The sequence below is a fragment of the Pollicipes pollicipes genome, unplaced genomic scaffold, assembly GCF_011947565.3.
Source record: "Pollicipes pollicipes isolate AB1234 unplaced genomic scaffold, Ppol_2.1 Scaffold_6686;HRSCAF=7923_pilon_pilon_pilon, whole genome shotgun sequence".
Lineage (NCBI taxonomy): Eukaryota > Metazoa > Arthropoda > Thecostraca > Pollicipedomorpha > Pollicipedidae > Pollicipes > Pollicipes pollicipes.
The window spans coordinates 4,352,845-4,486,121 of NW_023596921.1; the positions used below are offsets into that span (position 1 = coordinate 4,352,845).

The window sequence follows — 133,277 nt, forward strand, 5'->3', positions numbered from 1 at the left end:
CAACAACGTAGTATGACGCGCCCTCTCTACAAGCGATGCTCATCAGTCGCGATACGGTACGCGGGGGAGTCCGTGGCCGGGTGTTATTGACGTGTTTTGACCCCCCCCCCCCCCCCTCCCCGTGCTGAGCCCAGCAACAGCGTCAGTGTAGCGCGCCGCCGCGGGCCGGCGGTCGGTCCCGGGCTGGGTCAGACCGGGGTCAGCGTTCTCGGTCATCTCGCGGGAGATTTTAGTCTGGTGGAGACGCACCACGGGATCCCCAAGCAGTCAATGCCGGCGGAAGTGATCGGCAGTGGGGCATTACACCCCGACGAAGTCAACGAAAGCTCTTCGATCCCGTACTCGTGAGGATACACAGACGTACGAACACGCCTCCGTTGTAAGAGGGTGGCAAATTTGTCAGCGAACTTTAAATTCGCATGCATGTTTTTCTTAGCTGGGCTGAGAAGATTTATCACCGTTTCTTGAAGGCAAACAATTGTCAGCACTCAGCCCTCCCATTCGCGCAAAGAAACATCAAATATCTTGACACTAAGAACCTCTAACGCCCCGTTCGATTACAAACATGTAATGCTGTGTGTGTGGCCACACGGCAGGTAGAGTGCCACGACACGCAGCACTCTACAACAACAACAGTTGTTGATCTCTACAACAATTGCCACATGAGAAATACAAATTCGCAGTGTGGCGCAATAGATTCTTGCGGCGTTCGTTGGCGGAGGCATCTGACGAATCAATTTATATACGTAAACGATGTAACGCCGACTCATTAGAATAGCCTCGCAATACACATGTTACCTGTGCGATTGCAAAAGTCGTCCTGTTAGTTCCTTCGGCTGGCAAGCATCGCTTGCTCGGCTACTGGTGTTTCAGGGAGCGCCAACAGGTGGCCATTTCGCGCCCGTTCTCAAAACTGATGTCCAGACAAAAACTTCAGTATTTGCCTTGACTCCCATGTTCAGCCACTGTGATCATTTCAAGTTCAGTTTCAAGCTATAGCTTGTCGATAGGTGCAGCAACCGATACACGATGTACGATCTCAATAAAGTTCTGGGACGGGCATATTCGATACGAGAAAGGGCGGACCCGGCCGTTACACTCGAATGTTCTCTGTGGAACCAAATTCAAGAGGTAATTTCAGCCGAGCCAAGGCTATAAAAGCATTCTTTTGAATGCATATGCCACGTTTGTTCGCATTTAGCAGTATTCGTTAAAGGAAGTGTTCTACATTTGACGTTGTTGAGGCAAACGTGACATGTCAATAAGCTCACTTTTGATCACTGGTATGGTTTTAAGTGTAAAAACTGCTCAAGACAACATAATTTTACTATTTAGTAAACATGCTTATCGACATGTCATTGTTTGACTACATCATGGAACGTTTGCATGGCGTCAGGAGTAGCTGCGAAAGTAGCTGTGTGAAATTGCCGTGGTAGCGGCCGGGCTGACTAACTTGTGGTACTTTACCTTGTCGAGAGGTGCTATGCTAATCGTTGCGTTGATTGCACACAAGAAATGTCGCTATGTGCGCGTGTTTTGGCTCTTTCTCGTGGTGTGTCAGACCCTCCCGTCACATGATGGCTCCAGGTGCCGAGGTCAGCGATGAGGGGCTAGGCTGGTTGGCGAGTTTGGTCAAGCGGCTCCTGGCGTGTGGTTGGGATCGCTCGCGGATGGCCGCGACAAGGTGATCTTGCATATTTACCCGTGATTTCATATTGTTTGCTTGCATTCGCGTACTCACTTATGCCGCTATGCTTGTGTTATTCGATTTCCAGTTCTACTTCTGCCATAACTAGTGTTATTACTGAAGTTCCTGTATTACATAGCACTAAACATGATTCGTGTTTGAAACTTGCATGAAACGGATCACCCTGGTCCAGGATTAAACTCCGGTGACGCCCGAAATCGTGCTGACGTACGCTGGACTTGAAAAGTCCGATGATCATATTTTGCGTGGCCTTGAACGCTTAACGGACAGTAAGGTCAGTATTCGTGTGATGCTTTTACGCCGTCATGAATGTCTGGGTGACTATAAAATAGTCTGCACGAAAAAGCCTGCAAAAGTTCACGGTGGGTCGGTGGGTCAAAGTCTCAGGAACCAAACGGAGGCTGTTTAACATGCATATGCTTATCTCACGCCAAGCATGCTTGTAAGCGTTATCGATGCATCGTGATTACGTGGAGATTTTAATCAGGCATATATGGTGCCTGTTGACATTTGAAGTCGATTCGTTCCACACACACATGCTTTTTGGGTTCATTTTAAAGTATAGAACAAACTGGGTTTATCACTTTTCAATAAACCAAAAATTTCATACGTGACCATGATATTTGTTTGCGCATTGCCAACGTGTTTGGTCGCATTTTTCGACCTCACTTTATTTCATACATGCGTCCTCTTTACAACCCACGTGACTTAAATCCTGAACTTCCTATTTTCTCAGGGAGGAGAGACGGATGGGAATGATTCGGTATCCAGACAACGGAACCAGGCATTACTTTACAGGACGGGCAATGTCAACGACTTCAAGATGCCTGATCGCTTGATGCACAGAAACAACATTGAATGTCAAGCCGCAGTCAAAAACACGTGGCATAAACCACTAACTACACGTATATTATTGGAAACCGGTGCAAGCCTTCACAAATGCTTGTCATCAGCCGTATGTTGAGAAGAGCAAAAATGCGCACAGAGAGCGAAAATGTACGCACTTCCGAATCGTCGAAATAATTTGAAGAACGCCTAATGGGCCTTGGATGGATTAAGATCTAAGATCTATCACATCTAAGCAGTCATCCACCCTACACGATACACTCATGGCTGCATTGTGCCCGAAGTTCACCCCACGCGCTCAACATTCTATACCCTGGGGTGCCAAGCATGCTGATGCGAGACGCGCGGGCTGGCCGCGAGCCCTCGAGCGAGGTCCACGACACCCCCGCCGCTGGCGCCGGCATCCTCCCCTCATCCCGATGTCAGAGGCGGGGTGTCGTTACCATCCACGGTGCAACACTTCCGTTCCACGTCACGTCAACGTCACGTCACGTCAACGAGCAGCCTCAGAGCGCTCGCCCCCCACACTGGAACAGCCACCCGTGTTACGCACGCGCCTGTTTTGATCCACTGCGCTCGCGGCTCGCCTCACGCCACTCCAGTGCGACTATGATAGGATATCAGAGCCATGCCTGGCTCGCAGACACGCGGAGAGTCCACATTAAACATGAAGAATCGTGGCTCCACCGCGTCTCTGAAGCGCGCTGCTTCACGCCTTAGGTGTGCGTGGGAGCAGCGACCGAATCCTCCCCAGTTCAGGCATCGGTGGCCGACGTCATCCTTCGCCCTGTCGCTGGATTGACGAGCAGTTCCATGCCAGTTTTCTCCCTGGTTGTTGACCTGGGTCCCCTCGTTGAGGAGTATACCGGGGTCATCAATATCCACTGTCTGAGACGTAGTCCTGCCACACTGCCGCGGGGATATTTCCACGTAATGCAGGGACGCGGGATCCACATCCCACTTCCTCCATCGCATGTCCCAGCCAGAGTGGAGACACACGGCCCGCTTAATGGTGTCTCTTTGTAAACAAAGCACAGCATCTTACTCCGTCCCCATACGCCTGCTCTGGGCCCGAGTCGACTCCGCGCCCTCGACCGCGTGTGACCCGGCCGCGCGGCACTTCGACCGCGCCGCTCCCGCGTCTCCGCTGTCCGGCGCACGGGCTCACACCCTCGTCTCGGACGTGTCGCCGTTGGCACGCGGCGCCGCCGTGCCCAGCAGCGGGTGCAGGCGGCCGTTGGTCGCCGGGCCGTCGGCGCTCTTCGCCAGCAGCGGCGTGCCGATCGGCGACCTGTTCGGCTCGCGCCGCGCAGAGCCCGTGGTGCCCGTGGTGCCCGTGGTGTCCTTGGTGGACGAGTTCAGTTGGTGCTGCACGCACGGGTGGTGCAGCGTGTGGTTCACGCTGTAGCGGGACGCAGGTCGACGCTTCCCGCAAAGGGTTTCCTGGAACAAAGAACGGGCCGGCGTGGTCACTTGCCGCACCCGACCAGTGCTGGAGGCCCTTCTTCTCACCCGTTCCCCCAAGAGAAGGAATCAGCACCGCACCCGACAACCCGTCGACCCGACGTGGTACTATCCGGAGCGTGCAGTGTGGTAACCGTTGTCCAATGCTCATTTCTTCATAAAACACTACGTCTCTCTCTCTCCCTCCGTTCGCTCTCTCTTCTCGTCTCGTCTCTCTTTCGTCTATATCTTCTCTGTACTCCATCTCTTTGTCTCTTTCTTTATTCTCTGTCTCTCTCTCTACTCTCGCTCTCTCTATCTCTATCCTCTCGCTCTCTCTCTCTCTCTCTCTCTCTCTCTCTCTCTCTCTCCCTCAGAATGTGTTTTTCCGGGTGACTATGAGCTCTCGAACGAAACGGGGCACTCGGCGATACGACCGGCGCATCAGATGTTTCTTACGTGCGGCCCGGAACTGCTAAATTCCCGGCACGACGCTCGCGCCCAGAAACAGCCTCATAGATCGTTGTCTTTATAAACGGCGCTCGTCGCGTAAACACCATCATAAATGTAGTGGACAGAGGACTTTGTCTCGCGTTCGACGGTGGGAGCCGCGCTGCTTCGGACCGAGGCGGCTGGGCGGCGACGGGTGCGGCGCGGGCTGTGGGCGGCGGCGGGTACGGCGCGGACTGTATGCGGCGGCGGGTACGGCGCGGACTGCGGGCGGCGGCGGGTACGGCGCGGACTGTGGGCGGCGGCGGGTACGGCGCGGACTGTGGGCGGCGGCGGGTACGGCGCAGACTGTGGGCGACGGCGGGTACGGCGCGGACTGTGGGCGGCGGCGGGTACGGCGCGGACTGTGGGCGGCGGCGGGTACGGCGCGGACTGTGGGCGACGGCGGGTACGGCGCGGACTGCGGGCGGCGGCGGGTACGGCGCGGACTGTGGGCGGCGGCGGGTACGGCGCGGACTATATGCGGCGGCGGGTACGGCGCGGACTGTGGGCGGCGGCGGGTACGGCGCGGACTGTAGGGTGTGGCGATTTCCCCACGAGTTTTGCCTCTCGTGCAATGGCTTTATGGAATTGCCCCCGCCTTAGGCATGCACGGTGTTTCGCACGGTGCTTTATACAAGTGGGATTTCAATCGTTATCAGATGCCAAACGGATTACCCGTTGAAACCATCGACCTATGGCAATGATCTATGCACGGCGTTTTAGACGGTGCATTAGTTGATTGGGATTTCAACAGTTATCAGCTGACAAATGGATTACTTGTCAAGACCATTAACCTACGGTAATGATCCATGCACAGTGCTTTACACAACGCACTAGACGAGTGGGATTTCAACTGTCATCAGCTGCCAAATGCACCCGTTAGATCATCATTCGATAGTCTACGGCACCGGTAACCGCCGCTGACGCATTAAACGACACGTGCAGCCAGGAACACTGACCTTGAACGCCTGCCGGTACTTGGCCGACATGACGTTGTACAGAATCGGGTTGATAGTTGCGGAGAAGTAGTAGAAGCAGCCGGTGATGTAGTACATGTACTCGTTGATCTCGCGGTAGTTGGGAAGATCTTTGCCGTAAATGTAGAGCAGCCGCTGGGCATGGTGCGGGGCGAAGCACACGAAGAAGCCGATCACAACTGCCACTGTAACGACCATCGGCTTATATCAGTTAACCTGTGTTAAAAACCGACATAAAATATCCAATTGCATTTCGCTGACCTAAACTAAGCTTAGGTCACTCGCATCGTTATAAGCACGTGCAACGCCAGCGCGTTGCTAAATCGGTCGAGAGTATCTGAAAGCTCAGCAGAGTTTTCAATGTTCGAATGGACAGCCTGAGCACGAGCTCTTTGACAGCATTGAATACCTTTTGGAGCGCAGGAAATGTTTTCAGGGTCCGTGAAAGCTCTGCGCAGTAAAGAAGTGGTTCCATTTATGAAACTGGCATATTATGCATTGTCCTATTACTACGAAATGACATCGCGGTCTCCGTGTTGCCTGGGATACACTTCTGCGCATCTACAGTCTTGTCTTTCACGAACTTTCTGGGGAATGTCTTACGGATCAAGGTGAAAATCACCAAGATCCGTCCAGCTGGTGGATACTCTGAACCAAATGAAGATGATGACGCAAAACAATCCGACAAGTCTCTTGACGCCCGGTACGGCATTCATACCCTCAGGTTATTCCGACCTGGGATATCCAATTGTCATAGCTGCCGCTAACTCACGGTTCGAAAGAACCACAGACGGCTGTTGGCGGCCGGCAGCCTATTCCAAGAAGCTGCAGCACGATACGAAAATTATGCTGCGCGTCTGAGATAGGGCACCCCTCAAGTTCCACTTCTTCAGCAGCGATCACCCTAGCTTTTTCCTACACTTGCGAGCGTCCTACAAAGGAAGCTTGACGGGAGCTGAGCAGTCATGTCCAGTGATAGCTCTTTGAACTTCCAGGCGGTTACACGGTGCACCATTTCATCTGGCCTACATCACCCAAGCAAAACAATGGCTGGTGTGATGTGTTTACTTCCCCTCCCCTCCCCCCACTCCTGTCGGGATCGATATATATATATATATATATATATATATATATATATATCGATGTCGATATTCGATAATCGGGCGGCGAAATTCATGCGCCTCAGTATCCGAGACAGCCGACAAAGGGCGCTCGTTCCCAGACCGACACAAAGGAGATGAGATGGAGAAGGCCGTGGGCCTGGACGGAAAGCTAACGATACTGGGGTGGGGTGGTGACGGCATCCGCAGAGAGATAAAAGGATAGGTTTACTTTTACGAACCACGACTACACCCAGAACTTTCGCGGAAGAACGGAGTGAGCCGTGTGGGCCTGACTAAGCGGAGTGCGAACCGAATGCCTTCCTGCGAGTAATTTGGAGCTTGTGACGCTAAAGCCAGCTCTAACTGAATGCATTTTAGCGCTGCTCGTGTCCAAATTTGCAGTGACGAATGCACTCCTCGGCAAGGGGATTCAGGTAGCAAACGGATATACGTGTTATCGGCATAACAAAGGAGTCGCATATGGAAGAAGGGGGAGGACAGGCCGTTTATGAAAAGCTGGAAGATGATTGGTTCGACAATGTGCACCACCAAACGTTTATTTACAGTGGCATTTAGTTTTGCAACCCGTGAGACAGCATTCGAGATTCTGGTGGTGGGCACTATATTCCGTCACATCTCTTGTTACATGCCTGCATGATCACCGAAGCAACTCGATCCATTTCGAAGCAATACTCGGACAATGTCACAAAAGTGTGCAAAACCCAAGGCTCTATTGCTCTGTTAATCACGTGATAAAAACACTGAGTCTACGAATTCATATCGACGAGGTATCTGCGCCTCCAAACACCATCTTTGTAGCCAAACATATTCAGCAAAAAGTTTAACGATAGCACAGAGTGGCATTATCACCATAATCTTCGCTGACTTCTTTCACATGATTTCTCCGACTTTCTGACTTTTTTTGTGACCAGCTCTTTCTGAAGGTCGCGCCGATGTGCGCCCGGGTCTGCACGTGGGTCTGACGTCACGTCCCGCTCCCGGACGGCGGCCATTTCCTCCGTGTCCCCGAGCTCGTCAGCGGGGAACGCCGGCTGGCTGGCCGGGTCTGGACACTTCTGAGGCGGTCCCGGCTGCGGAGCGCCGCCAGATAGCGGCGCCGGCAGGGCCTTAGCGTGCCGATGGTCGTGCGTGATGCATGCGATAGCCACCCGGCACGCAATCACGAGCGCAATCTCGCTGGCGCGCGCGCCGCTCGGCTGACGAGGAGACGGAGACGGCGAGAGAGGCGCGGCGCCAGGCCGAGAGCGGCGCCGGACGGCCTCCTCACAGTGTGGAGCATGTGAGCATCCCCGCCCTCGCCCTCTGGGTAACTACCGCCGGCATATTCTCTCGCTCCTCTTCTCCCTCTTCACACTTCTCTCTCCGCACCACTCTCATTGCCTGTATTACTCTCCACCCGTCCCTATGTCCACCTTTCTCTCGTGGCCTCCATCTCTTCACCAACTTCCTTCTCAGAGCTGCTTCTGGAGTAGTGTTTTGGCCATTACTTTGTTAGTTGATCTCTTTGGATAGTTTGAAGGGGGACAATTTAGAGCTGCTACATTCGTATTCATATATATTGCATAAGAAAACACTTTTTGGAAGCAGTGCGGTACATTTACGATGCCTGTTGTAATACAAACAAAGCCCCAGGTCTAATTACAGGAAATCGATAACGAGCTAGACCCGGAACTACTCTACAGGTCGACCTGATCACGCACGTCAACGTGACGTGCCAGTAACACTGGAATCCAATTATGGCCTGTTATCAAGCGATGCCGTTGAAAAGATCGTGCCTGGGCAATAGATATTTCCGTGAAGAAGTATCCATAGACAAATGTCATGAACATTCCTGCTTCGTGCCGACAGATACTGCCCTATAGCTCACGGTTGTACGTGACCGGAAAACATTCCATGTTTAACAAATAGGAAAGCATGAACTGGATAGAACGGTACAATGTCTTGATATAACGAATTATTTTGGGTGCAGCCTCGCTACGTAATGTCCTACCGTTGTTAACCAAATTATGTGCCACGAGTTGGGCAGAAAACAGAACTAATGCCGGAACGTGTGAAATTAATGACCGTGAGTCGAATGCCGTTTTTGTGAGCATGGTTAGGATTTTGGTCACCTAAATCAATAGTCCAAGGTAAAATAAGGCCAAAATACTAGCCGCATGGCACCATGCGCAACAATGGGCAAAAGCTACCTCATTTATTTACAGCTGCGTATATGAAACCCGATAATGCTTGATGATGCGGAGTAACCTCGTGATTCAAAATTTCCCAATAAATAGTAGAGTTGTATTAGTACAGCTGTTTCTTACTTTATGCAAGCAAACTCGATGTCAAAACTTAGAAACTTACTTCCCACGTCGAAATTGTATGTCTATTTCCTTTATTGAAACTGGTTTCTGGTAAATCTCGACCAAGGCAGCGTTTTAGTCCTTAGTCTTACGGCGTAACAGAACGCAAAAAAGTGATAACATATCCTCGGTCGTCATTTGCTGGGTTCAGAAAGATACTTTTGACTCAGAATATTCTGCTCGTTCAAGACATTGACCCGTCTGAAAAAATTGTTCAGAGGGGTCAATGAGTGGTAATCATACGCATTGCAGCAGCCCAAAATCACTCTGCACAGATTGCGCGCTCTTGGCGCACAATGGAGATGATAATACGCCGTCTCGCTTGAAATCACCTGTGCCTGGATGCAAGCTAGTCACACCGCACCGCTGCACCCTTCCACAAAGGGTAGGGCACCCCTGGCGGACGGGAAGCTAAAGGTGACCACCCGGCGGGTTTTGCATGTCAGGGTATTCACGCTGGTGGGCTGAGGGGTGGGCGGAAAGAGACCGCTAAACTCGGCCGCAATGACTACGACGGTCACGTGAGCAGGCGGGCCAATCACCGCTGGGCTCGTCCGGGTACCGCCCAGCGACACCGGCTGGCCGGACCTGTCCGCCGCAGCTGCGCGGCGTGTCTTCACGGCTGGAGTACACCGCGGTCGCGAAGGACAGCAGTGCATGGATGGTGTCCGAGGGTAGGATGCAGAGCTAGCTGCTGTCTGAGAAAAGAAAGCTGGACTACGGACGGCTCTTTGACCTGGCGCGGGTCGGGTACGGGCCGGGCCGCGGCCACCGACTGCGCGACGCAGGTGTGTTCAACCTCGCTGGCCCGCGGCAGGAGGCCTACGTTCCAGACACGGCTGGGCCGCGCACGTAGTTACAGGAGACAGTGCTTAACGCCAGGCCGGGCAGCTGATACGGACCACATGCGTGTGACTGGCCGGCTTCGAGCGATTGGGAGATTGGGATTGGGAGCGATTGGGAGAGTCCCCATGGGCCCGGGCCTCTGTCGTCGAGCGGAGTCAATCCACCTGACCGCACTCCAGCCGGCCGCCCCGCCCGCGGCAACAGCGGCCAGATCGCGGTACATTGGTGCGGCCCGATGCCGCCAAGCATCAATAGGCCCTCCCGGCTGTAACGATACGCTGCTGAGTCTGACCATGTCGAAAATATAGGGTTGCATGTATTGACAGGATCATGACGATGAATTAGATCTGCTAGTGGAGATTACTATCACTGCAAAATGCAAAAAACGACCAGTTTGCTTTTCCAATAGGAAATAGCATGCCATCGTAACCTCAACAACAGTTGGCATCATGAGCGTGGCGGCATTCTCCGCAGCTTGCTTTTTCATCCTTTCACCCCAGCCACTTGCACGTTTTCTTTGGTTGCTTGGCAGCAGACAACAGTTCAAGTCCCTGCATCACAATAAATCATTGCAGTCACATTGCAATAGTGCAAGTCATCAGATTATGAAAAATTGCACGATATGACGCCGATAAAGGTAAAAATGGGTACCCCTTGCAAGGGTGTGAACTCAAGATTTATAGCCGCCTGTGCAAAGTCTGCCTGCCACAAAAGACGCCACAAATCACGACTCTTGTGATTGTAGCGGTTACAAGAGCCATACACATGAAATGACGCAACTCACTTTGATAAGGGACACATACACTCTGTCCGATGCACTGCGGCAAACCGCTATGCCACTTGTGTCTACGTCTGGTGCAGTGCGACACGAAGCCCACTACTACGTAAAGTTCAGGCTTTAATCGCGCGCATGGATTTTGCGCATGGTTTAAAAAGTTCACGGTCAGGTTGATGAAGGTAAGAAGGAGCTCGTCGGTTGCCGCTTGTTTCGCCCATTGTCATCTAAATTGTCTTTTGTCACGTTGTCTGATTTAGAAGCTGTCTTAAGTTGATCTCCAATTTTCTGATTCAGTTCAGTAAGTCTCGTAGACGTCCGCTTAAAATACCGCGGGCTCAAACGAAAACGAATTTAAAATTTATCGTCAAATAAATTGTAAATGACTCACTCGCTTGCCACAGACACGACCGGAATATTTTGTCGGGAACGTGGTGCCGGCTCTGCTTTGATAACGATCCAGAACGATAAAAGGCATCGACACAAACCAGACCGGTGAGGAGGACTGCCACCGTGTCATGATGCTGAGGGAGATGGTCGACAAGGCGTCAGTGAGTCCCGGCGCAGCAGCGCAAGTGGCTCGGCCGAGCCACCGTGGCCCTGCCATGCGAGCCATGTGGTTCGATGAGCCACCGTCCGCCACCCACCCACCAGCCGGCGCCACACAGCCGTCCGCCGCCAGCCACGCACCAGCCGGCGCCACACAGCCTGTCCGCCGCCAGCCACCCACCAGCCGGCGCCGCACAGCCGTCCGCTGCCAGCCACGCACCAGCCGGCGCCACACAGCCGTCCGCCGCCAGCCACCAAACCAGCCGGCGTCACACAGCCGTCCGCCGCAGCCGCCCACCAGCTGGCGCCACACAGCCGTCCGCCGCCAGCCGCCCACCAGCCGGCGCCATACAGCCGTCCGCCGCCAGCCGCCCACCAGCCGGCGCCACACAGCCGTCCACCGCCAGCCGCCCACCAGCCGGCGCCACACAGCCGTCCGCCGCCAGCCGCCCACCAGCCGGCGCCACGCAGCCGTCCGCCGCCAGCCACCCACCAGCCGGCCCCACGTAGCCGTCCGCGGCTCAATCTGAGCCGCCGCCGAGGACATGCTCGGGTCAGACACGGAGATCGCCCCAGGCAGTATTCGCCGGGAGAGACCCTCGGAACAATAGCGGGCCACGCACGGCCGGCGACGGAGGAGACGGGCTGGGCGGGGCGCCCCCCCCCCCCCCCTACCCCCCGGCGGCTCCGGCTCCCACAGCTCGGTTCCTGCGCCTGGCGCGCGGCTCGCCGTCGGAGGGGTGACGACCCGCCCGGCTGACGGGTCGTGGGGGGGCCGTAATCCATGCCCAACGCTGCGCGCCACGCCAGGAGCGGCGACCGCGGAGCGAATCGAGCCGGCTGCAGCAGCCGCGCGTCGGCGTGCGGCGGCAACGCGGCCGTATCTAAATGGAACAGCCGGTGGCGACTGCCACCGAGCCTGCGGCTGACATGCTGGGACACAGAGCTCCAGTGTCGCACGGAAGAGACGACGACTGCCACCGAGCCTGCGGCTGACATGCCGGGACACAGAGCACCAGTGTCCCACGGAAGAGACGACGACTGCCACCGAGCCTGCGGCTGACATGCCGGGACACAGAGCACCAGTGTCCCACGGAAGAGACGGCGACTGCCACCGAGCCTGCGGCCGACATGCCGGGACACAGAGCACCAGTGTCGCACGGAAGAGACGGCGACTGCCACCGAGCCTGCGGCTGACATGCCGGGACACAGAGCACCAGTGTCCCACGGAAGAGACGACGACTGCCACCGAGCCTGCGGCTGACATGCTGGGACACAGAGCACCAGTGTCGCACGGAAGAGACGACGACTGCCACCGAGCCTGCGGCTGACATGCTGGGACACAGAGCTCCAGTGTCGCACGGAAGAGACGGCGGCTGCCACCGAGCCTGCGGCCGACATGCCGGGACAGAGAGCACCAGTGTCCCACGGAAGAGACGGCGACTGCCACCGAGCCTGCGGCTGACATGCTGGGACACAGAGCACCAGTGTCCCACGGAAGAGACGGCGACTGCCACCGAGCCTGCGGCCGACATGCCGGGACAGAGAGCACCAGTGTCCCACGGAAGAGACGGCGACTGCCACCGAGCCTGCGGCTGACATGCTGGGACACAGAGCACCAGTGTCCCACGGAAGAGACGGCGACTGCCACCGAGCCTGCGGCCGACATGCCGGGACAGAGAGCACCAGTGTCCCACGGAAGAGACGGCGACTGCCACCGAGCCTGCGGCTGACATGCTGGGACACAGAGCACCAGTGTCCCACGGAAGAGACGGCGACTGCCACCGAGCCTGCGGCCGACATGCCGGGACAGAGAGCACCAGTGTCCCACGGAGGAGACGGCGACTGCCACCGAGCCTGCGGCTGACATGCTGGGACACAGAGCACCAGTGTCCCACGGAAGAGATGGCGACTGCCACCGAGCCTGCGGCCGACATGCCGGGACAGAGAGCACCAGTGTCCCACGGAAGAGACGACGACTGCCACCGAGCCTGCGGCCGACATGCCGGGACACAGAGCTCCAGTGTCGCACGGAAGAGACGGCGACTGCCACCGAGCCTGCGGCCGACATGCCGGGACACAGAGCTCCAGTGTCGCACGGAAGAGACGGCGACTGCCACCGAGCCTGCGGCCGACATGCCGGGACACAGAGCTCCAGTGTCGCACGGAAGAGACGGCGACTGCCACCGAGCCTGCGGCCGACATGCCGGGACAGAGAGCACCAGTGTCGCACGGAAGAGACGGCGACTGCCACCGAGCCTGCGGCCGACATGCCGGGACACAGAGCTCCAGTGTCGCACGGAAGAGACGGCGACTGCCACCGAGCCTGCGGCCGACATGCTGGGACACAGAGCACCAGTGTCCCACGGAAGAGACGGCGACTGCCACCGAGCCTGCGGCCGACATGCTGGGACACAGAGCACCAGTGTCCCACGGAAGAGACGTCGACATCTCTCCGACAATGCAGTAACTGAAGGCTGTGAATACCGCTGTAAACATTCGCCTCAATACCGCTCAAATAATTCTGGAAGCGAAGACATCGCCTTACTGCTCATGGCACATGCTCCCACTTTGTGCTTCCTCAGTTCAGTACGCTACATGCACGAGTGTATAGCTCCACGAAATCTGTTAGGAGCAAAGTGGAGAAAATAACCAAACCCGCCCCGAAAATGCGCCCACAAGCAGGTTTCTCTGCGTATCTGTCCCACTCTTTTCTCAAAGATGCGGGGGATGGGCTGGAGCCCAAGTCGGGGGGGGGGGGGGGGGGGGGGGCTGCTCATCTGAATCGGACAATGCACCCCTGGCTAGGTGCGATTTTTAGAGCAGAACCATACATTGATGGCGATCTTAAGTTGCACCGATTGTCCCGGGGTCGTCCTTGACCCAGGCACTTCCCTCACGTGCAAAATTATCACTCTTGACTCGATACTGTGGCTGTGACGACATGCAACGCACCATCCGTACCCCAGCCATAACGTGGCAGCCTTGAAACAGTCTCAGTGAACAAAACGCTTGTGATATTTAAACCGAGCATTTAACAGGTTACGGACATAGCGCTGACGCCTGACACCAATAGTCTGACCCGCATGGGCATGTGAAAGCTGTGGCGCAACGCCCTGGAGTGAGTAGCTTATTTCGGATGTGATCAGCATGAGCTAGCCTGCTATTGGATAGAATGCACTATATCAGCCAGTGAAGCGAAATACTGCGCGGATACATCAAGCGCCTAAACTTTTAGCTTTAACGACAGAAGCATATGTCTTAGGATGCTTTTTTTTATTCATCCGGCCCACAAGCTTTCCAGGTCGGTGGACATTTATTTTGTTCGGCCATGCAGTGAGCAGCCCCACTTGGGCTGGTCGACGTTTCTCCACACGTGTTGGCTGGCCAAGGGCGAAGTCAGGAGCTCATCCTTGGGCAAAGCCACGCTCAAACAGTGCTAACTTTCAGAACATCAAGCCTCACGACGGAGCACGTCCACTTGCTACCCTCTTGAAGGCGTGCCCACCCATCTGCGTCGGCTCCCTCGGATCTGGCCTTGCGAGGGATCACTCCTCTTGCCCCTAACAGGGGACAGGGCCTTCCGAACGCCGGTCAGCCAGCTGCCATGCACTTGGGTTTGTCCGTGCCGTATAAGCCATGCACATCGCGTACACGTGAGCCATAAACGGTTTTCTTCTTCTTGTTCCCTTTTTCAACTGTCCCTATTTAGGCAGAAATGCGTCGCATTTTTTGCCACACAAAGGTGTAGCCGGGAATAGGTGCTAAATGCATCCCAAAATGAGTTAACACTCATACGCATAGCGCATCTGATGATAACTTTGTCTGCTTGGCTTGCTTGCGGCAGAAGACGCCAACTTAGCGTTCTACAAATTCGAAATTAGCCACTAATGTTGTTTTGGCGTTCAAAAATAATCCACCGTTTCCGTTAAATTGTTGAATAGTCGTTTGCCATCAGTGTCACACTAATTGTACAGGTATGTAGCTGCCATGTGGCCACAAACCTCTTTCCTAAACTTGCTTCGCTTTTTTAACAACGCACAGGGTTCATTTGCGCCACGCTCTTGCTTCTTCGCGACGTTTAGACGACAAGCACAGCACTGATATGTAGCCTATCAGCGCGAACTGCAACTCTTTTAGGTTTGGATAAACTGCTTTGGTTCAAAAAAGCATAAATCAGGTCATTGCGAGACCTGTCACAATATTATAGATAAAACCAGAATAAAACGACGTAAGTCGGCGTATGATATTGGAAGTAGAAGTATGTATGCGTCAGGGGTGTGCGTCAATCCAGAACTATCCATTTGAGTATGCATAATTAGGTGCACGACTAAAACCGGGAACTGATTTTAGAACCAGATGGATGCTGTGAATGGTATTTCAAAAAATATGTGAACTTAAATGTGTTTTATGGCATTTTTGGAATTTGGTTTTGGTCCGACTGAAGTGTGAAAGTGCGTTAATTCAAATAATGTTGAGAAAATATATGTCTCGACGGATAAGATAGGACTGTATTCAAAGATTTTCGAACAAGCTAACCGCGGAAAAATTACACCCTGGACTTGGCGAACCGGATGGGACCGGTTGCAGAACAATCAGTATGCAAAATCTGTCCATGCCACATTGCCTGTTAGACGTGAAAGCATGTTCCAGAGTAACAACCAGTTCTGAATACGTCTAATTCATTTTTGAATTGGCATGGACTTAAAGTTGCAAAGTTGCAGTTAAAGTTGTTGCGGAGTGGAGAGCCACTGAACAATGAGACCATCGTGCTTGTTTTTTGTTTCTGTTTTGCTAATCGCGTAACTAGTTAGATGCTAACTGTTTATTTGGCAACATTTGGCGGTTTCCGTTGACATTGGCGCTTACATAAAAGTCGCTATCCTCGCCAGGGAGCGCTTCTCACCATCACTCGCGAGGCCGCACGCAACGCTATCCCCCAGTCACAACAAAAAACTTGATAATGTTTGATAATGAAGCTGGACCCGGACCGCCAGCTGCTCCTGCCCTCCTTCCACCGGCCCCTGCGCCCCGCTAAGACGACGTCGACGGCGGACTGATCGAGAAGCTCGAGCCACAGCTGCGGTGGGCGCTCGTCTGCTGTCAGCAAGCCTCGTACCGTGCGGAGGCCTCAAGTGTGACCTGTTCAAAAATCATGCAGGCCCTGGTCGTCCTTGAGTCCAGTAGCTTTTACGTAATTTGTCTCTGTTGTTGACGGTGATAAGTTCAGCTAACTAAGACCATCAACCACGTTTACTTTTGTCCCTGTTCGCTGCGAGACCTCCGTACTGTTCAAAGCCACAAAGCCGCCTGTGATGCAGGGTCGTCGCCAACTATCCCGTACTGAAGACTGTCACCGTAAATGAGAGCCGCCGTTCTTCAAAAATTCAATCCAAAGAGAGGGAGTATGTACAAATGCATAACTTACTGCACTATCCTTTACAAAATATAAATGAAACACAGGGCACGGTCATTGCTTTTCCATCGCCGCCCACCAACCAAAAAGCCCCGATGATGCCTCGCGAGGATACAAGCACCAACGCCGTGCACCTCTTGCTTGGGGCTTCTGCTTTACTGCGTGGTCATTAGGTGGCTTCTGCTCCATCGCTAGCCGTTTTGTCTGTCGCGTCGCCGAGACACAAATGAGCCTCGTCTGAGAGCCAGGAGTCGCTGATTCACTCGCTGTTCGGGTCAACTTTGTTGCTCAATGCAGTGACACATTTGTAACCCCACCACCCTGTCATCCTCCCATAGAGGTTTTCTGAACACGTTGTTTGAATGCGTGAAGGTTTACGCCTTCCTTCCCAACGCGGCGCACTATATCGTTTTAGACATTCTGAGCCTGTGAGCACATAGACAGGAGTCTTTGGGATGAACTCCACGGATACGTTCACCACATTGGTGTTGTCCCTTTACCGAGGGAATGGTCTGTCGCCTCTAGGAAGAGCGCCGATCGGTGTTTCTGATGCTTGAGCACCAAACCCAGAATACATTTCCTAGTCGGTGCGTTTTTTCTCGATTAAACTCTCCGCGAGGGAGGCGTTCAGGGAGGCTAGTTGTTGAGCCTTGTTTGAATGCACTGCTACTTTCAGATGCTGTGAGGCACACCATGGCGGGATAAATGACTACACCAATAAACAGAAAATAGTTACATACAATTAAGTTTTCACTACTGGTAGAAATAACGGGTGTTTATATATATATATATATATATATATATATATATATATATATATAGGCAGAGCATCTTTCAGCATTTTACAAAGACCTTAGGCTTGATTGTTCATGCTGAGTGCGTATTTTCACGCGCGATAAAGTTTAGGGTGCATGGTTGGTTGTCATTCCCTAAAATTATGTTTGACTACCATTCATCGCACTATATTCACAATATGTTCGAATTAAAAGAGACGTTGGCGACATTATGAGTAACTCACGTGAATTGTGGCCCCACCTGTGCGATGGCTTCTTTGCGCGCAGGAAAGCTACCTTTCCCGAACACGGATATACTCTGCCGAGAGTTTATGCTAAAAAGGCGCATATCCGCTTGCCAACGTAAAAAGATGTTGCCATCCGGCAGGCTTTCAGCTGCAGTGGACTGACGCACTGCCGCCTAATGAACAACGACGTCTGTGTGTGACTTTGTTACCTGGCCCGCCGTCGTTTCAGTGGCTCATTGGTGCACCACTTTCAGCTGAACGATCGGGTCCATCCTCATCGCACTCACCCCGAGGGTGGAGAGGTCATCGGAGCCCTCAACTGCGCGCGGACCTACCGCCCGGCTGGCCCTCTGCTGTGGGTACCTACCACCCGACTGGCCCTCTGCTGTGGGTACCTACCGCCAGGCTGGGTCTCTGCTGTGCGTACCTACTATCCGGCTGGCCCTCTGCTGTGCGTACCTACCACCCGACCGGCCCTCTGCTGTGGGTACCTACCTCCCGGCTGGCCCTCTGCTGTGGGTACCTACCACTCGGCTGGCCCTCTGCTGTGCGTACCTACCACCCGGCTGGCCCTCTGCTGTGCGTACCTACCACCCGACCGGCCCTCTGCTGTGCATACCTACCGCCCGGCTGGCCCTCTGCTGTGCGTACGTTCCGCCCGGCTGGCCCTCTACTGTGCGTACCTACCTCCCGGCTGGCCCTCTACTGTGCGTACCTACCTCCCGACTGGCCCTCTGCTGTGCGTACCTACCTCCCGGCTGGCCCTCTGCTGTGCATACCTACCGCCCGGCTGGCCCTCTGCTGTGCGTACGTTCCGCCAGGCTGGCCCTCTACGGTGCGTACCTACCTTCCGGGTGGCCCTCTGCTGTGCGTGCCTACCGCCCGGCTGGCCCTCTGCCCTTCGTACTTACCTCCCGACTGGCTCTTCGCCACCGGGTGTGCCCGCGCTTCTTCGAGGCTGAAGGACTGAAACGGCGAGGCCGGGAGACGCGACATTCGCTACCGAGATGAACCCTGACAAGGATCAGAGTATGACAGACTATGCTGTATTTTGCTGGAAGATCTCAACTTATGCCGATGTGGTAATATAATAATATAAATAAAATAATGCATAAAAAGCCAGCTCGTAATAAACAACAACTTATTCAAGTCTGTACCATCGCCGGATATGACAGCACGGCGAAGACCACGTGCTATGGCCCCATGACTCATTGGAACAAGCTGCTATCACCTCCCGTCCTCTGCTGGGGCACGCCGCTGCTCTACTTCAGCTTCGACGAAGTCATGACTTAGCAACTGCAGGAGGAACCGGTCGTGAACTTCGAAGCGGCAGGCGGCAATATTGCCACAGCGGTATTGGATCTGGGCACAGCATACTTCGGAAATCAAGCGGGCAATTCCAGCACTGAGCTCCGACAATCAGATCGCTACACCCACTGGTGCGCACCGGAGCTAATTCCCAAAACACGTGAACCGTGTGCTGGTGAAGACATGAGAATTGAATTCAGCTTGGTTCCAGTGGCACGCTGTTCATATCGCGCATTCACTGTGACCGGCGCTCGCCCGAAAAATCGGCGTTCTGCTTTGACGACGCCTCTGGCGGGCCACACGCGTCAGCGTCCGTTCTCTGATTCATGGCATCCTGAAAGACGCCCTGGCTCGGGCACCACTGTGATGGGCCTGCGCCACGTCTGGCGTAGCGTCTTCCGCAGCCACGTGCCCGACGACCCGGTGGCGCTGCCCAAGGGCGGAAACGTGACCAAGCGGCATCCCCCCGAAGTCCTGGTGACTGACGCCAGACTCGAAATCAACGTACTGTCCAAACTGAGCATCGAGACCCGTCTCGTGAGCTGAATCGCAACGTTTTTCGGTGCCGTCGAAGGACGAGCATCTCTTATTTTGTCTGTTTTCCCAGTATTTGAGCATGTGGACTCAATGTATATTAAAGAACTGCATGCGTCGCATATATTATGCGAATGTATATATTAATTTCACAGGGCCATCCACAATGGAACGTGACTATGACATCACCGGCTCAAAAGGACATATGGACCTGCGGGCACAAAACACAGGACACACAGTCAGACACTTGTTTACCGGTTACCAACGGTACCCAGCGCAAAACAGGTTAGCTCTTGCCGCGCCTGCGAAACGCTGCCGTGTCAATTGTGAACCGTCCATTGGCAGCGCATTATGCAATGCTTGGCGACCGCAACGTCTCCTACTTGTTTTCATTAATTATTTTTGTCACACTTATCATCAGGAATGTAACTCATTACGCCCGATTTGAGCTTTTTAAGTGCGGTTTGAAAGGACACTGGTCTGAATTGCTTCGGACAGTTCGTTTTCGCTAACACGCCTTCGCTGACCTGCAGTGACCCCATTCTTCATTATTAAGCCCCGATCCTCAAATCCACTTCTGTATGAGTGACACTGAGTTCAGAGCATTTGCTGAGCTGAACCTGGTACGTGTGCTGTGCCGTACAGCGCTACGGCACGGCGGCGCTTGGGCCTGGTACGTGTGCCGTGCCGTACAGTGCAACGGCACGGCGGCGCTGGGGCCCGGTACGTGTGCCGTGCCGCACAGCGCTACGGCACGGCGGAGCTGCGCCACACTGCTGCTCTTGGTCAGTTGTCAGCTGACCTTTCCATGTTAGTGGCGCCAAGCAATCCCAGCGGTGCCCTCTGCGGCTCATGCCAGTGCCACGGGATAACGAGTCCAGGGTTTTGCCCCTAAATCATGGGGGTCGGGACATAGTCTTGCTTCATTACAACCAAGTTTAGATATCGATCCGCGATGGGTTTTTTTAAATGGCGAAACAGACCGGTCAAAATAGGGGGACGAGTGTCCACACCACTTCACGTTTCCCAGATGCATCAAATCTCATGGTAGGCACGCCACTAAAAATTAATCGAATTAGCAATCGGTATTCGACTTTCTTCTAAGCACCCGCTCCAAGCATCTATCTCGGACGTGTTTCTCCTTCATAGCACGACATAATACATGAGTTGAGCAAGATTTGTATCGCGCTCCAATGATTTTTATTTACCCTGCAAAAACCTCATGCTTCTCTGCCCTTTTTCTCCGCGAGGATGTCTACGCGCAGCATGGCATAGTTAAACATTTAATCGACGCCTGCTTATACTTTAAAGTCACGGGACACGCATGCCATAAAGTTCGGTCATTAGCGCAAATGCTCAGCGAATCCACTGCCATCGCCGTAACAAAGTTCACACCGGAGCGGAGGGAGGAAATTATGTTCATCCGCGCGCATCCACATGACAGCTTCGCCGCTCTCAATGGACAAGTTTCCAGGAGCAAGAGGCCGCTCTGGCGCGCGCTTGGCAGCCGAAGCCAACGGCAATTCGCAGTCTTCTCAAACTTCGAGGCAGCAATCTCTCACTCAGGGGTCGGATATCGCACAGCCGGCTTCCCCCCCCCCCCCCCAAACACGCCCCAAATGCCCATCAAGTCGATGAGGAGCATGAGCTTGCAGCCGACATACTTTGGCGCCCAGGCACCAATATGCACATGTGTTTGACATGTCGACACACACCAAATTTGATGTCGCTTAGTGTGTGAAGTGAATCTCGGCTGAATATATTCGAATAGTACTGGTCACATTGAGCACTGGAAAACCACAACACCACCACTGATCTGTGACGTCAGCACCGATAAGGTATAATTTGTAGTATATTCTTGTCACATGCTAAAAACTACCCTGCTTAAAGCTATCACGTTTGGTAGCATCTTATGACGCACCTTGCTTTTACTGCGAAACGCCAACGTTTCAACAGGTGCTCGACAAAAGGTCACGTTGCAAGCGTTAGCTACTACAGATAAATACTAAGCTTTGAAGTTAGTCTAGCTGGGATGATCTGCTGTAATATGGTCTGCATGTATCGCAATTTTGACACCAATTGGCCCGCAAGAGTGTTCGTCTTTGTCACCGAACATATTGGGTAAATCGGGCGTTTTTGTTCGCTCCCGCGCTTTGCCCGCGGGCCTTCATCCGCCCCAGCTGTCTGAATCAGCTCGGCGTCATGAAGCCACGAATGTGAGAAACATACAAGACAAGACAGTTCGCCAACTGAAGACGTCGCCATCGCAAGCCTGCATGTGACTTCCACCCGAGACCCGTCCCACGCTGGCGCCGAGCTCGTGCCGCTGACGGCACTGGTCGCGGTCCCCATGTGGACGCCGCTCCGCTGTCGGAACAGGCTGGACTGGGTGCCGCGCGCCGACCGACCCTGGAGGGGAGACGTGCTGACCTGGGCGTGGGTTCTGCGTGCCTGTCGGCAGTGGAGTGAACGCCGCGTGTCTGCCGGCCATGACGTGGGCACTCTCCGGTCAGTGCTGGCGTGGTCACTCTCCGGTCAGGCCTGGCGTGAACACTCCCCGGTCAGTCCTGGCGTGGTCACTCTCCGGTCAATCCTGGCGTTGACACTCTCCGGTCAGTCCTGGCGTGGTCACTCTCCGGTCAGTCCTGGCGTGGACACTCTCCGGTCAGTCCTGGCGTGGACATTCTCCGGTCAGTCCTGGCGTGGTCACTCTCCGGTCAGTCCTGGCGTGGACATTCTCCGGTCAGTCCTGGCGTGGTCACTCTCCGGTCAGTCCTGGCGTGGACACTCCCCGGTCAGTCCTGGCTTGGACACTCCCCGGTCAGTCCTGGCGTGGACACTCCCCGGTCAGTCCTGGCGTGGACATTCTCTGGTCAGTCCTGGCGTGGTCACTCTCCGGTCAGTCCTGGCGTGGACACTCTCCGGTCAGTCCTGGCGTGGACACTCTCCGGTCAGTCCTGGCGTGGACATCCTCCGGTCAGTCCTGGCGTGGACACTCTCCGGTCAGTCCTGGCGTGGTCACTCTCCGGTCAGTCCTAGCGTGGTCACTCTCCGGCCAGTCCTGGCGTGGTCACTCTCCGGTCAGTCCTAGCGTGGTCACTCTCCGGCCAGTCCTGGCATGGACATTCTTCGGTCAGTCCTGGCGTGGACATTCCCCGGTCAGTCCTGGCGTAGTCACCTTCCGTCAGTCCTGGCGTGGACATTCTCCGGTCGGTCCTGGCGTGGACATTCCCCGGTCAGTCCTGGCGTAGTCACCTTCCGTCAGTCCTGGCGTGGACATTCTCCGGTCAGTACTGGCGTGGACACTGTGCCGCCTTGCCATTACGATTCTATCGGCTACTCCTCCAAAATGTAAGCGACCTGCAAGCTGCATCGTCTTTTTCTTTGTTTTTGGTACTAAATTTACTTGTGTTTGTGTGCTCCAGTGAGGAATGCGATGTTGACCGCCTTTCCGACGGTCTACCACTGTTCTCAATGTTTGGAGCTCCACATTTCCTGGGGCGCAAGATGGCCCCGATGCCGACGTGCCCTAAAACACCAAATCATCGCATCCACATCTCCTGAGGAAAAGGCACGAGCCCGCTCACGGGCCACACTTTTTATGCATCTGTGTCGTTGCATCTGCTTGGTGACCCCACTTGGTGCGTCTGCTTCGGATTCTGTCGTTTTGTCACGGTATTCGCTTGCAAAGAAACTGTATAACATCAGCGCAGTGATCTGCATAAAGGTTTTTAAAAATGGGAACCTGTCACCGACGAAGTCAGTGGCGCGTGAGTATCGGCCTGGTACCAGCCAAGCTTGGCTGGTACCAGATCTGGCCATGCACAGCATTGTACAACGTATTCAACATTGTCCATCATTTTTTGGCGCCATCAAAGTCACGCATTGGCAACCAAAGCACCGTTAGAGCATTTTAAGTACCACTTTACGACCAGCTGTTGGTGCCGAAATGAGCATCTCTGTTGGACATAGTTCAAAAGAGATACTTGGAATCACAATACGTGGGGAACGATGCTTATCTCGAAAAACAGTTTTCATTGGGTTTCACGCGTCATCTTTTAAATATTTTATTCATTTAAGTGTGCACATACGATGGGTGGAATAACCGGATTCAGGAAATGCAATACTTGGGGCATCATGTTTTTGAAGGCCGATGGAAACGGCCGATTCCGCATCGCATTTGACAGCGCCGAAAGTTTCGCGATATTCTGGGACGTAAATACCGGGAAACAGATGTTTGTCGAACCAGCTGTAATTCGAGTGAATCCCTTGATAAGAATTTCATTATTGACTATGACGTTATTATTTGATTATTGACCGCGAGCTTAATCAAAGATCCGCGAATTCTAAGGCGTTTTCAAATGGTTGAATGTCATAAGACAGTCGGCTATCAAATAACTGGCGTATGACAGTCGGCAGTTCTGACGAATATGACCACCAAGTGCTTCGCTTCTACGAGTTGGTCCATTGAGTACAGGTTTATGGCGTAGTGTACATGCGTACGGTATGGGACAGCCGTCGTAGGTTCAATTTCCACCACCGCTCGTTTTGTTTTTGGCAGTGCTTATCCGTTTTTTGTTGACTGGTGAGGCTCAAGGTCAGACGAGTGACATTTGAAGTATGAGCAGATAGCCACTATGAGGGTCCGGCTTGTTCTGTCGCCGAGTCCGACCGTCACGATCTCCGGCTTGGTTCGGTCACCGTGTTCGACCGTCACGATCTCCGGCTTGGTTCGGTCGCCGTGTCCGCCTGTCACAATCTCCGGCTTGGTTCGGTCGCCGTGGCCGACCGTCACGATCTCTAAAAGGTCATAGGCGTGAAGCCAGTGATCGCAGTTGCATGCAGTTTTGGCAAGAATAACCGTCATTCTTTGAAAAATGCCGCTTACCGCAAATACTGCGGACGATCTTCAGCCAACCTCGTTGGTCATTCGCACACGACCCAGCATCACGGCGACATGAGACGAACACATTTTGACGGAGGAGAGTACGGACAGTCGTACGCGAAGAGGAATGCGTTGATGCGTCTGGCCAGTCACGCACGCTGGGGTGAAAACCACGGCCAGTCACCCACTCTGAGGCGCAAACTACGGCCGGTCACCCACTCTGAGGCGCAAACCAAGGCCGGTCTCGCACTCTGAGGCGCAAACCACGGATCCGACCCTTTCGAGACGTCTTCAAGGAATGATGACAAGTCTCAGCAGAGTGCAGATTAAAGTCCCGTGCCAGTTGTACAGCGCGGACAGATGCACCGACCGTCGTTCAGAGCGGTCGCTGCGCTGTTCCACCCACAGGGCCTGGAATCGATCGGGAAACGGCCGTCTTCCTCCTTTCCGAAGCCGGTCAGAACGTTGCGATCTAGCACTGATAGAGATCATCCATGTAAATACGTAAGACAGGCGTGTGGGCCAATTCACTGTGGCCAACCTGCATACGGAGCGTTTTCAAGTTTTACGTTGCGGTATTCTGATTTTGTTTTTGGTGCAACACTTAGTCTCAGCCACCAAAGTCATAAATCATCCCAAATTTATCGTTTCGTCCACTGAAATTGACGCACCCCACCAGATCTGTACGCCAAAAATTGCGAAACGACATCAGTTCATGAAAAAGACCCGTAGCTTTGTAGTAAATGCAGCCGAGCAATATATCGTCAAGACATAAATTTGTTGTCATTCTGTAACTGTCCTCCTAACCATTTTGTACGGGACTCATACAACCTTTGCGAGATCAAGCGTGTCACGCCCTTGACAATACAATTTTTGGCGCACTTGCAGCAATGATGCACTCGCGAGGTAGGACTGTTATCATTTTGTTAACATCATCGGTGACGAATGCGGTACATCTGGCGCGGCTCTGGGCAGATGGGTTTTCACTTAAATTAGCTCAGTCGTTCGGCTAAAAATGTATTTGAATTTTCCAGACAAACCACTAGCCACCAAGAGATAAAGACGCGCTCACTGGCGAAGACGCCTACTATTGAAATCAAATAAGGGGAGTCTGGGAGAAGGCTGCATTTCGCATCACCTTGCATTTCATGTTGGCCATGAAAATTCAGGTGAAGAAATGTTAACTTCGAAGTGTTGTGTGCGACATACTCAACCCTTCTGGGATAAGGCGGCAGCCATTATACGATCGCCCAGCTCATTTTGTCACATTGTTTCACCCGTAATGCTATGCAAACCAAACCATTTTGAAATGACTAGTTTGAGGAGTTCCGCGCAATCTGCATTGCAATAAACAACGCCTAAACAGAGACATTGCGACCGTTTAGCATACAGAAACAGCGTGGCAGAAATTACACAGCCAGAACAGCCATGTGACAACTAAATGTAGCAACGAAGTTAACAGTAATGCGGTAGTGTGTTGATAAAGCTTAGACTCGATGCAGATTGCTTGGTTAGAATTTTATTCAATTTTGGTGATGTATCTGAGCAAGGCAGAATTTTCTATCTAATTATGACATATTTTGTGTTAAGGTTAACATCATTAGCGCTATCTAGCATATTGTTTTGTTACTCTAGTTATGGGCGCAAAATAACCCCCGACGTCGGCGGCCCCAAACGTCCAAACATCACCATCGAGTTTAAATTTCTGCCAAAAATGGGCACTTGCGATCGCAGTCAAGCTTAAGTCAAGCTGATCACAGCGTGCAGTTGCAGCAAAATACTAGTAAGCCTTGAAAGCCTTTTTCTTTTACCAGCACAAACTACCTTCATAGTTACTTGATATTTGGTCTCGATGTCCTCAGGACTGGCGGGCAATTGGATGTTTGACGACAATGGAGTTTCGAGCCATGTGTGCATCAGCACGCTGCTCTGTTTCGTAGTGTTCCGGACGCTCTGACACATGAAAGCCACATCAAATAGTCTCGGCCTACCATGCTCCCATCAAAGGCGGACCATCCAACGCATTGGCCAGACCGCTGGTGTGGGTTTCCAATGGGCCTGGCTCCATTAGCTGATATGCTGGTATCCCCTACGAGATGACAATTGAGAACGTCTACCTATGTTATTACCTTGTTTGTCCCACCCACAAGGTCTCTCACTGGTGGTAAATACGTCCTGGATACTATCTGACCCAGATTCATCTCTCAACGCCTGCACCATACCTCCTCAAGGCACGGCAGATAATGGCAATGCCACTTAAACCACGATTCGTGGATAATGCAACAATCCCACGCACATTCTCTTTCTTCTCCTTTTGGATAACTGTGTAAACATGAATAACGATGTTGCGTTACCAAACGTGGAGCATGTCGAGCCGGCCGTCATGGTTGAATCATTCATTCATTCATTCATGCTGTCGCGTCGTCCCCGCATCTCGTTAACTACGACTCCCCTGACGTGACCTGTGCCAGCCGTCCACGTCCACAGCGACGCCATTCATTAGCAGAGACAACCTGGCCTGTCCGCTTCCGCGGGGTCCGCAATTAACGGGGCCTGTCCGCGCGCTACAGGTCTGCCGTGTCCGGCAGCCGGGCCGGCCGTATCCGGCCGCTGATGGCCGGCATGTCCGGCCGTCGATCGCCGCCGTGTCCGGCGCTGCTTCTCGCCAGCATGGCTTCCCACGCGGTGAGCTCTCAATTATTTATCAATCAGTCCCGGTCATCCCGGGGGATCGGCGCGGTGCCCTCAACCCAGACCAGCGGCGACGCGACCGCGCGGCGGGCGGTCAGCATCTCTCACAGCTCGACAGACGAGAGAGGGGAGAGAGAGGGAGAGAGAGAGGAAGAGAGGGAGGGGCGCGAGGGAGTGAGATGCGAGGAAAGAGGGGAGATAGGGATGAGAGAGAGAGAGAAAGAATAAAAGAAAGAGAGAGAGAGAGAGAGGAGAGACAGAGGAGAGGAGAAGAGAGAGAGATTGATGAGGAGAGAGGACGGATGAGTGAGAGGAGAGGAGGTGAGAGAGAGAGAGGAGAAGAGAGAGAGAGGGAGAGAGAGAGAGAGAGAGAGAGGAGAGAGAGAGAGAGAGGAGAGGAGATGACGGAGGAGAGAGAGAGTGACGAGGATGAGAGAGAGAGAGGAGTAGAGTGAGAGAGACTGAGCCCAGAGAAGAGAGAGAGAGAGAGAGAGAGAGAGACCTGCCACTCATCTCCATGATATCCGACACTCAGCTCGGCACAATTTCATAATGCGTGCGACCACAACACAACAGCCAACTGGGATCCGCGGACTCGCTCGCAAATCGTCTCCATCCATTGCTGGGCCATAAGGACCACCGGTCAGCTCAGCTTGGCCGTAGGGGCGTCTCCATCGGACAACGGCGTGCCAGCGCTGCCAAGTAATCTGATCCTAAGCCGCCACTGTAGCGGGATCAATGCCCAGTGAGCCGCCATACCCCAGGGAAACAGACACGTCGTCTCGGACCTGCCTGCCCGCCCTCGCAGCCATTGGCATGGTGGCAGCTCTCAGTGAAGCCCTCTCCCGTCCGGCCGGCCGAGTTCGGAGCAGCACTGCTGATTCACTCAGCACAGAGATGCAGTCATCACGGTCGGAGCAACACTGCTTATTCACCCAGCACAGAGATGTAGCCATCACGGTCGCCTCATTTGTGTGGATAGCTTTCGAGAAACGAAGTTTTTTGGTGGTGGGAAGGTTTTGATGTCCGGACTAAATACTCCGGATCGTGATATTTCTAGTCTCGTACATAAAAGGTGACCATGATCAAACGCCCCATGATATAGACTCCGACGGCCAATAGGGTTTCTAAAATAGCTTGAACTTGTAAAAGCATGACGCCGGACGTCGAGAAGCAGCCTGCGAGATTCTTACTCATGCTCATGATTTCTGAGAACTCAACTGTAAACAGCCTTTTGAAATATCACCCATAGTCAAAATACGATAAGCGGGCAAAATGGTGTATAATGAGGATCGTTTGAGGTGCGACGCCTTTCATAGGTCGACTAACGACTGATTCGTCAGGGGCATGACTACCGTTCCAGACAGCTGATAAATGTTATGTCACAGACGAAGCACGAAGCGCTGTCATGTGCAGATGCGCTTTATCTTAGCATAGACAAGGTGATGATATTTTAGGAAACGCAATTAGCTCATGTCACTTATTGTCTAGATATCGATCAAATTTTTGAAACATGTGTTTTCCGGGAATAAAATTCGACTTCTACGACTGCTTGACAACTGAGGTCAGGGTAACAGGCAACTGATGCAGCTTGGTCAGCGTTATCTTGCATCGCTTATGCTGTTGTGCATATAAAGCTTAGTCCTAAAGAATAGTCCTTAGGACAACGTACTTCGGGTCATCACACACTAACCCCGGACTTTATCACCTGCTGAGGCCATGAATCTCGTCAATTGATGGCTCATTTCTGCTCTATCACGGTGCAGCTGACCGAGGCCGTACAATAACGCTTTCTACACAGTGCTAACGCCTGTAGTTGTCAACACCGAGGGAAGGATCGTCCGCTATAAGATCGTATGACATCACATCGTAAGTAAAACATCAACTTTCAAATTATCACACATGATACAGATGGCATGGGATAGGATCATACGTGATCAATATTGCAATGACAAAATATCACGCCGGATGTAGATCCTGAGCAAATGCATGCGTTCGTACATAGTGGTGCATACACACACACACACACACACACACACACACACACACACACACATATATATATATATATATATATATATATATATATATATATATATATATATATACAGCAAAATATCTTAGGTATGAAATCACACGGGCTTAAGGTGGTAATAGATTAGTCCACACGGAAGGAAGATGGCAAGAAGCAAAGGTTCTTCGCCAGAGGATCGCGCAGGACAAGGGAGGTATGGGATAAAGGTCGTAACGGCACAAGTTCGTCCGTGAATGTGCGGGATAATGCCATATGACCAACTTCGTTAATAACCAGACCGACAGAATGGAACGGGCGTCCGGCCCGAGGTCGGTACTGGAGAGGAACACAGATGGGGCTAGGCATTGGTTTTTTTAGCTTGACGCCTCCGCTCTGGCGATGTCCGCCCAGCGACGAACCCTGACAGAAAATCCGGTGATGCGCGCAGGTTTCGAAGCCCAGTGTTCTCGAGACAATACTAGGTGCCGGATAGCCGACTTGTAATTATGCAGCCGGATTCCGTATTTGCCGGATTATGCTGACACATCCGTTCCGGTGGCGACTCATAACCCGAGATCCATGACATACTTGGAGCAGTTTCACAAAGTCAGTGCTGAAGAAGACCATCGGATTTCCATGACATACTCGGGACAGTTTTACAAAATTAGTGCTGACGAAGCCGATCAGATTTCCATGACATACTTGGAGCAGTTTCACAAAGTCAGTGCTGAAGCCGATCAGATTTACATGACATACTTGGAACAGCTTCACAAAGTCGGCGCTGAAGCCGATCAGATTTCCATGACGTACTTGGAGCAGTTTTACAAAATCAGTGCTGAAAAAGCCAACCGAATTTCCGCCACTGCGAGCAAAGTGGAATGAAAAGGGTCAGAGATCTATAACTCAACAGAATATGCAGCACCACCTAATGTTTTTGCTGCCTCTTCTGATGACTTGTAGTCACCTTGGTTGGGCCTGGCGCATCTGGGGGTACATACCCAACCTCTGTCCTTTGAATCCCTTATCGTATGTTGTGGCACCTCATTTCGCCGTAGAGTTGGTAGATCTATCGCTGACAATCGCTACCCAAACCGGTCTTGAGCCTACAGTTTTCGACGTCTTGCCTACCACCATTGTAGTGCAATCTACAGGTCATTTCTGTCACGTCTTCGGTAACTTTGCCGCTTGAATAGGTTGCGAAATTTGAATGGATGGCACCCAACCCAAGGAATTTTTTGGATCATCAGAAAAATTTGTTTTCCGTGAGGTTCATGTCGGGTTTTGTTCAACATTTGACATCGACTCCCTTTCAAAACGATACACTTTGTTACTTCACACATAAAAATGACGTGAGCTTTTTGTTCTTTGCTTTGCGGTACTTATTTTTGTAATTTTTCAGGAACAATATTGCACGCAAACCAACCGCGGGAACCCATTAAACAGCGAGGACCCAGTCAACAGCGAGTGGTTCTGGATCTTCACAAAGTAATGCAAATCATTGTCCCTGGAAATCAAATACAAACACAGACGCAGATCGGAGCTCCCTTCTTAAACTATGCTGCCCATTTCAGATCCTATCGCCACAACCTTTTATCCCTTCATATTGAAATTATCGGGATACACCTAATGGGAAACCAATGCTTTCTTTTTTGTACTTCTTTCACCGGACTGCAAACCGGACTCTTTGGGATTTTCCAAGCGTCTTTTCGGACGCAGCTTCACATCCTGACCAAATCTGCACATGGTGCTTTTCCTGCGATCTTCTTCACGTATTTAATCCGAAGGCAAAGTGCCATTGCCGTGTTAAGTACCAATAGGACTTAGGCAAACAATGCAGGAGCAAGACAAGTTCGATTACCAACGTGCAATATTTGAAACGAGCATTACAAACGCACAAGCAGGTCGCTCTCGGACACTGTACGCCATAAATTTTAATATATTTCCTACTCGGAAAGGATAAATGCAGCTCTCTTGCAGCTGGGATGGTCTCCACCAGCCTTGAACCCATGACCCTCAGAACGCCATTTATCTAAGCTGAGTACTATTATGATGCTCGTAATCTTAATTACTGTCAGTATTAAACACCGGGCGGCCGATAAAATATGCCACACTCCAGCACCACAATTTCCAGTCGATCACGGTTCTCTGCTCGGCTCCCCACGTGATCTTCCGCGACGCGATTACAGATCTGCCATGCTCGTAAGAGCGCGCTGAGACTATCTCCAGCGGGCTTTCCGGCGGGCGGCGCCTAGCAGCGCCGGGGGGCGCGCGGCTGCCGCGTCTTCCGTGCCGGCACGACTTCCGTCAGACTCGGAACCGAACGGCGCCAGGCTGGTCTCACTCCCCGCACTTATGTTCGCCATGGCCCTTCGCCATGGCCAATATTGTTGCTCTTTCCGCCACCCATGCGCGGCCGTCGGATCATCTTCGCCGGACTACGGTACATGGCAGAATATATAAATATATTACTAGCTTTATCAAAATCGCACTTCAAGCGCTGAGCTCTAATGCAATGACATCACGACAAGCCGCTCATTACAACAGGCACACGTGCTGCACAAGTGTTCACCGTTAACACTGAGTGCGGGTCACTGTTAACATCAAAAGATGCAGGACATATGGAATATGCCGTCATGAATGAAGCGATAGGGCACATTTGTTGTCGTCCGGATCGCTGTGAATACACCCCAAGCCTTTGACGCTCTTCAGAATCTGTGTAAATGGTGCCATCAATGAGTTGAAACGTTCACCCTTTGTGAGAATTTTGCAGAGATTTCCTAATGCAGCGCCCGCGTCCTTGTTAAAAATCGCATTGCTTGTAAACTGTTTGGTTGTGAACTCGCTCAGGCCTGGACGGTTAAGTGACCAAAATCACCACCGTGGGAGTGGTATAGTTTTCGGTGATTGTGACCAACGCACTTTGCAAAGCGCAACTATTTTGCATGGAGATTGGCCATAATGATTCAAGGTCCACGCCCATGTAGTTTTAACGAACAAACAGTTGTGCAGTTAAGCACAAAAAATCATACTATTAAATAAACTAGAAAGCAAACTAAACCCCAACTATTCCAAAAAGGCGACACTATCCGCCCTCTGGTCGAATGCTAGCGGCGCTATCAGTCAGACGCGCTGAACTTGCTGAATTTTTTTGGAGACGGTGCATTTTTTCCGATCCCTCCTCCCCTTCCCCAACGTCTCAGGGGAACGGGCGGCTGTCTAGTGTGACCGCCATTCTCACCCCATCCCTTTCCCGGGGCGTGTGCGGGAACGGGGCGGAGAGGGAGTGTGCGGTGTGACCACCATTCTCGGCCCCTCCCTTTTCCGGGGCGTGTCCGGGAGTGGGGCGGAGAGGGAGTGTGCGGTGTGACCACCATTCTCGACCCCTCCCTTTCCCGGGGCGTGTCCGGGAGCGGCGCGGAGAGGGAGCGTGCGGTGTGACCGCCACTCTCGGCTCTGTCACCCTGGTCTCATTCATCTGGCAGCGATCGATCAGCGGCTGGCCTAGATTGTCGCGCCCTCCCCAGCTGCCAGCCGCCTCAGTGCGGCCTCAGTGCCGCCTGAACGCTGCCGTCCGCGCGGCCATTCTCATGGACCGCGCGTCGTTATCGCCCCTCTGCCCGGTGTCCATCCGCGCCAGCCCGCGCCGGCCCGCGCATCGAGCCAGGAACAGTGGCTCGCACCAGCGGGAGCTGAAGAGGACGGATACGCTATGTCGGCGGGGATACTCCCGTGTATCCAGCGCAGTGCGTGGATCGGGATAGGCATATCCGGGACTTCGGGACAAGGCCAGCTCCGATTCCCACGGCCGCACATTCTCCGATCCCGGATACCGATGTCGGAAAACCGTACTTTCCCCGGGGGCTCCCCTTAAAAGAGGCCTCTGTTACAACTTATTTTCGAACAACTCTTTAAGTGTAATTACCATTGCTTAGTGATTATCAACAGCGGGCAGCTTGCAATTATTTGCCAACTGCAAGAACGGAGCTGGAGACGAGCCTGCTTTATTGCAGCTCCAGCTCGAGCGCATGCCACCGCTTTACCGTCTCTCACCCCTATGACTGTGACCAACGCACTGCACAAAGCTAGGCGTCATGGGTTCATTTGGCAGTTCATTCAATAATCCAAACCGGCTGACGAAGATATTGGGGAGGAGCTTGATCGCGTAACTATAACACGCAGATAATTTAACGATCAAATGTTACGCATAGATAGACCAGACCATCACCACACATTTAGACAGGAGTGACACCACCGAGAAGACGGGGACGAGTCTCCCTGTATCGTTGGATAGAAGGGAACGGATTCTGATCCTGACTGACAGCCGGCAGTGGGCGGCCAGAATGACAGGAACCAGCTTTAAAATATTGTCTCTGAGTGACTGGGTCTATGCTTTCTTCACTTTTGCCTACAAACACATTGGTAACGCGCTTTATATCTTTTGATTCCCAAAACGTCTTTAAAAACATTAGGTAGCTTACTGAAATAAGTTAGATAACATATGAGTAAAATGAATAAAAGTGATGAGCAATTGGTTCCTTAAGTTATACCCCGTGATCTCCGCTGTGCCAATGACCTAACCTGTAACAAGATATTCAAGAAAGTTCTGGGACATGAACGAGGATAGAACCGAGAAGAGCACGTCCCCGAGCGAAAGGCTTACACTAGGCACTGGTCCCTTCCAGGTATTTGGGCCAAATTTGCAAGATTTCAGAGAGGAAATTTGCCATCTGGGCCCAGGCGGAAAGGTTTGGAGACGTGTCAGAAGATATGGTTATGAAATTTCGCGGTTTACGGTGCAGCGGTAGGGGATCTTTAAGGGTGTCACAAATGTCACGAACGTCAACATTTTGTTTTTAGGAACATACTGCCTAGCGTAATCTTTGTCGCTTATTCAAATGCAAATGTCAAGGCGGTCTTGTATGATTTTGGTCACCATAACCTTTGAAAGGTCTAACAAGGTCACTGACCTGAAATGGGCATGTGATCTTTGCCTAGTGCAGGTACATGGGTTCTGGGGGCACTTTGGAGACCAACCCGGAGATTGACATTTTTCAACCTTATTTGACACGAAGATCATAACCTAAGACCCTCAAACTTTGACATAAGTGAGTTTAGGTGCAGTCCAATACGCTCTGTGAATTTGGTGTTTCTAGCTCCCTTCGCTCTTAAGATCTCAGCGAGGTCAAAATGATCCCCACCCGAGGAAAGGGTATCCAACCACCCATCCGGGCGCATGTTAAGGGAGGTTGGGATGCAATACCAAGCTAACCAATAGGGTGCCAATGCATGCAATTACAATAGCTTCAGAGGTCCCGCTTGGGCCTGCCAGTCAGTCTTTTGGACCGGCCAGTCACGCTTTTGACCGGCTTATGTTTTTGTAGCCACTGATCGGAACACCGTAAACTTTTCAGCAACAGAAACCACAACTTTTGAAAAGCTATGATATAATAGTGTCAATGCATTAAGGTCCAGTGTGTTTAATAAGGCGGCGTGTTTGTGGATCGTTCCAACATCACCAATACTTCACCATATAATTTGATTAATATGGGCAACGTGAAACTTCCGAGTCCAAAAAAAGTCGAAAGGAGCATATCGCAGTCCAGATCTCGGTGACCAGACGCCACAGAAACATCCAACTAAAAGGTCAAACAAAAAACGATCAATTGTACGGTCAAAGGTACCGGTCAACGTGCGCGGCACAGTCGCGCCCTCTCACCAAACCGCCTCCTCTCAGTCGTGGCGTTCTCCGTCCCGAGCAGAAACGATGCTGAGACGCATGAATCACATTCTTTACGTCCCGATCAGAGCAAAAATCCTGCATGAATAGAAGAGGCGACTCGGAGGCACGCATAGAAGTGCTGAAGCTCCCAAGAAAACCCGAAGTCCTTAGAAGACTAGGTAGACAGTTGTGGTGACTGCCGTGACCTGGACGCCCCCCCCCCCCCTCCCATCCGGTACCGGTTTTTGTTAGGTGTCGAGCCATGGGTGTAAACATGTCTCTTGGATTGGGAGCAGGTCAGATTTGTGGCGGTTAAGCAGGATTCTGGAGGGAACAGCCTGGCCACAAAATGACTGGAAAACGTAAATGCATGACGTACGTAAATGTAAAACGTATTTGACTGGGAAAACGTAAAACACATGTTTTCCATGGAGACAAAACTGAAGGGGACAAAATCACAGTTTCTGAAATTAGAGGGAGAAATTGCAGAAGTTGTCCCCTCCCCCTAAGACCTCAGTGGCTACCCTCATTTAACTGCCCTAGTGGATATCTGGCCTGGTTTCCCCCTGCCATTGTGGCTGAAGACGTCTCTGCTAACGACCGTCGATGCTTCGTCCCCCGAGTGTGGGCAGCGGTAAGCGAGTCCCGCCCTGACCCGTCCTGCGACGTGCAGCAGCTCTCCTCGCATGTCAAGCGTGAACACCACACCCATGCTGCAAGTAATTCCCGTCTTGTCCGAATAGGGGGGCGCCCTTCCAAGCTGTTTCAGCTCTCTGTTGTTGTCGGACGTGGTCAGCAGCCGCGTGTCGTCCCGGCTAAGGTTCGGACGTTTCCGTGGCGGAAATGCTGCAGTGATTTCTCCCGCTCAGTTTTGTTGCCAAGATGACAACGCGGCGTGGCCATATTACCTGCATTGAGTGTTGTTATTTTTGTACTGGTTTTATAAGCGTTCTGTGCTTGTTAAGCAGACACTCAATGCTTCGCATATGGGTGAGCATGTGTTTTGTGTATCATGTTTGCTCAGTATGCGGCATTACTTCCGGTTGAGCTTATTTTGCTAACGGTGCGGTTGACACATTCGCTAAGCGTCATAACCTAACTGATCCGAATTATTTATGCATCGCATGATCATACTGGCTCGGAGGCGCCACACACGGCTGACGATTGGTTGGGGGTATGGTTTTAACATAATTTTTATCGCGTATGGACGCGGGCAAAGATGCCTATTGCCTACCATATGCTTTATGCCTGCGCATTACCTGTTACATGGTCAGCCCATTGCCCATTACAGGTCAAGATCGAAGCCTTGTGAGGCGCCCCACCGTGGGGAAAAACGTGTTCCTACCTCATCGTATGGCAATCCGTTAATTCTCCGACTGGAAATAAAACCTCACAATGTTGTTCATTAGATGACTGGGCACAGCATATTACACCGTATAGATAGCATCATTCTGTTTTGACCCTGCAGTGCTCCACGGGTCCCCGGATGGCGTTGTTACGATCCTGGGATCCCAACATGAAGAACTAGTGCAGGAGCACTGCCAGTCGTGCGTTGGCGGTAGATTGTCCGTTATTGTCTACTAACTTGAACTAAATCAATATCTTGCATCGATTCTGAAGCCTATAACAGAGGCCCATGCCCTGTACAGCCAGAGATGCACATGACTGATATTCATTCAGTCTGAAATCCCATACACTTCATCCATTCCTAGTTTTGTTTCCTGCTCAGTATTCCGCAGTAACGTCTCTAATAATATTCCAGTGTTCAATATCGTCTCGATAAAATATTCCATTAACTCTTGACACCGATAAAAAAATGTCGGCTTCCGGTATTGCCAATAACCAGCTGGTCGCTATGGAAAGCTTTGAACCCGCAGCGAACCCCGCGCGCGCCTGCGCGCCTGGCTGGAGCTGTCCTGGTGTTCAGCTGACGCCGACAGCCGGGCTCGCACCTGGCCGTTAGCAGGACTCACGTGGCCTCGAGCCGCAGCACAGGCCAGCGGGAGCCACGCCACACGGCATAGCCCCAGGCGGCCGTGTCAAGACGCTGCTCGGTGGAGTGATATTCCACGGTACCCACGGGCGAGGAGAATCACTCGATAACTGGAAACACTTGAGAGGCGGGGACGAAACCAACGCGCCCATCTATTTGATCGAGCGTTACTCCAGTCAAAAATTCATGAGGTCAGAACAATAAAACGCGATGAGCAGCGTGACGCATGCGCCGACTCTATCCTCAGCTGACGTGACCTTGCCGGCGACGCCGGGTACGAGCATGACATACCGAGCATGCGCAGAATGGCCTTGCGGTTGCCTCGCTGCCTGGCCTCGCCGCCCGACACGCTGCCCTCCAGGTTACCGCCGATCGTGGCTGCCCGCCGGATCTGGAACAGGCCGGCGCGCCGTTGGCGTGTTGCATGAGGGCCACGTCAGGCGGACAGTCGACGTCATTACAGTAGACACAGAGCCCAGAACGGTGCTTTGCCCCCATTGATGGCGTTTCAGGGGAGTGTGAAGTAGACATGCATTCACATAGCACAGCTGCGGTAACAACATTCCGGATGTCCTGGTTGGTGGTGTTTCGCTGCTCCACGTGGCCCCCACATGAAGCCGCGAGTGGTTGATGACCGCTCCAGTCGCGAGGCAGACAGGCCCCGTCGCCGCGCTGCATGATCGGATGACGCAGCGGTGAAGGCCCATTCATTACGCCATCTCTGGTGGGCGGCTCCTCCGCTGACCGCACTCGTGAGTGGTGTTAAGGTGTGTGCTTGTCTGCTGACGATATTGTCGCAGGACTCAGCGTGTCTGTAATCTGCTGGCGGTCGTGTGGTGCGGTATGGCGCTTGCGGTATGGTGATGCGGTGTCGGCGTGTCGGCTGTCTGCTGGCTGTATTGCGGCGTGGTGTCGGTGTGTCGGCTGCCTGCTGGCTGTATTGCGGCGTGGTGTTCGGCGTGTCGGCTGTCTGCTGCTGTTCGGCGTGTGCTTGCTGGCTGTATTGCGGCGTGGTGTCGGTGTGTCGGCTGTCTGCTGGCTGTATTGCGGCGTGGTGTCGGCGTGTCGGCTATCTGCTGGCTGTATTGCGGCGTGGTGTCGGTGTGTCGGCTGTCTGCTGGCTGTATTGCGGTGTGGTGTCGGTGTGTCGGCTGCCTGCTGGCTGTATTGCTGTGTGGTGTCGGTGTGTCGGCTGTCTGCTGGCTGTATTGCGGTATGGTGTCGGCGTGTCGGCTATCTGCTGGCTGTACTGCGGCGTGGTGTCGGTGTGTCGGCTGTCTGCTGGCGGTATTGCTGTGTGGTGTCGGTGTGTCGGCTATCTGCTGGCTGTATTGCGGTATGGTGTAGGCGTGTCGGCTGTCTGCTGGCTGTATTGCGGTATGGTGTCGGTGTGTCGGCTGTCTGCTGGCGGTATTGCGGCGTGGTTTCGGTGTGTCGGCTGTCTGCTGGCGGTATTGCTGTGTGGTGTCGGTGTGTCGGCTGTCTGCTGGCTGTATTGCGGTGTGGCGTCGGTGTGTCGGCTGTCTGCCGGCGGTATGGTGGTGTGGCGGGGGTTGGGATAGGGGTAGCGACGGCGAAGTGAAGAACGCGTCTGTGTCCTCGCCCAGTGCTGCACCGGAGCCGTTGGTACTGGCTGTAGCCGGATTGGATGAAGCCTTCTCAAGGTATATGTGGATCGGCGATTTGCTCACTGCATCGGCGAACAATTTAAAACGGAGCCTTGATCCAGCTGCCGCTGCTCTGAGCGAATCTGTCGCGGCGGACGGGCAGCCTCATCCGATCTCATTTCATCGGTTTGAGAAAAGTGTTACGATTGGCACATTGAGCCAGCCTGGAACCGGCCTGCAGATCCATAGGAAATCCCGAACATACGAGTGAACAAAGCGACGTCTGAGCTCTGAGCTGACTTCATGCAGAACTCCGTGCAAACTTTTCCCCATCAGTCTGGCAGCGCAGTGCTTTTGCCGCACGTTCCCCGTGGCCGCCTGACCCTCGGTTCAGTAGGACCGGCGCGGCCTAGCCCATTGCCGTGACCTCAGGGTCAGCGGGGCCGCGGCGGGCACTCCACTGAACCCCTCCACCCTGTGGCCATTGCAGCAACGCACCCTCCAATCCTTCCGTTCCAATATTGGCCGACGGCTTTATGTTTTGTTTTCCTACAGCTGTCGCCAACCGGAATAAATAACATTCAGCACCAATAAGCCACACCATGCTGGGCCGTAAACCTGAGCGGGGTCGCCAGCGGGCGCCAGATCCTTTGGCCCCGTCCGCAAGGTACGCGGCTCAGCGGATGCAGCCCCTCCCCCCCCCCCCCCCTCCAGCAGCCTCTCAGTCAAAAGAGTGCGGGTCGTTCGTGCCCAGGGACCTGGGTCGTAAAATTTTTACTCCTAATTGGACGCTTAAGTTGCGTTTTAGGGCGAACAATCCTGTTTTACACCGCTACGATCGTGTAGCCCACCCGTCCAGCCTGCCGCGCCGCCCTGGGCCGTGGACGCTCGGCCGACCGTGAGGAGGCCGGCCGCCGGACCGACTCTGAGTCGTTATTGCCGGCGGGGCGAGGCGCCCGGCCGCGCCACAATAGCGCCGTCTGCGCCGAGGCTCGCCGCGCGGCCGAGTCAACATGCCCTGGTGGCGCGATTACTCAATTATCGGGCAGGGGTGGGGCGAGTGGTCAGTGTCGTCAATGTGGGTCACGGGGACCGAACCGGGGCTGTCGGCAGTCGATCGACGAGCCGGCCGTCAACCGAGGCGCTGAGTCCAGATGTCACGCGACTCTGCCGTCACTGAAGGCGGGGAGGATAGAAGGAGAGGTAGAGAAGAGAGAGAGGGACAGAGAGAAAGAGAGACAGAGAGAGAGAGAGAGAGAAGGTGTGTGAAAGAGAGAGAAGGAGAAGGAGAAGGAGCGAGGGAGAGGGAGAGGAAGAGAGAGTTAGAGAGAGAGAGAGAGGGAGAGAGAGAAAGAGAGACAGAGAGAGAGGTGTGAGAGAGAGCGAGAGAGAGAGTGAGAGAAAGGGAAGCAGAAGGAGCGAGGGAGAGGGAGAGGGAGAGAGAGTTAGAGAGGGAGAGAGAGGGAGAGAGAGCTAGAGAGCGAGAGAGAGAGAGAAAGAGAAAGGAGGGAGAGAGAAAGAGAGACAGGAAGAGAGAGAGAACGTGAGAGAGAGGGAGAGAAAGAGGAGGAGAAAGAGCGAGGGAGAGGGAAAGAAAGAGAGAGAGTTAGAGAGCGAGAGAGAGGGAGAGAGGGAGAGAGACAGAGGGGAAAGGGGGACGGGGGTGTGTTCCTAATTTTAAGAGAAAGGTGTCAATGAGTTCGTAGGATTCAAGTTCCGAATTTCATTGTTCAATTGGGCATGCATAAGGTTCACCGTCAAGATTGAATTGAAGCCATCGGCGGTATTACATATTGAGCTATTAAAGCTACATTATACAAACATTCTATCTAAACGGGGGATGCACTTCACTCTACTGACCGCCATCGAATATCCAGGCATCATAATGCTCTCCAACGCACAAACCAGCTGGGAGTTGAGATTGTCAGATGGACAGGTAGGCAGAAAACCACTGCTCGCAGGGATGTGACGGTCCTTTCACGCCGCGTGCGACCCCTCCCCCGACGCTTCACTACATCCCAATTAAGAAAGCACCGCATGCCATTTTTTTCAGCTATATCTGAAACTCTACCCTGCCTTGTTTTATCAGTACCCCGCGCATCAGTGATATACAACTCTATAAGGGCGCTGGCTGCGTGACTAGCGTTTCTAGCTTACATTACACACAAAAAGTGCAGAATCTCACCGCACCCTGAAGAGCGATTTCATCCAACTTTTCCCAATTTCCCCGCGCCATTCATACTTTCTAACTGACATTGTTGCTGTTTTGATCCGTGGTAGTGAAGATGCCAGGTCCGCCTCTTTCGCTTAACCCCTTTAAAGCGTAAAGTACGTTGGCCATCCTGCGGAACTAGCGTCAACAGCAAGCAATTTCCTCTGGAACTTGAGAACGGTCACGTTTTTGTTGTGCTGGTCTGGTGTCCCGCCACATCTGGGCGGCTGGCACCGAAAGGCAGGCCATCGGACGCGTCCGGTACGAGCCTCACATGGAGAATACACAAATGAACGCGTCCGTCGCCAGATCTCACACGGAGAACACAACTGGACGCGTCCGTCGCTAGGTCCCACATGGAGAATACACAACTAAACGCGTCCGTCGCCAAGTTCCACATGGAGAACACACAGGAAGACGAATTCAGCCCAGGGCCTTACCCAGAACGCACGCTCGCACGCGTCTGACCCTGAGTCTTACACGTAGAGTAGCACACGAAGACTGGACGTATTTGGGCCGAGGTGTCGCACGGAGAACATGCGCCTGTCGAACAAACGCCGGGCGCCTGTTCCCAACGGCGTCAATCTCGTTGCGTGTGCGATGCCGTGGGGCTTGATCGTCGAGCGCTGTTTCTGACAGCCGATCATTATGTTGACATCGCAGGCAGCAAAATTGGCGGAAAAGGCGAAATCTTGACTCCGATTTCGTGCGACGACATTGACACCTGCGCAGGATGAGCGCTGGTACGTGACGCTGTCTCAGGAGGCGGAGACAGGGAGATGTTTGCAGGCAGGCTGGCGCACCTCTAGGCACGTGACTTAGACGCCCCGGGTCCGCCTCAGAAGCCACGCACGCCTCCGTCGGGCCGCCGGGGAGAATAGATGAGACAGCCTGGGAGAACTGAACACCACGCGGGGAGATTGCTTTACTTCGTTCATGGTGATAGCGTGGTGATTCAGAGCTTGGTGTGGGTTGCGATTTTGCTATCACAAACCATGCGTTTTGTTCCCACAGAAGCACTTGGTCCTGAAGGGAGCTAATGATTTACGGACACCAGAGGTTTCTGATTCACATTGTTGGCACCGAAAGACTGACGTACTCGTACCACCTCTTACATAAAAGTACTCCGTCCTTTCAATTTGACCTTGTTAAAACTGCCGGTTGTTAAGTTAACAGTGGAGCTATTTTCACAACGTTCCTTCAGAAAGACCGGGCTGTGATAAGTTCCTTCATCAATGCTGTCACAAAGCCTCGCGGCTGTGGTCGTGCCCGGCCGACTGTGGTGTCGCGGTGCCCGCCGACTGTGGAGTCACGATGCCCGCGGCCTCGGCCGACTGTGGTGTCTGGGTGCCCGCGGCCCGCCCGACTGCGATGCCACGGTGCCCGCGGCCTCGGCCGACTGTAGTGTTACGGTGCCCGCCGACTGTGGTGTCCGGGTGTCCGCGGCCCGTCCGGCCGCGGTGTCACGGTGCCCGCGGCCACGGCTCAGCCCCCTGGCTCGCCCGCTTACCGGCCCGTTTTACCTTGAGTGATTCAGCTGCACTTACTCCCGACTCAGGATGAACCGAGAAGTGTGTTAAAGGCGTCTTGGAAATGTTGACTGGGTTTTTGGTACGTTTTTCGAATAAATGATGTCCATGTTCAGCCTGCACCCAAATAAAAAGCTGTTATTCGACTTGGAACACAAATTAGTACTGCGGGTAATGGGGCAGGATAAGATCGAAAATTGCGAGTTGTTAGGGGAATTCGCTGCATCAACAGGAACAGCAATTACGTTATCGCGTAATGGTCACGCATTTGAGGGCACAAACGAGACACATAACGAAACACGTCGAGGTAAATGCGCACACCTAATAGCAGATGTAGTTTGGACAACATGAGTTTTTCAGGTCACCGTATTTATTGGTAGAAATATGAGCGTTCTATAATTGTCTGCAATGTTTGCTGTCCCCGTGGATTACGGCTACTCGACATGGTTTCCAACGCCGTGGGTGCGTTTCCCGCAGATAATGACAGCCGCGCGGTAATCCCTGTGAGTCGTCATTCGGACCTCCGAAGTGGCTTCTTGTCCGATGTGCGTACCCTAGCCTCTATACAGGCCATAAGCATTTGTTCATAATATAATTTGAAGTATTTCAGCGGGATGCATTTTAAAAATGCTGACCATTCAAGAGATAACCTTTTGATCGTGGTACTCAGTCCCACTCGGCATTAGCAAGGTTTTTGCCTGTGTCAAACAGCAAGCTCTTCTCCACAATCCTTCATCCAGGTGTTCAGAGAGCGCGGTTTATTCAACACCAATAGCTTAAAGCTTTATACGCTTAGAAAGTCCGTATTTGCTTAGCCGCAAACAGCGACACTAAGGCCAATGTCGCGCAATGACAACATTTCCAGTCCGATCTCTAGCAGGGGCACACAGGAGCGTGCTGTGGCGCACATCAAAATAAGCGTGCGGTGCAGCGCAGCGCGCTCGTTTCTCAGATGGAGCACAACGAAATGCTTCGACGGTCGCGGCCTTCAAACGAGGTATGAGATCGGCTTGAGCCACCTTCCGCATGGTATTGGGTCAAATTACCGACACTATGCACAATATCGAAATGAGGTTGAGTAACTTCACAATTTTTTCGCTTCGAAATGTCCACAAACATCACGATGTCCTGTAGGGAGAACGGAGCATTCAGTAGGGACACTTGCACTTTAGAGAACACGACGATGGCAGTCTGGCACATACTCTTGAACATCCAGTTAGTGCCGACACACGGAGGGATGCCGACGCTACCCGTCTTTCAAATGCTTTCCAAACGCATCTCTGGTGATGATAATCGCAATGTTGCGACGTCAAGTGAGATTGTGCGAAACATCATGACACATCTCCGCGTTGTAAGTGCGGAGATGCGTTTCCCTTCTTTCTCACTTATGCCTTTCGCATATATATCTGACAATGATTCATGCAAAGCAATACGTTATAACAAGGCGAAAATCTAAAGCCATATGGTGAAAGGAGCTTGGTGAATTGTATATTTTAAAGGAACATGCCAACAAGGCATGTAAGACGAAATTAAAGGAGAACAGGGGATATATGTGATATTAACGGTAAAATATACCGTATGCTGTACCAATTTTGGTCAGCAGATGCTTGAGGTCATTCAAACGCTTTCAATGTGTACATGTGACCAGCAGACGACCGCAGAATTGTAAAATAAAGATCGTTATGATGATTAGATGTCCGAGTCCGTCCAGAAGCTAGAACAGTTCTCCGAAACCAGATTGCTCAGCGAGCAAACCTTTAAAGCTCACGATGTATGCCATCTTTCACATATAAGCAAAAGTGGTTGCCCGGGACTGCAGTGTTTCCATTGTTTTTAAGCCCGACCAGGAAGATAACAAAAACCACGTGGATGCAGTTCAAAAGCCCGAAGCCAAACTAAGTATGGCATCTTCTTTGCAATACAAGGTGCGCAAAAAAGGTCCGGAAGAGACCTTTACAAACACTACCGAAAGCTAGTTTGAAAATGAAAGCGGAAAAACACTGATCGGGCATTACCTGCCTGAAAATACCACAAGCAACTAGGTGAGGGTGACTGGTGAGGCTCGCAGCATCCGCATCCAATGTCCAGCGATTGTGGCCATCATGACATCGTTCCAGGTAAGATTCGTCCTGATAGGCCGCGCCCACTGATAGTGGCCCTGCGACGCGAGTGCAAAACCGGTCCTCCTCCGCCCCGCATCTCACCTCAGGAGCGGCCGTGAATGCAACACTATTCACCTCAGTCCTGACCACAATCCGGAGAACGACAATAGGAGCAGAAACTGAGACAGGAGCCTCGCAGCAGAGGAGAGACCGGTCGAACTCAGAGAGGGAGAGCTAGGATTGTGACGTGGGCTTCTGTAAGCTCCAAGGTACCAGGTGATCGAACAAAAGCAGCGGACCGGGGCCAGCGCCGGTGCGGGACGGTTGGCTTTGCAACAGAATATACAGGAACGCAAGGGATTACGGCCTGGAATATGTAGCACGAACTCAGGAACAAGCGCACGCACAAGAAAATTGCATGCTCTTATTCATGCCATTGATTATGAGTGGTAAATATGTCAAGATACATTGGTTAAAATGCAGCTTCATATGCTAATACTGATCCAATCCCAAGAAACTGAATGCAGTTTTGCTTCGCGAAGAGCATGAGCAAAGCGGCTTTACTGTATACGTATACAGATGCATATCCATTTCCAAACGAATAACGACGTCGCTTGCATGTTTTTCAGTGATTATTTACTCTCCATACATGAATTTGGATCCCGAGCAGGCTTACTTGGGAACTCAGGAGAAGGAGAGTTGTAAAACCGGTTTAGAATGAACTCGACCGGGCTGAAGTTTTTTACACCACCACACTTCATAAAGCAGCGAGGGTAAGGAACCACCTATGAAGCCGGGATCAGCTGGTTCTAGAGGTGGTGATGTATAAAAGCCCAAATACGGGTGGCGCCAATTAACTGACGCCTCGTGCACGATGCTGAAGACTGTGGGTTCAAGCAAACCATCTCAACTTGCTATCATAGGCGGCCGTACCTACAAGAAAATATACAGGGGTATGAATCTGTCGAGGGCACCAGAGGGTCATCACACATACAACTTTTTCTTGCCATCCATAGCTCTTTCTTAATGCAACATATTTCGGTACCTACACAAGCCATGCCTAACAAAACGCATGGCACTCTGGACTTAGTGTTATGTCATAAGAGGGCATGGTCGCTGGTATGAGGCACAATGCACCATATTAGGAAATGACTCATTGGTGGAAAAAATGGTCACCATGATTCCCCTAGCTTTAAGGTAAGATGTTATATGCCTCGTGACTAGATGAAAAACTGCACAAGGGACAGCAGACAGAGGAAGGTTTGCATTTATGGCCAATGCGAAGGAAGTTTCAGATGAAGTGAAAAACGTCCATGATGAAAATGTGCCTTTTAGAGCATGCTAGACGGCGTGCTCAGAAAAGTGGAACAATACCATTTTTCTCTGAGATCTGCAAGAAAATAAAACTAGCATGCATACGTCAAGGCAAGTTCAATACGACTAAAACGTAAACAGAACTAGTTGCATGTCTGCTGTGGTAAATCCACACACGATCTCGAAAAGTCGAAATTCAAGAGAGCAAAAATAAGCCAAAAAGCACTCCAGGACGCGGAATCTAAATTATCGACGCGAATTAACTCAACAAGCCGAGGCTTGTTCTTCAGTATTCTGACAGTATGTGGGCTTTAGGCTAAGACCTGAGTGGGGACCGAAGAGTTGAATAGAGCGGACACTACCAGTGAATTTTCGGCCGGGGAGAAAGCTGAGCTCTTGAATGTCTTGAAAGTTTTTCAGTTAACATTTTACCAAAGAAAACATCAGCAATACTGCGAATCACGAAAGGGAGTTCGCCGGTGGCAATCTCTCCAACATGGAACTAAATATAGAAACAACATGAAAGAACGTCTGAACACGTCAGCGTCAGCAAACTGCACGGGCCAGATACGTTGCGCATCACGGTCCTGAGGAAGTCCCACTTGGTTGGTGTTTTTGGGTAAAACGCACCCGAAATAACTAGAATATAGATCACTGTCATTGAACTGGAGAAAAGGTGAAGTGACACCAATCTACAGAAAGCGAAAATGAGCAGCCCCGGAACCCACCGTCTAGTCAGTTTAATGAATGTCAGCCGCAAAGTTTGCCATCTTTTGTTCGAGACGCATAACTGAAACATGGCCAACAAGAGCTAGCCCACCGATAACACAGGTAAATTGCTGCACAGTTATGACATAATTCTGCAATTCCACATTAACGAGACCAAATTTATCCACAGCCAATAGCGTGAAATATCACCTAACCTGGGCACATTATTGCGCAGATTTTCGAAACAGCGTTAAGTTTTCGATCTGTGCGGACATTGAACTTGAAAAGTAGATAAAACCATGTTTTGGTCCCGTTTCGCTTAGAGCCCTTTCGGCCAGTAATGACCATATAATGACATGGGACGGAGTGTGGGGAGACCACGGGTGCCTGGGAGTCCTCCGCCAAGGCCTGGCTCACACAGGGATACGCTACACGGGGTGCGTGCTCAGCGCTCGGCCGAGGTACCTGACAGGTCACTTAGGCGCGGTCATGACTGGCGCCCATAGTTGGCCCCGGATAAGCGGGGTGTCACGAGGACTCACTCGTCCCGCAGGATGGAGCGAGAAGGAGAGCAGGGCAGAAGAAAATGTGATCAAGCTGCAGCCTTCAAGTTTTCCGTACAATGGAAAAGGCGAAGAAAGCAGAGCTTGAGATGATTTGATGACAGTACTTATGAAATTAAGCTTTTTTGTGGCCAGGGAAGACCAGCATGACCTTGCATATAGACCCAGGTCTTGCTGGGTCAATATGCAGGACCATGCTGCAGGCCACCCGGAACAAACTGGTTAACTTCTACGAACGTCACGGGTCGTCACGCTGATGTCAGGCACGCTGTTGATTTGGGCATCACGGTGCTTAGACCCTATGCAACTGATCGGTCTATTGCCGGCCGTCGTCTGACGGATCGAATGATATGTGGACAAAATAACAAGGGCAGAAATATGCGGACTTTGTATCACCAGACGTTCACGAGGGAGGGGGGTGGGGGGGGGGGGGGGGGTATTCAGTACAAATTCTCACACACACTGTTGGATCCCGACTGGCACTTTTGAAATGCACGCCGGTGTACCACCAGTAGATACCTCGACTAGTCGACGGCACGTTGATAAACGATCGGGCGATGGAGGAGCTGAAGGCCGAGCTTCACATAGTAGCACCGACTACAGAAGACGACTCTCCATTCTTACTTACTCTTTCGCCTATCTCGCTGGACCGGACTGCCTGATTTTCCGAAACGATGGCCCGAGCATTTTTGATGCGGACAAGGAGAAGGTAAAGTTGTTTTACGAGACAGAGCAGGTCAGTCAGATGTGTCCGGATAAGGACGACTGTGCCACCGTCTGACAGCTCGGTTGAATCCAGAGTCGAGTCCAAAAAAGACTTGTCTTGGGAACTTGTGTGAAGTGCATGAAGTTTACCAGCGGGACTAAAGACACCCTTCCATCAGTTTCTCGACATTTGCTGCACTTTGTCCGAAGCACTGCGTCTTGGCAAGCAGCAGTATTACACATTTGGTATGCGTGTGCACATACCATCAAAGCCCATGGCTGCTCATATCCGCTCTCGGCTCTCCTGATCTGAAATACTGTGACCTCCTTTAGCACGCTGCACGTGATACAGAAAACTGTGACTGCATGATGAGGGATTGTGAAGACTGCCATGGTGAGGACGGGATGGTGGACTCCTTGTGGCATGTGCTTTCGGACAAGTAAGAGCATAGCGACGGGGGTGGTACAACCCTTGGTGATGATATAGATCGTGGGATTCGGTATAAACATTGGGTGAACACGGATCGCTGTGTGCTGGTGAAAATTATGGGAACAGAGGAGGACAACATGAGATCTCTTCGCCAGTAAATCGAGAAATTGACCAGAGACCACTTTGTAGCCGATAGACAGGGTCGGTACATTGCCCACCCAAAGGCTACTGGCAGCGAGAGCGAAGTAGTTGTCCAGAGTGACTTCCCTGAAAATTATTCATTCGTAGCGCAAATGCGGCCGAAGGCCTTCGCTGGGACTCCTCTCAGTGTACTGTGCACCCGTTCGAAGCATACTGGCGGGAGAAAGGTGAGTTGTGCCACCAGAACCACTGTTCTATTTCTAATGGTTCAAGAATGTCACTGTCATGGTTCATGCGTTTTTGCAACGGCTTGTCCCAGACCTTCGTGCCAAGGTGCCCAATCTCAGTCGCCTTTTGTTTTGCAGACGGCAGCGCCGATCAGTACAAGAGTAAGTTCAACTCCACCAGTGTGTGCCACCACGAGGCTGATTTCGGGTTGTCCTGCGAGTGGCCTTTGTTGCCACGTCACATGGTAAGGGCCTGTGATGGCATCGGGAACACGACTTAACGTGTCACAGCACAGGAGAGCTTGAGGCTAACTCAGGATGGGCAAATACTGACGGCGGGGGACGTGTTCAAATTTCCATTCGAGAAACCGGTCAGCAAAACCATGCTCATCTATGTCTCCGGACTTGAGGTGGAAAGCTTCGCGAACCACCCCACCGAGCGCGTTTCGGAAGTCATCACGGCGAGGGACATTCAGGGCTTTCATAAGTTCCTACCAGTGATACCGACGACTCCGAGGGCTCACCATCTGTCCACGGACGCGGGACGTGTGGTAACAGTACGACGGTTATATTGGCTGTGAGCGTGCCGACGCCAAATTTATGGTCGAAAGAGCAAGCATGTCATATGAGTTGGCTTACAGATTAAGCAAGCCAACTTGCTTGCTCATGCTGCCACACACACACAAAAAGATCGTATCACCGCTGCTGTAAGTCGTTGTATTGTATGATGCCTTCAAGTCAGCTCATTATGCTACGCTACTGCAAACGGCTCATGGTGGTGATTCGCTGCATAAGCAGCTTACGCGCCAATTTATGCGGCCATGTATGTCGAGTGACGAATATGAATATGGAAATTCCTTTTTGAGTGGAAGCCACTTCATACTGTTCTCCCCACAACACTTCCAGGCCGTTCTTAAGCCGTAAGCTATTCAGAATTTTACACGCACGTGCACAAGGAAACACACACACACCACACACAACACACACACACACACCACACACACACACACAAACACACACACACACACACACACACACACACACACACAGCACACACACACACACACACACACACACACAACACACACACACACACAACACACACACACACACACGCGCACAGCGCACACACACACACACACACACACACACAACACACACACACACACGCGCACAGCACACACACACACCACACACCACACACACACACACACACACACCACACACACCACACACACACACACACACACACACACGACGCACACACACACACACACACACTACACCACACACACACACACACACACCACACAACACACACACCCGCACCTGCACCCACACCCACACCCACACCCACACCTACACACACACACGCACACATGCATATATATATATATGGTTGCACGCCAAAGCAAATTAGGCGTGTTTGACCTTCTTCGGCATTTTTCAAGCTTTTGTATAATGCGTTGGTCGTTTTCGGTGGGTTGATACAAAATGTTTGTTTGGTTAGTGCCATGATCATTTTCAAGATGAATAAAACACGTTAAACACGCAGTGACAAGCATAAAACAGTACCGTTTAATCGCATTAACACAAAACACATGGTCGAGGCATTTCAAAAATCACGTTTTCACCATTACATTGGTGAAAACGTAAAATTTCAAACAGGTAGAATTGTGTCTGGAATTATATCATGCAACATTATAATGTTGTTTTTCAAATGTCTTGATCATGCATTTTGAAATCATATAATGAAACAAAATCCTTGTCTACGTGCCGCGCCTGTGAGTGCATGTTAAAGCGCAATATTTGCCTTCAAAATTATTATAAAATTTGTATTTGTATATGTATATATATATACATATATAAATATTATATAAGTCTGCTTGAAGTGTACATCTTAACTAGAAAACTTACATGTACTTAAAATTTTCAACATAATTATGGCATTGAAGCCCGTAATTGGTATGATCTGCAAGATCTGAGTAAAATAGGCCCTACATGCCAAGTTGGTAAAAAAGTGTAACTTTTAAAAGGTAAACGCTTTTTTTTAAAACTTGGTTGCAGTGGGCAAGTCATTACAGTAAATTTTTGCGCTTGGAAAAAATAGCAGTGAGAATGATCAAAGCTATAAAGAGCATGTGACCTTGGGCCACGACGTCACGGTTTTGAAATTAGCGTGAACACAAATTTGAAACTACCCAAAAAATGCACTGGATCATTGCCAGCTCAGTGATTTTAAGCCTTGCGCAGTTAAAGTTTTTGTATTTCTGAGTCCTCCAGGTTGCCCTTGTTAGCTGGCTTTCTAAAGCTGCCCAACGCTGCAACCCCTCAGCCGATACTCTAATTTTTCAATGGCACAGCTACAGTCGGGGCATAAGACAACCTCACGCTGATGCTTTCAGCGAAATAAAAATATGGGGCGTTATTTTGGCCTCTTCGCCTGTCGGTTTGTTATGGTATGGGCCTTATTTCGTTCACAAATAGATGGCGTGCGAGTCAGCATACGTCAGACAGGGAAGGTCACCTATCAGCTGCGGTGGACATCTTGGGTTGGGGCATCATAATCCTGACGGCTTCTGAGCTTGTTCAGTAGACCCCGTCCTTACATCTGCGGGGGCATCAAATGGCCACCGTTCTTACATGCAGACCAAAACACCTTGTAAGGGGTTTAGCGCTGTAGTTGCAGGTGTTTGCATGACTTCTTGCCCGCCGCCGTTATTCTGGGTATCTGGACTTCCGGCATTCCTCGTAATTACACCAGCATCGCATCCTAAAGAGACCACAATTATATTTAATTTTAAATTCTAAATTATTATCTTATTTTAATTTTTACATTTTATTATAAAAAGTTACCTCTTATGTACCCTCGTCAGTTACCATATAGCTGCAATAAATTGCATGCACAAGGTATATTAATCGCTTCCTTTCCGTTGATGTAGCATCCCTTATTCACCGCTCCATCCGAGGTTCATGCGACGCCTTACCTCAAGCCTGGTGCTGTCGTCAGTCTTGAGCCGGCCCCACGACCGCCCTGACGGGGCCCCGCCTGAGCTCGCGCTCAAGCCCAGGAGCAGGGTCTCGGCGTCCGATGAGGCATCGGGGTTGAGACCTCACACAATGGCACAATCGTTCCTCCCTATTCACGCCTCGCCTTCACTTCAAAGCCCCGCGATGGCCCATTCGGACTGAATGGGCTCTAATCCACATCATGCCAAAACGAATGACCATTGATGCGACGCAGTATGTTGAGGATTATAAAATGAGCTCATTCATATGTTATCGTAGTGCGAATACATCACAAATCATAATTATGTACGTTAGGCATCGTTTTGCTGTGACAAGTTAAGACTAGTGTTTCCAAACCACCTTAGCCTCATTTCCTCATGACCATGGATTGCATTGTAATTTATCCGAAGCAAACGGCGAAGCTCAATAGACATAAGCCCCGTGAATTCTTCAGATTATGGTGAACAGGACTATACAAGTGACCGATAAGTTCAGGACAGTGCTGCTCACAGCGATCGTATTCGGGAGACACTAACGAAACCTTAAACTTAAACCCTCAATATTTCGCTTAAGCCTGAACACTCCAAGTGCGTGAAACCACTGTTGCTTTTCCACTACGATAGCAGCTCTTTCTGCTCAGTGCAGTCGGTGCATGACAGTCCATATGGGAACATCACCTCGGACCTTAAATATACCTGTCGGCACTGCCTGGACGTTGCTTCTTTTTGCTCCCGGATTTTCCTTGAGAGGACTACTTGACTTGGCCTTTTCTGACTTGGCTAAAGCATTATTCCCCCTCCCCTCCCCTAAGAAACTCGGATTCCTCCTCAGTGGAATTTGATGCGGAATGATGTAAAACGCTTCGTTCTTCTGTATTTTGGTGATCGCATGGTTATAAACATGGTGAGTGTAAAATTTGCCACCCCTTGTGAAGAATGAAGCTCATTTTTGTGCCTTGGAAAATGGTAGCAAGGTTTTCCATCGACAAGCGTTTCATAGCGAGCATTGTTGAATTTCTGACTTACACTAAAAAACGATTTGATAAAGGGTCACGCACTTCTTTTCTTAAACAGCCGGGCTCATCACCTTGTTTTTATACATTGACAACCACAACTTAGTCGGAAGTGACGATGAGGGCAACGTGTTTAACCGCTTTGACACCTATGCCTTTCACGGACCTTAATTCGCTCTAAGATTGCCTCTTAAATGTGAAGGATGAGGAAGTTTTTTTAAACAGCACGGAAAGCTTTCAGTGGAATGTCATCACGGTCGATCTTTTCATCACCACATCTTTTAAACACAAAATCCGGGGGTAAAGTAATTCGTGGCTGACTTCATCACAGCCATATGTTAAGTTAAATTTCAAAAGCCAAGGTTGTTAAATTCTCTACTCGCGTGCGCAGCAATCAATTGAGTCATCTTTAAGACGCCTGACTAAGTGTTCTTCAACAAAATATATTCAAGCTTTGGGCGGTAATGTGAAGCCTCATGTCGCGGGGGAAGCCCTTAGCTCGCTCTCGCGATGGATGCCTTTGAACGTTTGTTCCGTGAGGCGTCACATTTGCGCACAAATTGTCTGCCTGTTGGTAAACCCGACGTCGGTATATCTACGCTGACTGATGCGTCGATAATTAATCAACCGAACCAACAGGCAAATGCCGTCGGTAAGACCTGGCTGTTAGAGGCTGCAGCGAACAGCAGCCCATAGCAGCCTCGTCGGCGAGGGAAGTTGTCTGCCACGTGGAGCACAGGGAAGCGCTGGCCCAGCAGACAGACTCAGTGTAGTGAGTGCAGGGAAGCGCTGGCCCAGCAGACAGACTCGTTTTTAGCGCTCGTTCAGGTGCCCTGCCTAAAGTGAAGCCGGTATTTTTTCATAGAGCCGAGCGTCATCCTTGTAAGTGGGGAGGGGTGTCTTCACAGTGTCGCAGTCGCAGGAGCCGAGCGTCATCCTTGTAAGTGGGGAGGGGTGTCTTCACAGTGTACTGCAAGTCGCAGAAACCCTCGACCTGCACGTGTGAGCGCCCTGGGAGAAGCTCAAAGTGATTCAGAAACGTCTGTCTGCATTTTGCTGATCTGTGTGAGGGTGTGAAAGGTTGTATCCGTATGATGTCTTGGAGCACAGGAGGTCTGAGCGTGTGAGTATGTTGGCGGAGGCTGAGATCATCATAAATAAATCAGTTTAGGAATCTTGCTAGTAAAACGTACAAAAATGCTAGAAATGTGTTTTTCTCACTTGGAATCAGGCAGTGACGAAATGGATTTGCACTGGGTGAAGCGCTGCGAACGTGCGGGTTACGTGTTTAACAAAATATTTCGATGTCAGTGCCTTATTGTGAAATGCTACGTTTCTGATGGAGCAAATGCTTTCGCTCCAATGAAGACTTCATCGTTCAACACAACAGCAGTATAACAACCAGCTGCGCGAATTCCGAAGGTAATGAAATGGCGAAAAATAGCAATGGGTCAGTTTCGAGCCAGGACCTTTGGAGCTGGCTTATGTGCAAACGCTATTGGCAAGGCTACCGCATCGAGACTCTAGTCGTCCGGCATTCAACGTGTCTTAAGCTGTTGATTGCTGCGCACTCCTGCTGCGCGCAAAAGTTTCCAGGTTCGTAAATAGCTGACAGGGTTGAAGATTGTAGCGTTTTTTTAAGAAAAGCTCTCGCCTGCTCATGTCGGCAATTCATAGGTTTAATCATCACCAGACTCTCCGCAAGAGGAGGCACAGCATGCCAACCGGGGTGCTAAAAGTTGATGTTTTTAAGAGGGTCTGATTCCTGAACCGAGACACAGCTGACAACGGTAGCCCCATTTCAAGAGGTTTTCATGAGGGAAGAGAGGCTTATCTTCGGTCGTGTCTTTTATGAGACGCCTTGGTCTCAAGAGCGCAAAAAAACAGCTGTGGTCTTTTCAGTCCGCTCAAATTGTGTTTTCAGCGCAGTTTGTAGAGTGAGCATGCTTTCGCTAATGGTGATAGCAGTTTTCATGCGCAGTACGCCACGTTTTTGGTGGGTGGAGATGTTCCCAATCCGCAAACAAGCTAACGAGCCAGCGTACTGGGTAGGCGCACAGAAACAGGGCTGATAAATATACCGCGGCAATCACGGACGAGCACCTCTGACCCTTCAGCAAACGCTGAGCGGAGGTAGCGACAGCACATCTGAATGAAGGGTCTTTTAAGTGTCCTTGCACCCGCGAACTTTGATAACGCCAGGGCACAGCGCAATTCACACCAGCGGCAAGGAGTGCAAGACTGGATCCCCGTGAGTGGTCTAGAGCATCTACTCAAAGGCTCTCCAGACGTCAGCAGCTGTTGTCCCCGTCAGTCGGAAAACTTCCACATGTTGGTTTGTTGGAAGTGAGCTCTAGGCCGACACTTCACACAGAAAACGTCTGCTGTGTGATGATGATCTCCCTTTGCTGGACGGCGTCAACAAGTGGGCGCGGGAGTGCATGGGTTGAAAACTTCCCAGTAAGTTCTACTTTGCGAGATTACAAGCCAATGTTTCATGCATCTGAGAATCATTCTTCATCAACGACCGTATTGCTTACATCCGTGGTCGTGGGTGGTGTGAGGTCCTAGGCAATAGATTAGCTGACCGTAAGTTAAGGGCAGCCACAGGCAATGCACGGGTGAGCACACACCTTGTCGACGGAATGACTACGGACGCGCCCAGATCGTGTGTGACCACGGCTTGCAAAGCAAGGGTACATGGCACCATGGGTAGTACAGCACTTCTTTAGCTCACGCTAAACCAGCAGCCGACTCACTTAACAATTTTCGTGTTTGGATATCGGGTCTTGCAGACTATCTTTATTTCATGCACATACAATTGCGTGACTTTTAAGGACATCTCCAATGGAACGTGCGATTTAACTTCAGGTAACTGCGGAGACATTTTTCGCATCTCCCTCCGTTTTTCTGATGTAGCGCCTAAGCGAATAAATCAGCAACCGGAAACTTGTGCCTCAAAATGAGCATGCAGGCCGCCGTGTGTCGAGTTAAGTGGCTAGGTCAACCCAAGCTATTTCAAAATGACGTCATAAAGGACATCGTGCGTGGGTGTGTAGGTAAAAATCACAAACGTTAAAACGTGCTTGTATTAATACGTGTTCCTGTTCAATGCGTGCTTGTTTTCAATGCTTCCTTTTAGTGCCAACTTGGCTTCAACGTTGCATATTTAGTATATGATTGGTTTCAAACTTAGCACCTGCCACGAAAACGCAGACCACGAACAATCCAGTGTACATGCCCTGCCGGGCGGCATGATGTAGATTACTGTGTAATAGCCTGATAACACTTAACATGCCACGCTTCTCCATATTAAGTTCTGCTGCACCTATATACTTCGATGACCTGCCCCTTCACGATGTCAACAGGCCACGAAGAGCACCGCTGTGGAAGAAAAATGACATGTGCTCCAGCCAGACGAGGGTGCAGTAGACGGGCGGCAGCTCCGCACCGCTGCGCATACCGCATGCCCGGCCCGCTCCCAGGTCACCACGGTGTCGCTCGAAACTTGACCTTTAGATTGCCCTTCTGGCATGCGGGGCATCCCAGCGCCTGTCCTGGCGCCAACGGCCACTCCAACAGGAAGCCACATCGTTCGCAGATTAACGCGAGAGAGCGAGAGAGCGAGCGAATGTGAATACGATACACTCGCCAGCACGCCAACACCGTAGGCGTTCGGCCATTAGGCCCCGGCAATCCATCAGTGACGTCACGACGCCTCGAGGCGCCAGTTCGGGCCGGCTGTTTTACCGCTGCGATTGTGGACACTCAAGTGAACAAAAGAGCCTGTCAGTGGCACTGGAGGGCGGGACTTTACGGTGCTCAGCCACCCCAGATCTCAGGAGTCGGTGACATGCTCAGCTGAGGAGCACGTTGAAGATGTTCTCTTGATCCGGTTTTGCGTTCAATGGAATAGGATTACAAATGTAACGAGATCGCCATAATTTGAGCAGCCTTAAAGATAACGGCCGAGGCCTTTTCAGCCATGATAAGTGGAGAACTCAATGTGTTATAGTTTTAAAGGGAGTTTTCCACATTTTATGGGGTTTTGAACTGAGGTTGCCATTTTGACGATCATTTAGTGCAGTTCACAGCCACGCCCTTCAAAAGGATGGAATTAAAACCTTTTTGTTTATAAATTTACCGCTTGCCTGCTTCTGCAGCCTTTTTCGTGCAGACTACTTTATGGTCACACAAACGTTCATAAATCCATACAAACGTCACACAAATACCACCACCTCATTGGCCAAGACCTCAGTGCTCAATACCAAGAACCAACATGATCATCGAATTATTCGTGTCTAGCGTGCGCCAGCACCATTCTGGAAATCAGCAGCGATCAGTAAGTCCTGGACCATTTTGATGCGTGAATGCAAATTTCGAACACAAATACGCTGAGTGCAACATAATACAGGAATTTGGGCAGGGTATGAGTTATGACGAAGGCAAAACTGGGAATGGAGAAACGTAAGAATAGGCCATCACTGCGTTTGTGCATACGAGCAAACAATATAAAATCACGGGCAAGTATACAAGAACACCACGAGAACGGGTTAAAACACGTGCACGTAACGGTATCAGGGTTTCGAAGACACGCGACAACACGCACGTCACCTCTCGACAGCTTGAAGCGTTAGAAAGTGAGTCAGTTCATCCGCTGCAGTGGTAGAAGTGACGCGGCCATCCTGGCAGGTACTCAGACGTCACACGCCCACTCCATGATGTGATCAAACAATGACGTACTGGTGAGTTTAGTTACTAAATTGCGATATGCGTTGCCTAGACCAGTCTGTTGCCCTTAAAAGTCTACCAATGGTTACGAGCGAGCAATTTCATCGCATCTGATGCTTGCCTCAGTAGCTTCAAATGTAGAACATTCCATTGAATGGCATCTATACTTTTGGATGCTGGTATGGAGTGGGTACCGAGTTAGTGATCTATCACGAGTTAGTGATCTATCGCAGGCGGACTTGCTTTTCTCGACATGTTACCCAAATAGCTAAGCGAATGGGATGTCGATATTGCTTGGCATTAACGTAGCCTCCAACGCTGTTAACTACGAGCATGCGTATTTTAGGTGGTTTTCGCATAGAGCAAACAACACTCATATTCGTATCGGTGCTTATGCAAGGCCTTATTACCTACGCTCTCACATGGTGTACCAGCTGTTGGTTTAGAAGGCTTGAAACTGCTTATTTTGTCTACAAAAACTTGAGTCTCCGCACGCTTTGCTTCATATCTGCTTGCAATGTGCACACTTGCGGTCCCATTCTCACACGTTTTGCGGATGGAAATACGGCAACAACCGTGTTCCTGGGCACTGTCCCAGATCCTTAAGATGTCACCACAGACCGCGGATAAAGCCAAGCCAGTGGACGTCACGTAACGGCTACCGCGAGCTAGTGAGTCTCGCTTCGAATGTTGAGTGTTTCAGCGGAAATGGCTGCTGGTCGAAAGGCCTAACTGACTCAGAATGGTGTCAAACATGGAGGGCGCCAGCAAGGTTCGGGCCCTCGTGCAGACAACAGAGCACCACTGCAGAAAATAACCCTCCACTGATGATGACACCGCGATGTATTTTTTCCTGTGTTCCGTACGACGCCAGATTACGTCATGTTCGAGATGTGAATGAGGCGATATCGTAAATAAACCGGTGCATGCATCATATCAGTAGGTAGGCACGTAGGCACTGAGACCTTGCAGGGGCGAGCCAAGCAACCACCGACTGACGTTTCCTCTTGGTGGGAATTTTGAAGCCAGTCTTTTATCGAGGAAGCAGGAGAAGTAGCTTATTAACTCAACGGGATCCATTGCTTCCATGCATGGTATTGCATAGAGAAAACGAAATCCAAAACGATGTTCAAAAATCGTACTTCCAGGACGGAGCTTCATAAAATTTGTTGTAAGCGTCCAAACTAGTTTCTGGTAAAATCCGTGTTCACTTGCAGTTTGAGTGGTTTGTACTGGCTCTTCTAGTGATCTCGGATTTCACTAGAACCGCGACAAAAAAAAATGCGGCCGATCAAGCTTAGAGGTGCAAGGCTCCGCCCACACCTCACCACAACTTGGACTGGCTGCCGATATCGGTCAGAGCAGTGACCGTAATGAAGGCTAACACATCCTCCCTTCGCGGGAAAAGACGCCCGGCTACCTCGTACCGCGGATGTTTGCAGTGCAAGTATGGATCAGAGGGAATCGCGTGAGGATATACGAGGCGTGTTGCCTTGCACGTCCGTCGTACAGTAACTACACCGAGGCCAGGACACCGGCCGGGTGCTCACTGTGTCCTGCCACGCTGCTGACGTCCCTCCCACCGTCTGGCACGTGCACTCGCAGCTACCGTCCGCAGGTGCGGTGGCACGTGTGGGCATGTACCGCGTACGTGACGCGCGGCACGCGGCACGCGATGTCGCGGTTCAAGGTTCGCCATCGTCTTGTGGCTCGACCTGGTGTCTCCGCTTTGTGCCGCGGGAAGGGGGTCACGCCGCGACCCCGGACCCAACACAAAGCGTCGCGCTGCGCCCGGCCGCGCCCGCCGCCGCCGCCGCCCGCCCGGCTCCTACCCAGGCATCGACAGCGTCGGGAGCACCCGGTCACCGCTGTAAAAACGCCGCCGGAAACATATCCCGGCCGACGGGAGATCGATCTTGCCGCCGCTGGGCGCCGCGCGAACAGCGCCCGTCTGGGGACCGGCCGAGCTCGGCCCGGGTCGGCCACCAATTAACCGAGGATCAGCGCCGCGGCGAGCCCTGAACAAACGCCACAGGCGGCTGGAAAGCGAGCTGGCGAATTTCTCGACGCGCGTCAAATCCGATTTCATTTCGTCGTCGAAGGCACCCGCGCTGGCGGAGACGCGGTCGGCACGGTAAAAAAAAACCAGGCGGCTTACGTGATTGGCGCCTCCAATCCGATTGACAGGCAGCTCTTGAGCTAGATGTGGAATTTCTGATCATGTCGAATTGAATCAGTAAGTTTTCAATGCAGTCGTTCCTCGCGTGTGGGAATTTCTCAGTGGAGGGTGGCCTTGTGAGTAAAAAATGGATGGTGTGCAAAATAATTGCAATAAAACCTCGTGGATGGGGAGAAAATAAAAGACTCGCCGCTCTGACGCATGCATTTGTTCATGACACTTGTAATGCACCCCTCTCGTTTGCAATTTAATTGTTAATATGCAGTTGTGATGTGATGACTTGTGATGCCAGATGATCGTCCCTATCATCTGGCATCACAAGCTGCATCTCCACTGGCAAGGCGAATTATGGAAAATGCTTGCGCAGTTGCATTTCTAATTTGCCAAGAGAATTGGCCACAACATTTGTTGAAGGCACCGCAAATATGCAATCATACGTCGAGACTTTCCACAATTGCATTGGATACAACACAGAACAATGTATGGAACACTGTTCCAGCCCCCAAGTGAATTCATGTAAAACGTCAATGGTTTATGCACACGTTGATACGACTCACGGATCAAACATACGTTTGCAACACCACGATCAGTCGGTTTCCTCAAAAATCTTAAGGCTTCCTTACCTGCACTCCAATGCAGAGATAGACGAAAAGCAGACTCGTCATTGGGGCGATGAAGAAGACGAAGGAGCTGAATGTAAGCGGCCACTCGTTCGGCATGTAGCATATCGTCTCTAGATACATCCCAGAATCTGAAACACATATTGCTTCATGACTACGGCGGCCATTGCTTCAGTGTCGCGTGCTTCAGTTCGAACAAATCACAAGTTAAGTTCACTCGCTAGCAGTCTGGACTTTGATGTCACCAGTGGTGTACGCAGGATTTTACAAGCAGGGGGGGGGGGGGGGAGGGCGGCAGAACTTCACTGGCAAGCTAAGCTCAACGCGATAAAGGCGCGAGCTATTTTTTGCTTGACATAAACCAGCATTTGACGTGCCCACCTGAAATTTTTAGGTGTCAATATTTGTCAGGTGCACATTAAGGTGAAGAACATAAATACTCCGTATCGACTTGTGAAAGACGTTAGTCACAGACACGAGCTGCAGCATCATGAGCGGTGACCAGGAATGCAGTTGTATATTCAGTTCGGGCGGGCTCTAAACCGACACTACTCCAACTTGGATTCCAGTCCTCCAAACCTCGGGAAGAAAGTCTGTCGAATGCGGAGAAAATTTCATTTTCGGCGTGTTTCGAAGGGTAAGTGGCATCACATTGCACTGCTCAGCGCCCTCCCCCCCCCCCCCCCCTCCTCCGACTCATTTTGCGAAATTAGGGTTCTGGCCCTGACGCCTATTGGACCAATGGCCTCCGCACGTGTGCAAAGGTGACACGGGCGATTGCTCGTGTCACGTCAGCAAAGTTGTTCCTCCATCCCCCTCTCCCGTTCTGATCCTCCATGCCCTCCGCCCCGCATCATCACGTCTACAGTGAAGGCGCGTTCTCCTCCCTCTATACCAGCGTCAATCCCTGGGCAGCGACAAACACCGCGCCCGCGAGACATTTCTGGCGCGGGCCTCGTTTGAATGCGTGACGAAATTGCGCACGTACTAAAGCGCAGGCGGCCTGAGGTATTGGCGGCCATCAGGTTTGACGGGCGCCGACGACGCGGCGGCTGGCGGCGGGCGACACAAGCTCAAACTGCCACGGATTCCCCCTCCTCCGCCCCATCCCACCACCCACTCCGACCAGCTGTCACTTCATACTCGACAGCCTATGAATAACGTTGAGCAGTGTTTTGGGCGAAAGCATTTACATAATCATCACGGGACTGGCACGTGGACGTGCTTGGGAATGTTTGTTTACGTAGTTATGGTTATAAGATACTGTTCTTGTATTACAGCGCAACAAGATTGCTGCTCACTGAGAAAACAAATAGCAAAATATGAGGTGTTCTCGCACGTCTAGAGCACAATCTTGTTGTGATGAAGCCGTGCATGATTCCCAATTCGTTTGCAATCATAAGACACAGAACAAATGCCCAGTGCATGATATGTGGTGACACATGTGACCTGACCACTTGGTAGGAATGCTCACACCCACGTTTGATGGTTTTGACAGGTAACACGTGCATACCTTGATAAAAAGTCGATTTAGTGCTCACTAAATTAATGCCCACGTAGTGACGCACGAAAACTCGCATCACACTTCGCACTTAAAACCCCACTCCAGGAATGATTTCCGCTCGTGATGGGGGATTTTCAGCACCCTCAGTACTGTTTGTATCTGAATACCTAAGTGACTTGGACCACGTAAATTTAATATTTTATCATATGACAGTTATGCCCGAAGCGCTTGCGGCAAGAGGGGCATTGCATGAACCAAACTAGACCAGATCCACATTGTGTCAAGCGTTCGGTGCTCAGTTTGTATGATGCCGGTAGATTTCTGTGTTGGTCTCGACCGATGGAGCGGGCGCTAGATAAATGACACTGATCAGTTTTAAGACGATGATAGATAAGACAGCATATTTTGCCGAAGAGTTTTGACGGAAATGTCGAAAATGACATTATAATTGTAATAGATTGGATCGAAATTCAAACCTTCGGCGACTATAAATCAATTCAATTAACCTTACCGCATTCGATCGGGACATTGTGGGCTCAAGTCCCGCTGGAATAAAACAGATTCCATCGTTCGCTCTTGGACTCCGGGAAACTAGTTCAGTGACGGAGGATCAGGCTGATACTGGGATTCAACCGTCTAAAAATGATAGCATCAAATTAACGGTATCAAATTTACGTGAATGGTAGCATTCATTTATGGCACCAAACCTTACCTGAAAGAGCCCTTGACTCGAAATTCATTTGCAGCCTGGAACCCGTTCTTAGACTCGAAGTATCCAAAATTAACGGATAAAGATACATTGCGCAGTTAGGTAAGTCAGATCAGCAACTAGCTGCAGATAAGCAAAAGGTAATACCTTAAAATGTTTGGGTGCATTTATCCTCGAGACCACATCCATGGTGATTTACACCATGGAATTTGGCACGAAACTGTATGCTCACACTTAGTGGAAGTGAAACTGATAGGAAGAGCTCAGACTCTTAAGCCTGAATCATGTGATGTGAAATTAATGAGTCAGACTCAGACCAGCGTCCAGCTGCTGGGATATGAACCCCGCGTCGTGCGTGAAGTTCGACTGCTAAACTCGATCGCAAACTTACACCTGCACCCTCCGTGCAACCCAGACATCACGCTCATGGGGGGACCCACTGCAGATTGTGATACCAAACCTGTGCCCCGTGGAGCCCACTACTTATTACTTTTCGGGTTTGCACTACAATGTTTCATTCAGCCCCCCCCCCCCCCCCATCCAGTGACAGTACCTGCGTTTTAGTGTGTCCCATGCAAGTAACTGGTTATCCGTAGCTCGTGTCGGTTTGCCCCGATTATACGGCGAGTTCGTGTATCTTTACAGCTGATATCCCTAGTGCGACTACATTCGCGATCTTGCTATTTTGGAATTCTTCCCAACGATCTTTCTCTTTTAGGCTGCTACCTACGGCACTACCTTTTGCAGTCTGTCAGTAATGTCACGTGGGTGATGACTATCTAGCGATAATAGATACGCAGTATGGCCAAAATTGCTAGATGCCTTTGCTCCTTGAACGCCGACTAATGCAATTGCTCGTTTGCCTATAGTGCAGGCTAATAGTACAATGCTACCCGTTGGAAATGTTTGACTTGCCTTGTAAGTCCCTACCATGTTCTCAAAAAACGTTTCCGTTGCCTGCTGGGAAAATCCTGACGCTTGATGGGAATCGAACCCATGACTTCTACCATCTCCATGGGACGAGACCGGTGGCCTGCCCGCTTTATCCCCGGGCCTTTACATGACGATGATTGCGAGCGCCTGCCTGAACGCATTACACGAGCGGGACTAAAGCTTAGACTCGACGTCTGGCGTATCGATAGTTCAATGGTCCCATTAACTCGGGGAACTTGAATCACTAACTCTGGGAACTTGAATCACTAAGTTTGGGAACTTGAATCACTAACTCTGGGAACTTGAATCACTAACTCTGGAAACTTGAATCTGGGAAACCGGAAATGCGAAGCTCGCTTCCCTGCGGTGCCCGCCTTTAACGCCGGGCTGAACGGCAGGTGGCACCATACAACCCTAGCTGCTGACTGTGCCCGCCTTTAACGCTGGGCTGAACGGCAGGTGGCACCATACAACCCTAGCTGCTGAGTGTGCCCGCCTTTAACGCCGGGCTGAGCGGAAGGCGGCATCATACAACCCTAGCTGCTGAGTGTGCCCGCCTTTAACGCCGGGCTGAGCGGAAGGCGGCATCATACAACCCTAGCTGCTGAGTGTGCCCGCCTTTAACGCCGGGCTGAGCGGCAGGCGGCATCATACAAGCCCAGCTGCTGAGTGTGTCACAAAACCACAGAAACCAACCGACCAACCGAATCCCGAGATCTGCTGTTTCGCGAAGCACGCTCTGACTGTGTGCGTTGGCTTAAGCCTGTGTGCTCAACAGCTTTAATGAACTACTGCTTGTTCCATTCTTGCAGAAATGCACAGGTCTCATCACGTTGTGAAGCACAGCGTACCCTCGGGAAATCCCACACAGCTCAGGCCAACGTGCTCGACGACCTGTACAGTGGAGAACGTGGATATCCGCCCGGTTTTCAATTTGTTTCACCGCCGTCGAGCACAGGATGAAAATGTCCGTTTTCATTTAGCCTCCCCTTGGGAACCTGAGCAGGGGGACCACTTTGCTCGTGACCACTCACCTCAGGGAACACGAGTTAGCGCACACCAATGTTTCCATCCACTCTTCAACACGCACCTTGATGAGCCCGAGCTAGTGGAACCTAGCGCTCCCTGCATCCCATCCCCAGGAAACTAGAGGAAGTGCAGCCCTGACTCCTCACCACTCACCCTTGGGAAACTCCAAGTAGTGGACGTTTGTGTAGAAGGCGAACGGCGTGGCAGCCAGCAGGGAGACGAGCCAGATGCCGGCGATGATGCGGCAGGCTCTGCGCAGGCCGGCCATGGTGTAGGACAGCAGCGGATGGCAGATGGCCAGGTACCGCTCCAAGCTGAACGCCACGATTATCAGCACCGACACGTACGACGTCCTGGGAGACACGGACGGCGCGCGGTCACGTGATTATCAGCACCGACACGTACGACGTCTTTGGAGACACGAACGGCGTGCAGTTAGGTGATTATCAGCACCGACACGTACGACAGACGGCGCGCGGTCAGGTGATGATCAGCAGCGACACGTGCAACGTCCTGGGGGGACACGGACGGTGCGCGGTCGGGTGACGCTGGGCACATCAGCGCGCGGTCGGGTGACGTTGGGCACGACATCAGCGCGTGGTCAGGTGACGTTGGGCACGACATCAGCGCGTGGTCAGGTGATGCCGAGCATGATATCAGCGCGTGGTCAGGTGATGCAGGGCACGATATCAGCGCGCGGTCAATTTCTCTCTCTCTCTCTCTCTCTCTCTCTCTCTCTCTCTCTCTCTCTCTCTCTCTCTCTCTCTCTCTCTCTCTCTCTCTCTCTCTCTCTCTCTCTCTCTCTCTCTCTCTCTCTCCACTTTTCCATCGCCGTCTTTCCGAGACGGTTCGTCTTATGGCGCTCCGTTTCCCGTCGGATGTGGGGCAATAACTAGGACTGGCCGCGCGGGCAGCGCGATTGATGCTGATTTGATTGGGCGAATGGTCACTGCCTGGCGGTCACTCTGCTCGGAAGACGCGCAGCACCTCTGACTAAAGGTTAAGTACTGTGGCAGGGCGTGGGGATGAGGCGCATGATGAGACGGCGACAAGGCGGAGAGTTCATGCTCCCCATCTGCGGAATATGCGTCTTCAGCACCTGGGCACATGTGTCGGATGCATCTCCTTGTATGGTCACAACCATTAGTAACGTTACCGGACCGTCTCTGAGAACACCACCATTGGCGCTGTCAGTGAGAGAACTGGCCGCCGGAGTTGCCTGAATGGGAAGCGGAAACTGCAGCTGTCCGTGAAGATACTCGCAACTATGAACCGTCTTTGACGCATCCATCACCAGGTCCGCCTGCAGATATCCACGATGCGCGCGTCGTCGCTGATGACCGATGGAGAGAGGGAGGGACAGAAGGCCGACGCACCCGGTCTCGCCGCTGCCAGAGATGCAGGCGGCTATTTTCGACAGCGCCGCGGGCGATGCCCGCCAGCGACGGCTGCTGTCAGGGCGGCAGACTGCGACGGACGAGCCGCATTCACGTGAACACGACTGACGTGTCCGCACCACTCTCTACGTGGTCCGCATCTGTCGAGACAGCTCAAAGGACGTAGAGTAAATCTGTTTAATGCCAGATCCACGAGAGACAGTAAAACATCGTGACAAAGTTAGCTCACAAACGCGAGCGCGTCGCAGTACCCTTCGTCACCGCTCATGTGGTCTCCTCCCGTGACAAGCTCCATCCAAGGCCGGTAAAGACCGGCATTCGCTCAATAACAGTCGGACGAGTGCCGCCAGCAGAAATAGCTCGCGGCAGCCAGACTGCCGGCGCGGCGTCCCGGCCGCGTGGTCGGGAATAATGCGCGCTCTGCCGACCTCCCGGGGTAATGAGCCGGCAATGAGCGCCGCCCGGGGACCGCCGCTCCACCCGGGAATCAGGCGAGCGCCACCCGGGGACCGCCGCTCCACCCGGGAATCAGGCGAGCGCCACCCGGGGACCGCTGCTCCGCCCAACGACCGCCGCTGCTCTCAGGGACCATGAGAGCGTTGCTCAGGGACCGCCGCTTCACCCGCGAACCGTCGCTCCACCCGGGGACCGCCGCTCCGCCCAGGGACCTCCGTTCCATCCGGGGACCAGGTCGGACGCCGTTCGGCGCAACGGGTATGTCGCTGGACGGGATTCGGCCCGGGACTCCGCACGGGATCCAACGGGACTCGGCACGTGATTGGGCGTGGAACTCGTCGGGATTCTTAGCGGATCTAGGCGTGGGTATCACCCGGGACACGACAGAGGCTCGCCGGCGCCGACATCGAGGACATCTGGGACGTAGGTCACGCCGCTCCCGACGGCGGATGGGCCGGGTCAGAGCCGCTGGTCCCAGCTGGCGTCGGTCCCAGCTGGTCGGCAGGTCTGGCTCGGCATGCTCCGCGGCCCCGCCACGGCCGACCGCTGTATGCATGGAGCGGGGCCACGGTGAGAGGACGTGCTGTGTTGTGACCTTTACCAAGGTGTTGTGACCTTTAACATGGGCTCGGGCGGATATGCGGGTAATTTGATTGCCCTCCTGCTGTTCTTCCAGAATAAATCTAAACCTGTGGGGCGTGCCGACATGCAACTTTGGACAGCTGGAAATCGTTAAATAGTTTAATGGCTGGTCTTGTGGTATGCAGCATAAGCATATCCTCCCCTATAGTAGGCTAAAGTCAGGCCACAGTTGTCAAAAATCGCAATTCTTAGGGAATATTTCAAGCTCAGGTGACAACAGAATGTTACACGAAGCCATACAGCTTTCAAGTCGCTTCTTAAACGATGAGACAACTTAACTGAAAATAGCAAAATTGCATTGACCTTGTGTAGCTATGGAAGTTTGATCGAGTTCAAACTAAACATGTTTTGCTGAAAACTTGCTTTAAGGGGCAGTATTTGGGTTCATTTTGGACTCCTCAATCACAATGACCAACAGACCATCTAAGTTGACTTATTCAACGTCAGCGGAGATCGCTGGGCTTTAAATGGCATTGATCAGTATTCTGCTAGAGGGACATGCCATCTAGGGTAGTTCTTCATGTTCATTTTGAAATTTCAAACATTAAAACAATCTCAAAAGAGTTTAATCACTTTAAGCTTTCAAATGATCAGATGAAGTCACCTACCTGATATGACCCCGATATGCCTTTTTCCTTAGAAAAACGTTATCTACGTTAAAGCTGATCGCGCGTGGACTTCGAATGATAATGATGCCGATCTCGAGTTTGACCCTGTTTGACCTCATTTAACCCCAATATCGCTTCCTCAACACCTACATGCTTGGCACAAATGAGTTCACATAGAGTTCCCTACCCGCTCTGTCAGTTCGGTGTATGTAGTTCTCTTAGCGTGTTTAATACCAAGGAATCAAACAGTTGCTGGCCACGCCCGTCTAGCACAGTGTGGATTGTTTTTCTCGGCTATGCATGCCGCTCATTACGGCCTCGTTTCTGTCAAAGCGGAGAATAACAACATTGTGGATTCACTCATCGGCGAAATGTCGTTTCGATGTTGATGTCATCCTACGTATGTTACTTCTCTTAAGGTTTCCCTCTTGGTAACCGCATAACTCTGTGTCTCTGTTTTCAAAATGTGTGCTTTCCACATTTAGAGAAAATTCCGCTTCATCTACTGACTTCTTTTTTAATCTCACCTTCCCAACCTTCCACCTGAAGCATCCATATGTTTCTCCATGGGGCGTCTGGCGAAACTGATGGAAGCACATGTGGTTCTACGGTTCGCTGAAGTGATTTCAAATATTTCATTTTGTGACTGAAATGTCGTACTGTTAGGCATGCAGCGGAATATTCCGCGCTCTGTATTCGCTAGCGTTTGAAAACTAGTTCTTGGAAACAGATATTGCTCAAACTTGAGTAAATAGTTGTAAAGCCTGTTCAGCACTGTCAATTCCCTTACGTTGTGCAGGAGTTGAACACTGCCTCAGCACGCAACCGGAAGACGCGTGCCAGAGAGAGGTGCCCCTTTTGGCGATTTTTTGTATCTTTTTTCAATTGTCCTTTTTTGCCGTCTCTCGCTGCGAGGGAGGACAGCGATATGTGTACAGCGGTACCGGGGCGGCCGAAAATAAATATGTTCCTGCCGTGATACCCTCCGTAATTCTTCGAGATTTTGCAGCTTCTCTCAAAACAAGACAACCAGAAATCTTAATATCACAGCGGTGAGATGGGATGACTTAATTGTATTCCCACGTTTATCAATGCGAAATGAAGATAGTTCTGATAACCATGCCAGCAGAAAACCTATCGAAGGCTCCTTTCCATCCTGCTGTAATCTGGAATCTCAAACTACCTACGATCACATTATTTTACCCAGCTACACAGATGCATCCGAGGAGAAAATACGGGCTAAGACCATTACAAAGATGTCCGCAGCCCGCTTCCCCTGGACACTGTGAAATGATATCAAAATACACATCCTTCTCCATTCCCGCGCCAGAATCATCACAGCGTATGACATATCTCTAGGCGCAACGCCCAGGTAAACGGACATTTTTCCCAGATGTCTCCCGACAAGTTTCTATCTTGAACATAAAACTGATGGGTTTGGTCAAACCAGCGGCATCCACTGGAAAAAAAATGCTGAGCGAGGGGAGGGGGGGGGGGGGGGCGTCGTTGCCATCCGACGCGAGCGGAGCATACCCGCGAGCCAACTGGTGGTGTCAGAATGCCCGCCGGCACCCAACATCGGGGTGGGTCCGGGAGCAAGCGTCTGCGGGGAGGGCCGGACAGCGCCATCCCCGCTCCCCCGCCGCTCCGGGTCAGGGGAAGAGCACCGCCACTCCGCCGCCGTCATCGGACCGCTGCACTTAAGATAAGTCTGTCGAAGATGTCCGCCAACTTCGTGATTTTCAGAACGGAAGAAAGTTCTCGTACCTAAGAATAACTTGGCGGCCTCAACCGATGCGGAACAGGCAATCGACAGCTCCATACAGGGGCCTTCGCGCAGTGCGAGGCTGACGATGCTGGGCTCCATTGCTGGCACACCACTGGTATGCACTGCTGAGGTCTTGTGGAAATTTTAAAGTCAAATCTGCTCAGTAATATTGCAACGTAAAGAGCAAATGTAAAAAACGTCATATAATCAGAACAAAATGTGTATCTATACATGTCCTTAAGGGAGTCTTTCACACTATGTAGGCTATTTTGAAGTGAGATAGTCACCGTGAAGATCGTTTGGTGCAGCTCACAGTCCTCCCCTTCTTACGACCTAAACCCATCTAGTTTCTGAACTAAATGCTCGCAACGATGTGCATGCTTTTTAGGGGAGACTACTTCAAGGTCACGCAAGTATCCGTGACGACATAAAACGGTTGTCAAATTTTCCTATTGCATTAGCCATGTCCCGATCAAGGCCAGGAAAAAATATAAATGTTTAGTCGTTCATATCTGGCGTTTGTGAGCGCAGTTTTCAGATATTACAACCGTCAATTGGGTCTTAATCGATGTTGTACAAGGTACGATGACGTAATCAAACCATGACGTTTTGAGAAACATGTTTAATGAAAAGAGAAGCTGTGCTGTCTAGCACAGTTTATTCCACTTAAAACTAGACCAGTTGTGTTAAGTTAACTTATCTCATCCTGTCTGACGACTGCTTAAGCATTTTCGAGTGTAAAACATTCCCTTTGAATACAAAATGACGAAGGGGCGACAAACATCATATGGACAAACACAAGGAACGAAGAGAAGCACCAGTTTTTCGGGGAACGATTCAATTTAGAGTCGCCCTTTCGCTTCTCTTGTGAGCAAACAATCGTAACGAAATTCACTGCATGTTTTCACCCGGCATTGACCGAGCTCATCAGCGGAGCACCATTGACCGGAGGGGGCGGCTTTACCCCCTCCTTCTCTGCTTATCTCAAGAACGGGAGAACCGAATTTTAACATTCAAATTGTAATTGATAACGGTATTGGGTGCAGTCTTAGACCACACAATAAACCAACGATTAGGTACGTATTTAAATCACAGGCCAAGATCAAATCCTAAAAAATATTACTTTGAAATATCGGGACGCTCCCACAACGCATTTCATTTCGAGGTGTATCTCATGGTGTGAAATTGTTGTGCTCTGTTCAAAAATGCTACGCAGGAGGGTATCCAGTGTTACGCGCGCGCCGTACTAGGCTCGGAACGGAGGTCGTGTGCAGTGAAAATGGGAGCTGAAATCTTGGTCTATTTTGATCCCTTCTTTTCGTCGTATTTGAACCATCTCAACGCAAAATAACAGAGCCGAGTTGCAATTATGGGTGTCAAACAGATGATGGAGACATGTCACTTGTTCATAAACTGTCTATGGTTAGGGTCAAATGGATGACCTCGGTGGTGAATAAAGGGTTGGATCGATTTTAGCGTTGTTTCGATGGTTCCGTCCTGCCATCAGCGCTGCTTGATACCCTTCAACTTCGCCGCCAGTCACGTGGTCGTCGGTTTGCGCGCGAAACTGATAAACCGCTTCCGCCGCCCCGTCACCGCGCCGCTGCCGCAAACCTGAGCCACGCCGCCCGCCGTCGCGGGCTCGGGCCCACCGCCGCGGGCTCGGGCCCACCTGGGCACGGGCAACATGCGGTGCAATGCACTTTGGTTATGGTTAAAGCGAATTGCTTGAAACTTTGCGCACAAATCCTTCATAGTCGTATCTAGGACGCCTTTTTTCATGTCTTCACAATTTTCAGTCTGAGGCCAAAAATTGTTGGATGTGCTTTTCGTAACTTTTTTTTGGTATTTATGAAAACAACGACAAAGTATATGAATGATAGACTACTTGGCTTTCCCCTTGCCCGTTTCCGTTCCCCGTTAACAGATTGAAGTATTTTCTTTCGTTTGGCTTCTGTGTCAGTTTGTCTACGACTGTGCGTTTTTGTCAAAAAAATCGGCGAACATTTGACATGATAATATGATGACACCGTGACATCTCTCTGACGTCAGTCACGTTTGATCCAGCATGGTCTTATACTTGTCATTCTGACACAAGGCATACACGTTATCAATAAACAAGAACTAAAAATGTGCGCAGCGTTTCTAAATTAAGGCGTTTTTAAGAAGCCGTTTCTGAAGACCTTAAGGCGTTTTTGAATGATGATGAAGATGGGAAATGGAAGATTGAGCCCCGGTCAATGCCGGCTTGATTTATTTTGTCAACCAAATATGAAAAGTTAACGTATACATATCTCCAAATATCGCGTTCCGTTGAACCCCAGGGAGACGTCGCGGGGCTTGGAAAACGTTTGGCATGAAGCCAAAGTTAAATCTTACCTTGAAAGCGCTTCCAAGGCACAGAGCTCTACGCCAGCTTACTTTGTCATTTTCCATGAAAGTAAGAGTCCGAAATACGACGCTAGTATCAGCCCTTTAAGCAAAAAACAATGTCTGAGAACATAATTTATCGTTGGCGCTGCAGTCACTCATTTGTTGCTGAGGTGCAATCTTTCCTACATCTTCCAAAGGTCTCTCGAACGCTCTCAAAGACTCGTTAGGTGGGTCATGCAAACGCATTGACATTGACGCAATGACCATGTTAAGTGCAACTCTGGTTAAAAAATGATTGTTGTAACAAGTCTGTCTTTGAACTTATCAACCAGAGGGCTTCTACCAATAGGGTGGCAGCATGAAATATCAGGGATTGGGGGCGCCTCTTTTCGCGCTCGGCATAGTAGCTAGTTGCTCAGATCTTTCTTGCAAGAGATGTTCAAGCTGAGATCATGTCGTGTCCATTCAATTTCAGATAACGATAAACTAGAACCATAAACAAATAACCGTAAACAAGATAACCATAAACTATGCCTAATTGTGGTGGGGGAATATGCGTCAAACATGGAGTCACATCAGTCCTCGATTCAGAGATAATACAGGTAAGAGTTCTGGAAGGTTCCCTGAATGCAGAGCTGAATTAGGCTCGACATTGTGAGTGAATCATAAGCTATTATCAACCAACATTGACTAAACAGTTTTCCTGAAATTGGCAGCTGTCGGCATTGTGCTGGACTGAATAGAGCTAAATGCCAAGCTTCACGGATTTTGTTGTCCTGCAGAGTTCAAGCTAGACTTCATCTGCGCTGCGAGTTTATAGTCTCGAACAACAGTGTTTGGACCAGATCAAATCTTTGCATCCATTATCGTTACAAGTGCATGCACGATTAGTGGAAACGAGCAGCACGAATATGGCAAATGCTGAGATGTAAGGCGCACAGATCCCTTTGCAATGCAACTGAGAACGTTCAGGGATCACTACGACTTCTAGTGAAAGAGGGACGAAGGTGCGGGAACCAGGGAGCCGAGAGGTTGACACCCGATCATTCATCTTTCCGATAATTTAATATGGGCGCTATGTACCAAACAAGGCCATTCTTGTGGGTGGTGTGTTTGACGAGCCTGTAATCAAGAACCCCCGATTCGTATTCGCATTTACGACTCACCATTGATGATTGTGTATGTGCACGCCATCGGAAGCGGGGGGAGATAATCCAGAGGACGTGCAATCTGTCTTCAACGGCGAAGTCGGCTCTTGTAAACATGCTTGCACATGCTGGCGTGATTGCGGGTACAACCCTGCACCCGCTATGTATTTTAACCTCCAGGCCATCGATTACAGATTGCATACAAACAGGTCATTGCCGGTGACCAGAAAGCAATCGATTTCAGACGAACTGCCAGTCATCCGACGATGGGGGAGTGGCGACAAATCCCCTTTTGTTTTCAAGTTTACAGATAATGCAAGTGAGAACACTTGTCTCCCGTCCGATAAAGTCCGTTGAAGATCATTATTGTCGCCTGAAACAAAAACTGTGCAATTGGGTAGGCAACGACCTAAAGTTAGGCGTGTCGGGATGAGATAGAACGAGTGTGGTATATAAAGTTGGCTTGCATTCCTTTTTAAGGGAACGGGACGCGCGTCGTCGCGCCCCTTTTTACAGCACCAGTGACTATATTGATCATATTAGCACTAAGGGTTCATGGCGTATCGATGATATTGTGTTCTTTAACGTTGGTGATGCACAACTGGATGCACCAAATGCGCGTGTTCTCGTCATTTCGGTCTCCTTGTTCTCGTCATCTCGGCTTCCCTGTGACTCCAGCTCAGTCTGCTATCCCTGATCCGCCTTACTATTTGATCTGCTTTTGTGCAAGGAAGCGGGTGGTCCGCACCTGTATCGTCCGCCATCATAAATGAAGCTTGCTGGCGTCTTTCCTAGAAGTAACTGGACCTTCTGGGCCAAGGCTGTTAACAGGGTCGAAGAGCACGCCCACAAAATGTGAGCTTAATGTCATGCATATGAACGCCTCACATATATCACATAACGTCCTTCGGCCTGGCATCAAATTGCAGAATCTTCGGCAGTGGGTTGCCGCAGGTGATGTATAGCAGAAAAATCCAGCCAGAGACAGTTACAGCCTTGAACATGTGTCTGATAGCCAACAACGCAAATTTCTTCGCGCCAAAGCACATTTTAATAAATTACGTAGCCACGGCCTGCAAAGCTTAAGTCCCACGATCCATTTCCTGCGCAATCATGACACACCCGAAAAATACCTCTGACATTGGCCTAACTCCAGAGGATAAATGGCCAATCACAAGATTCGTAGGGGAGTTTATACGAATGACGTCACTTCTCGTCCGTCGCACTTCAGTTTAACAATAGCTGGATACAGATCATCAAAGTAAGGCAGCACTTCGTGAAAGCAGTGCTCAGTCAAGAGCGTGGTCGAACGGAGAGGCTGACGTGTGGGGTTTTGGTGGGCAGTGCCATCTACAAAGAGCTTTCCTGGATTGTTACATTGGATCCATTAAGACCATTCAGACCAACAAAGTACGGACACGGGTGCCGGAGGCGCCCCAGGGGGAAATCGACCAGAACACGCCGGCTCTGCGCGCTGGTGGCACACCGCCGAGACGCCCAGTTTCTGAGGAGCAGAACGGGACATAGCTTATGTGCAGACGTGCGACATTGGCAGGACAGCGACCGTCAGACCATGCCCCTCCCCTCCGCCCCATCGCTGGAGCACTTGCGGCTCGGTGCCGGTCGGGGAGCGGGCAACAGTGGTGGGGCCACCAGCGAGGTCAACAGCCACTGGATGGGTAGAGTGGGCATCCATACATCTTAACGTCAGGCACTGGACATCGCGATGTACATTAGCGCGGTCCACATTGAAGGGTGGGCGGACATACCGTTTTGCCCGCGCTGAAATATTAGAAGGCTCCATCTCCCAACGGCCGATATGTCCTGCGTATATGGTGGGCAGCAGCGGTGTCGCCGAGGGGTCCCGCCATGACCAGGGGCGTCCATGTTATGATCAAACGGAGGAGTACGAGACGGATGAATCGGAGTGGTGCTACTGCATGATACCGGATAGATCGGAGTGGTGCTACTGCACGTGACTGGTGGATCGGAGTGGTGCTACTGCATGAGACCGGATAGATCTGAGTGGTGCTGCTGCATGAGACCGGCTGGATCTGAGTGGTGCTACTGCATGAGACCGGCTGGATCAGAGTGGTGCTACTGCACGTGACCGATAGATCGGAGTGGTGCTACCGCATGATACCGGCTGGATCAGAGTGGTGCTACTGCATGACACCGGCTGGATCGGAGTGGTGCCACTGCATGAGATGGTGCCACTCACTCCTCTCTCTCTCTCTCTCTCTCTCTCTCTCTCTCTCTCTCTCTCTCTCTCTCTCTCTCTCTCTCTCTCTCTCTCTCTCTCTCTCTCTCTCTCTCTCTCTCTCTCTCTCTCTCTCTCTCTCTCTCTCTCTCTCTCTCTCCCCATTCTCCCGGTTCTTCTACCAAGAATAAGGCTAAAAGTATTGTCTTCTCTATATACATTATGTTTTTTTCGCAGATGTGCATAACAGCTGTTTGGAACACAATTCAAATGTGCGGCATGTGCCAGATCAGAGGTAGCGGTTTACAAGATAGCAATGGGCAACACATAGCAAAAATTTTCCAAACATTTCTTTTTCATACCAAGCGATTCGCCTGATAACTTCCAGCGGGCGCGGGCAGCAGACGGGCCACTGGGCGGCGTTGCCGGGCCGGGCGTCCGCCATCGGGACGGCTATATGTACAGACTGGAGTGGCGGCGGGCGCCTGGCCCGTGTCGGATTACGGATCGGGCGAGTGGGCGGTATGTCGTGGGTTCCCTGGCGGTGACGGCCATATCTGGTTATTGTTAGGAGAGGCGCTCAGATTGAAGCGTTCCGCTTATGCGCCAATCCATTCTTCATATTATGTACTGGTTAATGTCAATAATCGAAAATAGGAATCAGGTCAAATCAAATCAGAAGCCACTATTTTTCTATTTCGACCTAAATTAAACATCCATCAAAATCACGTGTCATGTGACTGTGCGTGTTTGCCATATCCCAAACCTCATAGTCCACAACCAGCACTATGGGGTGCCTTTAGAGGTCGCCGCGCAATTTGCAACACACCACGCCCGGGTATCATCGGCAAACTGGTGGGCGCAGGAGACCGCTCACACAGAGACCATTGCACTGCGCACACACATCGCAACCAGCACACGAGTCCAGCACGCGCATACCAGCAGCCTCACCTGCCACACATTGACGCGTTCCTCACGCCACCACCACTACGTCCGTACTGACTCCACCCGACCCCAACACTTGGTTCCTCTATGAAAACAAAAAAGTGCCGTCACGCCCGCGAAGGCAAACGCACTCATGACGGAGTTTAAAACTGAGCACGACCTCCATATATATATATATATATATATATATATATATATATATATATATATATATATATATTTATTTATATGGGGAGATCTTCCGCACATGAGCTGCCTGCATGCAATAGCTATCATAAATTCAAACAGCGTCCTCATCATCATAGTCTTGATACTGCCGAGTTTTTAGTCATTTGCTCTTTCCTGCCGTATATCAAGACACAGTCTACAACAAACCGTCATATGTACAGACTCCCGCCTACTTACCTAAGCGATAGCCTCCAGCCGCAATACATCTCATCCCGTCGTAGCGCAAACCGGACAGACGCTTTCATATTTTCCACATTATTACGATATCATCTTCATGTGGGTGCCAGGACACTCAGGTATCCATGGAAACGGTATAACTGATACTGCCGCAAACCAATCACTGTTATTACCCATCCGCAGTCATCTTCATTGTCCAGTTCCAGACGTACCTATGCACTCAACTCCAGTTACAAGCAATTTCTTCAACGTGAGCGGGGCCAAAGCGCAACGCACGTGCGCAACATTAAACCACGACTCGAACGTAGGAACAGCACACAACAAAACACTCGCCTGGAGGAAGCCCTGCTCACTAGGCTCCGGATAGGCCACACGAAATTAATACACTTAATATTTTCGAGGCGACACTACCGTCTCCTTATGTCACTCCCGCCACACTCCATACACCGTTCAACACTTCCTCCTCACATGTCCTACACACCGACGCGCGAGAACCACTCGTGCACTACACAAGCACACATAGCCTCCTCTCACATTCAAAACCATTGTAGGGGGCTCCTAGATGAATATTTTTGAACTTGATTTCGAATTTCTACACAACACAAACTCCGATATTGCTTGTAAATGTTGCGGGGTTTTATCGCACTATTGCAAACGCGCAGGTGCTCTTTTTTGTCACGGGCTTTCCCGCACACTTCGGCCAAAACATGCTGGTTTTTCCCATTTGCTTAGCAATCTGGATGTTTCTACTTAACACTTCGCCGGAGAAGTGCACACATCACACGACAAGGTCGTGTCGGGGCGCTGATCCAGCCCCTTAGTCGCAGAGCCAGGGGACTCCCTTTGCGGCAATGATGGGAAACCAGTAACGGCAATGAAGTGGTCCTCGCTTCCGAGCTGTGCTGTCCTGCATTGTGTTTGTATGCATCTGTGTGTGCTGAATATACGAATATGCCAATTCGCCGTGTTTTTATTCGTTCGCATTTGCATGCGGACAAAATTTAACGTGGCGTAGTTTTCCTTCTTTTCCTTGGCGCCGGATAACATAAACGGGCCTACCGTAAAACTGTTTGCTTGGCTTCCAGCCAAAGGTAAATTTTCGCGCCCCGGCTATGGCTTTAGGTCACCGTGATAAAAAATCGCTCGGTTCCGCGCGTCACTAGCGGCTAGCAACAGCGTCGACTTGCAACATGTCGCTCGATTTCGCGCGTCACCAGCGACTAGTGACATTTCGCTCTATTCTGCGTGTCACCAGCGGCTAGCAACAGCGTTGATTAGTAACCTGTCCTTCGATTCCGCGCGTCACTAGCGGCTAGCAACAGCGTCGATTGGCAGCATGTCGCTCGATTTCGCGCGTCACCAGCGACTAGTGACAATTTCGTTCTATCCCGCACGTCACCAGCGGCTAGCAACAGCGTCGACGCTGCTCCTCGTTCTCGTAACCTGCTCCCGACGACCGCCTCGTGGCCGTCGTCCCCCCCCCCTCCCCCCACCTGCAGCAGACGCCAGCCCGCCCATGGTGATCTCTACCCGCGAACAAGGTTTGCTGGGTGCCAGAGGCCTTAGCGTATTTTCCAGATCAGGTGCTAAATTGCGGGCGCAAGATGGTAACAGCAACCGATGAGTTACAAGCCCAAATAATCGTCATCAGGTCCCGGATTAGCTATAACTGCAGTTAGGCGATTATAGCCTGCTTTAGGATACCAGCGTAACATCGTGCAGATCTAATTGACTCGCACAAAATTATGTTTTCACCCCTGGACATAAACTTGGTGCGTGTATGTACCCCGGAACATCTGAGGTCAAGACTTTGGGTTTCGCCGGTTTCATTTTCAAACACGCTGATATGTGCCACACGGCTATGACGCTGGCACACAATATGCAAGATACACAGTTGCGCAGTACCTGTTGTATCAATAATTCTTAACGTTTGGAGATATACTTGCTTTAGAGGTCGATCTAGATCAAAAGATCAAACAAGTGCACGGCTGTTTTTCGTCGTCGTCAAATATGATAGACCATAATTGCCAGACTAATACATGAATATAGAACTTAAAGCCTAAGACACAGCACTAAGAGACACAGCGCTAAGACCAAACAGGGTTCGGCTTCAAAGCTGGGACATTAACGCCAAAGACGATCCATGTTGTGAGAGCCCACTTATGAGGCAGTTACAAAACATCCACTGCTTGATATCTTTAGTTTGCAGTCACTAAAGTGTGCTTCGCACTTGCGTGATTTAAGATTATTTGCAGATTTAATTGATCGTTCGCGGTTGACACGCAGAGCGGAGGTACACGGAGCGAAGCACACAATGCGGGGCATGCAGAGCGACTTATCGATAAGTTTAAGGCTCAAATAATCTTGCGTACACAAGAAACAGGCTTCAAAGGCACGAAACATTTCAGTGTTTTTATGACGTTATTTGGCATGACTGAAGGTCGTCTGGGGCATAAACTGACCTGCCATGAACTTGTGACCCATACTTTAGCTGATCTGTTCGGCGGTCTCTAATGCTGTGTGCGAAAATAAATGGGGTCTGGGAGCCATGTCGTTAGCGGATGTTATTGCGTGACCTCGATACGTGACCTGGATGTTAATGTGTGACCTGGCGTGACCCAGTATGTATTGATCTTTAAAATAAGCCTTCACATCCCATGATACAAGCATAAACTCTAAGCTAGCTCCTCCCCTGGAGAAGCACAATACAACACCCAAAGAAATAAGCAAAACATATACTGTCGGCCAGCTTTTACATCATTTTGACGCGACCCAATATGACTGCACCTTTATCTTTTAGACGCACAGCCTTTTGAGCATTTCATGAGTGGTACTAAAAGGTTTCGAATTTTAGCCCATTAAATACCGAGTCTTCCCCATTCGTTCCTTCCGCAGAGTGAGGGCGTCGAGCGCACCCAGACAAACAAAACCTGAGTTACCATCATTCACGAAGACATAGGACTCCTGATGCGTGATAGGCCATTTCCTCTCAATCTCCTCCACCAGTCCTTTTTGACTGAATTCGTCAGACACTTGGAAACAGCCTTCCGAGTTTGTCTCACGCACCAGCCCAAGCAGTCTGCATCATTGGCCACGTGCGCTATACACATTTTCAGGTTGCCGGGACGCGAGCCATACAATGTATCGAGCTGTAAATTGGGCGCGCTATGCACTGCCGGCTGACTGACATGCAGCAATGTGTAGTTGAGGGATGGTTTGGCTGATTAATTCCGACGATCCATTACGCTTGGCTGTTATCATAGAATGCCGTCATATACGGCGTTTATTTTACCTGGCGCTCGAAGCATGTTCAATTTATCATCTTCAAAGCGTTTGGGCACATACAACACACGAAACTTGCCGTATTAGCATAGCACTGCTGTGTCAACACTACGTTTGCGATGAAATGACACATAAGCCGACTGTGTGGGCTTTCGCAAACAGTTCAACCACTTGTCTTCCACGACACAAAGGCAAATCGAACGGACTGGGCGGAAGCTTGGCTAATTTTGCACGGCAGTTGGCTTCCGCACGTAACTGACGTTGGTGTCGCTGGGAGCAACAGTGTGCCTAGCGCTGCACGATGCGGTACAAGCCGTTGTATCGACCTGGTCGCCGACGCCGGAACCGACGCAAAGCAACTACGACCTTGCAGAAATTTTTGTGCCAGGTATACCAGTTTTGTCAACGCTAGGCTGCACGTGGCTTCCGCAACTCAAAAGTACTCAGACTTTTCCTCACGGACTTTCCATCGAACTTCCAATCATTAGCATCCACATATCATTTGATTTGTCCATAAGATGGTACAACACAATTATCAACGCCGACGACCGTCGGTCATCAAACCGCCTCTCAACAGTATCTCATAGAGCATGCTCTGGATGCGCTCCCCGGTGCCGCAGGATCAGGAGAAGACATGTCTCCAGCAGGTAGGTGATGGTGTCATCCCCATCTGGGCTGTGACGCGGCTCACCTCACGGAAGATTGCCGCTTTTAGCTGCTCTATTGTGCGAGGTTTATTGACATGTGCCCGATTGCTGCGGTGGCCCCAAGTGAAGAAATCGACTGGGCTCAGGTATGGTGAGTTGGGGCTACATGGGATGTCCGTATTTTGGGTAACGGGGTTTTGAAAATTGGCTTGCAGCCAGTTGAGAGATCACTGAGCGACGTGCAGCGTGGCACCGTCTGGCTGCTGCCATTCCTGGTTACAGCTGAGGCCGCGTCTTAGGCCGAGCTCTGTCCCGATGGCACCGTCTGGCTGCTGCCATTCCTGGTCACAGCTGGGGTCGCGTCTTAGGCCGAGCTCTGTCCCGATGGCACCGTCTGGCTGCTGCCATTCCTGGTCACAGCTGGGGTCGCGTCTTAGGCCGAGCTCTGTCCCGATGGCACCGTCTGGCTGCTGCCATTCCTGGTCACAGCTGGGGTCGCGTCTTAGGCCGAGCTCTGTCCCGATGGCACCGTCTGGCTGCTGCCATTCCTGGTCACAGCTGGGGCCGCGTCTTAGGCCGAGCTCTCTCCCGATGGCACCGTCTGGCTGCTGCCATTCCTGGTCACAGCTGGGGCCGCGTCTTAGGCCGAGCTCTGTCCCGATGGCACCGTCTGGCTGCTGCCATTCCTGGTCACAGCTGGGGTCGCGTCTTAGGCCGAGCTCTGTCCCGATGGCACCGTCTCGCCACAGTCATTCCTGGTCACAGCTGGGGCCGCGTCTTAGGCCGAGCTCTCTCCCGAAGAACTCCAGCACGGTGTTTATTCGGTGCTCGGGGTTGATGGTAACGGCTTCCTCTCACACGTCTCTGAGCAAGAAGGGACAAATCGGCCCCACGTCGTTTAGGTGTATGCATGTCAAAAATGCGCGCAACGGTGGAGTTGAAGGGTACGCTCATCTGCGGGGTAAGCCATGTTCAGGCCCGGATGGTGGACAACATTATCGCCCACCCGCAGAAGGCCCGCAAGGTCAGGACTCAGCAGCGCCGGGAACCGCATACACAGCATCTGTAAGGAACTCCTCGGAGACGGTTTGCTGGCCGGGGTTCGACATTGTGGATAATTTCATACACATATAATAATGATAATGATAATAAATTGTTTAATGATATAGACCCGGCTCCCACATCTTTCCTGCCCATGGCGACTCAAATTGCATTTGGATATTGGCCAGGTAATATTGAATACAAATATATTTCGGGGTGTCTGAGTACACTTCATGTGTGAACACCCTTAGCAGCTTTAAAGTCAGTCGTGTAGCCAAATTAAACCAATTTAAAGCCAGAATGTCACCTTTCACAAAGCAGGACGAGTGACGTGATGAGACACTTAGTGTTATCGTTAGACAGATAGTACCAACGTCAAGTGAACAGAGCCAGGTGCCCAGTTCTGCAGACAGAGAAGCGGCTGTGACGCGCCGCACCGTTTCACAGATCACGCAGCTGAGTGTTGCCAGGCTTTTGGGCCCGGCCAGGCCCGGCCGTTTCGGCTCAGTACAAAAGTTGGTCTCAGTTTCTTTGTAATTGTAGTAGTTTTGTTTCGGTGAACTATTATTTTGGTTTACTATCATTAGAAAGTTATGAAATATCATTTTGGTGAATTTTTGTTTAGTGTGCTTTACAAATATGCAACTCACATATATATGAGTGCCAATATGCATTTACTCGCTAGCTTCAGCATGACGTCTTAGCGACGCCAACTGGGCGATGTAGCGCACAAGTGACAACATCTCACCTGGTGCATAAGTGTTCAGCCTGATCAGATACTTCTTAGAAAGCAGCATTCGCTTGACTGGATCCAGAAAATCGAATAAGGAAGGCTTATCAGGAGGCCCTATACGTCCAACAGAAAACGTGCTAAATAAGGACATTGATCGTATCTTCCGGTCGATCATTGGTAGTGATCGATTCATCAGACAGCCTTCATATTGAATCCTCAGCTAGATCGTAGACTCGTTTATAAAGTGCAGGCTTGACTGCGCTGTGTCTTCTATTGCCTTGTGATACGAATCATGCGGCACGCAGTCGGCACGATCTAGGCAAATTGGCATGCAAAGTTCCAGCGACAGCTGGTCCCGAAAAATCGTTATACAGTGAGGCTACCCATACCGACGCAATGGACGTGAAATACGCTCGCACGCGACGGCGCCCCGTCATGCGACCTATCAATACGCGTCATCGCGTCGTTCGCTGCCTCAATAGCCGGCAGGAGAAGCGCCGCCAAGCGGCGATGATGGACGGTCCACCAGCTTCATTTCAGCGCAGGACATGACCTTCATTTTACCGCGGAGGCTCATTTAGCCCCCGAGGTGCCGTTCCATTCGATCATCAACCCGATCCAGATGGAGCGGTGCAATTTGAGCGTCGTTGGACGGGGATGAGCAGCTTTGCCCAATTGCCATCGAATCGTTCTTGGCCACGAAAAAGTGTTTTAATGTACGTGTGCTAATTAAAATTTAATGTGTTGCCTAAAGAATATGATGACTGCCAAACGCCACCTTTTTCAGGCCCACCTTAACCCTTCAGGCAAGTTTAACTTGAGTACTTTTGGTCTTCCTCCTTCCACCTTTCACGCCACCTCATCCGGAGAACGTAGAGACCAGTAGAACACATGGTTGATTGAAGCGCCACTGTGGAAAATGGCGCAATAAGTACTGACTTTAAAATTTAACTTTGATCAAAAGCTTAAGGCAATGCATTTCTCAAGATCCTTGAATCGTTGCACATTTGGAATCCATGTCATCGGCTGAATATACAAACTTCATCATGGGACTGGCTTATACAACATGTTTAGGATATGCACATTCCTGAGGTTTAGAAAATGTTCGTTGTGGATGGCACGCGGTAAGAAATGTTCTTGTCTGATGCCCCGTGTCGAACTGGTCAGCCTCCGGCTGTAGTAAATTTGATTTTTAAGTTGCCTTTTTGCTACTTGTCCTCTGTACGGGGTGGTGGTAGGTTGGGTGATTTATGTCTTTGACATCTTTTAGTGACAGTATCCGCGAAGATTTGGATTATTTGTTGGATTCACGTGTGTCATCTTTAGGTGTCATATTTTGCTGAACCTTTATGAGCCCTTGCTACTCTTGAGGATGAGAACAGCCCAAAATATTAAGTGCCGTCATTATACTTGTCATTCAGCATTACCACGTCGTTCAAACAATGCCTCCTGGTATATTGAGAGTCATGAACACAACTTAAGAACTTCAAACTCATTAAGTCAAACAAACATCAAGTACAACCTTCTAGAGCATGGATGGCCAACAGTAATTACTAGAGGTTTTCTTATGTCAGTGAACTATGATGACATGAAAATATTACCCCTTCGTGACATGCCAGGGAGTAACGCTGACCGGGAAAAACCTAACAAGACGAGCAAGAAACTCCCTAAAATACGTTACCTAGTTGAATCATTTATGCGTTCACTTGACGCGACTTAGACCTCAACATTTTAGGATATACCAGCAATTGGTGCGGCACGAGGCACCGAAACTTGTATCCAACTAGTAACAGCGCGGCTATGTCGAATGATGACGTGGGATCAAATGTCTTTGGCCATCAATGCTAGGCTTGTTTTCCACCGGGTTTTCCAACGGGTGATGAACGACCGCTCGTGACGGGACCCCGCCTAGTCGGTCGCGGTTTCTGGGCTGCTATGCACTGCCCGGCCGCGAGTTACGGGCCCCATAAGCAACGGCCCGCCGGTCTGGGAGATGCGGGTCAGCGTGTACCGTGCAGTAGGTCAAGGGCAGGCTGTGCAATCACGGGCCACTGGCGCCGTCAAGGAGAGCAGTTTTAGGGTAACTCGCGCTTGTTGCCCCCAATGGGTTAAAAGACGGCCTTGTAAGACCCCGGGGAAGCCGACTGTCAACAGGTAGGTCAAGGAGAGATGCTGTTTAACGAGTCACTGGATGTCACCAAGCGGTCAGAAGTGGTGGTGTTAGACACCCGTGGATTAGCGTGCGTCGGGGGGTAACATCATCGCGTGCCAGGCGGACTCCGCTCCTGACCGTTGGCCGGTGAGGAGCAAGCCTGGCTACTCTATAGATCCCATGACCGCTGGCCGGTGAAGAGCAAGCCTGGCTTCTTTATAGATCCCATGAACGCTGGCCGGTGACGAGCAAGCCTGGCTTCTTTATAGATCCCATGAACGTTGGCCGGTGAAGAGCAAGCCTGGCTTCTTTATAGATCCCACGACCGCTGGCCGGTGAAGAGCAAGCCTGGCTTCTTTATAGATCCCATGACCGCTGGCCGGTGAAGAGCAAGCCTGGCTTCTTTATAGATCCCGGCGTCAGGGCAGCGGTGGGGATCGATCGCCTCCACCATCCGCATTACTCGTCGTCCCGCCCCGAGCCTAAAGGCTTATTAGAAGCCTGAGGAAGTGTCCTTGGTCCGTAAAAGCTGTGCACGCTGCGCGAGTGAGGACGCAGTCAGAATGCGTGAGGAGGTTCGGAGGAGTGGCCGGCGCCGGCCGGCATTTTCACCCGAGCGCGGCGCCTCACCCGTCCCGCTGTGAGGGGAATGCCACCGCGTCAGCGCGCCGCGCCGGGAGCGCTGTACAGTGCGTGTACTCACATTTCGGACACGAGGGCTCGGATCTTGCAGAGCGCCACGCCCAGTCCCCAGGGGTACTGCTGCCAGTACACCTTCAGGTCGTTGGGCAGACCTGCAACCGTTCGAGGCGATATCAGGAGGCGGCGTCATGTAGGGAAACGTGCATCACTGCACGGAAAGACGAGACATGCAGCCGAATCGCTCCTCGGCATGATCGCCGGCCTATTACAGCTGACACAGCTAACACTGCGCGATGCGTATCGAGATCAATCAAGAAAAATGCTGGAGAATGACCAAGGCAAGGTCAAGACAAAGCCACCTTACTAGGGGCACACTGCTAGGCAAAGCAATGCCTCGCTTTTCCTAGTTTGCACGCTTCTTTTCTGAAACGCCTATTAAAAACGACTGATTAAAAGCGTCATGAATTGGTACAACCAGATAATGACATGCAACGCCCGAGAAATTCCCTTGAGCATCAGGTGTAAGTGAACGCGTATGTTTCACGCGCTGTTAATGCCGCCTGCTATTTGTTCCATGCTACCCGCTTCTGCCTGCAGTCAAACCACACGCCACCGCCGTGATTTCTTGAAACGCGTCGGGAAACAAGCTAAAATGGGCCTATAAATCTTCGCCGTTGCCGCCGGCGAAGCATTTTTCACCGCCACTTTTGCTATATATCCATCTCTTGAGATAAATAACGGCGATGCCAAGGCGCAGACGGACCAGTGGCGTGACATCCCCGCCAGCAGCTGTTGCGGCGGTGGGTGGGCGTCTCGACAGGGAGGTCCGTCACGCAACCTGCTGGGGAGACAACGACGCAGGACAATGCCTCCGACGCTGTCTGGAGTAGGGTTCCATCCACATGTGCTAGCTCGTCGCAGGTGTGCCCGGCCCTGTTGTTGATAAGACTGTCTTGCTCGTACCTGATAATCTTCCATTTACATCGCGAGACACCTGCCTGGTCCAAGGGCGGATCCAAGGGGGGGGGGAGGCAACTGTGTCATGACTCTTCGCACCCAGCTAAGACGGCCTAAGTCGAGCAAAAAATGACATATTTCTGACGCTGAAGAAAATCTATGCAGTCATGACCATAATCGGCTTTCAGAATACATCTTACGGAAAAGGGAGGCGAGTAAGTTTGGCGCTAATGCTGGGGTTGTCCAGCGCGAAGGCGGCGTTTAGGGTCTCACGTTAGCCTGATCTGCATGCCTTTTAGGCCAAATATTTGTATAATAGGACTGATTTGGTGTCTAACCGACTTTTGCAAATCGGTTGTGACTGGTTCCTCACGTCTCCAGCCATGCATGGTGCGGAAAAAAACACACGTGCCTTTAGCTGGCGTTGGTGCGCTTGTGCCCCTAACTGCATTATAAACGCATATATATATATACATATATATATACATGCTGAAAATACATTAAACTATATGAATGGTATTTGCATCTGTTGATACGGATGAATATATTTCAAAGGCTTTGTTGCATTTCTCTTTCCACAATCACTCGGGAGATTGGTGCTTCCTCTTTCTCTTCCCTTCTCTGAAATACTTTTAAACCACTTAAGATAGAACCACTACTTGGCAGTAGCTATGGTCTTGAATTGCATATGAAGTCAGGAATTATAATTTCTAGTTCAAATTTTGGACTACTTTGGTGTAGTGCATCAGCTTCTTATCAGTCATGACCACTTCAGCCATACGCAATAAAGCCAAAGGTCATGCCAAATCAAGTTATAAACGCCGAACCCAACTGATGTTTGTTGGCTGCTTGGTCCAAACCGGAGGTCATGTTCTCTAGAAACTTAGTCCTTTGTAGCCAATGATCGCAAGGTGGGCCAGTAAACAATAACAAGACACATGATTCTTTTAAGGCTTTGGTGTATTGAGAGTTGTGCAATTTGTTTGCAAACTGCTCGGTGAGGCGACTTTTCCTGTAACATTGCAATATCACGACTTCACCTTTTCCATTCGATTGACATGTTGTCCGGGCTAGCTTTTCAAAATGACAAAAACTAAATAACACGTGTTGAACTTGGTTCAGATTTTCATAACCAGTGTCGTAGCGGCACATGGCTAGCTAAGAATAGTGGAGCAGGAAGCTGATCCCTCCCCGGCAGAAGTGCGGGTCGACGTGTGCTGGCTGGAGACGCAGCTGCTTCGAAATTGTCAGCCCGCAGCCCGCCCTCCCCCCTGGGTCAGCTTGCGATCCCACCCGCAAACGTCTGCTGTGCTAGCACACGGACCTGGCACAAACCCGCCAATAGACAATTCAGTGTTATATGTATTGTCACATCATTTGTATGGGGTTTTCATTTAAAAGAGCTCTCCCCCCCCCCCCTCTCTCTCTCTCTCTCTCTCTCTCTCTCTCTCTCTCTCTCTCTCTCTCTCTCTCTCTCTCTCTCTCTCTCTCTCCATCATATGAAGCCCACATCGGCCATGAGCGGGCTGCAGCACTCGCTGACGGCAGCGCAGCCTGATGAACGGGACATGCCCTAAGTGTTCCAGCGCAGGGTGAGTTTCGGTAACGGAGGACCCCTAGATGCATAAAATCTCACCACATCACTCTCCACTGGCCTATAAATTTGTCACTGCTGGCCTATAGACCTGTGATTTAACTCTATCTAAATTGTCTAAGTTGTCAATCTAATTGTCAAGTCTAGCCGGACGCAAAACCAATCAATTTTGAGGCAACGGTAGTCATGCATTAACGTCACGTGACATCTGTTAAGCTCGTGAGGTTCGTAGATATACATTGTTAAGGTAATCAATTGTCGCTTCAAAGCCTAGGACCCGACGATTTGATTTTAAACCGCTGGGGACTTACATATGACTCCGCCAGCGGTTACCGTTGGTGCAAACAAGGGACAGGCCAGGCTAGCTAAAACATTACCGGAGGTTCAGATCACACGAGCCACTGAACAGAAATAGGAACCGCAATTCCAGTTGGCGGTAGATCTATAATCCGACTAAAACACGGTACTGTTGTTGCCACGCTATGCTCTGGATTGTCACCAAAAACTCAGGAGGGCAATGAACTGTCCAATATGACTTCGAACAGACTTAAGCGCCCCTCCGACGCCGAAAGTTCATTGATATCAAGCGGCGCCAGTCCAGTTAGTTGAATGGCAACACATGTTACCTTGCAGCTGAGGGGACCCGCAAAATGGAACATTCATAGCCTTCCATGTTAAAGATGCACTGAGCTGCTATTCCCAACAGAACTGGACAATCTACTTACGGCCTAATTTATTTTGCGAAAGCCCGTGCCCGTGGCCAAATATCTGTAAAATGAGAAATGTCGCATTTTCTGTTGCATTGTGAATTCATAATTATAAAGCAAGGGAGAAAATATGGGCCTTGTGGACGTTTTCCCAATTTTACCTTTAATTTAAAGCGATCGTTTCATAGCCCAGATCAAGAGCTGGGTGCAGCGGCCGGCAGCGTTGGCCGCCCGGCCTCCATTGCCGCCGCGGCCCCACGTCGCCGTCCGGCGGGTGCCGCCCGGGCCGGCGCCGCCGCCCACCTGGGGCGCGCCCGTCTGACCGACGCGGGCACCGGCCCCGCCGTGGCGTGGCGACGCCGGCTAATGGAGTGAGTGAGCCGCGGCGCTCAGGCACGCCGCAGACCGCAGGAGGCGCAGGCACTGTCGGCGGCACGCGACACCGTACTTACCGCGGCCACGACCGACCACGCCTCCAGCCGCGGCCGTCGCGAGAACGGCCGGCCGCCAGCGCTCCGGGCCAGTGAAGGGTGTGGTCGCAGCGGCTGATGAGTCACATGATGGCCACCTTCAAGACCTGCGACCGGCTCGCCGGTCCATGCTGGCGACGCCATCGGCCCTAAACGGAAGCCGTCGGAGGCATTTGTCGCTCCGAGCGCCCCAAGCAGTCTCGTGTCTAAACAAGCTGACAGCTGACCTTAGGCCGGCCCGCCTCGGCGAAGGTCAGAGCAGACCGCAACATTTCTCGTGGTCAATGGTGCCCGCCGGGGAGACTGCGGCGGAGGGGGCCGGCGCGCGTATCGCGCGTGATAGCCGAAACGGCCTGTCGCGTCGTGATGAGCCGATTTGTCAGGTCGGGAATGGCTCGTCCATACCGAGGACCGGGGAGCGCCACGGCTAGGGGACTGGCGCCGCCAAAGTGGTGCGTTGGGGCGGACCGAGACCAGTCGCACCACGGATCGGGGCGTCTGCTCCAGCTGCTCAGCACCACGGATGGAGTCCACGCTCAGCACCACGGGCGTCTGCTCCAGCGGCTCAGCACCACCAGCAGTTGGAGCAGACGCCCCATGATGGCCACCTTCAGGCGCCGGCCCCGTCTGCTCCAACTGCTCATCACCACGGATCGGGGCGTCTGCTCCAACTGCTCAGCACCACGGATCGTGGCGTCTGCTCCAACTGCTCATCAGGTATGTGCAAGACGGAGCAAAGGGTAGTCTCAGAGAACTCGTAAGACTGATAGTTTATTTCCCTGCTACGTGCCGTGAAAATCAGATGCGTCGTTCTTTTGTTAGGTCCAAGCACCAATCCCTATGCCCAAAGCTTGGTTTCGGTCACCTTCTTTATGCGTTAGCCATTAACATTGAGCATGCCCAAATCCATTTAACACAGACAGCGTTGTATTAGATGTCATAAGACTTACCTTGCGCAATTGTTGTCCTCCATGACCAAACATGACATCACCACGCGTTCTAACTTAGGGATCGTTAATAGCCCTCATGCGTCATCTCAGCCGGGGCAGGCTGAATCACTGATCCAACCTTTCTAATTATATTTAAATGAAAGCAGGTTCGGCCTTAAACCTCAATGGATGATGGAAAGTGTTCATTTCCAGCATGCACGGACTAAAGAAATAACTATAAATGACTGTGCCGCCGAATTTTACGTAGCTAATGGTTATCTGGTCGCACACGCCGTTCAAAGCTTAACTGTCCCTTGGCGTGCTGGGGCACTGAGCTGCGCCATTTTCGAATAACTACAACAGCATTCAATATTTTTATCCCGGCGTAATGGTATCTCACGGCCTCTAATTTGTTTGGGAAGATAATTCCCACACAAACTGGTTTTTCTTATCATGTAGACAACATTTTTAAGGTTTGAAGACGTTCAATTACCTACGTAGGATTTCTTTGCCTGAAGGCCATTTCTTGGCGACCAGTGTACAGTGTGTTTTATGTATGAAGCAACGTTGTGTTCAATCTGCCTGCAAATTTGCCGCCATCCGCAGTTATTTTTGTTACAGACGGCTCTGATCTGCCGATGAACTTTCCCACGGCTAAAAAACTTCGTCTTAACAGCAAGGTCATTCAATGACGTGACCATGTCAAACCAAACATATTTGGGCGTAGCGGTATTGAGCTTTCGTCAGCGTTTGTTGTGCACTGAAGGTTGGGGTGTATAAGGGCGAGATAGCCCTAATAAATGTTGAATTTTTCTTTGTTTGGGTCACGTCGTTTGTGAGTGCTTTGTGCGTGTCTTACAGCGCCCAATATCCAGCTGCTTTACACACCATGTGGTCCAGCTGTGAGTCTTCCATTTATGAGCCAGCATCCCCAATGACAATGATGTCGCACGAGCGCAATTCGTCTCTAGTGCACAAACCTACTGCACGTCGGTGCATTGCGTGTTGTATCCAACCCTCGTCGTCCTTGCAACTAGCGCCGTTCCCGGTGTAAGTCGCAATACCTGCAGAGCTGTTTTCAGTGCCATGCTGCAATAGCAGTGATGGACTCTGAGTCAAGATGATGGCATTCACTCGAAGGGGATCTAATTTTTCGTCGTACTGGTAAAATCTGAGATACCTCGCTCAGATGGCCAGTTACGGAGCTTAACGCTAAAGCTCAGCCGTTCGGGGTAGCGTTCAAAAAGCCGGCATATGATGCAGACACGCAAGTTCTCCGAAACGGCCTGTTCGATCGCCTTGAAATATTCTCCAATCGATTCCGTGCAATGAGGTGAGTCATGAGAGGAAATAGCGAGAGCTGACCTGGGGTCAAACACCTGGAAAACGCGAAGGAAAAATTTCACATGCAAATGCAGACAACTCAGATCTCAGAGCCTACTGCAGCAATCGCTGTGAAACCTTCATCATTGGATGCCACATACATACCTGATTCCCTCTCGCGGTGCCGAATTTGGTGACGATAGGGCAGGTCAAAAGCTGTCAAAATTCACAGATCTAAAATGCTTGCTTGCAGACATTTCATTCAGGAACTATTGCTCCGATCATCTCCAAACCTTTGTCGCTCGATGGGACACACCTAGCAACCGCAATATATGTCATAAGATAATACGCTATTGTATTTGTACTACCAAAGCGCGCGCGCACTTCTGTTTTTGTTTTTTTCGGTCGTTTCCATTACAACAATGATATTATATATATATATATATATATATATATATATATATATATATATTGTGCGCTAATGCAAGGTCAGTAGCATACAGACTGCTAGTGCAGTCCTCTTTTTGGTGGGCAAAACAAAATACACTGCAGACGAGATATTTCCTCCGGCACATTTGGGACTGTCGTAATCGTCTGATCAAGCATTGACACGGCGGCGGACAACACGCACGGTAAAGCTCGAAGTTCCCGACGACTAAAGCAATGACGTTTCTTCCGTCAGTCTTGCCCCTGTTTGCTTCTGAGATGTGTACCTCCGTCGCAATCTATACACACAGTGCAGAAAGCATGTTCCCTGAAGGATTCTGAGGTCATTGATCTGGCACATGAGGACACCAACCAAGTCGGTCTATTTCGGTGCAGGCTCAGCTCGATTTGGCGGACTTCTGGACGACTTGGAACCGGCAACCAACACAAGACAGCTGAGGAGGCATGTAAATAATGACAACAGAACGGTATTCGCACACCATACCAAAAAAATCAGCCACGCGCCATGACGTGTTCCATGGCCAAGGTTCTGTTAATCGTGGCGACACCATGCAAAATTCAGCGCGTGATTTTCAGCACAAAACCTCCGCTGAGGAGAAATTCAACCTCGTAAGGCCAGCCTAACCAAGTTGCACTTTTTCTTGGGGCCAAACATAGAGGAAAAGAAATAGTTATAAATGACACCATACTTGCAGCTTCAACAGAAAATTATGCTAAATGGCGTATTGGATAGTAAGGTTATCTATCTAAGGTAATCCATCGGCCTGGTGGAGTTTGGAACTGCAAGAGAGAATCAGGCATGGGGCATCCAATGGGGAAGGTTTCACAGCGATCGGTGCAGAAGGCTCTGAGATCTGTGTTGTCTGTATTTGCAGGTAAAATTTTTCCTCCGCGTTTTCCATGTGTTTGACCTCAGGTCAGGTCTCAATATTACCTTCCCATGACTCACCTCATTGAACTGAATCGATTGGTGAATGTTTCAAGATGATCGGACGAGCCGTTTCGGAGAACTTGCGCGTCATATGCCGGTTTTTCAGACCCTGCCTCCGTTTGGCCCCGGCTTCAGCCGTACTGGGGCCCGTGCGGCACGCATGTGTTACGCCGAAAGATAACCAGAGGTTCCTCTGTGTTCAATGTTCTCGCTTCGCTGGGTGGCGGCGCAATAGAACAACTGAGTCACGAAGCAAAAGAAGATTGCAATTGGGCAACGCAATGCATCCCCTCCGAAGATATAAGCGAGGGGGTGGACATTGTCGAAAACATGCGGAACCCGGAAAGCCCAAGAAACAGCTGGCAACTACTGGAGGGAGTATTTGCATACATTCTCTGGTTCAGGGTCATTGAGAGAAACCAGAAAATTGGGCTGGTGGCTGCTTTGGTGTGCGACTTCCTTCACGCAGCTTTGAACCCGCACATGTGCAAGTAATGAACCTTCTGACAAAATAATCTGCATAGTTTTGAGTTGCAAAAGGATAATTGAGACTGTATGCTAGATAGACAATTACATTGCCCAGCCAATGCTCCGAACAATCCACCCATCTATGCATAAGATGTGCTGGTTGGGCCTGTGCCGTGCAGTAGACCAGCGGTTACAGGAAACATACAGGAGTTGTTTTGATGTCGGTTAAATGCCCGATCGGGTGAATCAATCGCGTGCAAAACGGCCCTTGTTGTTGTCGCACCTGCACCTGGTATGAATAAAGAGTGGCTGCGCAACGCGTAAGGAGCGAAGCATTCGCCGCGATGGCAGACTAACACATAGGGGAGCGACACTTTTGTTACGCAGTCACGGTCGCAAACAAGCCCCGTGTGATGTCTGGTGAGGCTCCACGACCTGCTTGGCCGCGTCACACAAAAAAAAAACAGTTCACAACGTGATTGGTAGAGCCCAGTTCAGCGGACGAGGCATGGTAAGTCATGCATCCGACTTAAACTGATGTGACCTGACTTTCAGAAGCTATTCCTCGCATACCACTGGCAATGCACCGGTTATAACAATGGCATAAAGTTATCAGCTGAGTGCCAACTGTTGTCGGCCAGTAACAGGGGCTGGCCATTGGCGGCGCGGTGCGGTGTCCAGTGGCGTTCTGGCCGGCGCAGGATGGGGCAATAACGGCGTGACGGACAACAACACTCAGCGGTGGTCACAACCTCAGCTGAGCTCGACCAATCTGAGCTGTGTTCGAACCAAGCTGAGCTGAGCTGGGCTGAGCTAGGCCGAGCCGAGCCGAGCCGAGCCGACCTCAGCTGAGCTGAGCTGAGTTAGGTTGTGCTGACAGGTCGGCCGTCGGCGGGGTGGACGCAAGGACAATCCAGCCGCCGCCGCCGGCGAGGTCGATTGAGGCAGACCCCGGCAACGACCGGCGCCAAGTCTCACTCACGCCTATGACGGCTACAAAGGACATTGTTTCCAAGCGGGAGCCAGGAGGCAGCAGAGAGGCGGCGTTCCCAGTCAGGCAGTCGGAGAGGTCGTGTCCTACGGGACTCGATTTCAACCTGTACCGCTTTCGTGCTGGCAATTTATCGGGTGTGGTCAAAGGTGTGTGTTGTGGTTAGTGACGGACGAATGCCGTAAGATAAGATACTGCGATGGGGTTCTGTGCCTTGCATATAAACGATCTGACATCTCGCCGGACGTCTCATTTATCTTTGTTCATAATTTTTGCAATTCGAGAATCGGTCCGCTGTCGTGAGACTAAAACTTTGATGAGACAGAATCGGATCCCATTTATCACGGCCTCTAACCGGGATAACTTTGCAGTTTCTGTGCCCCGGACCCTACCACGAACGTGATTTAGTATCATTTTATGACCCCTATGCAAATACCGATTTCTTGCATGCGCAATTCACGAAATTTTTATGGAAGATTTTTGGGAGGCCCGGTTGTACGCGATTGTTTTGGTGCATTCCGTAACCAAGACACCAATTATAAGTGCACTGGATTGTCTTTTTTATGACGTGTCAAGAGCAAAGAGTTTTTCTGTTGCCACATTTGCGCGTTTATTCGCAAAAAGCATCGTTTGAGTATGTATTTGTCATGAACATAAGCAAGCCGACTACGTCCACTGAAAAGCTCGTTGAATTCGGAATCATATGAGGTAACTGATAACTAAAGCCAAAACATGTAAAACACGTGAGTATTATGCGGATATTGGTGACGGTGAGCTGTAATAGCCATTCATGGTTTAATTCTATTAATTATCAATTACACTGGCTGAAAGCCGAGCAGTTTTCATTTCCCACTTCTCCTTCTGTGCTGGTAATAACGCATCGTTTCGGCTGGTGACATCAGCAAAAAAGGGACATTATCCGCCTTCCGGTCGATCGTTCACGTTGCCACATATTAGTTGCAAAAGATATGGGTTGGATAGTGTTGATAGTGACTTGTAGACGGTCTTTAAATTCTCTGGCATGACACACTTCGTCTGAGATGTCCACACAGGTGCCCCAGCTGCCGGGCACTGATACCGTTTCTGACAATCCTCGAAAAACGGCGATGTCTTGGCACGCGCTCGAGTGCGCTTGACCGGTTGCATGCATCTGCCTACACGCTTTACCTTTCCATAAGCGCTTTCTCCCCCGTCAAATGATAATGGTCTCGTGTCGCTTCACCCCGGGATCGTCCAGATATGGGCCCTGCTTCACTGCCTGTTGTGGCCTTTTTACAATTTGCAGTCCACACCTTCTATGTCAAACGAACGGAGCAGGCTGTTTTGCACACGGCGCAGTGCTGTCGGGAAATCACGTTTGATAAAACAATAAACAGTGAGAACGGCTGCTAAGAAATTGCGTGTTTAGTTCCTGAGCACTTTATGAAGCCGAGATCACACGGTAGCTTCTGGAAAGCGTAAAAAGGAACGTCCCGCGTTCGGTTGAGCGGCGAGCATCAGTGAAAGTTTCACCCTGTTTAAGTGCGATTTACGCAGCCCTCGAACTTGTGATAAGTTGGGAAAGGTACATAAGAATATGCAAACAACGACAAGAAGTATGGCAACTTAAACTAACCAAAAAGTTACGAGGGAGTAAAGTCAGGAACAAATGAAAAGAACGGCGACAAGCTTGATAGATGCGAATAAAGCTTACTAATAAAGGGTACGTTAAGTGACTGGCGAATATAAAAACACAAACAATGAGTATTAAGCTAATACAAATTGAAAGCAGCGCAACGAGGAACAAATAAAAACAAAGGGAACAAGCTTAATGAATATGAAAAAGACGCGCTTTTGACTTGCGTCCCTTTGCAATTAAAACGGAAATTAAGAGGCACGATGATATGGTTACGCATATCATCTTTATCCCCGGCCAGTTTCCCTGGTCACAGTATCGTAACCAGCTGACAGATTCGCATCAAACCCAGACCAATCAGCAGTGATCCCAGTGCCGTCAGCGGCGGCCGCAGCACGATCGTGCGGGCACGGGCGTCACTCACCGAGCACGAGCACCGCCAGGTCGGACACGGCCAGGCTGAACAGGTAGTAGTTAGTGGCCGTCTGCAGCGCAGAGTTCTTGATGATGACCAGGCAGACGGCAACGTTGCCCACCACGCCCGTCACGAAGATGATGACGTACACGATGGTGATAGGCAGCACCACCTCCAGCGGCAGGTACTTGGGCCCGACCGTGTACTGCAGGAACGTGGCGGCGTCCTTATACTCGTACGGGTCGGTGATGTTCGTCACGTTCGCCATGGCCCCCGCCCTCGCCGGCCAGCGACTCACTCCTGACCGCGAGTCGGAATCGGAGTCAGAGTCTGAGTCGGCAGGCCGATCAGCCGACGCCCGTCCTAGTCACAGTCACAAGCAGGCTGCAACTGCAACGGCCCACGAGCGGCTCAGTCCTCAAACGCGCGCGAACGTTTCGCCAGTCCTGGAGCACCTCCCCTCGGACCCCGAGCGGCTCCCTCGCTTGGTTCCGAGGCACCTTCCCTTCTCAGTCTACAAACACCTGGTGCGCCGGATCTCGAGGCACGTTCTTCGCTCAACCTCGGCACGCGTTCCTTGCCCGGCCCCGGAACGCCCCGTTCGCTTGGCACCCGGGTGTCGACGGCGCGCTCGCGGTGCGCCGACGCTCGAGCCCGCGGCGCGGCTGCGAATGCGGCGGCGGCGGCGGCGGCGGCGGCGGGTCGTGTCAGCGTCGCCCGCAGCCGGCGTCTGCGCCCCTGAAACAGCGGCACGCGGCGCGAGCTGGGAGGCTGCCACCGGCGCGGCTGGCGACAGCCAAGCTGGCTAATGAGCGGGTAGGACGGGCCGGATAATTGAGCCTGTCGTCCGCCTGTTGGCAGGCGCTCGTCGCCGCGGCACTGGCATAGCGGCGCTTCTGGTACCGTGGTGAGCGTAACCTGCGACCCCAGTGGCGCCGGTTCACGTGGTGCTGGAGGGAGGGACGGCAGCCACCTGCTTCTGGGCACGAGGCACTGGGAGTGACGGGTCACCTGGCACTGGGCGTGGGTTGCAACAGTAAAAGGTCACCTGATATCTTAACAATCTCAATGTCAGGAGTCGTAGCGAAAATAGGGCTCACGGACCGAGCGAAGGACTAGGTTATTGATTCCCTGATACAAGAGTCGCACACAGTGACGACGTTCCCCTGATACAAGACGAGGGATGCGAGTGAATGGTTGGCGTGACATAAGGCAACAATCGCACCAGACGAAGGGATCACTTGACAGTCCAGAGGTCAGCTGATATCGAGAAAGTCATATATGGCCGATATCATCGGGTAAAGGGGTTACCTGGAACCAGACGGAACACGGAAGGGGGCAGAAGTCGAACCGGATGAAGAGGCAACATGATATCATAAAGCGGTGACACGGCACAAAGGGGTCGCCTAAAATGGGGCATGAGTCACGCTGGGTGAAGAGGTCGCATGACATGTTGACAGCATTCATACAGGACAGACAGGTTACTTCAGGACATGAACAGCGGAGCGCGAAAAGAGAAGAGGCGAACCAGACTTTGCACCTGCTAGGATTAACCCAAAAGACAGCAGAGATATTGGTCATGAAACAGCGCTTTGAATACAAATCGTAACCCTCCCCTACCACCATAGTGCTTGAGGAGCGAGAAGCCAGGCCGAAGCCCAAATCCGCATCGCCTGGAAGCCGAACTGCCAGGAGGCCGAGCCCTGGCTTCCTGAGCTCGCTTCCTCCTGTCGCAGCTGATCATCCCAAGCCAGCTTGAGCACTGTACGGCAGGATTCTGTGTAGCGCGCTCCGCCGCGCCACCACTGGCGAAGGTTCGGGTGCCAGTCCGCTGTCAATTTTCGAACCATATTTGGACAGCGAACATACCGCGGCCCTAATGCATGCGTGCCTAGTAGTGGCAGGGATACGTCAGTCTTTGTGCGGAAACCTGCGAGCTGCTCATCACTTAAGCAGAGATTTAATATCTTGAGAATGAAGCGCTCACCTTCTTAACGGGCCATAACGGGCCATAACATAGGTTTTGAAACAGTGGGGCAGAGCACCCTTAATGAAATGCTGCAGTCGTCTCTGGCCGCGCTTTGGCACAGCACGAGAGTGCGACATTTCTTCTCAGGAAGGGAAATTGACACTTCATTTTATCCTTTGGCGGAGCTCGGGCAGTGGCTTGTCAGCGAACTGCTCGCTCAGTTTTGTATGGACGCTTCAAGGTTTTAGTTTCTCAATCTTATGTTACAATCTTTTACACTGACAAGCCAGATAACGAAATAACTGGTCGAGTGTTAACGAGCCAACTCAGAAGTATATTCAGCACACAAGGAACGCATTTTGCGACTCTATAAAAGTAAAATCATAACGGAAACAGCTCCCTTCGTTTCTAGATGTGGTATTTTACCGGCATGTCATTATATTTGTTCTCTTGTTATTAAGCATTCCCTGACGTAACTCTGGGCGTAGAGCTTCTAAAAAGTGGTCACCTGGCAAGACACATCGTTAACGTGACCTGCAATTTGGTGTAGGGCCATCTGTGATTAGCTAGAATGCCATGGAAAGTTTCCCCACATGTAGTGTTTATGGCTTAAAATTGTGGCAGCGTGAATATAGAATGTTAAGTTGGATATATATATATATATATATATATATATATCCTCCCAGAACATTTCAAATGAAAAACGACATCTATTCGCAATTAGCTACGGAGGACATGGGTACTCAGCTTCACTAGTTTATCAGTCGAGGTTTCGGACATGCAATTCTGAGAAAGTGAACTTCAATCGCCGCAGTAACGTTCAAGTTGTTCGTGCTAATCATCTGAGGTATCACCCACGTGCTATGTGATATTGCAATGTTCATTCACCAATCTCACGCCCATCCCTCACCAGTGAAGGAGATAAAACATTGCACGCTTTCCCAGTAACATCTGAAACAGTAACCAGACATTCTATTAATAGATCATTATTCTTTACAACTGTGCCTAAGAGATGCAAAACTGTCAAGCAGCTAACACGCAAAAATCCGGCCCCAAAGGCTTTTAGTCGCGTTGTGGGGCAAACTTGGCGGGTTTTTGCAGTTCAATGATTTTGACAAGCAAAATAGCGTAAATTTGGCTTTAATTTAGTTTCAAAAACCATCCGAAATCAGAGAAGGATGTCAAAATAAATATATTTTCGCAAAAATCCTATTTGATTTCACAACAGGGGCCACAGGGACAGAAACCACATGGCAGACATGACACACTAGCAAACCAGGCTGCAAAAATTTAGCAAGCTTAAGCAAACATATTACTGAAAAACTCAAAAATAACAACCCAAAATTGGCATAGTTTTGCCTTATTTTACTGAGGAGGAGTAAGACAGGTCATTATTAAAAACACAGCCGCGCACTGCGCTTGGCTGCCATTGTGAGAGTGATACACACTTAAAGTTTTTGTTTTACACACAAACCATACCTCAATCAACATCAATCATCAATGAAGTGAAAGCGAAATCATATGCCTCTCATTGCCCTAGCCTCACTCACTTGTCAATACAGCCTGCATTTATTGGCGCATCCACGGGTGTCAATTTTTATTCTTTTGTGAGGGCCCTGGCCCCCTATGTTAAGGTGGCACCCTCCCAACCCAATGTTGGTTTTGACCCCCTCATATTTTGGGTTGGAATTTTACAAAACTGTGGGAAACAGCTGACCATTACACAAAGAGGATCTTCCCTGACCATTCCTCGTCGTGGCGTCGCCGGGTCAGATGCAGCTGGCTAACATGATGCCACAATCTCAATATTATTACTATTATGTTCTCAATTGAGAGGTAAGTTTAGACATTCGGTAAACCATCCTGTAACTTGACGTTTTTTTTGTTCGTCAAATGTAAGCCCGACGCTTTTTCCCTTCATCAAACATGATATTGGCGCCACTGATGTAAGATCTCACACCATAACACAATTGGGCACGAATTTCGGTTTATTTTGACGCGGCATCCATGGTGCAGATTATGGTTGCAGCTCGGTTACAACATGGTCATACGAAAAAAACAGCATCTTCTTTGGCCAGATGTTTCATTCGATTCCGTGCTAAACATAGTCTAAACCTAGCATTCTAAACCCATCATTCCATTATCATATTACACGGTCAAGCGATCCATTTGGCCTTGGTTCCTTATCCAAATAGCACAAAAGAACCTTTACCGTGCCATGCGACTAAACGTATGTCGGCTGCTCTGTAGCCAGGATGACACTATCAAGTCAAAGGCTATATGGCACTCGTTGGCGAGCCATATATGAACAATTATTCTGGAAGGCAAACCCAGCACTACGCGTTCCGCCACATCATGAATGTGATCAGCATTCCTTCAACGCCCTACCAAAGTGGGGCCTCGGCAACGACGGTTCGTGTCTCTGCGCGGCAGTTTACGTTCTTTTTGCGAGCATTTTGCGTATTCTTTCTTCACTAACTATTTTGGTCAAAAGATATCACCTGCGACATAAAGCTGAGTTACGCCTACTTCAACTCTGATAAATACATGACGCCAATAATCGGAACAGTGCAGGGGTAGCTTTTGGTAGCCTACGTTTTCTTGGACAATATTAAGAGAAAGCTTGAGCCACGTCTGGAGCCATGCGGCCAATGTGTTTGAAAATAGGTATACAGCTGCGTTCTTCTTTCATTCTAGGGATTCGACGGTTCGGGATTAACTCAGACTTTCAAGTTGGAAAGGTTTCAGGTTTCAGGTGCATTGCTGCGTGCAGAAGATAATGACGCCATTTAATCATGCGCGATCTTAAGCATTTAAATAAAATTTATGTTGTAGGTTGATATCTATCTCTATGTTTTGCTGATGAAGAACAAGTTCATATGAAATTTAAATGGCTTATATAACATGACATATATTCATTGGACGGAAAGTTGCGTGTACCTCAGGCAGCGCAACAGCTATTTGATAATACCCATGAAGGAGGTGGTTCTATTAATAGTAGATGCATTTTCGACAGGACTATTACAGCCAACTTCCCCTCATTGTTGTGTTAACAACGCATTTTTTTTGTATCCGATTGAAACAGCTTGCTTTTATTCTCAATTCCACGCAAATTGATCAATGTGAATTGTTCGGTATGAGATGTTAACCACAATTGAATGTTGCTGAGCAACGTCGATGATGGTTGCGTTGTTGATTACAATTTTTAAATGACAGTTGCGCTGCAAATATGGTACGACGCCAAATTCACACCGAATTTTTTACGCACTGGTCGCGATTCACACAAAAATCGTGACTTAGATGCAGAAGCGTTTTACACGGGAGACGCTGTGACTTAAATCCAATCACAAAAAATAATATTGGTGAGGCCGTTTTTAGGATAGCAATACCTTTAGCTGCTTAATTGGAACGCCACCATTCCGGATTTTTTGTTATCAACATTTTTTACTTAGATATGATACATATAACAATCTGATAAGGAGGTACTTCCTTCGGTGTCCCTCTTTTTATATGACACCGCCCAGGAGGCCCCCTTATGAGGGGGCCCACCTTGTCCAGGAGGCCCCCTGGAAAATCTTGCCCCCGATTCCAAATCTGTGGCGTCGCCCCTGCATCCAGTCCCTTCATCGATTTCATCGATCCTCCTTAGACAAACGATGTCGATAAGTTTACTGAACAAAAAACCTCAAACCTACAAAAACATTGTACCTACCCAACAAAGGTGTTATAGTGGCATTATAAACCCACAACAACTACGCCATATTTTGTAGAGAGGTCGGACGCCTCCACTTCCGTCAGTCGTGACCTGTCAAGACCAGACGTGACCTGGGCTCGTGGCCAGCCGTTATCGGCAGGTCCCCGCGGTCTGCTTAGCGTGACTCCTGCCAGTTCCGCCGGGCGGCAGTGGGGACCGCCCTTCACGAGCCTCTCCCGGTGCCGGCGCTCCACGGGCTGTCTCTCCCCGGTGGCCGGGGCAGTGGGCAGTCAGTCCCTCCGAGCTATTTTCGCCGGCGGGAACAGATAGTTGGTCCGCGTGTGCTCGATAGTGCTCCTCTGAGGAGACAGCCGGGGCGCCCGGGGCGTACGCTTACCCTGGTCTTAACGACCAGCGACTGGTTGCCATGTTTTTAACAGAGTTATGCCGGTCAGTAGCGGTTTTAAATTCCGTGCGCGCGTGACTTTTACCTCAACACACTGGGTGCATCGTGGCCGTCTTCTGAATGTTCTGGTCGCGTGCTGATGGCATGGACAGTGATGGCATGACGGAGAACGTGCGGTTGTTTGCAGCTCTGGCGCCAGAGCCCACAGTTGGGAAAATAGTCACTGGCCTATTTTGTGCTGCGCTGGAAATCACTCGGCGGGCAGGCTGACATCCGTCTTCGGCCTATTCACGCGGCAAGATTTGTTTTAGAATAGATGGTGAAAAAGCTGGCTGTCGGAGCGCATTCTTGAGATGGCGGTGTCCAAGTGGTGGCGACAAACGTCAGCCGGCGGCTCCGAGGGCTGAGGGAAAGCCAGATGTGTCCGAAACTGAACACTGAGTGGGTAATGCATCCTGATGTAGTGCAACTCCCATCCATAACAGTGTCTGGTTGAAAACAATATACGCGACGGGTTGAGTTGATATGCCACTGATGGCATGAATGCAATTTTTTTCTGGAGAATGAGACCGGATGATTCACGGGGGTGGTTTGAGACCAGTGCCCTGCAAATCATGGCTCACTCCTTGCGTCCTGACACAGACACATCCATGGAGCAACCGCGATCTTAATATGTTAAGGCCGGCATCAGATTTATTGCCCGCTTTGTGCTTGATGTAACATCAATACGTGTTGCAGCCCCTGCTTGGGCGGACATGCGAGTGAATGATATTCTTCACGAATTCTGCTTACCATGATACGCTGCTGCCACAAATTTCATTCTATGCGCCCCTCCCGAAAGAATGTTGCAAAAAGCGGGGTTTTAGCCATGGCCGGGCGGGGCACGTCAATTTACCCGCCCCAACCCCAAGATTTTTAAAGAATAACTTTCAAACGGCGCGGTGTAGCCGCACTTAACCCTGCATGGATATAGATGACTGGAAAGAAGACCTTTCAGCATAGAAATAAATGTATCTTGTGAGGCCGCTGACCTATAGCAGGTTAAAGGCAGAGCGCGGCTGTCAGCAAAGGCCATTTTTAGGGAATCGTTCAATCTGATGCAGCAACACAATGCTAGACAAAGCATGCATCTCTGAGAAAGTTTCTTGGGCAAAAAAAGAATTTAGGGTTACAACATATCCCATTCGGCTTAAAGTCAGGTACCAAGGTCAGACCGAGGAAACCAACCACATTTTTACTTAAGAGCTCGCTGCTAAGTGTTGTTTCTCGTGCTCATTTGGAACTTATTAATAACAGAGACCTCAACAGACATCTTCCGAAGACCTGCTCAAGATGAGAGTAGGTCATTGACCTGGAATGCTCCAGGTCAATTTTCCTTTTAGGAACACACCGCCTAGCGCATTTCTTGACGTTTATTCGCTTGCAAAAAGCAAAACCCTCTCAAGATTTTTGTAGCCATGGCCTTCTAATGATAAGAAACTCACATCACTTCATCAATACCTGATTTTGGAATACGATGGAAATACCCTGGCGAATATAGGATGGCCTTGCTAATTATTAAAAGTTTCACCCCGGTTCCATCCAGCCCAATGTGCAAATGTCACACAAGCTGCAACTCGGTTGCATAAGATGTAGCTTGAAATGAGCTTTACCTCAGGCATCTCGCGGCGCACTGTATTGCCGTAAACCGTCGCACGAATATGACAGGAGCCACAGCGAACAAAACCACACATCTATGACCCTGAAAACCCTGCAAAAAACGGTATTGAAAGCCGTAAGTAGGTTCAGTCTGTTGTTGTATTTTTATTGTTCCCATGCCCTTGGGTCCAGTACTCGTGCCGTAAGCTCTCGACGGATTGCTTGTATCATAATCCATCTCATTTCCCGCCTCTGTCGCGGGCCCTCCGGCTAGACCAGTCGCGCATGCGCATTGGAAATGGCCACGTTCTGGGCGCTACGCTTGTATGAATCTGTCCCCGATACTCTGGCTAACGATCTCGTGCCACGATTGCTTTTAATTAGTTACTTATGCGTTTCAGACCCGATAAGCAAGGGAAATACCCGATTGCAGCACAGACTTCAATGCATCTACTCCGCCACCCTGGTCGATGACACCGTTGCACCACTGGTTTTAATTAGCTATTTATGCGTTTGAGACGAGACCCTGACCTCTGACCTCTGACTTTTGGTGCCACATCAGCGACATGTACGGTATCCCGTGGCGGGTCCAGCCAGGGCCTAACCCGTTAACATCATTGGATTCGCCGGCCTTCCAAAAGGTTATCGAAATGAAGCAAAGCTTAGTGATGCCAGTTTGTCGCCGTTCCTGATGATGTTACAAGACGACTTTTTCCACCGCGTGCTGTAAATTATTTTGCACCTATAAGCGTCATAGAGGTACTCACATGAAAAGCGCTTTCGGATGAATATTTCAACGTTAGGGATTGTTCAATCTCAGCAATAATATTGCTATTGCATATTAAAATGCCTTAAAGGCTGCTTAAAACCATGATTAATGGAAGTTTCATGTGATGTGAAAGCTTATCGCGCGAACGAGAGGAACATATCAACGATCCAGATTGTTGCGACGGTCCGTTGCGGGCCCGCAGGGCGGGAACCTTTGGTCACCGGAACCAAGGTCTCTATGATGTATAAAATTATACTGCCATGTATGATAACATTGTATCATTATATTATATCTTATATTATCCAAAGGTGCTACTGGTTTCACCATGCTGCGCAGTGCCGTTAGATGGGATGGCAACTGTGGATATTATGCATACAGATGTAATTGGAACTATGCACCTTGTTATTTTATATATATATATATATATATATATATATATATATATAATATATATATATATATATATATGTTATATATATATATATATATATATATATATATATATATATATATATATATATTTGCAAGAAGGCCACGGCCAGTTATTTTCCCGGTTTGCGTTGGTTGTTGGTCTTGGAAAAGACCTGAAGATGTCTGGTGCCTGGCTGTGTTCGCATCTCGGCGTGGAAAGTTTCCATCGCCTCCAAACTTTGAACCCGCAATCTTGCGGTTCGTGGACCGGCTCTCCAACCACTCAGCTCCCCCAGGTTGTTGGTCTTGGAAAAGACCTGAAGATGTCTGGTGCCTGGCTGTGTTCGCATCTCGGCGTGGAAAGTTTCCATCGCCTCCAAACTTTGAACCCGCAATCTTGCGGTTCGTGGACCGGCTCTCCAACCACTCAGCTCCCCCAGGTTGTTGGTCTTGGAAAAGACCTGAAGATGTCTGGTGCCTGGCTGTGTTCGCATCTCGGCGTGGAAAGTTTCCATCGCCTCCAAACTTTGAACCCGCAATCTTGCGGTTCGTGGACCGGCTCTCTAACCACTCAGCTCCCCCTCCCCCCCCCCCCCCTCCTGTTAATGCCAGACGCCGCGTTTTAAGTCCACGTCAGTCGTCTTTGATGTTTGTTTTGCTTTTTTGCATTTGCTCAGCGTAAGGAGCCCTACTGAGCTGACATTGCGCTACGCATTTTGACGGTCTCACGACCCGGTGCCACTTGAGCTGTTCTCTTGATGTCTTCCTTTCGAGTCCGCTCTCTATCCATGATGAGATTCTCTCGATCCCGTCCCACGCTGGTTGGTGGGAACGCCGGTCCGTCCGTACCCGCCATGCTCTTGCACCTTCCCAGACTTTTTTATCCCAGACGACTGACCTGTTTTGTTCTTACAGCCTGAGTGTTAATGAACGCGACCTGTTTTCCGGCTGCACGATCCCCTACAGGCGATGTCGTTCGCATAGGTTTTTGTATACTTTATGAACGTTGGTGGTCTAACTTCGGTGGGAGTTAGCCGAATGGCTGCGAGATTTTGAGGAGCGGTTTCTGAAGGTGGCTTTGATGTAACATCCACACACTTTCAAAACTTCTCCGGCAGTGCTTTGTATGGAAGTGGCGTGGTAGCGGATGGTTCGTCTTTTGGCTGCTGCTGATTGCTGGGTCCTCTGCAGTTCTGGTTCATGGAAACCTATGGATGCCGTTTCAAGGGGATGTCCCGGGTGATTCATCTTTCTCTTGGCTGTATCTTCTGCACTGATGGCTCTCGCGCGATGTTGGACTTATTCCATGACGACATCTGGTGATACCATCCCATGTGACACTTGTGACACCACACCTTTGACAATGGTGTGACTCACAGCGGTCGCATCGGCCGGCTGTCGTTAGATTACGGTATACGGACGTCGTGAGTCCTGTAGCGTTCCCTCCCCTCGATTGTTTGTGAGAGGCAGCATCTTGTGGAACTGGAACGTGGGCGCAAGTGGTTCGTGTGGTCCGGGGTAAGGTCGTATCTTCCTGATGCCGTCAGAGGGCGCCTGTGTCGTCCTCGTGTCGAAGCCGTACTGATGACGCAAGCTGCGCTGCTTTCAACGCGATGTCTGTGAAGTGCTTCCTATAGATGCTGGCCGTCACCGATGCTAAAGGTGGTCGCATGGTTGTTCATGCTATCTTGGTGGCGTTGATTGTTTACCTGCCAGGATGTTACGGTTACACGAAACGGAAGCAATAGTTATCTGATGATGAACTTGGCCAGTGTGAGCATCCCGCACAGCTGATTTCACGTCTGCTTGGTCACGTAAATTCAGTGTACAGTCCGTTCCAAACCACTAGTTTATGCCTCATGTGCTTGCACATTAGTGAAAAGTCTCGCGACGCCGAAGCTGATCGCGTGCGTGACAGGAAAGTCCTTGCCAGTGAAATGAAGTGACAGGGGCTCGTCACATATGATGACCTCCCTCGCAGGGGTTGGGGATCCCGATCAGGAGCTGACTCGGTGGATGGTATGAAGTGACAGGGGCTCGTCACACATGATGACCTCCCTCGCAGGGGTTGGGGATCCCGATCAGGAGCTGACTCGGTGGACGGTATGCTGAACTTTGGCATCTGGCGATTAGTTTCGGTGGTATGCCGGTGTTATGAGTCGTCGCAAGGCCGCCCATCTGTGAAATATTAGCTGTGACATTGCCTCAGCCGTCTCTTATCCGTGTCTGCCCAGTTGTCTCGACTTTGTCCTGTTTCAGGCTGTGGTGAGCTGCCCTCCAGTTGCCAGCGTAAGATCTCTCTCAAGTTTGACGCATGTCCCGGCGTTCACCAGGTCGTTCAGATTCGTGTCGCGGTCCGTTTTGCTCTGGACTGCCGTTTCAGTTCCCTTCAGCTTCTGGGTGAATGACCATGGTATCGTCATACTTATTGTTTTGATGGCTGCGTGTTCTTTTTTGGACGAGTTAAGCTTTGATGGCTTGTATTCTCTAGTGTTTGCATGATTTTCCACCGTGATCTATCTCCCTATTTCTTATCCGTTCGCTTAACAGTTTCTTGTGCTTGGACTGCGTTATTCAGCTGGTTGTTCCGTTTGGCTGTGGGCGCAGGGTTCAGTTTCCTGTTCAATAATATGGTCTCTTCGGAGACAGTCGGTTTCCCTCGAGCCCGTGACCGCTTTTATGAGATGCAGCGTTGTTCTGGTCGGTACCCTGTCGTCAAAAGTGGTGTTACACATCTACATAGGGTTTTTAACTAGGGTAGCCATCGTGAAGACCTTTTCGTTGCTCTTCACAATCCTGCCCTTCTTAGGACCTAAGCCCCTCTAATTCCTCTCCGGCGAAAATGGGAAAAGATATTTCGGGAGAGTATTTCAAAGTCACCTTGGCATTCATGTCGCCATAATAACGTCATTCAAATTCTGACGTTCCAGAAGTGGTGTGGCCATCAAGGCCAAGAAACATGTAATTGTTAAAACGTTCATATCTGGCGTTTGTGAGCGCCATTTCCAGATATGACGGTAGTCAATTGGCTCTAAATCAATACTGTGCTAGGCACGATGACGCCATCAAACCATGATGCATTGAGGAATATATTTACTAAAAAGAGAATTGAGCTGTTTAGAGCAGTATTTTCCGTTTTAAAAGTATACAAATAGTTTAAAGTGAGCTTGTTTCATCATATCTGATACCCGTCTCAATATCTTCAAATGCGTAGCATTCCCTTTAACTTTCTCCGGATCCAGAACACTTCTCGATTTTCATCCATGAAGTGACTGAAGTCTTTCTCGCATGTTACGATTTTCTCGGCCCCCCTTTCAGCCTGGATACTGATTGATCGATCGACGTTTGACGTCATCGAGAGTGCACTCAGTGTTGTTCGGTTTGCTTGAAGTGCTCTCCGCTTTGTTCTTTGCACTTTCTTTTTCATCTTAGTGCTCTTCGTTTTGCTTTTACTATTATTCCTCTAATAGTGCTCTCCGGGCATGCATAGCTAATGGCTGACCGTTCTACGAGAGTATGGGTCAAGACAAAATATATTCGTTCGAGCTGCATTCTTAATAGGTGCATCTGTGGATAAGCGCGGTAAGCCTGCCAGCATTGGGGCTAAAGGCTATTTTGATTCGTTGATTTCCGTGCACTTCATTTTCCCAAATGTTGAGGGTCATCCCTCCCCCTGATTGTTTGTGTGTCTCCATATTTCTCCCAGCTGTACTATGATGGATGCTTTTCAATCAATTTGTTCATGAAAAAAGCATTCGTTGGTGCGGCATATCCGCCTTTGAATACAAATAAGCCCGATAGCATCGAGGTGTCATCCGTGTAACCTTGAACAAAAGATAACATCATTCTCCCGAGCTGGAGGGGTAATGAATGACAATTAGTCGCTGACGGCATGCAAGTGATTTACGTAGGTCTTCTGGCGGCAGTTAGCTGTCCTTCAACGTGGAGACAAACAGTACTTCTAACTTGCATTTGGAACACAAGAAATGTCGTACCTCCTGCTTGTTTTGTCATGGCAGATAACATGATGAATAGTCATAATCATCCCAGCTATCAACACGGATTTCTGCATAATTACATGTCGCTACGTTTCGCGCCGTTGGGATGTGTGCTGATGCCAAAGAAATGTACCGGTATGGATGTAGTCTAGTGGGAAAAGAGTGAGCTAGTAAAGTGTCAATGCACTCTCTTCCCTGAGTCAAAAGGTTTCCGCTAGTTACAAGGCGCACGATTTCGCACGAATTGGTCCAAATTGACAAAAATTAGGAAAGATGTTTACCCCCTCCTCACGCTCTAACGAAAACCATGATTACGTTCCTGTGGAAAGAGCACCCGAATCAGGCGCAGCGATGACACGCGACCGTTATGGATTTGTGGGAAGATGCGCGCAAAAACCCAATAAGTAAAGCTTGCCAAAACCATTCATGTGCATCCTCACAATTGTTACGTCATAAATCTGTCCCGTCCGGCTTCTTGAGACAGGAACGACGGTCAGGACAAACAACGGTACATGTACTTTGCTGTACCAGCCTCGGGTCTGCCGGACCAACGTTTCCGTCCACTAATGCATGTCATGCAATTTTCAGCAGCTTTATCAAACACATGACGCGTCTACCGTGGTAGATGGCTCCCATCCTTATTTGAATACATGTATGATGCAAGGCCACCAGTGCTATGCCTTAATCGGATATGTGCCTGGTTCCTAAGAATCCTTCCCGGGAGCCAGCTCCTAGCTGCTGGTACCGGGATCAGGAAGAGCCCGGGAGCCAGTTTGGATCAAAATTGTAGACCCAGTAAGAACCGGAATTTCTCAGCACTAAATTGAGCTGAGGGAACCAGCGAGACCCAGAGTCTAGTTTGACACTAAGTTATTCTGTGTCGAGTGGGATCTGGTCGAAACCAAGATCTGGCTTGGAATATGTACAGGGATCCAGGAAAAGCCCATACCCAGCCTTGAATTATGCCGAAAGGTCGGGAGGTAAGATCCATCCTGGAATATGGCCAGAAGCCCTGCAACAACCCAGTTCCAGCCTGAAATCATGGCAAAGATCTAACAAGAACCAAGATCCAGCAAAACTCGTACCAGCAATTTTTCTTTCTCTCATGCCACAGGAATAGTAAAAATTAACATCTGATCAGGAATTCTTGCCGGGGCTACAGCGCGAATTCAAGTGGTGTGCTTGGATTAAGTGTGTGGTGCAAGTAAATATGAGAGACATATATGCAGGATTGCTTATTTCAGATGACATACCTTCAAATGAATATAATCGGCCAATGATAAATGAAGCTGGTGGCATTCACGCATGATCCAATGAGAACCAGAAACAAGGGTCTGGTGATTATAAGAGACCACAAACAAGGCCTGGTCTGGAGCTCTCACCTACACGGCGCCAGGCACTCACCGATGAAAGGAGACCACCACACAGATCACTAGACCACTGTCCACTGCGCGTGTGGTTGGACGAACCTGTTGTGGCGTCCACTTGCCGCCTGCACAGAGGTCGCACCACACGCAGCTCACCGTGTGTTTATGGGCAAGTCACTAGATTCCGGCGTTCGCGACCACCAACCGCGCTCCTTTCGTGCGATGTTGCGCACCGGACCACTATGACGTCATTCGGTAATCTCGACACGTCACGGTGACCTGAGAGGGGCCAGTTATTTAGACGTCGTTTGGGCGCTGCCCGGCGAGTCAGCTCCTCTCGGAGTCTCCGGCCACCCCCCGCTCAGTCCTGCGTCCCCCGACCGTCGGGTCAGGCGGCCGCCCCGGGCGTTCCCGCCGCCGCCGCCGCTCGGCGGCCGGCGCCACCGCGGCTCTTTGCGGCGGAGGAGGCGCGGCCCTGCGCCGGTGTCAGGTGTCAGGGCGAAACATTGTGCCAGCGTCAGGGCGGCAGGTGTGACGGGCCCCGTGTCAAGGTGTCAGCCGGCCGACGCAGGGGGTGGGCGCAGACGCCGCTCGAAGGCGGGTGCCGGGACGCGGCGAGGCGGCCACACAGAGGAGAAGCGGCGCTGGCGAGATGGCAGCCGCGGGAGCGGTTACAGAGACGGCTTGTTAAGAAAGGGGTTTTAAAAGTCCAAACTTTTTTCGTAAATGTTTCTCGGCGTCGGGGAAGCCGCTCACAATTTTTCGGATGTTCATTGAGATTTTGGCCCGATTGCATGGAACCTTGCGATCCGAAGGACTTACCTTGACAGAAGGAATTTCTCTCGCCCTTTCCCTCCAACTTATGCAAAATTCTGTTCAAATTCGGATGACCAACACATAATGCCTCCACAGACCACAATTCACTGGTACACAAACATGTCATATGATATCATTAACCATTGGTGAAGGTTAATGGTGCCTAGCAAGTAGGGGTATAGCCATATACCCATTCTCAGCCCAAGTATTTATTTCGGCGTATCGTACGTAGGTACGAGTTATAGAGACTCTCATCATCTAGTACATCTCTTCTTCTCTCTATACATCGCCGCTAGAGCTAGCCTCTCTCTCTCTCTCTCTCCTCTCTCTCTCTCTCTCTCTCTCTCTCTCTCTCTCTCTTCTCTCTCTCTCTCTCTCTCTCTCTATCTCTCTCTCTCTTCTCTCTCTCTCTCTCTCTTCTCTCTCTCTCTCTCTCTTCCTCTCTCCTCTCCTCTCTCTCTCTTCTCTCTCTCTCTCTCTCTCTCTTCTCTCCTCTCTCTCTCTCTCTCTCTCTTCTCTCTCTCTCTCTCTCTCTCTCTCTCTCTCTCTCTCCTCTCTCCTCTCTCTCTCTCTTCTCTCTCTCTCTCTCTCTCTCTCTCTCTCTCTCTCTCTCTCTCTCTCTCTCTCTCTCTCTCTTCTCTCTCTCTCTCTCTCTCTCTCTCTCTCTCTCTCTTTCTCTTCTCTCTTCTCTCTCTCTCTCTCTCTCTCTCTCTCTCTCTCTCTCTCTCTCTATCTCTCTCTCTCTCTCTTCTCTCTTCTCTCTCTCTCTCTCTCTCTCTCTCTCTCTCCTCTCTCTCTCTCTCTCTCTCTCTCTCTCTCTCTCTCTCTCTCTCTCTCTCTCTCTCTCTCGCTCGACGGCAGCTTTGGAAAAAGATGTCATCATTCCTTTCTGTCAGCTAAAGATCCAATCTGAGCACTTAGTTCTGTCTTACAGTTGAAAGCGACACATGCATATTGATGAAGAATGGACGATGTTCATAGCATAACGTTCAAAGTTGGCGATCATCTATCTTTATCTGCATAGAAGACAGGGAGACTGAAAGCAGAAGATTTGAGATTTAGGAATTTCCAATTAGAAACAAGAAGTTTCTGCCGTCATCTGGAGACAACGAACGACCTGTATTTGAAAAATGCTGGCAGTTCTGTTTGACTGACAGGCAAATAAATCGGCACTGGAACATAGCATCTTGCGGAATAATGCATAACAAATTAAACCAAAGGTGGTTCATGGTTCTCGACAAAAGAGGGGACGAAACTGAGCGCTTAGTCATTTCCACTCGACCACATTTCGATATCCACTCAGGCTTTCGCTTCGTGTGACGTCGCAGCAGCTGGCTCGCCGCGCCGGAGACCTCCCTCTGCGTACGTCGGCGGCCGGACCCCGGCGCCGTGACAAGAGCGCCGCAGCTCGACTCGCGAGGACACGTGAGGACACGTCCCAGGCGTGAGGACACGTCCCAGGCGTCACGCGCCGGCCGGCCCGTCCAATCTATCCCAATCTATCCGGCCGGGGCGCTAGTGGGCGCACGGGACCAGACAGGAAACCCGCCACTGTCCGACCGGGGAGAACTTTCCATCGATTTTCGCCGGCCGCGGTCGGTCGGAGCGGTTACCGCCTATCATAACAGGCCTGTCCGTACCGTCAGAGGCCAGCCGACCAAAACGCGGCGCGGCAGCGGCGGCGCGGACACAGAGACCGGCCCGCCCACAACACCGCGGCCGGGATAGGCGGAACGTCGAGACGCCAAACCAGCCACACACGTGCCAGTCAGGCAGAACAGACAGTCATGGCGTTTGTGTCGGCGCTGTCAGTGGAACCGGCGAAAACACTGCGGTCTGCTCCGTCTGCGCTGGGCCAGCTCACCGAAGCACCGCGGACAGCCCGTGGGACCGGGCAATCATAACACCGCAGCACGGACATCCAGAGTGATCGGCTTACCAAAAAAACACAGCGGTCCACACAGTCAGCATTATGACCCATGTAAGCAAGACAGTGCACTTAAAACAAAGCGCAGAGAAGGACAGACTGGCTGTCAAAGCCCATGCTATATATGGGCTCATAGGGGTCACAGCGAGGGCCGAGTTAGCCCGCTCTGACAGTTGGAACCGGAGCTGAAATCCTGGAGAGCTGTCAGTCCGGAACATGTGTGGATTTCTAAAATGGAGCATTGGACGACGGCGTATGCCTAATACTGTGGACCAAAAGGTTCCAGACTGCGGATGGAGATGTGGATTCGCAAGGTTGCAATAGCCGACCAGATATTTTGATTAAGCGAAAATATGATACCAGAAGCAGATAAGATTGTCCAGAAAAATTGGACGCCGCAAGGTAAGACGTGCCGGTCGTATACTGGTACGCTATTGCTGACCTGGCCTCCACAGGATTCATGCGGGATACAAAAGATCAAAATATCTTGCGGTTTCATTGTTTCAACAGCTTGGAAAAACAGGTGTCGGTGACTTGCGAGAAAATAGCATGATTTCTGATTCCCGTGCTAAAAAATGTGACGAAATATGCAGGCTTTTATTGTGTTAATCAGAATGTAGGACACCATAAGCAAATGAGCTGATCGAGACATTTATGGGCAAAAAAGGCAACAAAAAGCAATGCATAAGCGGTAGGCTGTAGCATACACCGATGGCAGTAGCGCCATCTGTGCATGCTTCTTGTTGCGGGTACAGGTGGCACGTTCCCCCTTAGGTTGCGAGGGGCCCGAAGGACCCCTCAAGCCTGCAATTGAGGGTCCGAAAAAAACAGCCGGAGGTCTAATCCGGGAGACTTGGCTCGCAGGGCCGGGTACTCCAATGCCAGCCAGAGGGCACTGCTCTCTGATCAGAGGCCCACTGAGGCGACAAGGGCCTGTACTTCAGTCAGACACCGCCAGCAACGCACAGTCGGATCCGTAGCGGCATGGGCAGGAGGGCCCATTTCCCGAGCAGGGACAAAGCCGGAGCCAGCGATTTACATTGCTCGGGACGCCATAGCGCCTAAAATGGGCTCTGTGTTGTCAAGGGGCCCCGAGTCGGCCAGAGGCAGTGTTCGAGGAGGCCCGAAGAGCCTAGGGGGCCGACAGGTCCGACGATGAAGGTCCCGATTGGGGTCTAAGGGTATAAAAGGCTGGTCGGAGTCTTATTCACGGGCTCCGGCTTGCGAAGACAGACCCTCAAAGAACGGTCAGGGGGCCCTTTGCGCCGATCGGGGAGCATCTGAGTTGTTATGGGCCTACATGTTGGTCAGGTACCACCGTACCACCTAGTCGGCTTAGTGTCGGTATGGGCCTGAGGACTCACTTCCCAATCAGCTTTAACGCCGGCGTCAGTAATTTGCACTGGTCGGGGGCCTCGTATCTGTCAGGGGCCCACGTCGTCTAACAGAGGGTTCTGTGCTCGCAGGGCCCCGAGGCCGACCAAGGGAAGTGTTCGAAGAGGCACGAAGAGGGCCCGGGCGGCCCGCCAGAACCGACGATCAAAGGCCTGGTCGGAGGACCCGAAGGACTGGTTGTTGTAGGTCGTATAAAGAGTCGTGGCTCGCAGGGTCGTGTCCTGAAATATCATTGGGAGGTCTTCTTGCACCGTTTAGGGAACCCCTGAGACAATGCGGGTGCCTAAGTCGATCAGAGACCACGAACACCGAGCAGTCGGCTCCATGCCCGTTTCAACCCTTGAGACCCATGACCCACGCAGAAAGGAGGCCGGGGTCCGCGATTTACACAACAATGGTTTCGTGTTTCGGTTGGGGGCCACCGTGCCGAACAGGGATCCTGCGGCGGTAAGTGGCCCCGACTCGGAGCGATGTTTGATGGGATCCGAAGGGGGGACGAAGGGTCTCTCGAGACCAAAGATCAGGGGCCCGATGTGATGGCTGAAGGGTCCAGAGACCTGGCTGTAAGTCCCATGAAGGACCTCCTCCGCTCATAGGGCCGTGATCTCAAATGTCATTAAGATGATTTATGTTACCGATAGGGACCCCTGACACAGAGCGTTCCTCCACTTCGACTAGAGATCACGAACAACGAACGGTCGGTTCCGTGTTCGTCTGAGCTCTGGGAGCAAATTTCCCAACCAGGGACAAGGCCAGGAGCGCGATTTACGTTGGTCGGGCTCCTGTACCGTTCAAGGGCCCACAGTGCCTAACAAGGCATTCAATGTCAACGAGGGACCTCGTTTCGGTCGGACGGGATTTGCTCAACATGGACGGGGACGGAAACCCGAATGGCAGAGGGCCTCTTGCGTTAGCCGAGGCCCTCTGACAGTTAAAGGAGGCATGAGAACTTCTGATGAGTGCTCATATTGAGGCAAAAGAAAAGCCTTGTGCCGTTCAAGGCACCCAGTGCGGAATGGTGAGCCCTCCAACGCTATTCCAGAGTGGGCCCATTAAGCCCAACTGGAGTCTACGTGCCAGTTATTTGACCACCTGCGGCAAGCATGGTGATGTTGATTTTGTTGTGTTAATGATGGCTCATGCGTCGGTCCGGGATCAACTGCGCGGATCAGAAGGCCTGCCGCGTCAGGAAGCGGACCAATAACATATGATGTATTCATCTAAGGACCTCTGGATCGGCCAGGGAATGCCGCCCCGTATCACCAGAACGACGACCGGGAATACACCGCGGTGGGACAGAATGGCCCTTCAGCCCATGACTGGGAACAACAATGTGCCTCTTAGTGATGTTCTCAAGGTGGCCCCTTGGAGAACCTGGAAGAAATAAGGGGTTTCATTAGTGTTGCGCGGAGTGGGTCGAAATGAATTCAAAATGCACAAGGCCATCCCATAGTTCCCTGAGAACGCTCATCATTCTGAAGAATCGACTGGTGGAACAAGTGCCATCAAACGGTTTGAGCCAGCGCGCCGAGTGCCGATAGTGTAGTGATAAGCGCGCCTGCATTAACCACTGCGCGCCTGGGAAACCACAGGTATGGGGTTCGATCCCCCATGTTGCCCGCCCTTCCCATCAGGTTAAGCGGCTAGCGGCGCCATACGGCTTAAGTAGCTGAGTGCGTCGCAAAGCTTCAATGACACGTCCGTCATTTCAGAGAGCAGACAGCGATGGCTCTGGCTGCGGTTTTCGTAGAACCGGACGGCATTGCCCATTGCAGGTAACGCCGGGAGCGGGCGCCGAGAGCGCAACGATGACCAAAGTAACAGATTGTTTCTGAATGTCGTTCAAACTTACTTCGTGCAGCATTCAAACTTACTTCGTGCAGCATTCCAGCACCACTTCGCGGTGCTGTGCCGGCCAAAACGTTATTGTTATCAATTTAAAGACCGCACGGGTGAAAGATGCGCCCAAAATATCTTTAAAGGTACGATTTGGTGTGCCAAAAATGTTCAAAGACGCTTCTTGCAGACACGTCATTATTTTCGTCCACCTGTTGGCTACGGCCTAGTGTTAGCCGCGTGGCCGACGCTGCGCGGCCAAAGGAGACTGCAGCGCCTGGTGTCAAGTTTTGTTTGTTGCTTAGCTTTGCGAGCGCGCATGCTCAAAGCTACGTTACGTAATGTGTACCACTTACCAATTCTTACTGATTGCTGCACACATTCAGGCAAACATGGGTTGCCAACGATGACGCAGATTGTACAAACATTTTGATCCTAAACCTACATTGGCGGAATCCTTGTCATTTCCGTATAACCCAGATACAAATTCTGACAAAATTCATCAGTTCTTTCGGTTTAAAAGAGTCCACTTGACCATTGTAAAATGAAGAGCGTCGGTGATCTAATTCATGCAGTCATTTGTGCATGATTTTGTCAGCTTATTCAATGTAGACTTAAAGCAGAATTGATCTCGCGGTAGCGTCTGACCCATAACCAGTTATGGGGTATACATATACATATATTTATATATTCAAGAAGCATGTCATGAATAACAAATGGGCTACGCCCTGATATTTATCGTGGCCCTTTGTCAAACTCGTGTCCCCCTCGTCAAGGCTCTGGCTGCGCCACTGACCGATGGTACCACCGCAGGGAGCGGAGAGCTGCTTGCGTGCCTTTTGACTCTACGCTTTTTGGAATCACACTATGTTACCACCATTACCAGCTGAGTGAATATGAAGAAAAAGATTGGGGCATTGTAACCAAATACACTTACACTAATATCCCAAATAGTAATTCTAAGGCTGGCAATTTGGATCCGGGCAATGGTAGATAGCTCGAAAAGAACGTTAACTCAACCAGATCTGTTACTCAAAAGGGTTTCATCCAAGCAGGGAAGCTTCCTTGCGTCATGTCTTCCGGGACAACTGTTATTGATCGCAACAAACCACGGTTGCAAAAAGCAGCTGTTCATTCCGAACAAATCCCAAGCATACAAAATCTGAAATTAATAGTTCATGAAATTGAGCAGATTGGAAACGTTAACGGCGGACGTAATTACCCTCAGATGGAGTAGCGGGGCAAAATCTCACTTTATGAGATTATATAACTTTCATGCTCACAAACTCACGGGAATTAGTGGCAGTGTTTAAGAAGCCTTAAAGGTTTTAAGAACAATTTGCTTAACTATTTTTGTCAGTAGAGAAACAGGTATCTTAAATGAGGGTTTACTCCTGTTATCAATACAAGCCCCTGCAAAAACCACGCTCTACCTTTATATTCAAATATGTAGATAGAGCAGAATGCATGACAACCGCCTTATATGTCTTATAGTACTGTCTAACTTACCCCTGTAGCATTCTGTTAGAAATACCCAGGTGTATGAAACGAAGGAACAGGCAACTACTGGCTGTAAAACCCTACACCGGAGCAATTTCTGCCATTTATTTTCCCGTCCTTCTCCCCTTATCCGAAGGATTATTCACCTATGAAATGTCACAGCTGTTAATAAACATATGTTTTCCTCCAGCCGCTCCTCCAAAAAGGCGAGATGAGCTTGCAGGAGGTTGGAGGAACGCTGAAATCTGCTATCCCGGGAACGGATTATGGAATTTGAAGTCTGCTACCACGGATTTCGAAGGAGGCATCAGCAGTCTGTGCGCAACTTAACCAGGCAGTTTTGCACACCCACGGCAAGTCTGTAGGAAAAGTCTTGCAAAATTGTAAATATATATAATGCTAATAACCACATGAAAATGAACTATATAAGAATGAATCCAAATTAAATATACATTAACCAATTAACGCACCAAATGACAACAAATGGAACCAACAAAGCATACGACTGAACTGCGCCATTAATGTCTACCAAAGCCTCCTCCAAACTCTTCCGAAAAACACCTTTCACTTCGGAGAAGGTTGGAGAAGATTAGTGGCGAACTTTGAGGAGCCTGGAGGAGGTTGGAGCGGCCACGGTAAGGATCAAATTAGTTCGGAAAAGCTTTGAGGAGGCTGGAAGAGGTAACGGAGCGATGGAAACGGGCCCGTGATGTCAACGGTCGGAAAAGAAGAATTCGGCGTATTTTTCATTCCATGTGTTTTTAGACGGATACGCTTAAGAGAAGTCTTGTAGTGCAAAATATTTAATTGATTGTCATTGCCTTTATGCTTTTGATTTTTTGTATTACTGCATGCGACATGTGCTATCTGTATGTTGTTCGTTACGGCAAGCTTTCTGCCACCTCTACACAGAGAGAACAAGATATGGAAAATGGGTTTAAGTCGAGCGGCGCCTGAAGGTCATTTATTTATGCATTGTTTGGAAACCGGCATACATATGTGTGACTGGTGTCATATCCCACACCCGACACTGTGTCAATGTCATTTGCTGACACAGAGTGCCATGATTCCGGTGTCGACTGACGCTGCCGTTTGAATGGCATTGACGTTGCCAGTGGCAGTGACAGTGGCAGCGCCGCTCAACGCCGTGTCATGAGAGTCTAGTGTCACCGAAAGACACAACGTAACGTGGTGAAGTGACCCGACTGGGCTGTCACGGCCACATTTTGATGTCAAATGATTCTGGTTTAAGTCCAGTTACGCGTTTTGGTGCAAAATTATTAAGAGTGCTCCGCTTTGTTATACCACACAGAGCGCTGGATAAAGTGCGTTTCCCGGGGTGGGCAACACGGCCTGTCATAAAACAACTTTTTCGACTTAAACTAATTCCGATCAGCTGGAATAAGGCAACTTTGTGTTTTATTTTGATCGTAACCACATGAAATAAAGCGACGTTATGATAAAAGTTATACTAGCGATTCCTCGCTACCCGCTAAATCATGTTATGTCAAAAATGTTGCGGAATTACAACAGCGTCAACAAAAACTCCTGATGGAGTGAAAGACACCAAATTAATCGGAGGAGTAGCTGTCCCCTCGTTCACTTTAAATTGAAGCCTATTTTCTTCTCCAGTTCCGTTAATCTCTGCGAATGTCCAGATCAGCCCTTCCATGTCAATGACCCGGAATGACCACAATTAACTTTTTTCTCGGAAACTGCGTCAAGGTTGAAGTTTGTATGTGCAGTAAAGCATAGATTAAAGAATGTGTAAGCAAAAAGTAAAGCATGTGTAGCAGCTGCAGCCGTGGTTCAGCCAACACCGAGCCCGTCCTGGTCGATAGAGCTGCAGGCCTGGCCGTGCTGTGGTCACAGCGCAGTACCGAGTCCACCGCCCCTGCGTCCGAGGCCTGCACGCACACTGAATCAGGCGCATAATCCAGTGGATCGGCGGCAGAAAAAATGGTGCCGATGTTACGTGAGCGGCGCCGGCAGATAGTCGCCACAGCCTGGAGCGGGGCAGCGTAGCCAGCCGACCTGTCACCGTCCACCGGCAAGGGACCCTCGGAAGGCCCGAGGACCGTGTATGTATCAGAGCACTCGTGCGTGCCTGCATACGCCGAGATCGACGGCATCACGTTAGGTCGACAAGAGCGACCTCTTTCATATGGTAGGGTCTTCGGGCACGACTTGGAGCAAAAGTGCCCGGCGCTTATTGATTTGCATGGTTGGCTGGCGCGGCCCTACGGCACCAGGGGCGGCGCAGCAGAGAGAGGGGAGCAGGGGAAGGGATGCCCTCCCCCTCCCTGGCGGCAGAGCAAGTTCACGTTATTACTCCACCCCATCCCCCCAACCCCTTAAAAATGAGGAAGGCATATTTTCCCCACAAAAATCATTGTAGGTACACATAGAGTACCAAAATTCAGATCAAGGAGGTCCCCATAACTGAAGTAGGGAGCAATCAATCGGGCTCAAAAGACATTTTGCGACATCAATAGACTACATTTCTGAGTCCTGGGGTTACTTTTGTGAATAACTTAGCCAATTTTTTAGATCAGGAGGCCCAATGTTGTGTTAAGGAGGCCCCTTTGCTAGCCCGGGAGCCCCCCTTCCCCCCTCCCCCCGCCCCCTATACAGTATGAGGTGCCTCTTCTAGTTTAAGAGGCATCCTCTATGTTCTATATACTCTGAATAAGGGGGCCTTTCTGCGCATCGAGAGTTATTTTTCTGGGACAGGAGGCTTTGGCTCAAGTAAGTGAGACCATTTGCTGAATAATTCGAAGGCCTCACTATAGATGTTTTGGTTTTCCACGCCGATTTACTCGGCTATGATACCACGCAAAATTTTGATAGCGGGGAATATGCCCTCGGCGCCCCTCCCTCTTGAATACGACGCTGTGCTAGAGGCTCCGCTGTGAAGAGTCCCTATTTTGTCTTACGGGCCCCCCGGAAAAATCCTAACCCCCAACTCAAAATCCTAACCCCCCAACTCAAAATCCTAACCCCCCAACTTAAAATCTGTGGCGCCGCCCTGCATGGTACTACTTGCCAATTATACCAAATGTTTATTCTCCTCTGAAAGCAGCCATGCTTGAAACGCAGCATAACAGTCGGATGCTTATCATTTTTTTATTTCGTATATTCTATGATGTCATCAAACGTCTTGTCAACGATGCCTGGCTGACAAGTGCATTGGTGGTGACAATGCATTGGTACCCACCAATGCATTGTTTCAAAAGAACGTTGCGAGCAGCTTGTCTGTTGGGCAGGCGCCATGCTGGTTACACTTCTGTGCTACTCCGGATCTACTAATGCACTTCTTAGAAATGGTGCATGGAAATCTAGCAGTGATTCCCGCCAGGGCAAAAGCCGTCCGGTACGGACCGGCTGAGGCTAGAGTTCATAACGGACAAATGCAGAACACATGGCATGGTCATGTTTCCATCCTGTATCACTGTTCGTGAAATTCAGTGATGGATTTGAGGGATTCTGCAAAGTTTTTCAACCCATGGAGGTGGGAACAGCTCCAGGGGTGACAGTGCACTCCCACCTGTTAACAAACCCTCGACCAATGAGCGGCTGGACATTACAGACTTCTTTTTTAGCCAGATTATCCGGCAACAATTCGAGACTTCATGTTCATTTGTTCAGCCTCCGACTTAATGGCATTTGTTCCTCTCTCGCCAATTTTTCAGCTTTTTGTATTCAGGCTGTAGACTGTGACTCATATGTGAAGGCCATCAAGGCCACGTGGGTGATGCTTCACACCGAACCGACAATACAGCTCAGCTGCTGTTCACTGGAGAAGGTTATTTGTTCATTTAATGAGTAGAATCGATTTTGACGTCAGTAATGTCGGGCCTGATTGTGTCTGAGGGTGTGAGGTCAGACTATCGGAGGTCGAGCTGGGTCAAACACGTCTAGTTTGTTTTTTTGACGGAACTCTTGACACATACACTTACAAGAATGTTTCATTGCGATCCAACACATCCACACCATTATGACAAACACCGTTTACCAGTGGTGGTGATTTCTCGAGTCAAGGTCACACTGTGTCGAAAAGATGTAGATCAGCTACTTACTGATATGCGCAGTGCGCCTTGGCTGATGTGGACGCGCTGTATCGGTGACTGCTCATTTTTTAACTCGCTTTGCTGATGGGCTATTGCACGCAATTTACACTGATCTTTCAAATATCGAGCAAGACCTTGAAGTATTTGTGTTTGCAAGCAGCCTGTGAGCTGCCCCGCCAGGTCATTTGATCGCAGCTACAGCATGTGACCACAGGAAATCCTGAGTGCGTTCGCTCAGTCTTGCTGTTTATGGAGAACGTGCACCATGACAAGTGTTGCAACACATTGCTAGATTATGTTACGTCGCCTGACTGCCACAGGTCTTTTACACGGTTTTCAAATATATGTTGTCTGAAACATTTCGTCTTATTGAGCCGAGTGCCATTTAGCTCCTGGTCGCAACGTGGATGGTTTCCGTATAAGTTGATATATGGACGGAATATTTGGGTTCAAAAGAAAGTGTCACCTTGATCTACCAAAGATCAAGTGCATATAATCAAGTTGGTTCCGAAAAGAAAAAGTGCACGAAGAATTACAACTGCATTTATCCGATGTTTCAAGCATAAAGATGCCAATCGAGCACCCATACAAAACACGCGAGACTCGACGACGCAGCTTGATCTCAGTTCACAAATTGCTACAAAAAACAAGTATAATTGGACATTATAGATGGTCTCTCTCTACCTCTCTCTCGCTCTTTCTCTCTCCATATCGCTCTCTTCTCTCTCTCATCTCCTCTCTCTATCTCTCTCTCTTCGCTCTCTCTCTATCTCTCTCTCTCTCCTCTCTTTCTCTCTCTCTCTCTCTCTCTATCTTCTAGCTCTCTCTCTCTCTCTCTCTTCTACTCTCTCTCTCTCTTTCCTCTCTCTTATCTCTTTCTCTCACTCTCTCTCTCTGCTCTGCTCTTCCCGAGAACGAACCTAGTTTATGGCGGCTACAGTTAGCGAGGCAGTATTTAATTGACTCCAATGGACATCTCGGTTGTGGTGATGTCTCGGTGAACTAAGTGATGGCTTGTTTGACCCAGAGAAAAAAATGGATATTTCCAAAAACAAATGAGCACACTGGTGCTTACAAAACTACTTTTTGTTCTATGTTCAGAAATTATGCCGGCAAGAACATTTCATCTCATTTGCGATATGGTTCGCTGAGGGTTGACCTTGGCCATAAAAATCACTTATTGACCTGGAGTGCAGGAAATGCTGAATGTATTTGGTCTGTTTAGACAACAACCAACATGCTGCCTTTCATCTATGTTACCTCAATGCTCTATCTGTTGCGGAAAAAACCGTAATAAGGCGATTGTCAACCCCGCTCTCTGTTGGGGCTATGGCGCAGGACTGACCCCGTCGGGTGAAGGCACATTTTTTAAAGAATATAGGCCACGATGCTTTTCAATGTAAAAATGTCGGTGTGAAGTCAATAAATCGGAAAGCATCGGTAGCGGCTCTATCGTCGTATTGCCGTCGCGGCGATAAAGTGATCTTGATCAACCTTTTTCTTGCAAGAGCTTGACGCTTGGGATGGCTCTTTAAATTGCTCTTGAATTCCAATAACAAAATCATCCGAATTTTTGGTGCTAATTTCCTGTTTTGAAAATGAAGTAATATAACTGACCTGAAAGATCCTGAGCAAATTGTTTTCCTCGGTGACAGCAACTAGGCTTAAGTCGGTTGTGTGAGGAAGGCCTAGGTCAGTTACGACAGTGAGTTAAACCTTTTCAGTGAGTTTAAACCTTAAACGGTGAGTTAAACCTAAACCTTGACCTTTTTGACCATTTTAGCTCACCCGATGGTCACGACGTAAATATCTAAAAAAAAATACACACAACTTACTTCTCAAAAAGACCTAACCACTCTGTGCTGTCTATCTCTATCATAAACCTGCTGCCTACCTCTACTACCTTTTAACGTATCAGGGATCAAATCGATTCCATCCGAGCGCTACCCGTCATATTTAACGGGCCGCCGGGCTCACGATAACCCTGATAAGCTTAGCTTTGTTAGTTTCTATCGATTCCGTTCGGCTAGCCTCTACCTGGGAAAAAGATTCAAAGAAAGAAGGACGTGCGCACGGGCAGGAGGTCTACAACAGACCTGAGATCATATTCCAAAGTAAGCATTTGGGGCAAATACTGAGGCAGTAGATGCCCGCGCTTTCACTGCTGTGACAACCATTGAAGTGCGGCGAGTGTAAACAGCTTCCATGACCAATTTCCTGGAGAACCACATCCATCTCCACATGGGGGATGAAGCGAACCGCGCTGCAGCATTTCATCAGAAACTGAACTTATCGCCGCTCTGTTGCAGTGGAAGACGTCCGAACAAACTTGGCCGCCTTGATGGGCCCGGCTGCCGCTGTTGTGCCAGAGCAGCGTCTCTGTCTGGGGCCCATATCCCGGCTCAGCGATTTGCGACAGCACTTTGTCACGAAGCCACCTCAAGCGCGGCGGACCGGCGGTCCGCACCGTCGGCTGGATCAGACGCTTGTTCTAGCGAAGCACGCCGTTACCACCACATCACGGCGATGTAGAAACCGAACGCTGCAACAAGCCAACATTATTAAATGAAATGCAAAAATGCTTCAATGTGGCGGGAGCTGTGTGCCTGTAATCATTTCGGGTAACGACATGACAAAGTGCCTTATTACGCATGGCTCATCAGTTGCGCTGCAGCGTGGCGTACCCGCTTCATAGGCCATTTTCACTGTTTTTTACACGTGCGCTATGAGATCAAGATCTGTTCCACCCACTGGCTTTTGTACAAAACCGTCGAACAGGGGTGGTAAAACTCGCCGACTTGGTGAATAAGGTCGGCGACAGAAAGGTATATTTTCACGCGACGCTTGGTGCCAAAAATGCTTTTGACCGACAATTTTGGTCAAGACCACGACAAAATGTTTCAGTGCGCATTAACCTTACATGGGTTTCAATCGTAACATGTTTCATCCCACAACACCAACAAGCCTTTTCGTAAATACTTTACGGTACCCTCGGACCCATAGTATCTTTCTTAGTCTCCATTCCAAGCCGGTGACCAAAATATTCCATGATCTTTAGTCGGTCGCTCGCCTCGGTGACAGGTCGGCGACAAATCAGTGTATTTCCTACAGTCCGGCCGGTCGGCCGATTCACTGCTTTCAACAGCCGACACTCGGTGCTACCAAACTAGACAGTAGAAAAGAATGAAAAATATCTAGATATGGCGGTTTATTTCACCACAAGAGTATGTTTCGATCGTTGCGATGCAATTGAGATCTGTTAGGTTGGCGGTGACTTTCAATGTACTGGGGTTTTGCAAATGGCATTCGCATTGCAGCTTCGTGAAAATTTATCTAGGGTTCATTTTTGGCCATGGCTGACTTCATTGATTGACAATTCAGGGGAAGTCGGCGACATGATCTGAGCAAGGTAGAAATTGACCTGTGACAATTCAGACTAACTTTTCAAGACACAGAAAACGCGGTTGCCTCACCATAGCACTCTGAAGCAAGCAAAAACCTTCATTCCTCTGAAGTGAACAGTGGGTTCGGCGCTGGGGGCTGATGACACGCCTCAGGGAAGGGAATGACAGGAGGTGAGAACGGTTCTGAAGTGTCAATTTATGCTATTGTCACTTTGTTGCCGATTGAGAATTGAGATTACCAGTTGAATAGATCTTCAGATCATGATTTGTATCCAGCACCTATTTAATTCCGGCTTCCAGCCCCACCCACCAACAGTTTTTAGAGAACGTACCGAGCGCGAGGAGACAGGCACATCTTGGGCACATCAAGATTGCATAGTTTTTCATTGCTCAGCCATCCCACCTCTCCTTGAAACTGTGCGTTTGCTCGAAAAGCGGCAACTTTATTAAAATATTGTTAGATTGCAGTGACAATGATTCCCAGGTCAACTTTTTCCCAATATTAATGCTGCCTGCTGGAAGCTGACATAACAGCCAATGGCATGGGCAGTGAGGAGGCAATGAGGGGTGAGGAGTAAGGAAGTGCAGAAAATGTAGCGCCCCATTTATTGAGCTGCTTGGGTCGGTGGCGGATGCAGAGGGTGGGGAGGAGGAGGAGAGGCACAGGACCATGCTTCAAGGATCATGTCGAGGGGGCATAAAGGCTTAGAAGGGACCCTTAACTGGCCGGACGGACGCAGTTTTCTTACAACAAAAACACAACAAAATTAGATGCCTGTGGGCCCAAATATGACCACCAACTATTATTACCAAAAGTCAAGGGTTCATAACCAAACGAAATCCGTTCTTCGCTGGTTGAGGAAGTGTTGTCTGGGGACAATTTTGCGGCTCACCACACTGTTAGAGCCTTTGCGCTGTTGGTTTCCTGGCCCTATATGTCCACTTGCCGGGCCAATCCGATTACTAAGGAGCTTTTCACGTTGCTCCTGATATCTTTGCATTTTCTGGTAGGGGCCAATGTGCTGTTGGGACGATATCTGCCTGCATGCCTGAGCACTGTTGATCGATCAGGTTTTCCCTCACGGTTTGTTCCCATTTGCACGAAAGGCTCTATACACTTTTTCTGAAGCCCCATACGCCAGGGTACACTCAGTTGCTCAGGGGCCCTTCATATGAATCTCGGGTTCTTTCCACTTGCTTAGAGGGTCTTGCTTGCATGGAATGTATGCGCGCTGGCAATGAAAAGTGTAATTCTGATGTACCAGCTTATTTAATTCCATGGTCTGAAATGCGGGTTTTTACAACAGCATGTTTATACTAACTAAAAAAGATGGTAGCCAAAAGTATTAACACGCCATGGAATGGGGGTCAAATTGACCCCCCCCCCCGGAGTTTTTCCACAATGGTTTCCGAAGGGCGCGGCGTAGCCGCGCTAAATTTTGCATAGCTGTAGACATTTGAATATTGGATCGTTTGGCATCAACAATTTAGATGTAGCTTGTAAGTTCGCTGACCTATGGCAGGTCAAAGTCAGGCCATGGTTTCAGCGAAGGCAATTTCTAGGGAATCCTTCAATCTGATCCAACAACGGAGCGTTAGACGAAGCCATACATCTCTGAGACGCTTCTTAGGCAATACAACAGTTGAATAAGCAAATGACATTGACCTACGGTCAGGTATGAAGGTCACACCAAGGTCAAAACCGACCTGATTTGTTACTCTGGTGCTTGCTGTATACGTATGGAATAGTTTATGGTGCTCATTTCAAGTTTATTGATAGCAGGAACCGCATCATGCATCTTTCATTGAATTCTTAGAGGCCAGAATAGGTCATTGACGTAAAATGACCCAGGTCAACGTTTTGTTTTAGGAACATACCGCCTAGCGTAATCTTTGTCGCTTAGTCAAATGCAAAACTCAAAGTAATCTTGTATAATTTTGGTCACCTTGACCTTCAAAAGGTCAAAAAGGTCACTGACCTTGAATGGGAAGGTTACCTTTTGTTTAGAAACGGTTATTTAGGCTTTGGGGGCACTTTAAAGGCCAACCTGAAATTTGACCTTGGTTGACCTTATTTGACCCGAAGGTCATGGCCTAGGAACCTAAAATTTGGACCTAAGTGAGTTCACGTACAGGTCAATACACCCTGTAAGCTTGGTGTCTCTAGCTTTCTCAGTTCCCAAGATCTTAGGGGGTCAAATTGCCCCCCCCCCCCCACCCGAGCGAAGGTTATCCGGCCGGCCACCTGGTGCATTTTAACCTTACCATGATTTTCTGTTTTCTATAACGTAGACTGAGAGGAGAGATGATACCCTCGACATTATCAAACTAAGGAAGGTAGAGCGTCACGTAAACATAACAAAATGTACTATTCTCAGCGAGATCTCGCGTGTTGTCACAAGTTTTATGTTGCTACTTGACTCCACTAGACCAAGTCAATGGTAAAATGTTCCTAAAAATCAGACTAGTTCAACTTTGCATGTTCATACGTACATGAGCGTATCGCGTAGCGATATGAAACTTATAAGGGTGTACTCTTTGTTTATATTCAGTGCACTAGTATGCAGTTTTATCTGTGTTAAACCTACGTTTAGGATGTTGGGCTTCGCACCAGTGCCAGGCCTGCGCCCGCGGGCCGCAGAATCGTCGCTTGCCCGCGCCGGCCGTCAATTGTTGTGCAGTGCTCCCAAAAACCGTCGCTTGTTAGAAACCAGAAGTCCTGGAAACACGTTTCCATTGTCAAAACGCACGCGATAAATGCCCCAGTGACCACAAAAAATAGGTGCGACTGCCAAACATGCTGGACTTGTATCCTCAGAAACCTTGGGGAGGGGATGGCATCGGCTCCCCGAATGAGACCGGGCACTCCTCTGGCTTTTGACGGCTCCGTAGCCGGAGTGATTTAGTCATGTTCAAAGCGCTCTGAGCGCTTGGGGTCTTCTTAACTGCTCAGGGCCCTTTTGACCACTGAGAGACCCTTTCCATCATACAAGAGGCCTTCTCGCTGCTCGATGGACTCCAGGGCAGGTCAGAGACACTCTGGACACCCAGGAGTTTAGCAAGTGCCCAAGGCTGCCTGCCAGCTTAGTGTCCCCCTTGCCGTTTGGGGACTTTGCCGTTAGGGGACCTGTTTAGCCATTCAGGGACCAATGAGGCCAAAACAACTTTCCAGTTACTGACATTTCTTTCTGGCTCTTAGGGTCCCCGACGAAATAGCCGTCAGAACCACCTTGCCACGGCTGGGGTCATGGCTCGCGATCCCATGGGGTATGGGGATATGAATGAGGGTAGGGTGTCCATTTCCCCTGACGCCTTAAGACGTAAAACCTGGGTCTTCGTGGAGGTGCACGCAGGGCTGTTATTGCTGCGTGCAGTGTGAAGAAAAATATACATGCCGAATGAGAATAGCCCCATCCTCCGCCTAATCACTCGGGTTCACTTGGTCATCACAAGTCCCTGTTACAGATTGATGAGTCTCAGCTGGCCGCCGTGCGCACTCGAGTCGCTAGTTAGGTTCCTTCTGCCACTATAAAAGTCCCTTCAGCACTTAGCATAACCTCGGACCTACGCAGGCTCTCTTGGACCGTTTCAGCGTGGCGGTTAAAATGCGCACCGGTGAAGCCAGAGGTACCGAGATCGATTCCCCCTGTGCCCCGCCCTTTCTGCCAGGATGACAAGCAGGCGACGCCATTAAGCAAAACCTCTCAGAAGCTCCGCGCGACGTTCAGCCCCATGGTAACACCCAGCGACGGGCCGCACTGACCTCTCTACCCTCTGTGTATTCAGGGCCACTCTGGTCGCCCGCAAGCCGTTTTGCTGATCAGTGCCCTTCTGACTGACTGGTCGCCCAGGCCCCCTGGTCACTGAGGGGAACTTTTGATCGCTTGTGGGTCCTTCTGGCCATCGAAATGTTCGTTTGGTTGCTGCTAGCCCACTGGCCGCTCAGCAACCCATTTGGCCGTCAGAGCACATATCTGTAATCAAATGACCTCCTTGGACACCTGTTTTAGGGGGGACAAATGCTTAAAGGCATGTCATGCTACTGAGGGACCACCCTCGGGCCACTCAAGAGCCCTCGGTCTACTGAGGCAATCCCTGAGTTCTCAGAGCCCAAGCTTATTTCAGGACCTCATTAGGAGCTCAAAACCCTTTATATCCGCATGACACTCTGTGTAGTTGCATGAGCTTCTGTAGGCAAAGGGTAATAGGGACGCTAGGATCACCGACAGCAGGTTTGTATCGTGTTGGAGGAAATACATGTCATTTTATTGTCTAAACGGCGGAAAATCATCGAGCCTGAGCCCGGAATTTCTGGTGTCATCGGTTTGTCAAAGCGTGTAACAGGTAGGTAAAGGTAGGCTGCAGCCGTAAATTATTGTTTTTTGTTGTTTGTGCGTGTGTGTGTGTGTGTGTGTGTGAGTGTGTGTGTGAGTGTGTGTGTGTGTGTGTGTGTGTGTGTGTGTGTGTGTGTGTGTGTGTGTGTGTGTGTGTGTGTGTGTGTGTGTGTGTGTGTGTGTTTTGCTGAACATGAAAAGAATCTGAAACAACCGACATTTGTATTCCTGAAACAGCTATGTGATCCCCTTTTCCGCGACTCCGATGCATCCGTCTTTCAAGCACGCCCCCACTACCTCTTACACAGTACTTGCGAAGTCGCCTTCGCCTCAATCTGAGCCAACCCGGGACACAATATATTGCTGCTAGGCAACCCAGAAACCCATTTTAGACCTGCACAACCAATTACCGTGGCGCATCGAAAGGCGCCCACCAGGCAACACGTGCCGTGCCAGGCTTGAAGCATGCCTAAAGTATGATTGAGAGTAAGATGATGGCTGGGGTCGTGCTCGAAGCGCACACGTGGTTTCCATGACGAGACATGGCCTCGAGTAGGCCTGCATGTTTTACGTCATTCGTCAGTGCTATCTGTCACCGGCCAAACTTTTGTCATGTACTCAGCCGCCCTGGTTGTCGAGGTCCTCTGCCGTTTTTTCTTCGCGGTCGAGGATGGCAAATTCAGCCATAGATCGAATTTAAACGTGAGGAGACGGTAAGTCCCGAGAGTAAAGGAAGACTGCTTTTGTGACTGCTTGGCATTAGTTGAATAGCATTGTATAAGTAAGCGTTTCGGTTGTGTGCATGATATTGCAAGTTGCGGTGACAAAGAGGCTTTCGTTGATACGCCGATTTCTGATTACGCTGCCGGGCATGGACGGCATTGCCATTTCTCGTCATATAGTATCGCGTTAGCTGGCGACAATTTTGGTCGCAGAGGTTTGGTCGGCGACACAAAAACGTTATAATCACCCCTGCCCTCGAAACCAAGGGTTTCCGGAGGGCATTATGGGAGCAAGGAGCGTGAGAGCGTTCATTTGACGGGGCGGTCGACTGGCAAATGACCTGAAAGGGAGTTCTGACTTTGCCAGACTAGCTAAACAAGTTACCGGTCGATTCGGTTCGGTTCAATGTTTTGTATTCTTCTTGGCTGACGGCGGACCCCACCACCGCCACTTGCCAGCTGGGTTTGGTGGCCTGGTGACTAACTACTGAGCTGGTGACACTCCATCATGACCCAGAAGGGTTAGTGGTGACGTCGGGCGCGCTCGCCGCCTGCTGACAGCTGCCTCATCTACCTTCCAACGTGAAAATGGGCTAAGCTCGAACAATGGCTTACAAGACGCGTTCTCTTCTGGTCTAGTCTAGACATTTGCATTGTGTGGTGCTTAGGGAGCACCGACCATTGAAATTGTTCATAACAGAATGAAATAGTACATCCAAAGAGCGTCCAACGAGTTAAGTTAACGGTATTTAATTATGATCTATTTTGAGATATCAATCAGGCGGGGACCTCTCCTTGTACTAAGGGCTCTGGCATCAGTTAATGCCCGGATAGGCCGGCATCATCTTCCCTGTTAGCGAGTAAAAATCCAGTCGTCGGCTAAGTTCAATGGAGCCGGTATGCAGCTCCATACTACGCGTCACGCGCAGCGTGTGCACCGTCTGGCGACAGCCTCTGTCCATCAAGGCCTGCAAGCACACCGCAGCTTCTGTTGTCGTGGCCGAGTCAACAGCTCCAACGGCGGCTAAAGCAGGACGAACACCGCCGTGACCCCTGACCTCAGCTAGCTTCTGTGGTCTCCCACCGGTGCCGGTCGAAAACGATCAGCCTAGGCCCGTTGGTCGCGCCCGGTTTAGAGCCCGAAGGTAGATGTGACGTATGCTTAACAGAAACTTGGCTTAAGGTGTGCTGAGAGTCGTAGAAGACCCAGTGTTTGGGTTCTATGATCGGCAGGCCGACAGCCGACCGGCGTTATGGGTTTGGGAAGAAAAAGGCCATAAAGTCTGGTTCCGGGCAAAGAAAACTGACCATCACGGGAGTGCGGCGTATAATCATCTGCCCTGGACATCCATTCAGTGTAGTCCTCCCGCGGGTGCGATCTTCCGTGTCAGCTGTCCCAGGCACTCGACCGACGTCCTCCCCTGCCCAGCCTCCTCCCGACGGAGCGGCGGGGTCAGCCGCTGTACCGCGGCACGTCCCGCTCCGTCCGGCCGTCCAGGCCGCGGACACACGCCGTGTCCGGCGATGGAACACTGGTGTAGGCGCCAATCCCCGGGGACGGCTCACAGGCGCTCGCTAGCTCTGGCTCATTGGGACGGCCCACGTCCGGAGACGTGCTGCGGCGGCGTCACGGGCACCGCGATCAGCTTAGCGGTGTCTGATCTGCTGAAGACAGCAGAGTGTGATTCGCCAGCGCCGCCGCTGTATTGTGGGTACGTGTGCCCATGATCAGTTGCTGCGCGACATCTGCAGGCTATTGTGCCGTGGGTGTCTCAGCGGATGTCAGCGGTCTGCTTTATGTGAATCGTGACCGTCCGGGTCCTGCTGAGCATGAGCTGATGGCATCCGACATTGTGCTGTAAATCAGGTCGCCCACTGGCAGTCTTCTACCGAGTTGTTAATATGCAGACAGACGACCGTCTGATGCACATTGTCTAACGAGAACCAATGCAAGTTAAATCTGAACTGCAGTATGCTAGAACTCGATGAAATTGAGCCGCGGTGCTTGATATTGGCTGCATTGGCTGCATTGGCTGCATTGGGGCGGCCGCGAACGATGAAATATCCGCCAAATTAGGCCGTGAAATCCCAGCGTTTCGATAGACTAATTGTCGGCACTAAATTGGCCTAGTTTCCGTTTCAGGCATTAATCGCGTCGTTGGCTAGCGCTGGAGACTGTCTGCATCACACAGCATTCTGTGCATCAATCCGAGACCACCACCTCGTCATGACCGTGTTCTCGTTACGGCCATGACTATAGGACGAGTACGAGACAGATCACTCGTGGTTTATCGCGGCATGGTCTTCACAGGTAAGATTGTCTCCGCCGAAACAACCTGCTCCCAACGGGGCCCACGCCCATCTATTACCCCCCCCCCTGACCAGTTGTACCCACCCGTCATCCATCGGCTTACACTTTTCAGCACTTGAGTTTCCAAGTTATGTGAGATTTTCAGGAAGGCTTGCATCCCAGTTTAATCCTTGCCTTGATGATTTAGAAACCACAAGCTACAACATTGTGCAGAATTTCCTGAAACATGCACCGGATCTTTTGTAAACGTCCCACCCATACCCAAAAGAAATGCTGGAATTTGGCAGCGGCACCGGGAGAGTAAAAGTGGAATCTCCACGTTTCCTGTTGCTTTAACTGTTTATATGTCCACAAGATGACCTAAAAGTTACAAAAAAGATGCGCCCAGCCTCATCTTTGAACTGTAAGACTTGATGTTGAAACACATTCGGAACCATTATGTTACGACGCTCGTTCTCGCGCGCACGGCGCCCGCCGTCTGGTGTTACCTGCAGTGGCCAGCGCCGTTTAGTTTTGCGGAAACTGAAACGTGGTCCTTTGCTGTCCTTGCTGCCGAGATTGCGGGCGCGCAGGCTCAAACCTTTTGTCGTAATTTGTTGCATTATTTTTCCACCGCAAAGTATCTTCCGGTTGCCATTCTGGCGGCACGGGGCGGGATCCACTGGCCGATCCAGAGGCCCGTAGAGGGATACATCATATCGTATCGGTCCACTGTCTGACGCCTGCGGGCCGGGAATCCTGCATACAACCTCCGGGCAGACTTTCGGGCAGTTCGGGCCCTCAAATCAGGCCCTTAAAACGGCCCCTTAATCGCAGGTCCGGTGGTGCTCGTAGGCCTTGAGATCCCCTCGGAACCTCATTGAGACATGTGCCCCTGTGCCCCCCCCCCCCCCCCCCTCTGCCTGCGCTACTGACTCCAACGGATTGCTGGTCAGTTTCATTGACAACGAAGATAATGCGTAGGCATGTGATTAAATATGATTGCGTTTGGAACATTATTTCCCTCATCTCCGTTACGACACGGAACACAGTGGAAGGAGATAGTTGCATACAATCCAATATGGGAGTTTTAGACTGTGCTGACGATGGGCAAACGAGTGACGTGTTTTTGCGCCCAGGAAGCGCGCGGACCCAAACAAAAGGCTCACGGAAACGCTGTTCGGTGCCGACAGCGACCAAACGCGTGCAAACGCAATATGCATTATGGCATTATGTTAGATGCAACGGGGCTATGTACATTTTATTACTTATCGATCTGGAATCTAATCGATTTGGGATAGTTAGCCAATGCAGCTCACTGATATGTAAAGTATCAAGGAATTGGAACCATGGAAAGAGGGTGGTGGTAGCGATTGGTTTACGTTTCGACCATGTTTTCTTCTGTCTGAATGCATGGCGGCAGCGGGGTCGATGAGGACCCCAGTGAGGTCAGGCATGGGGACATGGCGGCAGGCTCACCCGAATAACTGGGAGC

At 50.6% G+C, this 133,277-nt stretch overlaps 1 protein-coding gene across 1 annotated transcript; it reads right to left on the bottom strand.

Moving 5' to 3' along the window:
• Window positions 1–2,596: 2,596 nt before the first annotated feature.
• LOC119107076 (neuropeptides capa receptor) lies at window positions 2,597–95,864 on the bottom strand. The gene is made up of 7 exons (XM_037230435.1): window positions 95,246–95,864; window positions 84,451–84,541; window positions 64,104–64,303; window positions 59,779–59,906; window positions 36,978–37,077; window positions 5,449–5,651; window positions 2,597–3,997 (listed from the first exon to the last, which is right to left on the bottom strand). The coding sequence occupies exons 1-7, from the start codon at window positions 95,502–95,504 to the stop codon at window positions 3,719–3,721; spliced, it is 1,260 nt and encodes a 419-aa protein (XP_037086330.1). The 5' UTR covers window positions 95,505–95,864; the 3' UTR covers window positions 2,597–3,718.
• Window positions 95,865–133,277: the final 37,413 nt, after the last annotated feature.

Bases quoted from the DNA above. Each gene is read 5' to 3' on its own strand.
- LOC119107076 (XM_037230435.1), bottom strand. From the start codon at position 95,504: ATGGCGAACGTGACGAACATCACCGACCCGTACGAGTATAAGGACGCC. The intron at 84,542-95,245 runs GTGAGTGACGCC...GAACGGTTGCAG, and splicing joins CCTGGCGGTGCTCGTGCTCG to GTCTGCCCAACGACCTGAAG. The intron at 64,304-84,450 runs GTGAGTACACGC...CGTGTCTCCCAG, and splicing joins CGAGCCCTCGTGTCCGAAAT to GACGTCGTACGTGTCGGTGC.